Source organism: Phragmites australis, chromosome 19, assembly GCF_958298935.1.
Source record: "Phragmites australis chromosome 19, lpPhrAust1.1, whole genome shotgun sequence".
Lineage (NCBI taxonomy): Eukaryota > Viridiplantae > Streptophyta > Magnoliopsida > Poales > Poaceae > Phragmites > Phragmites australis.
The window spans coordinates 18,405,194-18,549,372 of record NC_084939.1 but is presented as its reverse complement, the minus strand read 5'-3'; the positions used below and the strand labels follow the sequence as shown (position 1 = coordinate 18,549,372).

Genomic DNA, 144,179 nt, shown 5'->3' with positions numbered 1-144,179 from the left:
CCCGCATGGACTTCTCGTAAGCCGAGCGAGCCGAGGTCACGCGGGTCTCCAGCAACTTGCGAACCTCCTCCAGCCGGCCCTTTTCGTCGACTAGGGTGGCGCGCTCTTTCTCGAGCTCAGCCCGCTCTGCCGCAACAGCCGCCTCGAGCCGCTCGATGACCTCTCGGGCACTTCCTAGCACCTCGAGGAGGGGTTCCGGAGCCTAGCCAGGGGGTGGCCAGGGGCTGGGTCCCCTGCGATCCCTCTCAGCAGAGGGGCTCAGGGACCTAGACGGCAGCTGCGCTGGTGCCACCCTTGTCGCGACCACCTCCCCTGCAGTCAGTTGCTCCTCCCTCAGAAGGCTCGGGGCAGGGCCGGCCGGGGCTCTCGACTCAGAGCCGGTTCTGGGAGGGGTGCTCAGGGCCATGAACAGTTGGCCCCCGAGTACCCGGAGTTCCCGGATGACCCGAGAAGAGACAAGTCCAGGAGGGGGGCTCGAGGCCATGAACAGTTGGTCCCCGAGTGCCCAGAGTTCCCTGAGGACCTAAGAAGCCCCTTGCCGGTGGACCCCACAAGGGCTTCACGGTGAGGTGTCAATTGGTGGGAAGCCCGATGCTGCATTTAAGAGGGAGCGTGGCCGGTCACATCCAACCACTCCCCCCCCCCCACGCCTACCATACTGAGTACGTCAGTCCCTACCACCGCCTGGCAGGAAGGCATGGGGACATTTAATGCGACGGGTCCCATCACACGTCACCCTGCGGGGCCCATAAAGGAAACGGCTTGGAGATATCATCACTGGGCTCGAGGTGTATCGCCTTCCACCCTGCCGCGCCAGGTCGTGTCAAGTCTGCTCTGACCGGACGGGCATGCGGGGATATTCGACGGCTGGCCAGTGGGCCGCCCCTGCACCTGCTAAAGTTGGGGCGTAATGGGCGACAGGACCGGCCGGAGGGCGCATTTTTCAACCCCTGTAACATCAAACTATAGACCCATAATGGTTGCTTTCCATTTATAGCTTACAGGAACTCGTGCCCCCGTTTTGGGCACGTTGAGCCTCCCCCTGGTAGGAGAAAAGGGGGAAGGGAGCACTTCGGAGGAGGACAAGGCTAACTTGGGAAAGGCCAACTCGGAGCAAGAAGCAGGACCGAAGCTCAAGACTTAGACAAAAAATCTTGTAACACAGAGATCCAGAGAAAGGCATTCCAAGAGCATTAATAGCACATCATACACGCAGGAGTAGGGTATTACGCTCCGTGCGGCCCGAACCTGTCTAAAATCCCTTGTACATTTACTCCTACTAGCTGACGATCATCCGTCCCACCTAGATCTCATACATTCGCATTAAATCCACGTACGAGGTAGATCCAGAATCAGCCCCCTGGCCGAATCTCAAAGGGGGTCCCTCAGGATCCCCGCTTGCGATGTTCATCCACCGACAGCTGGCGTGCCAGGTAGGGAGGTTGCATCCCTGAATCCACCTCATTTTTTCAGGAAAAATGGTGGGTGAACATCGTCTTCAGCGCATTGGCTCAAACTCGAGCGAAGAAGTGGAAAATGTGGCCCAGGAGGCCCCAGCTCACATCAGATGCTTACACCGGAATAATTGCAATGACTAGTTTTGACGTGGTTGTACAAGCCAGATGTTCTGGCACAATAGAGATATATATGCCAGACAAATGCATAGTGAAGAGAAGTGGCTCGGCTGGCTCAATTTTATACACCGGATAGTCCTATGATGGAGTTTAAGGTAACATCGAAACATCCAATGTTCACAATGAAATTGAGTAGGGGTCCAACAGGCCTTAACACCAGAATATTTGGTGTTCACAGTATTTTTTAGTCATTGAAGCAATGGCTAGTTTATACGGTTGAGGCTATATAACCCCCCTCCCCCCAACTCGGTCATTTGAAGGGGCTGGAGTCCAGAGAATCTCACATACACTTGAGGAGACATCCAAGCCCCCAAAGTGCTAAAAGTGATCATCCAAAGAAATTATCAAAAGATTAGGGAGTAATTAGTGCTATTAGGCCTAGAGAGCGTTGTTGCTAGGTATTGCTGCCTAGGGAGGGGATCAAGGAGTCACCCTACCTTGCACCAAGTTATACGCTGGCGTCTTGGAGCCTTGGTGACTCATTGGCACTATGAGCCTCGGTGGCTCAATCTTGTCAACCTTCCGACTTTGTGTGGAGCGGTGACAAGAAGCTTGTACGGGGACATGGAAACCCTTACCTTGGAGGCTCAAAATCCGAAGTGAAGACGGCGGCAAGTGAATCAAAGATAGGCTTGTGGTGAGCATTGCCTTTGTGGCTTTGTGGCCCAACCTACTTGAGGCTTATGTGGCTCAAGGGTCATGGCCGGGTGCCAACTAGGAGCAATAGTCTAGGTGGATGCTCCAATATGGACTATGTGTGGTGTTTATGTCATCAGTACCATGAGATAAAACTCCTGAGCCGAGTTTGCTCTCTCTATCTTCTTTACGTTTCGACATTTATATGCTTGCAAGTTATATTTGCATGTTTACCTTCCTAGAGTAGTTTGCTAGGATTGCCTATATGTTGCAAACCTTTTGAGCGGTAGAGTAGACACACTAGATAAACCTAAAGCACATCTAGATAGAAATTGATATAGATTTATCTTGTGAACTTTTTGGAGCCGATTAGTTTTAGATGTCCTAATTTACCCCCTCCCCCCTCTTAGGACGTCACCAATCTCTTAAACTTATGCTTCAGCTATCAGAAGTAGTATGAATGTGCCTTGATTTAGTTCTCGTGACAGGGATGTTTTGCTATTTGCAAAGCACTAAGCACTACGTGCTCATATTTAGAAAAATCCGATAACCTTAAAGTTGTTGGTTGTTTGGATGCAGACTTTGCGAGGTGTGTGGATACTAAGAAATCCACGATATGTTATATCCTCAGCCTCGCTAGAGGAGCTATCTCATGAAAAAGCTCCAAACAGACACTTACAGCATCGTTTATGATACAAGTTGAGTTTGCAGCATGTTATGAGGCTACCGGGCATGCTGCATGACTAAAGAACTTATGATATCCTGGAATTTAGAATGGTAGACAACATTACAAAATCACTTATGTTATACTATGATAATCAACCCTCAATTTTCTATATAAGTAACAACAAGTCAAGTGGTACTGTCCAACACATCGACATTAAGTGTTATGTTGTGAACAGTAGAGTTCAGGATCAAACTATCAATGTCAAGCATATAAGTAATGAGTCAATGCTTGCAACGCTACTCACTAAAGGATTACCACCCCATAATTTTGTGATTGTGTTGCCGGCATGGGGTTATTGGAAAGCCTATGATTCTGGATAAGAGAACGATAAATTAAATCAACTCCTATTAAGCATAACGAACATCCATTTCGAAATAGAGTAGTGTGCTATAGATATTTGGGTTCCAGTGGCGTTTCATTAGCTTCTATAACGCTTTGCCTTAGTATGTTGTTTCATTGAGAATGGGCTCGTTATATCATCATTACGATCAAGGGGGGAATGCTGGATATTGATCTTGGCTTCCTAACATTTTCCAACTAAACCAAGAGATTTAGGGGGACTCAGTCCCCACCATGCACCTTGATTGAGGGCACAACCAACCTCAGACTGGTTGTGGTTCCACCCCATGTGACACTATAAAAATCAGAACATGGGAGCCCACCATGATCTATCCATGAGCTCTAGCCACCCTCCCCAAACCCTAACTATTCCTAAGGGTGTCACTACTGGGTGAAGACTGCCACTGTCGTAGCAGCCACACGACTACGTGTCAGCAATTAGCAACACCAATCCGGCGATCTCTTCCTCATGCTAGCGCCCTCTACATCGCCTAAGCGTGCATCACGTCGCCTAATTGCACCAAATTACTATCTACCCCGAGCCATCATCAAGACCTAATGGTATCGTCTGTCTCTTGTATGTTGTTCACACTTCCGCTAATGATGTGTGTGTAAGGTTTTGTGGGCCAATGATCATGTCTTAAGGTAATTATGATTTAACAGTATCATGTCACTACTATAGAACCTGCCATAGATGGTGTCTCATCACTGCCGGTTGTGCAAGAACGGGCAGAGAAAATGTAATAGTGTCGGTTCTAAATATCCCATCCCTGAGCCATAATGGAGCCGCTAAGATCCAACACTGATATCGACTATCAATGTTGGTTCTAGCTAGAAATTTGCATTGATTATTGCTACAGTACAAAGGGTGATCCCTTCTTTCCCGAGGCCGACTAGAACAGAACTGACCGATGTGCCCACCATTTTTTCCATCCTTGAGGTTGGAGTATTTAAAATTTGGAGGAATCAAGGTTCTCCAAGGTTAGTAAGATGATCTATATTTCATATTTAGTTAGATTTACTTGCTAGATTGCCCTATGTTTGATGATTGGTGCTTGTTCCATTGTGATGAATTTTGGAAGGAGGTAGAGCTCTAATTGAGCTCTAATTTAGAAAAAGATTACAATTTTGTCATGTGAGATGTATAGAGATGATCTACATTTCATTTGTAGTTAGATTTACTTGCAAGATTGCTCTAGGTTGGAATGTAGGTGTTTGTTCTATAGTGATGAATTTTGGAAAAGGTAGAGATCCAATTGAGATCTAATTTAGGAAAAGTTTGCAATTTTATCATTGTTAGATGTATAGAGATGATCTGCATTTATGTGTAGTTGGATTTACTTGCAATATTGCTCTAGGTTTGAATGTAGGTGGTTGTTCCCTTGTAATGAATTTTGGAATGAGCAAGAGCTCCAATTGAAATCTTATTTAGAAAAAGTCGCAATTTTGTCATTGTAGATGTATAGAGATGATTTAAAGAGTAGATTAAAATCTAGCTCCAATTTTCTAGTATGTGGTGTATATTTTTAAAGTCTTAAATTTAAATATTAATCCAATGGATTTCCTTTTTTCGTTAATCAACTTAGTGAATTTAACACAATTGATAGAATATTATGTTCTAGGGATCGCACATCTACCCACAGGTCACAATCGGACATGACAGCCTTTGGAAGGTAGGTCCCCTGACATGGCCCAAGTACCGGAACAAGATGGGCCCTCAAATAGAGACCAATCAAGATGCGAGGTAATACAATGAATTTGTTCTTGATTTCGAAAGGTTTAATGATTATAAGTTGTATGGGTTCAATTATAATGATTTGCAGATGGACTGGTCATGGATGTACAAGGATTACGGGCCAGAGTTCTTTAATGGTGTTGAGGCTTTTTTTAGGACTATCGTGGCGTACAAGAAGCCAAAAAGGAAGTGTGCTGATTACTATATATGTTGAATGTGTGTCGATTGCAAGAACGGGAATCGGTTTTCAAACATAGACTAGATTCGTGCACACTTGATTTTTAGGGGTTTCAAGGCTGGCTATACTTGTTGGACTGAGCACGGTGAACTTGAAGATGTTGTGCATTAAGGGAAACCAATAGTCAAAGAAGACATGCAACGATATGATGGCTAATGAAGACTTTGATATGTCAACATTCGAAGATACTTTTGTCGAGAACGATGGAGGCGATACTTTTGTTGGCAACAATGAAGACAAGAATAAATGTTGCGTGATGGGTAGGGGGATTTCATCATTGAAAGAAAATATCAAAAGTTCCAGCGCATGGTAGAGGACACTAAAACTAGTTTACCCAAACCATAAAGATAAGCACAACAAGTTGCATGTGGAACTAACATTTATGCAAATGAAGGCTATCAATGGTTGGACCGATAAGGGCTTCAATGAATTTTTATAATTATTGAGGGAATTGCTTCCAAAGGGAAACGTGTTGCCTGAAAACACGTAACTTGCCAAGCAGGTTGTCTACCCATTGGGATTAGAAGTACAGAAAATACATACATGTGGAAACGACTGCATGCTATTTCGCAACGAGGATGCAGACCGTGTCGCATTCGCAATGCACCATGGTACAAGCGCAATGTTGATGATATCAAGAGCAATGGCGTGAGGGTGAAGAGAAAGAAGAAAATATCCCTTGTTTAGGTGGTTTGGTATTTCCCTATGATCCCCGTTTGAAGTGATTGTTTGCTAACAAAGTGAATGCTGATTTGATGCTATGGCACGCCGAATGGTGCAAGAAAGATGGAATGCTTAGACACCCTGCTGATGACATGCAATAGAGGAGATTCGATACAAGATACAAGAAATCCAGAGATAAAGTGAGGAATATAAGGTTTGGTTTGAGTACGGATGGGATGAATCCTTTCAACAACATAAGAAGTACTCATAGTACTTGGTACGTGGCTCTCTGTATCTACAACCTTCCACCTTTGATGTTTATAAGGTGAAAGTACCTTATGATGCCTTTGTTGATTAGTTGACCAAATGAACTAGGTAATAATATCTATATGTACCTCAAACCATTGCTTGAAGATCTTCTTGTACTGTTGAAAGATAGCGTACAGGTATGGGATGAGTACAAATATGTTTCACCCTACGCGTAATGCTATTCGTAACGATCTCAGATTGCCCTCCTCTTGGTAACCTATCGGTGCAGATTGTAAAAAGGTACAATAGATGTGTTTAGTGCTTGGGGGAAACAGGAGGGCAGTTGCTAATGAATAGTCAGAAAATGATTTTCATGGGTCACCGTAGGTTCCTTTGCCCGGATCACCCATACCATAAGAATACAATAGCTTTTTGACATGATAGTTGAGCCTCATCAAGCTCTAAAGATTCGCACTGGAGAACATGTATTTAAGATGGTAAAGAAACTTAGAGTTGTACTTGAAAAGGGGTCAGGCAGTACAAAATTTTTGGCTGAGCAACGTGCTCCTATGTGGAAAAATAGATTAATTTTTGTTGCTACCTTATTGGAAGTATTTTATGGTACGACACGCAATCGACGTCATACATGTCGAGAAGAATGTGTTTGATATCTTGATTGGTACCTTACTAGACATATCATGCAAAATAAAAGATACACTAAATGCACGACTGGACCTAGAAGAAATGAACCTCAAGAAAGCCTACATTACATACGATTAGACAACACCAAAAAGAAACTTGCCACATCTTTATAAACTATGAGCAAAGAAGAGAAGATTAGCCAGTGTGGTTACTTGCGTGATATCAAAGTTCCAACTGCTTACCCCTTTGACATCATGAGCTTAGTAAACATGAAAGATAAGAAGTTACTTGGCATGAAACCTCATGACTGTCACATGATGGTGATGCAGATGCTTCCAGTTGCAATTAGAAGTATTCTACCACAAAAGGTCATTGATCCGTACAAACCGATAAAGCTGCAGGAAGACGTGGTCCATACTATATATCAGTTTGAGACTATTTTCCATCCAACATTTTTTTATATAATGCCCCATCTAATTATTCACATTGTGGATGAGATAAAGAGCATTGGTCCTATGTTTCTACATCAGATGTATCCTTAAGAAAGGTTCATGGAGGTTTTGAAGAAATATATTCGAAACCAAGGTCTCCCAAAAGGTTGAATTTCCCAAGGGTGGACTACAGAGGAGGTCATTGAGTATTGTATGGACTACATGAATTTGGGCATGACTGGTATGCTTATATCTCTCTATGAGGGGAGGCTAAAAGGGAAAGAGACGATAGGTCATACTTCAGTCCATATCAAAGATCATGTTTCATTCACTCAAGCATATTTCGCAGTTCTGCAACACGTATAGTGGACCCATATGTTGATATGCACATGAGCATGCTACGCTCCACCAATCCAACGAAGTCAGAGGATTGGATCGCAAGAAAGCATAGACATAATTTCGGTAATTGGTTATGTAAACACATGATGGGTAAGGATACCTACGATGCTCAGTTGGAACTGTTGAATAATGGCCCATCAATTACGATTCACACATTCCAAGCATACGAGATTAATAGCTATACATTTTATACGAGAGCACAAGACAATAAGAGCACTAACAAAAATAGTGGTGTCTATATTGATGCTTATGACCATGCTAGCAATAGGGAGATCTACTATGGATTCATAGAAAAGATATGGGAGCTTGAATATGACGAGTTGAGTGTCCCTTTGTTTCGGTGCCAATGGGTGAGACTGTCAGGGGGAGTTAAGGTCGACAAGTATGGTATGACTATCGTGAACCTCAATCTTGTCGGATACAGAGAAGAGTCATTCGTGCTTGCCAAGGATGTTGCATAAGTCTTCTATGTAAAGGACCTGAACCTAGCTAACAAGGAGGAGCGTCATGTGGTTCCTCAAGTAAAATGAAAGATTTTCAATGTTAAGGATGTTGTCGACGAAGATGACTATGATAAATTCGACAGCCTACCTCATTTTGGAGAGAATGTTGAACTGCCTCTCATTGATGACACTGAGGAAGCTACCTACATACGCTGTGACCATAACAAATCATTAAACGTTTGATGAAAGCAGCTTTCATGTATTTGGAGAAATTTATATAAATATAGGATAATCTTTAATTTGTATCAAGAACATGTATGGATGATGTAAGAATATACTTTCAATTATATCGAGGGCATGTATAGAGTAATAATATACTTTAATTTATATTTAGGGCATGTATTAATTAAAAATGTTAATATGTAATAGAAGAATATTTTCTAGAAAAAAATAAAAAAATAATCAGTGCCGATTGTAAGTAATAACCGGCACTGATACATGTATCAGTACCAGTTTGTAACTAGAACTTGTATACTTAGAACTGATATTGGTGCCTTATTTATATAGCCAGCACTTAGAACCAGCACTTCGCTCTCTCCATTCAGCCTGCCGCCGCCACTACCTCCTCTGTGCTCTTCCGCATGCCACGCCGACACATCGCTCCTCCTCCTGCCGCTGCCTCCTCCTAACACGACCCTGACGTCAGCGGCATCCTCCCCAGCGACCTCCTCCGTGAGACCTAATCCGGCCGTCCCCATACAAACTGACCCTGGCACAAGCTCGCTCAAGCAGAGGTGAAGCTCCCACGCCCCTCCCCTTTCTCTCTTTCTCTCCATGGCACACCACCACTGTCGGCCGACATCCATCACCCGCATTGGCTGCCACAATGCAACCCATTTTCTTTGGAGATTGTTCTTTTGTGCAGCTTTCTATCACTACTATGATTATCGCATGACCAAGTGCAACATCGAGGCTACCTTCCCGCTCAAGCTACAGCTCGCGCCACCAGGCATGCCGGTCGTCGTGTTCCAGAAGGTCAATTGCAAGCTTGCAAAGCAAGACAATAAATACTGCTAGAGATGGTTTGATTCGGAGTACGCCATGTATCATGCTTGTGCTGGCCGCAATTGATTTGAACGGTGTGTGTGTGTGTGTGTGTGTACCTTCTAAGTTCATTTATTTTCCATCTCATGCAATGAATTAGATTTGCTTGATTGGAATTCGAACAATGCAACTTTGCTTTGAGATCTTTCTTGTTGCGTGTCTCCCTTCTTGTGCACAGGCATTCCTGTTGCCATTCATGTTTTGAGATTTGTAAAATTTATGACTGGGAAAACCTACCACCTCAGTTCGCCTAAAAAATCAATATATTATTTAGAAGAAGTATTTATGTTCTTACCATGTGTCTCTTGAATTATTCGATTCTTGTCAAAAGTCCAACTCCAGCATATATTGTTGATACTGTTGAAAGTTTTAAAACCATAGGTGGAGATGCATCAAACAATATTCTGTCATTGCAAGCTAAGTTGAATGGCTTAAGAATGAAGACTCTACCCATTGTTTATGTGTAGCAATTTTTCGAATAGTTGTATTTGATAAAAGTGGGTTTGGTTAACCATACTATCAGTTTGTTAGCAAGTGAGATCGAAAAATTATCAGATACGAGCAAATTAGACAGGTATGGTGAGTAGTATTCCTATGAATTGAACTAACTTCACGATACTTGTTGCACATTTTTAATTTATTCTTGGTATCTTTAAGTTTTCACTATGTATTTTGGGGAAAAAAATATTTACTAAGAATGGCTGATTTGATTATCCTATGTTATGAAGGTCTAGAAATGTGGGTTTATGCTCCAACCACAATTTAAAGCTTGAAGCGTTTACAATTCCCTGACATGTCTTCTATTGCTAAATTAAAATCCTTTTGTGTTTGTTTAATTGCAGGCATTTCTTATTTTTGTATAGGTGGATCTGATAATTATTCAGTTTCATGTATTCCTGCTTTTAGTTTTGTTGCATTAATTAATCTGAATATTTGTTAGTTGCATTTTGAGAGTTTTCGGTGGAACCAGTGGACCACGCGAGCTGATCTATCCCTGATCTGCACTCAACGATTGTTCCTTTTTCTTTTTGTTTCGAATTGGTCACCTAGTCTAACTCTCCGAAGTTGGAAATAGTCAACATTGACCATCTTAATCTTATAGAAAAAAGCTAACAACATGGGACAGGAATGCAGTATTATTAATTTACGTTTTATGAACACATTTCAGATCAACTTCTCTTATCTTGAATCCTTGTCTTTATTGAAGAATTATCTGCCATAGACAGCTGTTCGGAAGTAATGTCCAGCTAACAAAGGATTCACCTTTTGCAATTTTATCTTACCGCTAATATTGCCAAATTAGTTGGATGCAACTGAGCTGGGAGGAGCTAGCTTGGTTATATTAGACCATTTATTGTGGGGAGTCAAATTGTTCCTATATGATTTAGTTGGTTTTTGTACATAACAACTGTATATCCTGGTAAAATGAGCTTCAAGAATTTCTATGTAACCGCAGTAATATTCGGCTTAACAAAAATTCAGTTCTTATTTCCATATAAACACTTTCCCTCTTTCGGCATTGTTTTCATTTCATCATGCAAATGGTCGGCACTTGGCAATGTACATTATTTAATAGTGGATTTGTAGATTATTGGTTTGATCTAATCATGGAACCTACTGAATATTTCTTTGAACATTTGTTCAGATTTTATTCACAAATTTTTGAACCACGGAGTGCAATGCCTAGCTCATTTGTATTTAACTATATTATAAATCTGTGATTGCACCAATATAGATAACATTGGTCTTCTAATCTTGAAAAAGATTCTCATGATGAAATGTCCACTTGATATGGATATATACAGTTCACGATGGTGTTGGTGTTTGTAGAGTTGAATTAGTTAAGGTGGTATTTTGTCCTTCAATTTGACATATTAAATTGATGGAAATTTTTCTTCCATTTGAGATCTATATTATATCGTTTGAAATTTTCTTACATGTATTTAGAATTTCATATTTTTAGAATTTTTATATAGGAATGGCAAGTCCAAAATCCAACCGTCGCACAAGCCCTCCCCCCTCCGATACAAGGCCCCTCCTCAGATCTAGGTCAAGCGTCGGTACAAGATGATCTTGCAAATATAGAGGTGGACTAGATGGGAAGTGGTAGCCCGAGTGCGTACCCCAACTTGGATCGACTTGAGGTTGAGACATCCGCTGATGCTGCACATGGTACGACCGAAGATGATGCTCTGAATGGTGAGATCAATCCTGATGTTGATGCTCCGAAGGATGAGACGTTGGGAGAAGAGAGGAGTGAACGAAGTCCCAACAGGATACCCGAGGGACGTTTTGTCATTATGGAGGTCAATTCAGTCGGAGAGCCCACAATACCTAAAATGTTTTGGGTCGTTTAAGGCAGCAATCGAGTGTCTCGTGAGGGACCATGTTGCAGTCACCTATACAAGTTGGAGAGGCAGTTGAAATAACAAGTGGGTGGTTCTCAATAACATCATTGAATGTGGGACAAGTTGGTGGTAAAGTTTAATACTCTAAAGGATGCAATATGGCCAAAGCAAAGAGCCATGTCATATTAACAATGGACACCACATTCAGGACTTTAAAGGTTAAGCTATGGAAAGATTATTACTTGAAGGGCCTGGCACTGAAATGGGAGGATTATCCGACGAGGGAACTATTTTGGAAGGATTTCATAGAGTACAAGCTATCAGAGGAAGCATAATAGCTTAGTGAGGCAAACAAGGCCAACTCTCACAAGAACTTATACACCCATAGAACTGAATTGCGTGGGTACGTGAGGAAATAGTGGGAAGAGATGGAAGAACAAGTAACCCTCAGTGGTGCCACACCTGTGATGGCTGACTGGATTGAGTGAGCGAAGTACTATCTGTACGCGAGAGATGTGACTTTGTCGGTAGAGGGTGACCTAATCTTCAAAAGTGGCAGAGAACAAAAAGTGACTCAAAGAATTGCAGATACACATGCCTAGTCTTCCCTAGACTCTTTCAGACCAGAAAGGGAGAAAGATCAGCTAACCTTGGCACTGGGAACCAAGGAGCACTCAGGTCACACCAGAGGCAAGGGTATGGTGCCTTAGAAGGAGGGATTCGCAGAAGACACCGAAAGTTATAGGAGTCAGAAGAGAAGCAGAGAATAATTGGAAGAGGTGTTGGCTTTAGTACGACAACAACTTATACAAGAGAGACATATGACAGAAGCCTAAATCAAAGAAGAGCAAGAAAACATCCAGCAGCAAGCTGAAGATAATGTTTTGAGCTCTGGTGGTCGTCAGAGCAGCTGTGCATCCATGGGGTTTCCAAAAGAAGACTTGATATGTTACCCCATGGAAACATCACAGAAAACAAAGTGTGCAAGCTTATCATGCCCACCTTGAACACTACCACCACGGTGGCTATGGGGAAGATTGACCAATGTGTGGAAGGGGCTCTCTTCAACGATCTCTCGATATCGCGGGGATACGCCAAGGTCCACGTGGACTTTGTACGACGGCCACACCGTAAGATTGACAAGGATTACTCTGGAAAGACAGGTTACAATAGACTCGGATCAAACATAGGTGGTTTTGTTCTATGGCACAAGTGCTACATAGTGTTTGAAGAAGAGACAGATGAGTCGTCTAATGTGGAGTCGGACTCACCAAGAGCCTTCCCACCACCCAGATGATCTCCAGCTCCTTCATGGTCACCATCACCAAGAATATCTCCAACTCCTCCCCCACGGAAGTCACCACCACTTCCACCAAGAGAGCCAACTCTTCCCCTTCAAATGTCGACAACACGTGCACAATCTAAGAATTTGAGTTCATCTTAGAAATCGACTTCATCCCAGAGCAAAGGCCACCTAAGAAGGTGGCAGCACCTGATAAGTTACCTTATGAACAAACTAAGAGAAAACCAGAGCCATAGTGGACGCCAATGTCAAAAAATTCTTGCAAAAGCTAGAGCCTAAGAAGAAATTACCAATTTATGCAGAAACACATAATTTTTGTTTTTTGAAGATGGCCACACCTGTTGAGCCAAAGCGTAAATCAGACTATGAGCACATCAATAGCAAGAAATACTTGAAGGAGTCTACGATCGAATAGATACTACAAGAACAAGACTTAGAAAGATTTCTTGAAGAAACCAAAATGATAAGAGACCAACTTGTAGACGAGTCATTGGCACCAAAAGTAACCCTGAGATGGAAATTTAAGTTGGGCGAACTGTTGGTCAAGCTAGACATGTGGAACAACCTAATATTTCAATTTCGGAAATTTCATGCGTGGTACATGATGGAGTCGAGGGAGGGTAGAAAAATGTTCAAGGCCAGATACAAGCATCAATATTTACTCCACGGGGATGGCAATATTTTTATATTATTAGAGGAAATGTATCAAGTGTGCCAGCATGGTACTCTCAACGTGTCTATCATAAGTTACTAGACTCTCTAAATGTTATATAGGTATAATTTATAGTATACATTTTTGTATCATTATATTGAATGTCTTAACTTATTTCTTATGTAGAATGGAGGTACATAAATAAAGAATGGACGACATCCACCATGTGGGATTCATTGACCCTTTTGAAGTAAAACCGACAACGATCTGAACCAAAACAAAAGAAACCGATGACTATGCATTGTTGTGTATTCTAGAGCTACAATTAAAGAAATACATACTTTTACCCTATCACTTTGGGTATGTATTTCCCTCCATGAATGTTCTACTCTTTTTGAGCAATACAATGTTACATATATGCAGTTATCACTAGATCCTCCTTATCATCCAGCTAGACATTAGCAAGATCTTTGTCTTGGACTCACAAAATAATCCATAAAGAAAACTACCAATCCGTCATTGACTTGCTACAAAGGTAAACTCAATCATTTCATTATTGCTCTTGTAATTTTTGATTTGATTGAATCTAAGTCTACTTACAGTAATAATCACACACATATATAGTGTACACATAATACATCAAGAAGAATGTTAGACACCGGTCATATACGAAAGAATGGATTATCCGACATGACTTTTGTTGTAGGAAGCAGGGCACCGGAAACAATTTATGTGGTTTTTATGTATGGGAATTCATGCACAGATTCACCGAAGATGCGTCGCTCGAGGAGACCAATGTTGTGGTAGGCAGTATACATATTGATGACTAATTTTTAAGTCTAATACGTATTCATAAGGATTGATTTATTCAATTCTTGAAACTGCAACTCCTCAAGCTAGCCACAAATCAACTCTTGCCTATTGAAATCAATGTACGTCAAGAACAACTTGCCGGGTTCATCAATAACCATATCATTAGTCCACTCAACGAGTACCATGAAATTGGCTGGCCAATCTCGCTATTTTCATCTAACAAGAAAAGGTATAGTTCAGACCCTTCGATTAGCAAGAAATCTTAAACTACTTATCATTGTTGTAATTAAACTTGACATGTATACGGTGTATATATACTGTGATAAGACTTGATGCTTTATGACTTCAATTTATATGTGCTTGTGTATATACACTGTGATGAAACTTGAAGTCTCATGAATTAAATTTATATGTGTGTCTATAAATATGCCGTACACTATTAGCGGCAACGGCCAAAATTTGAAAATGAGCACGCCAGGCACTCTATTGGCTGCAACCGCCGAAATTTGAAAAGGACGGAAAACAAATATCACTGTCAGTTGGTTTTTACCAACCAGTAGTGATAGGTGAACTATCACTGTCAGTTAGAGCCACAAACCGGTAATGATGGAATTGTCAGTGTTGTTTCTATAACCAATACTGATAGCTAGCTAGTAACTATCAGTATCGAGTAATCAAGGACGGTTCAATATCCGTCACTGATGACGATTTTGATCCATCACTAATGATATATTCTGTACCTAGTAGTGTGTACTAAACAACTTCGGAAGAAAACTCGACTCGCCAAGGAAGGAATTATTTCGAAGTTACAAAGATGTCACCGGAATGAACAGTAATTTGAGTCTGATAAACAGTACCATAACATTATTTACTGTACCGATTTTACTGTATATTACTTTACTGTAGCAGGTAATCAGGTACGTCCGTTTCTGATCTAGCAGTTGCTGAGGGATTAATGTCACCACTACTGTTCACCAGTGATATTACTTTAGCCATATCAGAGGATACAAATCCGTCGAAAGTGTGTTCCTGAGAAAATAATACTCGCAGCATAAAGTGCGCTTTTGGCATTACGTGTCTAGCTAGCTAAAATACCGGAGAGCCGTGGTTTGGGGAGAAGATGAAGTGAACTACGAACTTCACCGACAATGATTTTCTTTGACGAGAAACAAAATGTGGAACTAATTTATGTCTTGCAAGAATCAACTCCATCATGATGTCACCAAATATATATGCTAGAGACACGAATTAGGTTCCGTACTCAAGCATTTTAGAACCGATAAACTTCCTCAAAATTTTAGTCCCACAATTACAGCGTTCATTCCAGCGGCCTCCACAAGAGAAACATGTTCCTTCACCATAGGAATTTAGACGGCAGGGAATTCATACTTCTTTACAATTCTCAGTTGGTAGTGATGGGAAAACTCCAATTTGGACCTAATTTTCGGGGCCGGCACTACCTGGCTGCCTGCTACCCCTCCCTTCACGGATTTGGCAGGAGAGTGGTAGATCTAACCGCCGTGCGCCAGAGTAATCGGAGCGGCGTCCGAGGATGAAAGAGAGAGGCAGAGTAATCGCCGCAAGTGTCTGTGCTCTCCTCTGTTTGTGTCTTCCGAGCGCAGCACAAGAACACATGTGCTCGAGTACCTCTGTTGCGTCCAGTGTTCAAGAGTTCGTGTGTGTGCTTGCTAGCTCGCCGGCCTGCCCCAACAACGTGGAGGCCCTTAGGGGAAGCGCGTGGACGGGGGAGGAGGCCGTGCTGTACGAGACCGGCGGCGAGGGGCACATATACTTCCAGGAGAAAGCCGGTCGGCTGGATAAGGCGGAGGAGGAGATGGCGGCCATTGCGTCCTTCATGGCTTCTTCAAGCAAAGCTAGATCACGTCGTCCATCGGTGCGTTCCTCCATGGGTTTGGATGCTAAGCTCTAGATCCTTGAGGAATGCATGGTCGATACATTTTGCCGTTTCCCCAGTAGACTGCTGTATAAATATTAATTTCTAAGGATTTGATGGTGCACTAAAAAATCAATAAAAATGGCACGGACGCATCTGGTTGAACGATCGATCGATTGTGTTCTGTTTCTTGTTGTCAAAGGAGGGCAGGTAGCGCTAACGCGCTGTGGTTGTAGCAGCCGGCAAAATATTGGGAAAAAATTGTCTGCAGCAGCGCTGCATCGCTATTCCAGTGGAGCACCATGCCGGATGGACGCCACTTGTGCCATGCGGATCTCAAAGCAACTACTTCCTCCCTCCCACAAATTTGCTTCGGCTCTAGCGATCAAAGCTCGGCTACGGCTTTGTATACCAAGAACAGATCGAGCCGCACGCCTCGAGCGATCTGCTGCCTACTGGCATTACGTCGCGGCTGCCACTTTCGATCGCGACCTCCGCGCCCGCCGCTGGTGAAGATGGAAGCGAGGCACCTACCCTCATGCCTTCGTTCTCGCAGGGCCGCTGTCAATGGCGAGCTCCGCCCCCACCCTTAGTGAAGAGGGAAGCGACGTGCCTCCCATCATGCCCAAGGTTTCATGGCGGCAGTGCGCTGGCCTTCGTCGCCCCTGCTGGTGAAGGCAGAAGAGATGGGCATCCCCTCGTGACCTAGTTCTCGTGGATCCTGTCATTCATGGCGTGCTCCACCTGCTTCCCCTCGCCTTTGCCAACTTGTGTTGTCGCCGCCGCATCTAGAAATCTGCGTCACCGGGACGACATGGCCGTACGAAGCCACTCGGATGTGATCCAAAATGATTATACAAGAGCAAGATTTTAGTGAATTAGTTTGGCAAGATCTCTGAAGCAGCAGCAGTGGTCTTTTTTTGACAAGCTAATTTAGTTTCAACCTGGAACTAGTGTTGTTGCCTCGTTGGTTTAGTGCTGGTTTGTCTGAGTCATTCATTCCCTCTTTGTAATTATAGACTTTGTAGCAACAGCAATGTGGTAAAGTTTGTGAGTTGTGGTAGATTGTTCACATACTGACTGCATTCCTGAGTGACATTCTTCATGCCCCTGTCTTGTAAATTATCCTGTGTCTTTTGATTACATCACTGCATGTCTATACTTGGAGCTTTAATAGGATTGAAGAGGTTGTGCTTATTTTAGTTACCTGTGAAGTTGGAATTTTAATTCTGAATTTGCAATAGCTGTGGGCTATCTGTATTGAAATGCTTGTGACCAGTTTTGGTTTGTTCATAACAATGAGGAAGACTATAATTCAACTTTTTCTGGAAAAAAATCAGTTACCGTGAATAGAACTTTCTTTTGAATTTAAGCATGAATTACAAGTGCAAATTATTTCTATGCCTGCTTTGATAGAGAAAGATACTGACCATACTTTTGGTGATGGAGTATCGGTTGTCCATTTTTCATGCATAATCGACAACTGTAATCTAAAGTTAATTCCTCATTTTCTGAGAGCTTTTCTGGTGGTGGATGGGTCTGCATTACCCTGTAATATTCATGCTCTCGTTCCAATAAAACTGAAGAACTTAGGCTCTTTTGCGTGACATATGAGATAGGTGCTGTGAGCACGGTTCAAAAATTCGTCGGTAACCGACCAAAATGCACGATAACCGGGCATCTCGGTCCGGCTCGATTTCAGAAACCGAACGGTAACCGAATTTGAATTAAAAAAATCAAAAATAAAAAAATAAAATAAAATCCTAAAAAACTTAGAGACAATTCTAAGACTTTCTGTGAAAATTGTTTTAAAAAATAATATCGTTTGCATCATATTCTATAGGAAAGAAGTTTAAAAAAATAAAAAAGAAGTTGAAGCATGCGGCTCAGTTATTAACTCATGTTAAGGAAAAGCTTAACATGTAAACACATATTTTTCTTGTGTAGAACGTATCTTAAGAGGATATTTAAAATTAATTTCACTTCATTTAGAGTTTTATTAATTTCTCCATGATTTTTAGAAAGTTCACAAGCATAAAGTGAATATATTAAGGAACAACACTGTAATTAATTTTTTCATGTCTACCGTTATTTTTTCTAAATAAAGCATAGTATAAATAAACTAATAAAAGTGATTTCACTAATTTTGGAGGTGTGATGGGTCAGTTATGAATTAATCAAGTCGCAACATATTTACACAATCCTGCATGTTAGAATAACTAATTCATGAGTTCATGTATTTTTAAAAGACATAGGATCATGTAAGAAGACTAAAAAATTAGTCTCATGATTTTTGGATTAGCAAAGAGTAAAGTATGCATTTAACTTGGTTTAACAAATACATTTTCTCATAGAATTTTTTTAACATTTTTATGAGTACAAATACTTTTATCATGTAGATCATGTTACAAGGAAATCAACAAAATTTGTTTCACTTGACTGAAGCTCAGATGAATTAGTTATTGATTTTACAAGATTGAGATAATTTTTGGATTTTTTTGTTGAACTTCACTGAAAATCGAGAAAACCGCTCAATAAATCGAAAAAACCGAGCGGTTACCGACAAAATCGAGCGATTACTGACAAAATCGAGCGATTACTGATAATGCGGAAAATCAACAAAACTGCTCGATAAATCGAGAAAATCGCTTGGTAACCGATCCAATTCGACCGGTTACCGAGAGGTCAATTTCACTAATTTTTCCCCAAATTTTAAATTTTATCAAATAAATTTTATCCAAATTTTATTCAAATTTTAAGCGGTTATCGCGGTTATTGTGAATTTTTGGTAACCACTGGAGCTCGGTAACCGTTGGGCTATCGGTGGAGCTCGGTAACCGTTGGGCTATCGGTAAGTTGAACCTTGGCTGTGAGGTAAATTGGAGCAGTACCATTAATCTGTAAGTTACCGAGACATGTTAATTGTCTCATCTCTTTACTGTTGTGACCTGAGCTTGGGATTTTAGAAAAATGGAATCATCTCTGTTAAAGGTGATCGCTTACAGTCAGTCTTTCTCTAGGACATGGAATATATTTCATGATTCAATCATTTTCTTTTCAGCATTCCAATATCTATCATTTTGTTATGGTGATTTCAACTTAGAGAAATGGTCATATAGTTTCTATAGATCTGTGTTGTAGGTCTTCTTAGCGGCAGTTCCGGTCCTGACATTTCGGTGGCCCGAGGCGAGATTAAAAATAGGGTCTATTATTAAATATAAATCGCTCAGATCTAATTTTTTCAATTTACTTTTGAACTGATATACACAGTATATATATACATATGGAACTTTTGAATTTTGAGGGCTCGGGGCGGTCGCACCACTCGATCCCCTCCGGACCGACCCTACTCAGCAGCGACCTGCTCGGTGGTGAGGGTTGACCGTTGCAAGGACCCAAGTGTGATCTTCTCGGTAGTGGCTGGCTCGGCAACGGCAGCAGGACATGGAGAGCGATCTCGCCGGCGGCTGCCGAGCTCAATAGGGACAGAGTTCTCCATCGACGACGGTCGCCCGATTCAATCGAGAACTAGGGCAGCGACATTCCATTTGGTATGACACGCCGTCATTTTCATCGAGTGGGACGAGAAGCAACGCGCACACGAGCCTCCGACTTTCTTTTTCAGTCTAGGTGTGCGGCTCGATCTATTTTTCATATACGGAGCCAAAGTTTCGTTAGATGGAGCCGTAGCTGAGTCTTTGATCGCTGGAGCTGAAGCAGAATTATGTGAGGGAGGAATTGGTTGCTTTGAGATCCGCACAGCACAAGTGGCGTCCTTTTGGCATGGTGCTCCATGGGAATAGCTATGCAGTACTGCTGCATAGAATTTTTTTCCAAAATATTAGGAAAACCATTATAATATTGTTACCCGATTAGAGTGATGGGTGCTAAAGAAACCTGTTACAGGCAGTTGGATACTAGCAGGGGAAAAAATTTGGCTCAGTATATCTGATATATCTGGTTTACCAAGTCTACCGATGTACTCTGGTAAAAAAAATTTACTATGTTTACCGTATTTCATTTGAATTTGTTTGAATTGTGTCTAGTATATCTAAGTATATCTGATAAATCATATTTAATGGTGATCTCTGGTTAAAAAAAACCCTGTTTACTAGTCTCTCGCGATCGCTCATAACCATACAGTACACAAACTAAAACACAGGCATGTAGGAGACAAATCTTTATTGCTTTCTGCTCATGTCACAATGAGAGTCTTTTCGTATAGAGGTGACCCCACCTTTTTTTAACCAAATCTCTCCTTGTTTGGGTTGCCAAGTTTGATCTGAGCCCACCTTAACCGATAGGGAGGATGAGAGCCATATTGACCCCACCTTCTCCGGTGGAATTTTTAGATTTTAGCCCTTTTAAAAAAATTCTATGCATGGATCTATGGAGAAATAATATCAAAAAATAAACTTTTTTTACAGCGCTATGATATTTAACGATATGGTTAAATAGCATGGACCGTTCAAATCTAAAGTAGAAGATTGGTAGTATGGCGCCAAATGTCACGGCGTCGTGCTATTCAACCACAGTACCAAATGTCGTAGCGCCGTGCAAAAAGGTCCATTTTTAAAATTGTTTTCGCAAGGATCTATTGATAGATTATGTTTTAACAAAGATCAAAATGTAAAAATTCCACACCTTCTGAGTTCGTGTGGCACGTAACTTTAGGTAAACACCACGACATGAAAATTATTAAAAACTCATTTTAGAAACTCAGTCAGAAAAAAGAATAGATATAAGAGTATATATATTGTATACATTGCTCATCTTACACGATTTTCCTACTTACAAACCTTGTACGAGAAACTTCTTAGAAAACTCACAAAAGCGGAGAAAGCGTACAGAAACAAAACAATATAATAGATTATTTTAACAGTACTCGAGAATACTCTGCTTGTCTTCAAGATAGATATAAGCAGATGAATGCTCCCCTAAACTCTGTACTTCTCTAAGTCTCTTCGTACCGATGCCCTGAACGCACTAGGCAAGGGTCACTGTTATTTCTTTTTTATTCTGCAATTTATGGGTGTAGAAAAATTTAGGTGATATGCGCTTTGCGACATTAGACTCCACACTAGAAAGATGGTCTAAAAAGTAGTCTAGAAAGTTGCAATTCTTGTGCCTTTAATGTGAAAGCTCTGATGAATAAAATAAGGTTCATTTGTTTGTGGTTCCACAGCTCAGATCAAGTGTGAAACGGTTAAGGAAAATGTCATCTTCATGCACACCTCAGTGTCCATACTCCCGATCAATAATTCTGAACCCACATAGAACTCAAATCCTGTTGTACGTGCACAACAGAGTTTAGAGATTTGTCAATAAAGAGTTGGGCAATAAATTGTAGAAATTCTTTTTACACTACAATCTGAAGTTTTATTGCACCATCACCATCATAACACAGGAGATCCATTTTAAAAGGTACAAATGGCAGTAATGATACAGATAAGTAATTTGAACATGCGATTCTGAACATTCAAGTGAAGCAAGTCATCTGAACAATCAAATTAAAATGCTGAAGTTAGTACTTTGTATGATATAGCTGAGCCAAATGATAGTCGCTTTTCTGATTGCTTTTTTACAGAAAGTAATCTCAGGGAGTTGGTCACTCAGAGATCGTCAGTTTGAGGTATAAACAATTTGCGATATGTATTCCAATAGATGTATATAAAATACTTGCAAGCTTGAGTCATGTTAAATAATCCAAACACTGCTAATATCCCTGCTGACAACTATGGATTACTAAATAATTGAGACGTATTAATATGATTAACTGATGGTTAGAGAGCCTACTCTTTTTATAGCAAAAACTCCCAGTGGAATCCAGATAATGTTTTTGTTTTGTATTACTATTACCTAAATAGCCAATTAAGACCAATTCATCTTTATTTGAAGAAGAACTGCAAATATGAACTTCAACATCTTGTTCTTCATTTTGGACAAAAGATGTAACAAAAAAGAAATCCACAAAGTAAATAAGGCAAATAAAAATTTCAGCCAATTAACACCATACAGGCTTCTAATCTTAGATGGAGTTTCCGAAATTCCTATGAACATAAAACAGGGCAATAATTCACCAACTAAACATGGTTGTTAAAACTGGCCTAGGAAAATGTGAAGTGATATGCAACGTTAACAATCCATACCGCAGGAAACACTGAAATTATAAATTCTGCAGAACAACAAATTGATACACTAAATTAAATTTAATTGTGGGCGAGAAGAATATTAGAATAATTATCAATTTTCACATATGCTTAATTGGGATGTCAAAATTTCTCATCAAGCTAAATCCCAGGTTCTGGAGTGATGTACACCACTCTAGCTTAACATAAATTATATGCATGGACTCAAAACTGTGTCACAAGCTTTTCTATCCCAATAAATTTCAATAAACCTACCAAACATTATTCTAAAATCTCAAACATAGCTATTGAATTTGGCCAGCACCCTTTAGCAAACAGCCCAAAATTGGTGAAAATCTAATCTGTATCCACCAAGATATAAGTTCTATCCTGTATCATCCATAGAATGTGTAGATATATAATGGTAACACACAAGCTTGTTTGCTGGAAATTGAACAAATGGATGAAAACTAATAAGTGACACAGGACAGTTAGATGCTTCATTTGTCAATTTCCAGTTATTTCAGCATAAAGAAAGGAGCAATGTTAGCCGATAACAACTAAAATTAAATATAAAAGGTGGCTTGTGCTACTGCTATCTTCACATTTCATCAAACAGTTCAAGGGCATGAAGGCAAAAAGGAGAAGAAGCTCACCGCGTCTTGCCAGTTTGATGATCAGAGCTTGCTTGTGCCGTTGCTTCGTGCATTCCTTGCACCATGTCGTTTAGCACCATGGAGTTTTTGTGGAGGTTGAGGTGATGGTGGAGCCATATAGGCCACGGGTGTGGAGCCGGAGGCGAGATGAAGCAACAGGAGGTGAGGTGGCAATATCAAGGCAGCATCGCGGTTCACTTGCTTACCGCCCTGCTTCGTTCCTTTGCGCGCCAGCAGCTTATGATGCTGGCCTGCGGCGCCTTCAACATCACCACGGCGGCGGGGGCGAGGTCCTGTCTCTTTTCAGCTGCCGGCACCTTCACCTTCTTTATCAGGCTGCAGGGCTACCGGCAGCACCCGCCTAGAGCACTGCTGGCCAGGGGCTGCTGTGCCTTGCACCCACATTGGAGCCGTCAACCCAATGCGCCAGCTGCAGCGCCGCCAGCGGCGTTGCGCGGAATCGGAGGCGGCGTGGAGAGCAGAGAGACCGAGATCGCCGTTGGTCGCGCGCGGTGGTTGCGGCGGCGGAGAAGGCCGGGGAGCCAGATCCAGCGGCGGTGGCGGTTGGGCGATGCATCGGGATTCGGGCAGGGGAGGCGGACGAGCGAGAGCGATAAGAGAGATCGAGGGGGCGGGCTAACGGGTTCGCCATGAACCGGGTAGGCTAAACCGGATCGCACCATTTGACCCATATCGGACGGTCCATATTACCGGATCAGCAAAACTGACGGCATTGGTTAGCAGGTTGACATGGCTTAATAGGCGTTTTCGAACCCGACGGGCTTTAGAAAGTAAAAGAAAAGATATCTCGATTATACTTATGCAAAACAAGCTGAATTATCTTTTATGCATAATAGTGCTTTGGATGATGCTCATTCCACATACACTTTGACATTATCCACTTTGTTTTTGTTCTTTTTTACTGAAACTTTCATAGCTGTTCAGCCAGTACAGTAGATGCAACCATAGTTATATATACTAGGCGGACTGGTGCGTCTACGCCACATCTGTTTTTTTTACAGAATATAATAAAAGAAGAATAAAAAAATTAGATTCACCAATTTTAGATATTTCAATATTTATTTATAAATATATTAATATTTAACACATTCATTTAATTATGGAAAAAATAATATTATTTTTATGCATGCACGTAATTTTAATATGTAGACGACAATAATACGAACATAATAGAATTTGTTTCATTTTCTTTTAGTTTTAGATTTTTTTTCTATACATTTTAGATTATTTCAGCCGATTTATCAATGTAACTATTATACCTTTCGCTATTTTTCTAGAATTTTCCAAAAAAGATTATATATACATGTAAATATGTGGATACATACATGTATATACATATATATATATATATATATATATATATATATACGTAGGACCTATATAAACAGTAGCTATTGACCCTACAATCGCTCTAATTCTTAAGCTTTAATATATAGTATTGATTCCTCGAGTGAGATCTACGTTTCAATTAACCATAGTGAAGGAAGTACAGAGTGCCAGCAAAGTCAAAATACAATATTATAGATTCTTCTTGTGCTTGCATTCATCTTCTAATCTTTCCCATACATATAACTACAAAAGCAATGCTTATTGTTGATCATCACGTTTCATATGTGCATGCAAGTATTAAAAACATGAAGACACAAGAACACTATTAAAGTCTAGAGAAGTTATCTTTAGTTTAATCTATAGGTGACATGAAAATCTCTTATAGATAGCAGCTCTGTTGGAGAGGCTCTCAAACACATAGCATACAACCTTGCTCTCATGGCTTAGTCTAGGATTGTAACATAAGCTTGCCAGACAGTCACAATTTTGTTTGCCAGTGTTTGGTTGCTGCCAACTCTAACTTGCCTAACCTCTTAGCTTCTGGCTCTCTTGTCGTAGAAATACTTTTTTTTTGTTAAAGTTGACCTAAGATTAATTAATTAATTTTCTTGCCACGAAAATGTGACAAAAGACTATTAGGCAAAGTTCTGGGACGTGGATCGTACTCGAATGCAAACCGAAGCTGCAGACCAAGCTATTGTTTTGGGCACCAATACGTGTGGGCTGTATCCCTGTGGCAGTATGCAGCTAGAGGAGTTTTTTAATTTTATATTTTTTGATTAAAAATTTAAATAAATAGATTCTTTGTAGAAAAATTGTAAAACTAGGCGTTGTAGCCCCTCAGAGGGTTGTAGCCCTCTGAGAGGGCGGTTAGGCCTGTTAAAGCCTAACCGCCCCTGGGAGGGAGAGTGGCCTAACCACCCCTCAGAGGACGGCAAGGGGGTGCCCGCCCGTGCCCACTGCTTACCGCCCGCTGAGGGGGCGGGTACGGCTCCTTGCCGCCTTCTCAGGGGGCGGTTAGAGGGGTTGTCTGTCCGCACCGACCAGCCCCACCCCTTCGTCATTCTCTATAAAAGGGGCTAAAAATAGTCCAAAATCATATTTTATTCAGAAAAAAGAAAATTGTGAAGAGGGAGGAGAAGAGAGGAGAGGAGAGGGGGGGGGGAGAGAATCTGGTGAAACCCTACTGCATTTGAGCTGCGGATTTGAAGATACATTTCCGGTAAGTCCCTTTTTTTCTTTTTATTGTTGTTAATTAGTGTAGTAGTAGTATATGACCTAGGGTTTAGACATGTATGACCTAGGGTTTAGAAAATGCTATGATTAGTAGAAAATTATCAAATTTACTTAGAACATGATAGGATAGCAATGAAATATAGAATATTATTTTTACTATGTTAGTTTTGGAAATATAGATTTTATAGAATAATAATTGTAGGGTTGTATTGTGCGACCTAGGAGCTAGCACCGTATGATAATAGACGAACCTAGGGTGTAGCGTTTAGAAAAAGGTAACGTTTAATTTCTACATGGTAGAATAGCTATTAAATGTAGATTGTATAGAATAATATTTGTAGGTAAGGTTGGGTAGGATTATTATTGAAAACCTATTGTTATGTATGAATTGGTGTCGGAAAATTATTTTTTCCGATAATGAGAAATATAGTTCGTCGGTCTTAACATTGCTTAAGTTTGCGGGTGTTTCTAGGGATGGCAGATAAATTAATTTTTTAGATATATTATAGTGAGGGTGAAATTAGGTACAATCCTAACGGTGTAGATCTGTTTAGATTTCGTCATGTCATGAAGGGTCTTAGTAAAGCTAATAAGAGGATCATTGTAGGTGTGTGCAAATGGCTCATGTGATTTTTTCAACTGGATCTGCAGCAACATGAGCTGAAGCTGAAAGCTGTCCTCAGCCGTGCTAGTCATGGATACTTTGGCGAGCTTGTTCCCATCGAAGCCACATCAACTTGGAGGCAGTATATAGATATATCTTGTGAACGTGGCTTGCCTCTGATTTTGTTAGCTGAGGCGTACCTGAAAGATCAAACTGATGTGAACTCTGCGGAAGCAGAAGCAGGACCAAGTGAGGTGGTGGAAGATGAATCGGACCAGGTTAATGTCGGGACCAGGGAAGATGTTGGAGATATTCCAGAGCTGCAACTGATAGGTGTAGCCGATGAAGGGGAGCATATCCTTAGCATTATTGAAGAGATGGAGTTGGAGGAAGGTCTTGCCGATGGGGATTCATTTGACGAGGAGGGTAATGCTCGAGTGCCTGCAGAGTGGAGGGATCATGAATTTTCAAAGTTGGTGGTTAGCGAGGCTGATTGGACACCATGGCAGTACCATGAGACGAGGTGTCCTAAGATGCTATGTACCCTACAAAGGAGGCAGTTATTGATGTAGTTAAATTCTGGTCGTTGTCTCTTTGGAGGCAGTTCAAGGTTGTTAAATCCAATAAAAGAGAGTATGATGTGAAGTGTTTGGTGCCTCAGTGTCCTTGACGGGTGCACGTATTCAGAGGGAAATGGGTAGACTACTGGCAGTGCTCAATAGTTAAGGAATATAATTGTCACATTGAGGAAATAGAGTTCGTCCACCGAAACCTGTCATCTGCCTTTATTGCAAATGTTATGTACAGCGAGATTGTAGACAACCTAAGGTATGAGCCACGATCAATAATCCGTGCTATTGAGGAAAGGTTCCAGTACACAATAAACTATGCGAAGGCATGGAGGGCAAAACAAAAGGCTATTGAGATGAGGTTCGGAACATATGAAGATTCATATCACAATCTACCTCATCAATTAGCCACAATTTATGAAAGAAACCCAGGCAGCTACTATGATATCAAGCATGACCCCTCGACTGATGCGGAGTACAGCGGGAAAAGAGTATTGCAGCTTGTTTTTTTTTTTGCATTCACTGCAACCATCAAAGCATTTCGGTATTGTCGATCCATCATATGCCTGGATGGAACATTCCTGGCTGGAAAGTACAAAGGACAGATATTGTCTGCAATTGGGGTCGACGGTAACAATCAAGTCCTGCCACTAGGGTTTGCTTTCGTGGAGAGTGAGAACGGGGACAGCTGGTATTGGTTCCTTGAGCGGGTCAAACATGCTATTGTTCTTGACCGACCAGATGTGTGTCTGATTCATGATAGACATGTAGGGTTATTGCAGGTTTTACTGGATATGCAACATGGTAGTGTTCGACGGGGTGTAACAGCACAGTGGCCTGACCTAAAGAGCAGGTGGTGCATGCGCCATATGGGTGCGAACTTCTACAGACAGTTTAAAAATAAAGAGTTGATAAAGCTTTTTAAAAAGTTGTGCAGTCAAAACCAGCAACGAAAGTTCAATGCCCTATAGGCAAGACTTGATGAGCTAACTCTAAAACAGACAGCGGAGGCTGCACCAAATGGTGATGAATCGATAGCTCTTGGACCTCTCCCAATAGATACTCCGCAGATAGTAAGGAGGTCAGGGTCAGCTATTATGAGCTTCTCACAGTGGATACGTAATGAGCCAAATGAAAAATGGGCTCTGTTGTACGACAGTGGTGGTGTAAGGTATGGAGTAATGACAACAAATCTTACAGAGGTTTATAACTGGGTCATGCAAGGAATGAGGTCTCTATCACTTGTTGGAATTGTAGAAGGCATTTTGCATGGGACTTGTAAGTATTTTATTGATTGGTATGCAGCTGTTAAAAATGCAATGGAGGGTAATTGTATGCTTTATGGACGGTTGCTATGTGAGTATATGGAGAAGGCCACTAAGAAGGCCCACATGCATCGCACAAATCAAGAGGGGATTGCAGAGTACAGGTTCAGTGTCCTGTGCCGGGATAAGGGTCGGAGGGGTTGAAGACGTGAACGGTATGTTCAAGAGTGTGTGCTAAGGAGTGGGACATGCATTTGTAGTTGCCAGAAGCTACAATTACTCCACAAACCTTGTACACACGTCATAGCTGCATGTGCGGAGTATAATATACTTTCCAGGCAATATGTTTCAAAGTACTTCATGAAGAATCAAATACTGAACACCTGGAAGTATGAGCTGTATGGTTACGGCATTGTTGATACTTTTACAAGTAATCTAGGGCTTTCAAGAATCTATGTGCCTGATTTGGAAAAGATGAAGAACGCACCTGGCCACAGACAAACTCGGCGGATTCTCAACGATATGGATGAGTCCGAGGCAGGTCCTAGGGTCAAGCGATGCAATCAGTGCAATGAAACAGGTCACAATACAAGTATTGTCCTAAAAATACACATGTTGTCTAGGTGAGTATTTTGACGCATTGTAGTCTGATTGTATTTAGCATAGCTTGCTGTCTTAATTGTACATCGATTTCTAGCATTTGAACCCTTCATTTGTAAGTACATGTCGCAAGGTGTTCATGTTGCATATAGTTGTATGAATTTGCATTCAATGTATATTGTTTCTATCTACATCTAGCAATGCATTAATGTACATCTTTTAAATGCAGATATGGCGGACCCTGCGAGCCCCGAGCTTCTAAACCCTGCAGTGGACAAGAGGCACTGCAGCTTCTTGTTCGCTGAGCACCAGACGGAGTTAGGAGTGTTCCGACCGCGGGGCTCTGGAGAGCTGCTTACGATCGATGGAAGCACAGGTACTTCGATACTTTCATACGAAATTGCCACATCACTGATGTAATTCTATATTATTGATGTACTTCAATACTTTTAGGTTGGTAGCGGCGGGACTCCTACCGCTTTGTCGTTTGGTTGAGGCCCGATCGACGGAGAACCCCGAGGCAGCAGCACGTCGTTTCTACTTTGATCGGTCGCTGATAGCAGCCCTGGTCGACCGATGGAGGCCGGAGACACATACGTTTCATATCCCGTGCGACGAGATGACCCCGACCTTGCAGGACGTAGCCTACCTTGCGCTGGAGCTGCGGTTGGGGTCATCGATATGGATGCTGACTGGATCAACGTCATGCATCAGCGCTTTGGCCCGGTTGAGTGGAAGGCGGACGCACCCCCCTACGTGCCTGAGTTCTTGTCTGATGCACGAGGGCCAACAAAGAAGTGGATCCTACAGTTTCAGGTTTGGTACAATATAACGTATCATTTACTATTTGAGTATCTAGTTATGATCATTATTGATACCTGTCATATTTGCAGCCGGCGTACATACACCCCCAGGCCAATGCAAACTCGGTCCCCGAGCATTTGGAGGCCTATCTGCTTTGGCTGTTTGAGTGGGTTATGTTCACCAGCAGCCAAGGCCACCTGGTTGCTAGGACGCTTGTGCCGTACGCCAGGATGATAGCGGATGCTGATGGCGAGGAGGTACCGCAGTTCAGCTGGGCATCTGCTGTCCTTGCTACGACGTATTGGGCGCTCTGCGACGTGTGCATAAAGAAAGAGCTACTAGCCACTTTTGCCGGGTGTCCACTTCTTCTGCAGCTGTGGTCCTACGAGCGGTTCGTCATAGGCAGGCTAGTGGTGGACCGCTCCCCGTACCGGGAGGAATGGTATGACGAGCCGGACGAGGACGCGTCTACGATGGCATCGATGTGGTGCCATCGTCGGGTACGTACTTTTTATTAACACTTTTGTTGGCACGCTTGTTACCTCTAATGATTTCTAACGATGTTTGTCACATAGCCACACTGGGCGCATGAGCAGCCTCGCAGCGCTTACGAGCATTTTCGGGCCCAGTTCGACAGGCTACGTCCGGACGACGTGGTATGGCAGCCGTACAACATCTTGGCCGTCCAAGGTCATGCAGGTTTAGGTTTGTCGCCGTTGTGTACCCGCAACGAGGATTACTGGCTTACGAAGGCACCGCTTGTCATGCGGCAGTTTGGCTGTCACCAGGCATTCCCTCTCGTCCACATTCGTACTGTCCCCATGCACGTCCACAGGTACATATGCATAATTAAAAATTTTGTAACCTTCGTCTTACTGTGATTTACATTTAACATGGTTCACTTGCAGATACACACGCAAAGGCCAGCCGACTGGCAACTTCTGGGCAGATTGCTTGGCCCCTTACGTGGCAGCATGGGCCCAAGTGCTACAGGATGTCGTGGAGGAGGCGTGTCCCTTCAACGAGCGGAGCTTCAATGACTACCTACGGTGGTACGTTCCACGTACACACACACGGGTCACCTACACCCCTGAGGGTGTCCGGCCCCACATCGCGTCGACTATGGAGGCATACCCGGTGCATTGGGACGAGGACGCTGCATTAGCGGTACATTTTACTTACAAGTCAATAGTCCATATTGAACGAACAAAACCATTACATTTTAATTGTTTTTTTCTTGTTCGTATCCGCAGGCCGATATCATTTACGATGTCCATAAGGATGCAGCTGATGCCATGGACCGCCTCCGGCAAGGCCAGCACCTCAGTGCGTCGGATGTTGCCGGCTTCATCAAGCGGGTTTTCGACAAGACCGCACGCGCCTTGAAGCTTACCTCCTGCCGATCCACCACAGATGTAGTTGGAGCGCCTCCCAGGTCTAGTGGGGTCCACGCAGAGTCGTCTCAGAGGTCAGATGTGCACCGCCGTTCATCGATGTCGGCACCCACACGACCCCTTTTACAACGTCATGCAAGCTCGGAGCAAATAGGTACAAGTTTTTAATTCGCACGAAGTTCAAATATATTTGTTTCTTACTAGTGCATTGATTATTAAACTTTTATTAGGTGCACCTACACAAGCCTCGATGCAACCTCGTAGACCAAGCCCTATGCGTCCACCCTCAGGTATTGGCTGCCCCCTTCATCCCCGTTTTCAATATATTCAGCAAATTAAGCTAATATTGTGCACAGGTTACTTCGGTGATTAGGCTGGTCCGTCTTCAGCGGCTCCGCGCCCTATCCCACCAGCACCGTTCGAGCCATACTATGGCACGCCCGCCTGGCCATCTTCTGCTGCACCGGCATACCACGCAGGTACAATTGTGCATTTTTACTACTTCTTTCATTTCCACATTGTTCATATCTAATATAATTATTTATTCCTAGGCCCCTCCAGCTAGTACACATGGACGCCAGGAGAGCCTTCACAGTCCTCGTACCCTAGTCAGGAGGATGAGGGTGGCTCGAACCCCGCGTGCGACCTCGTTCGTGACTTCTTCGGGGGCACACCTGACTATGACGTCCTCCAGCGGTCCCAGGTACCCAGTGCTCCCGTTCAGACACAGCCCACGCAGGACGAGGCCTCGACACCGATGCTCCCTACTAGGCCTACCAGACAGGTCGGTCCACCCGACCCCCTCACCTACTCCAGGGGCCACGTGCGGGTCAACCAGCCGCATCGGGACCACGATGGGTCCACGGACGACGGCAGCGGGGGAGACAGCAGTAGAATTTTAGATTTGTTTTTGTAACTTACATATGCATATTTGATTTGCGATGTACTCCTACGTATTCAGACACGTGTACTCTTTATGATCCACTTAGCATGTCGTAACTGTATTTCTTATTCCAAAACGATGGCATCCTAGTTGCATTTCTTAATCCGACATGATCACACGCTACATTCTATCATCTTCACCAATGTATATCTTAAAAAGCTACTTATGCAAGGATTGACACCTCGCTTACTCTGTCGGGAGTGTAACTTTAATGACGAAGTGACCACACTACTGAACTTTAACCATGACATGACAACACATGTCTCCTTGCGTAGGCTTTAGACAAGTAGTGACAACAACAGACAGCTTTTACCACACAATACATGACAACACAGGTACCAATAAACATGAAATCTTTGTCCATCATCAATGACACAACTTTCCCATTCTTCAAGACGGAATCCAATGCTCCTGCCACCCTTGCACTCACTACTTTCTTCAAGACCGAATCCAATGCTCTTGCCTCCCCCAACCATAAATAGCCGAACCTCCATACGTTGATGCACCACTCATTTCTCAGATCTCTCAAGTGCATTGTCTTCCTTAGCTCCACCAAACCCACCAAAGAAATATTGGGGGATTTTCATCCCTCAAGGTATCGAACCACCAATGTGCTTCTGTGGTGACTTTTGCAGGCTCCGCGAGTCGCAAGACATCTCATACACCTATGGACTGCGCTTCTTCATGTGTGCCAACTACGAATATGACAAGCCTCAACATGGAACATATGAGTATCCACCGGTATAACAACAGATATCAGCCACATCTCTGCTGATTTCGCACCCTGTTTTACTAACCGCTCATCTTGTTCTATTTGTTCAGTCCCCTCCACCGCTCTATGATTTTATTCAATGGCTCGACAATGAGCAAAATGAGGAACAGAAGCAGTGGATCGACATGAACATGAGGTGGAGAAGGGAAACGTACACACGTCAGGAGTACGAGCAACAACAAGAGGAACTTCGCTTAAAGCGGGACGAAGAAGAGCGTATAAGGAAGGCAGCGCATGACCATACCGTGGCTCAGGCTTGGGAGGCTGAGAGAGGGCAAGGAAGCGGGAGAGAGCCCGCCGTGCTAAGGCGGCAGGTCCCGATGCCCTCCGAAAGAGAAAATATCCTAGATGCACTCAGTAGATAGTATCTAATGTAACCCGACATACTTTCACTCCCTAAGGCATGTTATGATTAGGAGCGGCGCACTAATAAGTAGATCTTAGTGCGAACCGTACATACCACCTTCGTTTCCTCACCGCATCGTCATGGTTACAGTCGTATGTAAGGCTCAAAGAAGAGAAGGGCTACTGCCAACCACCGTTTCATAACTCAGAGCCTCGAAGGATCTCACTGGGCCCGCCGCCCAATCGAAGCACACTCCACATCCGAAATTCCAACGCCCGTGAGGCTCATTTGTACACATTTTCAAGAACGCAGCCCATCTATTGGCCCAAAGCAGGGACATCTGTTTGTCTCATGCATTTTCCTGTGTTACTTTGGAATGCTAGCACGTCTGGTACATGAGCTAGCAACGGTGATATCAGACAACAAATTGTATAAGACTCTATTTAAAAAGATTTTTTAAGATTTTATTTATATTATTTATCTCATGATTTAATAGCTAAGCTAAAGAGGAGAGAGGGGACACGTGTTATGAGAGAGTCTTTTGTAAAACTAAGTTATATAAAATTTGATTTCGTGACATCACGCCTCCTTCCCTAAATTCATGGCTTGCTAACTGCATCAGACGAACAAAATCCAATCTGTGGGGCTCTAATTTGTGCATGTGCAAATATATTCCATGTAATTATATAATCAACAAATCATACTTTTACTCGGTGGATTTATTTGCTGCGACGACTTTGCAAAGTTACCGCACATAAAGCCCGAGATCTCGCTTGTATTTGTAAAATGCGAATAAATCCTCACCTTATTAAACTTTGCTCAGTCACCTGTCACGCCTTCTCATCATCCACCAAGACGCATATATACAATCTTTTCCGTTGATAAGCACGCAAGTACTCGTTAATTCGTTCAGTGCAGAGAATGGGCAGCAACAAACAAGCAACACCGGAATAATCTGGATCACACTAAGCATATTGCGTACGTCATGCCAGAATCATAATTTTTTCCTCGAACAACATACCCAAGAGAGAGAGAGATCGATGAGAATTAATAAGATCTTTGGACACCTATATACTAATATTTATGTTGCCATTTGCTCACCCTCTTGTCTCTTGTCCAATGAACTTGTGATCGACGCTACTGTTCTTGTATGAGTGGTGATCTCATTGTTGGTAGGGGTCCATTTGTATTTCATGTGCGCGCGCGTGTGTACATCATTCGTTTGTCCCCAAATAGATCTTCCTATCGTTTTTGAACTTTATTTGATCAGAGTAGGGCATAATTGGGTAGGCTTGGCCCCACGAAAATGAACCAGTTAATTAAAGTGATCCATGACAGAGACCTGACCTCCCTATGCGGCAATCAAAGTTCATGTGCACCAATGTCTCCTAATCCCACTACAATCGGCTTTATATACCAACCTATCACTGTCAATTTCTAATGGATCGGTAATGATGAAGCATCACTACCGGTTCGTAAGCTGCACACGAAGAATATGTCACCGTAGCTTTACAAACCAACAGTGATAAGAGGCATCACTGCTAGCTCAAGCCATCGGCTAACAGTGATGCCTAAATACATCATCACTGTCGGTTAAAGCCACTGACCGATAGTGATTCTAGTGTCGGACCCAAAATTTTTATTCATTACATTTTTTACTCTCACGGCCACATCCTTATTCACACCCTCCTTTGCCTCTCTCACGCACACTACTGTCCACTCATCTCTCTACCCACCACACTCCACCTCCTCGCGTCCCATGTCAGGACCCCGAACCTGGATTTTCTTGTGCCTCCTGTATCAGTCCCTCAAGTAGCTGATACGCATAGAATTCAACAGAATAATATTAAATACATATTTCGAATAAAGTAAGGTAAAATAAGTAAAATAATAATAATAACCTGAAAAGGGCAAAAGATAGCTTGGTGGACAAGGATCCACAGCAGACCAGCCAGGCAGAAGAGCCTACAGCACAGCGGAGCGAAACGACGATGCAACCTACTGTCATAGGCAACTCAGGTGTGGACGCGACCTTAGACTTTTTCTCTTTGACTTCTTCTGGGCTGAGGTTGATCTCCATCTCAACAATCTAAAAGCAACAAGACTGAGTACGGAAGGTACTTAACAAGTCCTATACTACTTCAAGGGGTTGATAGATGCATAATAGATATTTCAAGGATAAGGCTTTACTGCATAGTTTTAAGCGTAAAGCAAGTTTTATGTAAGTATTCAGGTATATTCTCCACTGTTAAACTTTTGAAATAAATGCAACAAAGCTTTTGAAAATAGTTTTAAAAGTAGCAAACGCAGGTATCTTCTGTTGGTACTGATTATCACCTCAAGTCCCTAATGTATTAGAAGGTGACCTAGTAACAAAGCTGTCGAAACAATTTTAAAAATAAAATTAGGGTAACAAGTTATATCTAGGGGTTTTCGGTCCTGGGAGGGGCTACATCTCATTCCGCGGTCCATATTATTTCATCTGGTGTACTCTAGTACCACATAGCTTCTGGCGGGTCGAGTCAGGAACCTCATCACATGGACATCTAATTCACACACTCACTCATCATGACACAGGCACCCGAAGTCTAGTCAAAAAGGTTCTGCCTTCGCATATCCATGACCGTGGATACAGCTATTCGAATAGTTTTACACTCTATAGAGATATATGAGTTATCACTGATAACAGTAAATCTTATCTCCAAGGAGAGGTATTTTAAAAGCGACATCTCCAAGGAGACGTATTCAATCCTAAGCATGCTAGATATCATGGCGTCGTCCGACGTTAATATAGATAAACGACAGGTAATCCTAGGGTGATATGTATTCTGGATGATAATATTTAAAACATGGCATGTGTTTGATAGGATTAACTATTGCAAGTAATTTGTAAAAGGCACAATACATTGCACATGCAATAATAAGTCCGGTTTTAGTTGATCATGTATATTATTTAAAAACCATAGGTTCAGTATGATCAAGGAAATAGGACTTGCCTTCATAAAGGTCTATTCAAGATTGGTCTGGTTGCTTGAGTCATCTGGGGTTCTTCATCATCAGACCTTGCCTTCAGTTCCTTCCTCGCGCCCTAGCTTAGAACATTGATTTCGAGCCTACGCAGGTTAACAATGAAAAGTGCACAACGACTAAGCAAATGAACAACAGAAAAAAAAACCAAATGAAACACCGAAGTGGAAGAAGAACGACTGAGGGAAAACGACGAATGCTAAACCTAGCTGAAGACGATCTGCAACTCTAAGCAATGCGAAGCTAATACACAAAGAATAGCGGGATAATCTAGTGAAGCTAGGTCAAGTTGTTAACTTAGTTATTTTATTAGCCTAAGAGAAGCCTAAACAAGCATGATCAACTGGGTGAGCATCTATTAGATTAACTGTCGAAAGACGACAATTAGAGTTTCTACGTGTAAGTGAGTGCATGTGTACCGACATAAACATATATGCGATACTTACGTCTATATGTATGTGAGCATGTATACATATATACGTAAGTATAACTCTAGGCGATTATATGTACTTGTTGGATTAAACATTCTAATCTATAGCATTAAATATGGTTATTTAGTAATTAAACTTAATTACTTAGTGTTGTTTAATTTTCATACTAATTTAGCTATATACTATAGCTATGTTAAAAGCATGCATGTAATTAATTAATTAGGTTAATCTATTCTTTAAATCTAATTAATTAATCAAAAGGTTATTCAATTAATTAATTATTAACATTTAATTATTCTATACTCAAATGACATGTATTTATTTATTTAACCACTATACTAGTTAATCTTATTACCTTAATTAACCAAGATTAAACAATAGCCTAAGCATGAACTAACAATCTACTCCAATTAACACAAAAGCAATCTTTATTATTCTAAAAAAATATTCTTTAATTTACATGATGATTAAACCTACACTTAAGCTAGATTAATACAAGTGACTAATCTACGATTATAATCTAAACATGGTTATCAATTATCTAACTAGACTTAGTTTAATAAAAGACTAAATCTAATCTAGGTTAAACGCGACGACACGAATTAAATACCGAATGAGAAAATTAAACGAACTTCAAAAATTACAAGATTTGGCTAGGAGATAGATTATGATTTTAGAGGAATATCGGTGAAAGAATCGTGAAACAGAGGAGATATGGACAATGCAATATTTATCGGAAATGAAAAATCCTGAAAAATTAGAAAAGGGAACAATTCTACAGACTTGGTCCACGAATTTGGTGGGCCGATGGGGCATGTGAGGGTGGTGCACCATAGACCGGAGGGAGTTGGGCTGTCGGTGGGCTCGGTCCATGGGCTATGGACTCGGTGGATCGAGGGGAGTCCTCAGTGGGTGGTCCTCCGTGGACCAATCCTGTGAACCGATGGTCCGGTCTGTGGGCCCACGAGGCAGAGAGAGGAGGAGGAGATAAGGGAAGGGGCCGGTTGTTTCGTGTGTGCGGCTCTTAAAGGAAAGAGGGAGGGAGCTAAGAGGAGAGGGGTGGTGGTCGGCTTGCCAGTGGCAGGGCTCACCAGTGGTTCGGATTCGGGTGGCTGGTCGAGAGGAGCAGAGGGAGATGGCCGGAGGGTGGCTAGCTCACCGGTGGGGTTTCTAGGCTGAGCAGCCGACGAAGAGGGGTTCACGAGCAGCGCGTGAGGGCGGGGAAAGGAGGACGCCAGCCTAGTAGAGAGTTCAACAGAGGCGGCCTCGGCCGAGCACGGCGGCTGGCGTGCTCGTGACACCTCATGGAGGGTCGGCGCGGTGCGAACGGTGGCAAGGGGACAGCGGCATGAGCTGGTGGTGCGGAACCAGGCCAGTGATAGCACAAGGGGGTGGCTTGGCGCACGCGGGAGGCGTAGGTCAGTGTGGTGTGCAGGCAAGCAGCGGCGCGAGGGCCAACGGTGACGCGGCGGTGTTGGCGGGATGGCAGCACAGTGTGCTGCACGGCCGAGCGACAGCAGGCATGGTGGTAGCTGGGAGATGGGTGTGCAACGCGCGCAACACAGATGGGGGAGAGGCTCACCGTGGACGGCGACGGGCACGTGAGCGAGGAGGAGCAGAGCATGGTACGACGGTGTGGGACGACGGCACGGTGGAGCGACGCACCGGTCTACACGACCGAGTGGTGTAGGCCGGCTGGGCGACGCAGGACATAGCGGGGAAGGCCGTATGGCGCTGATGCTGATGTAGTGTGATGTGCTTGTATGCCTGTGTGAGCAGAGGTGCTGCCGCTGCTATGCGTGGGTGTTATGGCTTGTGATGCTCAGTGTGGATGCCTGTGTGTATGTATGGTGCTGGGGGAAAATCCTTGCAGGTGAAGAAGAGGGAAGAGAAGGCAATGTTGCCTTTGCTGCCTTGGGGTGAAAGATCGAGGAGAAGAAATGGATTTTTGCCTGCTTATGAAAAGATAAAGGCAGAGCATGGGCAGGGGGAGGAGGTGGCCGGTGCTGCTGACCAGAGAGAGAGGGTAGGGCATGGGCGAGAAGTGGCCGGTGCAGTGTGCTAGGGAAGGGAGAGAGGAGTAGGGAGATGAGAGAGAAGGAGAGATGAGAGGGAGTGCGAAATATTTGTGATAAACCAATTTGATGTATTTGAATTGTAAATGAAATGTGTGATAATTTGAATAAAGGTATTCGAATTTGAGCTAGATTGTATGATGATTCCATGATTCAATTTGATTGCATTTGAATTAAGATTTATGACGATTCAAATGAATGACTTGAATTTGAAATGGATTTGTAAATGCATTTGTTAAGATTCAACTTGTAAATTGAATTGAATCAGATTGGCTAAATTCACATGAATATATTTGAATTGCAAAGAGACGTATAATAATTCAATTTGAATTAATGGAATCGATTGGAATTGAATTTGCGAAGCGATTGAACTGAAAGATTTGGATTATACTCGAATGATGAGAATTGCTTTCGAATATAAAATTGACGAAGATTTCGTTGAATCAGGATTTGGATAGATTTGCGGTTGATTCAAAAAGAATATATGAAGTCGATTGAATATCGGTGAATTGAAACAAGATTGAGATTCGAATTGGAGAGAGACTCAATTCGAGTAGAATAAAATTAAATGGGGATAATTAAATTGAATAATTAAATTATAGATTTGAGTTGGATTGGAAGATTGATTTTCACAAATTGATTTGGATTAGGAAATTGCCGAAAGGAACTAGAACATATTCGAATTGAGGAGCATTTAATTCGAATCGCCACACAAAAAATCATAGAAATCACTAAACCAAAAATGCATATGCTCAATTTATGCAACGATTACTTTAGAAACTAATTTAGTGATCTCTGAAATACTTAGCCAAAATAATATATTTAAATACATACATACAAGTATATATATATTCAAATATATATTTTCTTGATTTTATACTGATTTAATAATTAGAAAAGTTTTAATTTAAAGTGATTTTTATTATTTTTTTAAAATACTAAAACTTAGAGTGTTATATCCCAGGACTCTGAAGCAATTGCGCCGCCATCCGCCACATGCCTCCATTCTCCGTAGCAGTCCCGCCGTCTTTCTCCTGCTGTCTCTCGCCCTCACTTTTTCTCCAGACTAAGGAAGCGGCAGCAGCTCCACTTTTTCTTCTTGTTGGGTTCTCTCGTGGAGTCGATGGATGGTGCTTGCTAACCAGCGTGCAGGCTGGCTTGTTTCAGTGAACGGCATCGCTCCTGATCCGCCAGCGGGTTGACGCTGATGACGCCGCCTCCAGGAGATCCACCGACACTCGCCGCTGCAGCCGAGGATCCCAAGGTGGTCGATAACGACGACGCCGGTGAGGAAGCCAACGCCAATGCGAAAGGCGAAAATGTTATTTACTTAATTACCACGTTCCCGTCGGTGAATCTTGGGGTCTAATCTCTACTAGCGCACTTGTTAATCTTGGAGTCAAATCTCTACATGTCACAGCACTGACCCATCTCTTTACAACAGGGAACAGTAGAGGAGAAGCGGGTGCTCACTAGTGAGCCTGAGCAGGGCAGAAGGGAGGAGGAGGCCACCACATCTGAGCTATCTATTTGTCTATCTCTGAGCTTGGATGCCTGCCCAGTTCGTTCAATTCGGATCCGATTCACGGGTCTGAGATTGCGAGAGATTTAGGCTTTTTTCAGTGAGATTGATGCTTGCTTTATCTGTGAAACTTTGATGGTGGCTTCTGTCATGTATACAAGTGCTTGAGCAGTTGTGTCCAAATAGTTGTGCTGTAATTCTTACTTTATTGAATTCGCAATCTGGAATCAGATTGTACTGTCCTGCATGTTCTTTCTTTTTGTAATTTTAGCTCCAGTAAAACGGTTCTTTATGGCTCCTAGGAATCAGTAGTGGGTTCACGATCGGCTCTAGCCAGGGTTTTATTTAACGTTTTTCAAACGGTAACTGTTTCCGACGGTAACCGAAAATATACGGTTATCCATAATTGCTTGAAATTCGGTTAAAATTAGTATAAAATTCATTTGCTAAAATTTAAAATTTAAACAAAAAATGCTAGATTCTTCCGACCGGTTACCGAGTGATTTTCTCGAATTATCGAGCGGTTTTCTCAAATTTTTCGTATTGTCAGTAACCACTCGATTTATTGAGCGGTTTTATCGATTTTCAATGAAGTTTAATAAAAAACTCAAAAATTAGCTCAATCTTGTAAAATCAATAACTAATTCATCTGAAATCAATAACTAATTCATCTGAGCTTCAAATCAAGTGAAATAAATTTTATTTATTTCTTTGTAACATGGTCTACATGATAAAAGTATTTATACTCATAAAAAAGTTGAAAATTTTCTATGAAAAAATATATTTTTTAAACCAAGTTAAATGCATAGTTTACTCTTTACTAATCCAAAAATCATGATACTAATTTTTTTAGTCTTCTTACATGATTTATTTCTTTTAAAAATATATAAACTCATGAATTAGTTATCGTAACATGCAGGATTGTGTAAATATATTGCGACTAGATTAATTCATAATTGATCCATCACACCTCCAAAATTAGTGAAACTATTTTTATTAGTTTAGCTATACTATGATTTATGTAGGAAAAATAATGGTAGACATAAAAAAGTTAATTACAGTGCTGTTTTGTAACATATTTAGTTTATACTTGTGAACTTTGTAAAAATCATGGAGAAATAAATAAAACTCTAAATGAAGTGAAATCAATTTTAATGATCTTCTTAAGATACGTGTTGCACAATTAAAATATTTGTTTGCATGTTAAGCTTTTTCTTAACATGAGTTAATAATAACTGAGCCGCATGCTTCAACTTTTTTCATTTTTTCAAACTTCCTCGCTATAGAATATGATGCAAATGATATTATTTTTTAAAAACAAATTCACAAAGGTATTAGTATTGTCTCTAGTTTTTTAGGATTTTTTTATTTTTTTATTTTTTTGAATTTTTTGAATTCAAATTTGGTTACCGTTCGGTTTCTGAAACCGAACCCGAGCGGTAAGCTCGGTAATCGTGAATTTCGACTGGTTACCGTCGATAAATTGAACCTTGGCTCTAGCGAGCTTGGGCAGTAGTGGGTGCCAGTAAACGCGTGGCGACGGAGCTGGCGTGGGGCCGAGCGCTGAGTGAGATTTTTTTGTTTTTTATTTATGAAAAATAGTAATACTGTTAGTGGACAAACCGATATTGATAGGACTCGGACTACCACTGTCGGTTACATATTGCCGATTCCAAAACTAATAATAAAAATATTATAGTAGTGTCCTCGGCAACTACAAAGGTTACAACTGTGTGGTGCTGCTTTGAGGCTCGGAGATGCAGCTATCCTGCTGTACTCATGCACAACCAGGTGGTGGCACCAAGTGTAATCACATCTATGCGTGGTTGTGATTAATTGGTGTTCTCGGTCCTATTAAAGATTTGTTCTCGGTTCTATTAAAGATTTTTCTTCAAAATATGTATGAAAGTTGTGCATCTAATCGAGACAAGTTCTTGAGGGAATTAAACTCCAAAAGTCGAACCATGCACCTAGAATTTTGATCGAACTTATTGCACTCTGACCAGCTCTCAACTGACAACAACCTTTATGTTTAACTAATTCTAGAACCGTCATATATTTCCTTGTTCAAATAATATTTCAGGACAAGAAATTAACGCAAAAGAAGGCAATATTGATGAGACAACACGGCTTTTAGACTAATTTGTCATGTCAATATACATAAAAGCAGGTGGTGCCCTTAAGCTGACGGTGATGTCTTCAGTTACGTTACTATGGTAATATAGTGCTTACCCGATCAGCATACAGTTTGGTGCGCCGGTGCCTACTGCTCATGTCAACCACTGGCTAGTGCAACAACTATAGCAGCTGTGTTTTATCTGGATAGCAAACTAATTTAGCTAGTTTTATGCTGGAATTTCCAGGATCAATAACTTTTTGCTTGATGAGCTTAAGATAGCTCCACCTGCATCTTTTTTCCTTCTCTTTTGATAAGAGCGATCTACGCTCACTTGAATTTACATATTGCGAATAATGTTACACTCAGCCATCACTACTATAGAAATCACAAAATAGCCACCACCTTCAGTATCGATTCAGAGGAATTGGTACTGAAAGTGGTATCAGTGCTGTCGGTGACACAGGAACCAGAGGTCCCCAAGTCCTAAGGCTAGGACAGCAGAGTGTCACGTGGCGCCCTCCCACGGGATCACCTCCGCAAGGTACGAGAAGATTAAGTCTCGGGAAAGGGTGCTCGGGGCTATGAACAGTAGTCTCCGAGTACCCGAGTTCCTCGATGGCCCGAGAAGACCGAGTGCCGGGAAGGGAGTGCTCGGAGCTGCGAACAGTGGCCTCCGAGCATTCGAGTCCCCCGACGACCAGAAAAGCCAAGTACTGGGAAGGGGGTGCTCGGGGCTGCGAATAGTGGCCCCCGAGCACCCGAGTACACCGAGGACCCAAGGGAAGTCAGTTCCGGGAGAGAGTGCTCGGGGCCGTGAACAGTGGCCCTCCGAGCACTTGGTTACCCGAGGACTCGAACGGCCAATTCCGGGAGAGAGTGCTCGGGGCTGTGAACAGTGGCCCCCGAGCACTCGGTTCCCCGACAGCCTCAGAAGTCCTTCGCTGGTGGCCCCCACAGAGGTTCAGCGGTGAGGTGTCAATTAGTGAAAGGCCCGATGCTGTATTTTAGAAGACGCGTGGCCTGTCACCTCTAACTGCTCCTCCACGCTTGCTGTCAGTCCCTGCCACGGCCTGGCAGGGAGGCGTGGGGACATTTAATGCACGGGTCCCATTGCGGGACATCCAGCGCGCCTCGGGATAGCATTGCGAGGCCCAAGGCGCCCCGCCTGCCGCCCTGCTGTGTCAGGTGTACAAGACCGGGCAACCGCATCGGGTCGCTCGGTGGCTGCCCGATGGGCCCTCCCCGCGACGCCCGTTGAAGAACGGCATGATGACGAATAAGACCGAACGGGGGTGCGTTTTCAACCCTCCCCGTCACTTTGCGCAGCAGCCCATGATGGTTGCTTTCCATTTATGGCGCTCGGAACTCGCGCCTTCCCTTTCTGGACACGCTACCGCCCCGGCGGGTATTTAAGGCGGGGCGGGCTCCCCGGAGAAGAGGGTGAGAAAGGTGAAGACTAGTAGGGACAAGGTAGTTACAGCCAAGTGAATGGAAGCTAGGCAAGACAGAGGCTCAGTACAAGCACAGAAGCTCAGATCACTGAAGAACAAGGAGCCCAAAGCTCTAGACTAGACAAATATTCTTGTAACCCAGCAGAACCTCTGAGAGACATTCTCAGAGCATTTATAGCATACACACAGGAGTAGGGTGTTACGCTCAATACGGCCCGAACCTGTCTAGAAACCTCCTGAGCATTTACTACTTTCTGCATCCGATCCTTCCATTCCACCTGCATCGCATTTACGCCCATTTATTTCACCCGCAAAATGGATTCAGAATCATCCCCCGGGCCGAATTTCAAAGGGGGTCCCTCCGGATCCCTGCTTGAGGAGTTCACCCTTCGACAGCTAGCGCACCAGGTAGGGGGTTGCATCCCTGAATTTGTTTTGTTTTCCTGCAGAAAAAAATGGCAGGTGGACATCGTCTCCGACACACCGGCTCCAGCTCCAGTGAAGAAATGGAGCCCCTTGCACAGGAGGCCCCAGTCGCTGCTGCTCCTCAGCAACAGCCACGGTCTGCCCGCACGGCGCTCCCCTCTCAAGGGGACCATGGCGCTAGGCCTAGCAGGGACACCGCCGCCGTTGCAAGCGCACCGCCCAACCCTCAGCACGTGGCAGAAACTCCTGCCGCGAGATCCACGTCTGGACAGCGCCGGGCGCCATTACGGCGCAGGCTCGCCTTCGGTGATGCCAGTCCTGGGAGTGTGCTGCTTGCGGCACAAGCGCTCCTCAGGCACCCGCCTGTCCAGGCGGCGGGGGAAACCCCAGAAGGCCGCTGGCTCCAGGAGGTGGCCGCTCTGGTGGGCATGGCTCACCGTCAGGTGTTGGCCGAAAGCTCCCGGGCTTCCTCCCACCACGGCGCAACCAAGGCCGGTCCATCCTCAAGTGGCGGCCGAATCGGCAGAGGGGCCTCTAAGCAGAGTGCCGCCCCCCTGGCCACCACCGGAGCTCAGGACCTCCGCTTGCATCTCAACGAGTGGAGGGCCGTCGAAGATGCACGTGTTACCCTCGAGCGCCAACGGGAGTCTCGGCACGAGGCCGAGACAGAGGACCAAGCCTCCTCTATGCCGGCCCATGACCGCCGGGGTTCCCCGGCTCGTCGGCGTTCACCGCCCAAGGGCGCTGCTCGCGCAGCAAGGTATGGCACAGGCTGTGTGCCTTCACCAGCGAGCTCCGTCGGGTCAAATGGCCCACGAAGTTCAGGCTGGAACTACCGGAGAAGTACGACGGGTCCATCGACCCCGTCGAGTTCCTCCAAATCTACACCACCGTTGTCCAAGCGGCAGGCCACAGTGAAAAGGTGATGGCCAATTATTTCCATGTAGCCTTGAGGGGCTCTACCCGTTCTTGGCTTATAAACTTACCCCCAGGATCCATCGGCTCCTGGGATGACCTCTACCACCAGTTTGTGGCTAACTTTCAGGGCACGTTCATACGCTCTGATCTGGAGTGCGACCTTCACACCGTAAAACAGCAGGAGGGGGAGACGTTGCGGCGCTTCATACAACGCTTCAGCCAGGTCCGCAACACTATCCCGCGGATAACCCACCACGCCATTATCGTCGTGTTCCGGCAGGGCGTCCGCGATGAGCGGATGCTTGAAAAGCTGGGCATGCACGAGGTCGAGACCACCGCAGAGCTCTTTGCGTTGGCCGACAAGTGCGCTAAGGCGGCGGAGGCTCGGGCGTGGCACGTTCCGCGCCCTGAGCAACCGGCTGTCGATCAACCTGGTCCTTACCGCTCTGACAGGCGGGAAAAGAAAAAGAGAAGAAGGTGTGAGGCTATCCTTGTCGTGCCGGCTTAGGGCCCTGCCCGTAGGCCGGCCGAGGAGCTTGACCGCCGGCCGGCGCGCCGGGCGGCCGCCGACAGAAGGCCCGCTCCCGCAAGAGCTCCGGCGCCCGCGAGGGCTCCTGCTCCCGCAAGGGCCCCCGCTCCTGTGAGGCCTGAGCTGGGGAAGTGGTGCCAGATCCACCAAACCGAGTGGCATGACCTCACGGAGTGCCGCATGGTCAAAGGCCTCATCGAGCGGCGCCAGAAGGACCGCGAAGAGCACCGAGGGGACGACGATGACAGAGCCGCCCCCGACAACCAAGAGCTCGGGTTCCAGGAGCCTGAGCACACTGTCGTCTTCATCGATGGAGGCGCGTACACACCCTCCTCCTGCCGCTGTGTCAAAACCATGCGGCGCGAGGTGTGCTCGGCGACCCCGAGCACAGAGGCCACAAGGGCCCTGAAGTGGTCAGACTCCCCGATCACATTCAGCCTGGCCGACCACCCCTCAAGTACTGCAGGTGTGGGGCGACTACCCCTAGTTGTGTCCCCCACCATCTGCAATTTAAAGGTCAGCAGAGTGCTGATCGACGGGGGTGCAGGCCTGAACCACCTCTCCCGGGAGGCCTTCGAGAAGCTGCGGGTGCCTAAAGCCATCGCTCCCCTTCTATGGGTTGACGCCTGGGCACACCCTGCCCCTCAGGCAGGTCGAGTTGCTCGTGACATTCGGGAGCCGGAATAATTTCTCGGACGGAGAATGTCATCTTCGATGTCGCGGAAGTCCCCCTCCCCTACAACGCCATCATCGGGCGCCCGGCACTCGCTCGGTTCATGGTGGTCACCCACTATACCTATCTCACGGTTAAGATACCGGGCCCTGCAGGACCCATCTCCGTGCCTGCCGAGGCCAGCAGCGCCATCTCCTGCGTCGAGCAGCTCTACTCAGCCTTGGTCTCTGCTCGGGCCAAGGTCAAAGGACACCCAGGGGGCCCGGGACCCTCTTCATCTAAACCCCAACTCACTGCCGACACCTCCGTTCCTACGAAGGAGGTCATGGTGGGCGAAGACGCTTCCCAAGTCGTCCGCATCGGCGGTGACTTGGACGGCAAATAGGAAAGAGCGCTCATCGCCTTCCTCCGGGCCAACGCCGACGTGTTTGCATGGCAGCCGTCCGATATTCCCGGGATCCCTAGGGAGGTGATCGAGCACCACCTTGCTGTGCGCCCGGACACACGGCCGGTGAGACAGAAAGTCAGGCGACAGGCACCCGAGCGCCAGGAGTTCATCCGGAAGCAAGTAAGCAAGCTCCTTGACGTTGGCTTCATCCGAGAAGTCCTCCACCCCGAGTGCCTGGCAAACCCGATCATCATCCCGAAGGCCAACAGCAAGCTCCGTATGTGCGTCGACTACACCGACTTAAACAAGGCTTGCCCCAAAGATCCTTTCCCTTTACCCTACATAGATCAGATTGTAGATGCAACCGCGGGGTGCGATCTTTTATGTTTTGTAGATGCAAATTCTGATTATCACCAAATCCGCATAGCCATAGAGGACGAAGAAAAAACTTTCTTTACCATTCCGGTGGGGACTTATTGTTATGTGTCAATGCCATTTGGTTTGCGCAATGCTGGGTCGTCTTTCCAGCGCGCCGTGCGCATTACCCTTGATTCGTAGGTTGGCCGCAACATCGAGGCTTACATCGACGATTTCATGGTCAAATCCCGAGACCACGCCACCTTGCTGGAAGACTTAGCCGAGACTTTCAACAGTCTCCGCACTACCCGCTTGAAGCTCAACCTCGAGAAATGTGTCTTCGGGGTGCCCGCGGGCAAGCTCCTCGGTTTCTTGGTCTCTAGCCGAGGAATCGAGGCCAACCCAGAAAAGATCCAGGCCATCGAGCAGATGCGACCCCCGGCTCGACTCAAGGAAGTTCAACACCTCACTGGCTGCATGACGGCCCTAGGGTGCTTTATCTCCAAGCTCGGGGAGCAAGGACTCCCCCTCTTCACACTCTTGAAGAAGACCGGTCACTTTGACTGGATGCCGGAGGCCGAGCAGGCCTTCCACGACTTGAAGAAATACCTCACCTCACCGCCTGTACTGGTGGCCCCCTCCGAGGGCGAGCCTCTTCTGCTCTATATCTCGACCACTCCTCAGGTCGTGAGCATAGTACTCGTGGTGGAGCGTGATGAGTGCTCGGGTTAAGGTGCTGGGTCCCAGCTCCCGGCTGCCCCGGAGCAGTATCCAGTTCTCACGGCTCCTCGTGACCAGGGAGTTGAGCCCAAGCACCTGGCTCCTCCCGACCGGGGAGTCGAGCCCGAGCACTCGGCCAGCCCCGACCACGGTGTTGAGCTCAGGGGCTATGACAAGCCCTCGGGTGAAGCCGTAGTCCGGGCCCACCATGTACAGCGACCGGTGTATTTTGTCAGTGAAGTCCTCCGAGACGCCAAGACAAGGTACCCCCAAGCCCAGAAGCTGCTTTATGCCGTGCTCATCGCTTTCCGGAAGCTGCGCCACTACTTCTAGGTGCACAAGGTCTCGGTGCTTACCATGTACCCACTGGGGGCGATCCTTCAGAACCGAGAGGGCACTGGGCACATCGTCAAGTGGGCGGTGGAACTGGCAGAGTTCGACCTGCACTTTGTCAGCCACCAAGCGATCAAGAGCCGGGCCCTGTCTGACTTTGTGGCAGAATGGACGCCCGTCCCCGAGATTGACCATGAAAAAATTTCCGCATATCCCGGGCACGATGCGCCCGGGTACTGGGTTATGCACTTCGACGGTTCCCTCACGCTGAAAGGCGCGGAGGCCGGAGTGTTTCTCACCTCCCCAATGGGTGAAGAACTCTGGTACGTCGTGCAACTGCATTTCTGAGCAACCAATAACATGGCAGAGTATGAGGGCCTCATCGCTGGCCTCCGAGCCACGGTGGGTCTTGGGATTCGTCGCCTGCTGGTCAAGGGAGACTCCCAGCTGGTGGTCAACCAAGTGTCCAAGGAATACCAGTGCATGGATCCTCAGATGGCGGCGTACGTGGCGGAAGTCAGGAGGCTGGAGAGGCACTTCGATGGCCTGGAGCTACGGTACATATCTCGTCGTGACAACGCTCTGGCCGATGAACTCTCTCGCCTGACCTCTTCCCGGGCGCGCGTCCCTGCTGGAGCCTTTGAAGAAAGGCTCACACGGCCTTCCGTCCTGCCTGCCGACCAGGACGAAGGGGAACCCTCGAGCCTAGTTGAGGGAACCCAGGCGGCGCCCTCAGTGGGGAACCCCATCAGGGTGCCGCCGCCTGGTGAGTGCACTGCGCTTGCCGGCGGTTCTCAAGATACCTCGTGGATCGACGAGATCCGAGGGTACTTGAAAGAAAATATCCTCCCCGGGGATGATGCCTCTGCCGAGAGGATTGCACGGCAGTCCAAACGCTATGCCATAGTAGACAGGGGTCTCTACCGGTGCAGCACGGACGGTGTCCTCTTGAAATGCATCACCTGGGTAGAAGGTGGTGAGCTTCTCACTGAGATCCACGAGGGCGAGTGCGGTGGCCATGCATCGTTCCGCACGCTGGTCAGGAAGGCCTTCTGGCAAGGTTTCTACTAGCCTACAGCTCTCTAGGACGCTTCCGAGTTTGTTCGGCGCTGCAGGGCGTGCCAGTTCCATGCAAAGCAGATTCACTAGCCAGCTCAGGCTCTTCATACCATCCCCCTGTCATGGCCCTTCGCGGTCTGGGGGCTGGACATCTTGGGTCCATTCCCCCAAGCAATCGGGGGCTATGAGTACCTCTACGTCGCCATCGACAAGTTCACCAAGTGACCGGAGGCGGTTCCAATCATCAAGGTTACCAAGAACACGGCACTTCAGTTCATCCACGGTATCACAAGTCGCTTCAGCGTCCCGAACAGAATCATCACCGATAATGACACTCAGTTCACAAGTGCCCTGTTCGGGGACTACTGTGAGGACCTCGGCATCAAGCTCTGCTGCGCCTCTATCGCTCATCCTCGGAGCAACGGGCAGGTCGAGTGTGCCAATGCTGAGATACTGAAGGGGCTCAAAACCCGGACCTACGACGTGCTCACAAAGCACGGGAAAGGGTGGATCGATGAGCTACCTGCTGTGCTATGGGCCAATCAGACCACACCAAACCGCGCCACCGGGGAGACTCCTTTCTTCCTCATGTACGGCGCTGAGGCGGTCCTCCCCTCCGAGCTTACTCTTGGCTCCCCTCGGGTGCATGCCTACTCTGAAGGCGAACAGGAACAGCGAAGGCGCGACGACGTCGACTACTTGGAGGAGCGCCGGCGACGTGCGGCCGTCCGAGTAGCCAGATACCAGCAGAGCTTGCAGCGCTATCATCAGCGTCACATCCGAGCCCGATCACTCGAGGTTGGGGATCTAGTTCTCCGACGCGTTCAATCGCGCGAAGGAAGGAATAAACTGTCCCCCATGTGGGAAGGCTCCTTTACCGTGATCGGTGTCCCGCGGCAAGGCTCATTTCGGCTGGCTGCAGACGATGGGTAGCCGCTCCCAAATGCGTGGAACATTGAGCATCTGCACAAGTTATATCCTTAGGTGGACATGTTGTGCTCGGGCCAACCATGCCGGGGATCCCCCCCCCCCCCACCCAAGTTGGCCGGGGGCTACCACCAACCATGTAAGTCATCCAATCTTGTATAAAATTGTCAATATATACTCTCATTTTCCAGTTCTTATTTCAAATTTTATTTCAAATTTTCTCTCTGGAATCCATATATTTAATCTGTCTGGTGAGATGTTCGATTGTGCAAGAAAAATACGCTCTCTCATTTTTCCCGTTGATAAAAGAATCCCGATCGATATGCGCATAGGCAGTTGCCGCTGACCTAAGTCTGTTGTGGTAGGCTGTGGTGTCCGGTGCCATGGTAGTACCCCGAGCATCACCGAGTCCCTGAGGCTCTCGGGTAATTCTGCCGCTTGAGCAAAGAGTGGTCGGGGCCGCCTAGACCCTAGGGGCGGGCTGTCGGTGCTCGGTCTGGTCAGTCCTTCCCGGGCACCACCGAACCATAGGATCTCTGGGTTATGCCTCTGTCTGTATACTTCACCGGTCCAAGTATTTGAGAGGTCTTGGGTCAAAAACGAGAGCAGTCTATAATGAGTATCGCACTAACAGAGCGCACCAAACAAAGAATCTTTTCCTATTTCCTAAAACTTACAGATCAACAACCAAGAATAAAGTAGCTCGACCGCAAGGGCCTCAATGCCTAGGGCGCTGCTCGAGCCTATGGGGTCCTCGGGCAGTCCTACCGCTCGGGCATGAGTGGTCGGGACTGCCTGGCCCCTGGCTCCCTCTCATGCTTTCCAGTGCTCGGGCACTCCGTCCAATGGAACCAAGTTCCCGGGTACCCCGAGCTCGGAGCGCATACCCCTCCTGGATCGGTCGGTCGAAAAGCTGACAGCTGTCCGGTGAGTGGCTAGAGTCATACGAATTTACATTCTTACTAACTCAGCAATCTATTGTTCCCAAGTTATCCTCGGGACCCTCGCATTCTAATCTGTTCGGCAAGATGGTCTCCTCGCGCACAAAACCCTGCCCACGTGCTCGCTTTCTCCGCAATGACAGAACAGACAGTAGTCGGGTGTACCGTACAAACGGCGGTGTTTGACCGAAGTCTTTCATGGTGGTTGTGGTGTTCGGCCAGCTTGGCAGTACCCCGGGCACTACCGAGCCTCTGGGGTTCTCGGGTAATCCTACCGCTTGAGCAAAGAGTGGTCGGGAATGCCTAGACCCTAGGGGCGGGCTGTCAGTGCTCGGTCCCGTCCGTCCTAGCCCGGACACCACCAAATTGTGGGGACTCTTGGTCGCATTTCCTCCTGCACGTGTCTCCGGTCTGCTTGTTTGAGTGGTCGCAAAGTGGAAAAGTGTTCACTGGTCGTGGCGTGCTCCACGCTGGATCGACCTATCTCCCGAGCAAGGAAGTTCGTGCCTTTGTCTCTTGACTTAGCCGCTGCGGACTCGCAAGGGCTCGGGGGCTGAACGCGCGGGTTGGTCTCACTACTCGAGTGATGAGTGGTCGGGGCGACTTCGCTCTCGGGAAAGAAAGGTCGGGCTCGGTCCAGCTAAGTACTCTTCGGGACATCAAGTGAAAAGCGAAAGGACTTCACCAAGCATCAAGACAAACATTGGAGTTGTGATCCCGAAGAAAGGCTTCTATTATATTAAAAAAGAACCATTCGGAGGGGATCACTCCCATATTTACAACAAATCAAAAAACAAAAGCCTAATCTAGGTCGGCGGGCTCTAAAGGCGGCAAGGAGTCTTCGCTGCTGCTGCCGCTGCTTAGTACCGGCGGCGGCTCCCGCGTGAAGCACGTCGCCACCTCGGCGGTGACGCCCCGGACAGCCTCCCGGGCGGCCCCTTCCTCAGCCTCGACCACCCCTTGCCGAACCGGCTCCAGCGAGAAGTTGGGGTCTCAGCTGGTCGGGACGCCGCTGGTCGTCGGGGCTTCGGCTTGTCCCCGCTTCACCTGCTCGGCAAGGGCAGTAAGGGCCCGCTCTCGGGCGGCCAGCTCAGCCTCCCATTTGGCGGCCTGCTCCTCCCGAGCTGTTAGGGCTGCCGACGCCGAGGCAGCCTCCGCTTCGCACCGAGTAATCTGCTCCTCCAGGGCGTCCTGAGCCGTCGTCGTGATTTTGACGTCAGTCTCGCGAATCGCAACCTCTTCCTCCTGACGGTGGACTTCGACGCGACTCCGCTCGAGTTCGTCGTTCCGACGGGCTAAGTCTGCCCGGGCGGTCTCCACAGACCTCTCGCGCTGACCGATGGCCTCCTCCCGAGCACGGACTAGCTGTTCCCGAGCAAGCACCTCCACGGCCTGCCACCGCGACGTCTGTTCCAGGCGGTTGGCCTCCTCCTGCGCGGCGACAGCTTCATCGCGCACCTCCTCCAGGGCCTCCCACTCCTTGGCCATCACGTGCATCGCCCTCTCATGGGTTGCGCGGGCCGAGGCGATGCGGGCCTCAAGGAGCCAGCCGACCTCTTCTAAGTGCCCCCTCTCCTTGACGAGGGCGGCACGGTCCCTCTCGAGCTATGCTCGCTCCCCTGCCACGGCTGCCTCAAGCCGCTCGATCATCTCTCGGGCGCTTCCAAGTACGTCCGGGAGGGGTTCTGCGGCCTTGTTGGGCGATGGCCGGGCGCTGGGTCCCCTGTGAGCCCTCTTAGCAGAGGCACTCGGGGTCCCCGATGGTTGCCACATCGGTGCCGCCCTCGCCGCAACCACTTGTCCTGCCCTTGAAGTACTCGGGGCGGGCTCGGCCGGCGCCGGCTGCTCGGGTGCAGCCGCTACCCTCGGCTATGGGCAGGGTGGCGCCCGCGGCTCCGGTTCGGCCGGCGCGCTTGGCTCACACGCGGGCACGCTCGGTTCGGGGGCAGGAGCCAGCCTTGGTGCCTCTGGTCACCTCTGGTCTCCAGTGGGGTCCTTGGGCGGCCTGAAAATGGAAAAATGTCAGTACCCTTAAACTAAACTTCCGAGCAAACGCTCTCGGGGATGAAAAGGCTTACGTAGATTTCAGTCCGCAGTATTGCCATCGGGACTCTAGAATCTTGAACTCCGCGCCCTGTGGCTTCGGCCCGGGGTCTGCCTTCCTCCTCTTCGGCGGGGAGCTCTGTCCCTCAGGCTGTCGAGGGGCCGTCGTGGAGCCCGCGTCTGGCGGTGGGTCGGCCGGGGCGCCCGCTGTGGCGCCGCCAGCCCGGCCTTGGTCTTCTGGCTCCCGTGCCCTGGACTTGGCCTCCGTCGTGGACTCTGCACCGGATTACTGGCCGCCCCGGCCTCCCTCCTTTGCACCGCCCACCTCCTTCACAAGCTTTCTATAGAGCCCAAGATCATTAAAATTAGAGTTCGGAGGGAAAAGTTATGCCCAAAATACACAACGTTGTTCTGCTAAAAATTGTATGACCGGATAATCCGGTGCTCATATCAAAATTAGTCCGGTGCTACACCGGATAATCCAGTGAGAATAATGAAAAAAAGTTCAGTGTTCACAGAAAGTTTGGAGCGGAGTTTTTTGCCTCACCGGATGATTCGGTGTTCACAAAATGAACACACCGGACTATTATTTCCAAAGAGCTCCAAAATAAACATATGCACATAGGATAATCCGATGCATTTGTCTGTGTTTAATGAGTCATCATAGGATAATTCGGTGTTCATAGATGAGTTTGAGTGGGTTCCAATGGCTAGTTTCTTTTGTTGTACTTACCGGATGATCCAGTGCTTGTACTACTATTATCACTGGATCATCCGGTGTTCACAGTTTTTCTAAGCCGTTGAGGCAATAGCTAATTGGCGGGTTTGAGGCCATAAATACTCCTCCACTTAATCATTTTAAGGTGTGGTTGTCCAAAGAAGTTTATAGACACTTGAGAAGATATTCAAGCCACCATAGTGCTTAAAGTGATTATCCAAGGCAATTAAGCACAAGATTAGAGAGTGATTAGTGCTTATAGGCCTAGAGAGAGTTGTATGTGCTGCGGTATTAAGAGGGGATTAAGTAGTGATCCTAGCTATGTACCAAGAGGTACGCCGGTGCCTTAGAGTCTTGGTGACTCGCCGACACCTTGTTGACCCTCTGACTTAGTATGGAGTAGTGACAAGACATGTGTACGGGGACGCTGAGACCTTTACCTTGGTGGCTCAAGATCCGAAGTGATCATGGCGGCAAGCGATCAGAAAAGAGGTTTGTGGTGAGGCCTTGCCTTGGTGACTTGGTGGCTCATCCGGCTTGAGGCCTTAGTGGCTCAAGGGCCGTGACCGGGTATCGACTGGGAGCATATCCTTTGTGGAGCTCCAACATGGACTAGGGGTGACATTCATGCCATCGATACCATGGAATAAAAATCTCTTGTACCGAGTTTGCTCTCTCTACCTTATTTACCTTCCTAGATAGGTTGCAATCTCTTGTGAACGGTAGAGTAGTCGCACTAGATAAACCTAGAGCACATTTAAAAAGAAATTGATATAGGTTTATCTTGTGTATTTTTTGGAGCTGGTTTAGTTTTTAAGTGTCTTAATTCACCCCCTCTTCGAACATCACCGATCCCTACAGTAGGGCAGATGATTCCGAGCCCAGAGATCGCCTGGACGGTAGTGTTTCTCTACTTCTTCCGCTATGGGTTCCACTTCCCTCCTTCCAATGGAGAGCAGGTCAGCAGAGTACATTGATTTCACCGTCAAGTGCTCCTAGTCAGGGTGGCATAAAAAGTGGTTCTACTACCAACCCAGTTCTCCAGGGCTCCCTTACAGGGCTCTTGCACCATTGTCGAGGCCTACCTAGACATAAGAGCCGTCGACGACTTCACTCTGTCGGAGCTTCATCGAAGAGATCTGACATCTGAAGGAGAGGAAGCTGATGGTGTATGATGTTGCCAGGGATTTCATCAAGCGTCACTTGAGTCCTCTGAAGTCGAGGATTACCGATGCCTGGCAATTTCCAACAGGGATGGATCCGGCTCAATAAAGTTAGATAGGTACCTACCAACTTTGAGTAGGTGTTTTTGAGGAAATTGTTGGCTTAATCCTCATGCTTTGCTTATAGCTTTTCGCAGTGCTCTCACTGGAGGTGGCCGACAAGAAAACTAGGCCTCTTTTCAACGTAATCCCCTCATCCAACTGCTCGAGAGTCCTGGTCCCATCGTGGAGATGGATCCCGATGCTAGAGAAGGATTATGTCGGTAAGTCTCACAGACTTTCTCATTTTTAAACTCTATTTTCTTTTCGAGTAGTCATAACTGTTCTCATGGCTATCGTGGCCTTGGGGTAGCTTCCTGGGCATTGAGGGCCTGATTCAGAGGCTGTGAATGCGGGGGGCCAGTCGTCAACCCAAATGATGTTTTCATCACGGCTAGTGTGGTCCCAAGCGGGAGCGGTAGTGGCGACAAATCATCGTGGGCCCCATCCTTTACTGTTGTGACCACACAGAGAGGTATCCCCGACTCTGGTAAGTTAAACTTTTACCCAAAGTCTTTGCAGTCGACTTATTATTGACTTTGGGAATGTTTTTAGCCTTCGACTAGGAGTGCGGGAGCTATTGCCCCCTCAGGTTCATCAAGCTATGAACCCTTAGCCCCGATAAAATCAGGAACTGGAGAAGGCTCCCCGGTGAAGCCCTCCCTAGCCAAGAAATGGTCCAGGGATGCGTAAGCACTACATACCTCTTTCCTATGTTAACAGGAGTTCTCTATTCGAATTTTCCCATTTGCAGGCTTCTCGGAGCGCCACCAATGGTTCCTAAGCCCCAACCTTCTCAAGCCCTGGTCATGACCTCCTCTGGAGGAGATGCAGGGATGCTTAGCAAGCCCCCAACATCGGTCGTGACCTAGAAGATGATCTCTCGATTCCCGAGTCTCCTCTTGTGAACTTGGTGCATGGGCTACCTTGAAATCTGACCTGGAGGGAGATCGTTGAAAGTCCTCCTGGTCATGATTCGGAAAATGTCTTCTCATCTTTCTATACGATAAGAGTTTTCCTGCAAAATAACTATTTAGTCGACGAACTGACAGGTACTAACCTGAAACCTTGCAACTGTAAGCGGTGCGGCTAAAGAGAATCCAAGACGTGGCCTGGAAAGTGACCACCCTTGAAGGTGCCAATGTGCTGTGCTAGCAACACTTCCAAGCGAACACAGGGAAGGAAAAAGTGGTTGCTAAACTGGAAGGCCGGAGCAAGGGCATGTCTCTTGGTATTTCTAATTTTTCATCTTTTCACCATGCCATTCTTACATGATGAACTGCAGAGCTCTTCGGTGCCCAAGAAGCCATGACTCAAAAGGAGGCCAAGGTGTTGGCCACCCACCAACAACTCATCATGGCCCTGAACGTTCTCCAGGAGGCGCTAACCGGGGTTGGGATCCAAGTCGAAGCTAACAGTGGTGATGACATCGCTAGGCTGGCCACCTGGGAGACCAAACTTGCTAAGGTGTTAGGTGGACTCTGAGGGAAGGTGGTTGAGCATGTTTCGAGCCAGTCTTGGTAGAGTGTAGGGCAAGCGATGGCCTTTGCTTTGGCTATCCTGAAGGCCCACTACCCGAAGACCAATGCTGATGTTCTCCAAGAGGGCTTGGCGCAGAAGGTGAAAGAGGTGACGGGAGTAGCCAAAGCCTTCATGGATGAGATGGACTTCTGGGTCGTACCCTCGCCATAGTATTTTTTCTTTTTCTTTACCTATGGTCTGTTGAAATACCGGGCAGCTCTTGTTAGCTTGGTTGGAAACTTGAACGCTTTTTACACTTGATGAGAGTACTTGGTGCTGGAATCTTTAGACATCATATCATGGTCTTTTTATTGACTATTTCCTTTGATTAGTTCGGAAGTGTTGATCACTAGTCAGAGTGTTTATTATGACCAGCCTTCAGTCCGCTTGAGTGGGAGGTGTCATAGCCACCAATCACTCGTGGAACACGATAAGGAGTATTTTCTCAACTCCGAGTTTGCAACGCAATGATCCTTCTCTTCTTGTTCGAATCTACTTTTAGAAGGTACCACAATATGTTATTTTTGGTTTTCAATGCCTAGTACTTATTAAGCCCCCGGCTGTCTACTCGGAAAGAAGGATTCTAGGTAGGCAGTCTAAATAGAAGAAACATAATAACACAAAGATGAAGGATTCTAGGTAGGCAGTCTAAATAGAAGAAACATAATAACGCAAAGATAACTCATATTGCCTTTGAGTTGAGAAAAACTTTTCGTCGCCCTGAGTGCATGTTGGGTATGAGGGACCCAAGAAGCGACTTATCCTGCTTGTCGGGCGTGATGATGCGTAGAAAGACGAGTAAGGTAGGAAAATAATTCAATCAATTTCTTAGGCAATATGATCTTTATTATTATAAAAAGGTACTCTTAGCACTTACACTTTGGACTTACATAATTTATTTACGACCAATGAGCTATGTACACATATAACCTTAAACCTAAATGACACAGACTAAATTAAGTTGATACGTAGTAATCCTTATTACTTTAGGGGTAATGTAGGTGTTGTTTCTTGTGCTCTGAACTAGTCGTGGAGTCAAGCGCCCAGGTTTCTAGGTTTGCATCTCAATGCACTGTGATCACGATCATGACTGAGGCTTCTTATCCACTATGGTGCTTGAGCTCTTGGGTTCTTTGCTTGGTTGGTGTTGAATTGCCATGTCAAGACTCCACTTGTAGCAACAGAGACCTGCCTTGGGACGGCACCGTACAATGATGACTCCCTCGGGTCTTGTGATCTTCATGCACTGATAAGCATAATGCATGTCTGCCATAAATTTGGAAAGAGTAGGTCTTCCCAAGATGACATTGTATGCCATCTCGAAGTTGACCATGTTGAATAGTCTTTTCTGTCTGGAAGTTGTCATATTTCCTGAAGGTGATGGAGAGCGATATTTGGCCAATGGGGGTGGCCGAAGATCTTGGTACTATACCGTGGAATTTTGAGTAACCAGCTTAATAGCAGACTGGGAGATCTGCATCCCTTTGAGTGTGTTAGCGAAGATGATGTTCATAGAACTCCATCCATTGACAAGAACTTGGGTAACACTGCAGTTTTTTATTGTAGGCTCAATTACTATTGGGTAGTGGTCTAGCCGTATGAAGTTATCAGGGCAATCTACTTGGCCCAAGGAGATCACAATGTTTGACCACTTAACAGCCTGACAACCCTTAGGGATGGTAGCTAATACTTCCCATGCCACCATCTTTTACTATTTTTTGGACTCGTAGCATGCAGAACCACGAAACATGTGGTCAGTCGTCCTTTAGTCTAGCTGAAAAGAGATTGGATCCATGTTGTCCTCACTGCCACTGGAGCTTTTTGCCGCTTTCTCGGCCTCCGCTTTTACCATCTTCTTCCAAAGTGGCACTTGTTGAGGTTGTGGTTGTCGGTCTGGTGAAGGTTGCACCAAGGCTTACCGTCACGTTTGCTAGAACCTGGTGTAGAGCTCTTGCCCTGGGAAGAAACATGACGCTTGTCGAGATGGGTGTTAGGAAGATCTACAAAAACTTCTTCATAATTATTTTCTTGCTCTTACCTCCCTTAAAGTTCTTCTTGCGCTTGTCCTTTGCCCTATCGCCCTCGAGCCTAGGTTGCAGGCGCTTGATGCCCTAATCTTCTCCTTGACAAAGAGAAGCATATCCTTAGACTTAGCAGACTCATCAATGATCTTCATGATCTCCTTGACCATCTTAGGCTCCTGGATGGCGATGTCTTCAACGCATCTCCGGCTCTTGACCCCCCGGGTGAATGCTTGTATGATGTCATAATTGCTGACCTTAGGGATGTTGTTCCAGATATTGCTGAAGCGGTGTACGAACTCACGCAAGGTTTCATTTCCCATCTGCTCACAATGGTATAGATTGTTTTTCAAGCCGGGACAAACATATGTACTATTGGCTCAAAATGCATCACAAAGCTGCTCCCACCAGTAGATTATTCCCGGCTATAGATTAGTCAACCATGTCTTGGCTGCCCCTTCAAGGGCGGTAGGGTGGTAATTCTCCATTACCTTCTTATCCACATCAACCACTTGGATGGCCATGGTATAGATCTAAAGAAACTCAACGGGGGTTTGTACTTCCATTGTATTTCTCGATTGTCTCAAGGTGGAACCTTGAGGGCGAAGTTACATTACGTAGATCTGAAGAGAAAGCCAAATATGCGTTGATGGCACCATGCTTGGTTCCAACAGCCTTGAAAGTTTTTCCCACAGATATCGGAGATGGATTCCGATTTGATCGATGTCGGGATATCCCCTGATTAGATCACTGAGGGGTAGATGAAGCCCCCTCAGAGGCCCTCGGGTGCCTTCGCCGATCATCGATGACCTCGTGCAAGTCACTGATCAGATGATCTTTGATTGGCCTCGATTGTCATTCCAGGAAGCTCTGTTCCAAGTCTTGCACCTCCCGAGTATGATATATCTTGTGATGGGGGATTGCATGGTCTACCCCGATTAGCACTGTTTCTAGTTAGGGCTAGATGAGAGTTCTTGGCCTGGATGATGACCTCTTTTGTTAAGTTGATCGCCGAGTTCATCCAATCCTTACAGGCTAAGGTCACCAGATCTGTGATTGAAGGGCGCATGAGAACCTCTTTTAGAAGAAGGATCCTCTTAGTGGTTGCAGATCTAAAGCATTTAGTTCCATACTAATGGTTGGGAGATGGTAAGACCAGTACTCTGTTAAGGATCTAGGGAGGTGTGCTCATCTACTGCTAACCATTGCCCACACCCCAAGCCAAAGGGCCCTGTCCATTTGTAGTGTCGTTGTCATAATTACCCAGACTATCACCCCCGTCTCCAATAGCAAAAACTTCTCGGGGTAACCTCCACTGGAGGAACTGTCTAGATCCATCATGGATGTTTCATCGGATTGCTTTGGGTTGATGTCTTGACAATCCATGGTTTCAGAAGCTGCAGTGATTGATCCCGACTTGCTGTGAATTAGACATTCACAGTTTTCTTGGTAGCCGAGTGGTTCAAACTCGATATCGTAATCTTTGGTGCATTGATCCATAAATCAACTTACCTCATTGCTTGAATCATCACCAGAAATTTTATCATCGAAATGCACCCGATCGATCACTGACTCGCCTGGAAGAGGGGTAAAGTTACCGTAGAACTCCTCATCCAAAAAATTGGTTCTCAGCGAAGGCTTGGGTGACGCAGATAGCATGTTCTTGTAGATTCTTCAATGCCTGTTGTCATGATCCCTACATATGGCGCCAACTATTGACGATTGGTGAACCGCCAATCTTACGAACTTATAGAATAGATGGAGGATGCCTTGAGTAAGTGGAATACAGAAAAGTAAATATGGAACAGTAATTGGAAGAAATAAGTGCAAAATGTAAATGGTAAAGAGAATGCAAACACTCGGTATGATGACTTTTTTCTATGGTATCAGTGGATTCCTATCCACCTTGTCGACGATTGGTGAACTACTGATCTAACGAACTTGTTGAAGAGATAGGAGATGCTTTGAGTAGACGAATTATAGGAGAACACACGAGGGTTTTTATATAGGTTTGGGTCTCCTTGGGGATAATAACCCTAAGTTATATTGATCTTGTATTGATCTGATCCTGTTACAAGTTGGGTATATGGCTAGCCTAGATGAATCTAAACCTAGTCGATGGCTTCCTTTCTCGACTTCGAGTGTCTTCTAGTTTGTCGAAAGGTTTGAGTGACTTCTTTGACTTTTATTGGATCTTGTTCGACTTGTCCACTACAGGGCCCCCTAGATTTGTATGCCGTACGTCTTCTGGAGTCTTCCTTCCTATTCTTAGAGATAAACCTTCCTATTTATAGGATGCCCTGGGTATCTACAGGTAATTTTCTTTCATCTAGGGATCCCCTTCCTAGAGATATAGATATAGGTCAAGAATTGCGGGAAACCCTAGGGTGCTCGAATATGGTAACTATCTAGTATTCATCGTCACACCCCTAGTCCACATTTGAGCCCCTCGCAAGGGCCAAGCTCCATAGTTGGATATAACTCAGTGGATAGCAGTTAGAGCTCCCTACTCATAAATGGGTTTCCTACTAGGCTTGTCCTGAATGCTCACCACCGTCTTTACTATGTTAGTACTTCTTCACTCCGGTACGGGCCACTCCTCCCATTTACAAAGCTTACGGTTGCTCTAGAACCTTCTTGGACGGTTTCACAAGACACGAACGCCACCAAGTCATATAGGTGTTGACAAGCACCAAGTGTACATCACTCACTTTGGGCCAAACATAGGCTAATCACCTAGCTAGATACACATTAGGTTTAAACTAACACTAATCAAGTCCTTAATACTATGCTAATTGTCTTGCTCTTCAATGTGTTCAACTTTGGTGGCCTAACTTGTAACAGCCTAAATTCATCATAAATATTTTTTATACAAAAGAAAAATGAATGAATAGAATAATTAAAACCCTTAATGGTATATATGTGCAAAGATGGATAAATATAAAAGGGTTAGTTTTCGTTGCCATGTTTGTATTGGTTGAATTGTTTGTATATATTTATATATATATATATATTGTTTGTATATATATTGCTTAGCTATAATGTTATTTAAATCATATATATATATATATATATATATATATTGTCTGTATACATATATATACAAGTATGTATATATATGAAGAAATACAAGTACTAGTAAACGAAAACAGAAAAGAAAACGGGAGAACTCACCTTGGGCCGACTTCCCTCACTCCAGCCCAGCCAACCCTTTCCCTCCCTCTCTCCATTCTGATCTATTTTGGCCAATGGCTTGCTTCCCCTCTGGCCCGCTCTCTCCCTCCGATCATGCGCATGACCGCGCACTCTCGGACCGCTATCAGATTAGGACACTGTAGGCTAGGCTGCGGTGCGCTAATTCCATATGTCATTCAAACCACTACCTAGTCAGCCATCCCTCATCAGTCTGCCCCATTACTAGTCACTCAGCACCATGTCAACACCCTCTGCTGCGGTGTTGACCAGTCATTCGCCACGAGTTGGCCTAGTGGGCAAAATATGTTTCTTTTTCTTTTAATCTTTCTACTGATGTCATAAATAGGATTTATGATGCAATAAACATAATTTTTAGTACAAAAATAATTCTAAATCATAGGATAAAATTTAATTATAGTTTTAATAATTTTTATTAATTCTATTTAATGCTTTTATAGGATTGAATAATTCTAATAAATGCTAATAAATTCTTAAAAATTCATCAAAAATCTTAGAAAATCATAGATTGCCTCAAAAAATTCTAGAAAAATTCTGAATAACATAGTTTCACCTTGGTTAATCTTTTCATCCTATTTCAATCTTCCAAAAGCCATAACTTTCTCTAAAATTTCTAAAAAAACCAATATATTTATTGATGTTATTGTTGTGGGCTATTTGGTTCTTGGTGTTTATTTGTTGTCTTTTTACTTATGTTCGTAAGTAGACGCCAATATTCCAGAGGAGCTAGAAGGACATTGGGATCAAGAATTTGAAGACCCAACTGAGTATTATGAAGGCAAGTTGTATTCTTGACCATATTGATCCCATATTTAAAAAAAAATTGTTTTACAAACATGCATGCTAATCATACTGTTAGGAATCCCAAGTGAGGCTTTACACTAGTTTTCTTTAACACCCTTGTCACCATAGTTATGGTTTTGGTTATGGAAGGGTAGATCATGCTTAGCATTACTTTGGGATGGTGATAATGATAATTGCTAAACCGAATATGATAATGATCGATCCTATGCAACTATGATAAAAGATGATGACACAAATTTTGTAGCAGCATGAAATTAGGATTTGAGAAAGTGGTTTGGATGAGACCGGTACATGTTGTGATGAGGGCATGCCCGATCTTCCGAAAGGTGATATGATAAGTTGATTTGGTGGAGCTTCAACGTTGATGATCCAAAGGCTCCGACCTAAACAGATCGAGAACCCTCGCAACCACTACACAACTACTTTATGGTTATCAACCGTGACAAGACACGGTTGACCTTACCAAGAAGGCCTTTCCTACAAGATATTCAAGAGCACAAATAAGAACAAGTAGGTGCAATCTGAATATTACTGATTACCAATGAAGTACTCGAGTTGAGGTTCTACAAACTGATATATGGTGAAACTATCTAAAATAGAATAATTTAAGCAAAACCTGAGCCTAAACTACAATAGCTATTGTATATATATATAGGAGAATGTGAGGAGGTCGACCTAGGATTGTGTAGCCATGGGTAGAGGTGTACACAACCTGGACTCTGATCCTAATATGATCACACCATATTTCATCGACTTTGACTAATTTATAAGGAATATTTGGTTGAGACAAGATCCATTAGAAAGGGCTCATCATAAGCTTTCCAGTAAGTCCAAGATCGCCTCAATCGGATTTCGTATGCGAGAGTTATGACCGTTTTATTGACGTGCTGTTCTGAGACTACGAACCAAATTTGAATCCGACTTGAGCTCTACTTGGCCTTCGAGTGAAGATGTCCTTCGAGTGATGATGTTCAGGTGAGCTTGTGATGCTTCTCCCATATTCTTAAGTATTAAAACATCATAAGAATTTAGTAGTAATCCATCCAAGAAAGCATTAACAGCGAGGAACGAGTTCACCTGGTGGTTTAATTATTATACACGTGCTCTTGTAATTGGCCCTTGTACGATTTGAGGATTACTAGCATTGTTGCTGGTATATGAAGGAGTGATGTCCTCATCATACCTCCATCTAGAATTGGAGTCATCCTCGACTCAAGCTTATCTTCTTCTTCCATGTATGGCTTGAAATCTGAAATGTTAAATGTAAATCTACAGGTAGATCCAACTTGTATGCATTGTCATTTACTTTTTCATTTATCTCAAAAGGTCCATCAGCTCTAGACATCAACTTTGATTTTGTTAATTCTGGAAACCTATCCTTTCTCAAATGCAACCAAACTAAATCACCTGGTTTAATTTTATTTCTTTCCTACCTTTACTTCCATCAACCCTATACTTTATGGTCATATTCTCTATATTCTTTTTAGTTGTTTCGTGCACCTTAAGAATAAGTTTAGTACTTTTATTAGCATTTAAATTAAGTCTTCCAGAAGTAGGAAAAGATTGTAAATCAATAAGAGCACGGGGATTAAATTCATATACTACATGAAACGGACATACCTTGGTGGTGGAGTGTATCAACCTGTTGTAAACAAATTTAATATGTGGTAAATACTCTTCCCACATCCTCAAACTCTTCTAGAAAGCATATTAACAATCACATTGTCCTTACCTTTCTTATGCTTTATGACATGTGGAAACAACTCAATAACTTCTACCTATTTAGCATGTCATTTATTCAGTTTAAATTGACTCCTAATATATTTCAATGATTCATAATTAGAATGCATAACAAATTCTTTGGGCTATAGATATTGTTGTCAAGTTTCAAGCATACGAACTAAAACATACAATTCTTTATCATAGGTACAATAGTTCAAACTTAGCCTACCTAATTTCTCACAGAAATAAGCAACATGTTTACCTTCTTGAATTAGCACACCTCTAATTCTAATCCCGCTAGCATCACATTCTAGCTCAAAAGTTTTACTAAAATCTAGGAGTTGGAGCATTGGGGCATGGTTAAGCTTTTCTTTCAACAAATTAAATGCTTTTTCTTATGAGGGCCCTCATTTGAAAACCACTCCTTTCTTTGTCAACTCATTCAATGGAGCAGCAATGGTGCTAAAATCCCTCACAAAACGCTGATAGAAACCCATAAGACCATCAAAGCTTCTCACTTATGTGATAGTCTCAGGGGTTAGCCAGCTCTTTATAGCTTCAATTTTTGCTTCATCCATCTCTATTCTCTATATAGTGACAACATAACCAAGAAAAGAGACTCGATTCGTGCAAAATGTGCACTTTTCGAGGTTATCAAACAAACATGCATCTCTCAAAAAATTAAAAACAACACGTCGATGATCAAAATGTAGTTCATTTGACTTACTATAAATTAAGATATCATCAAATATACCACCATAAATCTTTCAATAAAAGCACGTAAAACTACATTCATCAATCGCATGAAAGTACTAGGTGTTAGTTAACCCAAAAGACATTACTAACCACTCATACAAGCCAAATTTAGTTTTAAATGCAGTTTTCCATTCATCTTCGAGTTTCATTATAATCTAGTGGTATCCACTTCGCAAGTCAATTTTAGTGGAAATTATAGAACCACTCAACTCATCAAGCATATCATCTAGCCTAGGGATACGATGACGGTATCTTACGGTAATATTATTGATGGCTCTACAATCAACACACATGTGTCAACTACCGTCTTTTTTTGGAACCAAAAGAACAGAATATCACTAGGACTAAGACTTTCTCATACATACCCATGAACCAAATTTATTGATGTGCTGTCCTAAGACTTCAAACCGAATTTGGAATCTAACTTGAGCTCGACTTGGCCTTCAAGTGATGATGTCCTTCGAGTGATGACGTCCAGATGAGCTTGTGATGGTTATATCATATTCATAAGCATTAAAACATCACAAGAATTTAGTAGTAATCCATCCAAGAAAGTATGAACAGCGAGGAATAAGTTCACCTAGTGGTTTAATTGTCGTGCACATGCTCTTTTAAGTGGCCTTGTACGATTTGAGATTAGCAGTGTTACTTGTATCCAAAGGAGTGATGTCCTCATTATGTTGTACGGTTGGATTTTGTGGTAGTCTTACTCAAATCTAAGGATCGGTTTGTGAAGCGATCATTCCGTGTTAGCAGTACAACCACAAGCCTGGTATGAGATGGACATTGCCGATTAATTAGCTATTTTTTCAATATAGTGCACTTCCTAGAATTATGTGGCGCAAAAGGAGGTTGCCATTTTGGAGGGTGTACTCCCCGCACTAGTGAAACCTTAGTGAACATGCATGTGTTGAGAAGTGCTTTGTAATGATTTCCTAGTTGCACATCTTAGAAATGTGTAAGTGTTGGCAAGCAAGAAAAATAGGTAACCATAACTTGTAGATAAAATATATAACCTTTGCAGAGTGTTAAACTGTTTAATCAGTTGTGCTCACAGTCATAAGTGAAAAGAAACCCCCACATGATTAGAACTTGACTATTTGGTCAATCACGTTGGCGGAAACTTGATTGAGCTGTTGCTAATGGTCAACCTTAATGGTGAGAACCATGGTTGAGGTATTGGAAGGTTGGTTAAGCAAAGATGGTTGAGATCTTGAGGTGGTTAATTGTTCACTGTTATTTTATTTAACTAATTACTAGCTTTTTAACTATTTTACAAGTAAATATTGTTTGTGCAAAAGAGCTAATATTGCCATATTATTGTTCATGCCTTCATATGCATATTTTTTTCCTCACAACTTACTTAGTACGACAAGTGCTTACTCTTGTTATCACTAAACAAACTCAGTTGGACAAGACGTTGGAGAGTTCACAAAAGATGGATCGTTCTAAGATATTTTCTATGTCGGTTTTCTTGTGGAATCGTCATGAAGGATAAAGTCTACGTAGTTCTGCTGTAGTTTTATTTAGATCTTGGACCTCGAAGGTTACTTTTGGAAGACAATTAAAATACAATTAAGTTGGATATTGTAATGATTATCATTAATGAGTTACTATATGTTGGGGATTAATTCCTGAACTCAGCACATAGATGATATTGGTCAGTTCCTTAGACCAATCTTGACAGAACTTCTCTCAAGTATATGTGTATGCTTCTGAGCTATAGCACACTCAAATGGCCGAGTTGGGGGGAAGGGTTTATTTATAGCTCAAAATCTCAAAACTAGTCGTTGCATCTTGGGCCTAGAAAACTGTAAACACCGAATGATCTGGTGAGCATATTTTCCTTTGCACCGGAACATCTGGTGAGTGCAATAGAAACTAGCCATTGGGATCCACTGCCATATCACTAGGGCTGGATAACGAGCTAGCTCGGCTTGGCTCGTTCTAGCTCATTTAGATAATGAGCTAGCTCGACTCGACTCATTAACAAAACGAGTAGAAAAGTCAGCTCAGCTTGGCTCGTTTGCAACTCAAGCTAGCTCGTTTGGCTCGCGAGCCAGGTAATAACTTTGAGTAGTACAAGTGTATAACAATGTTTGAGCAAATAGTATATGAGTATGAGCTACAAGAAATGAGCTATACAAAAGAAATCAATTCTGTGGTCTATGGCCATCTTTTCTTGGAGTGCAACTAGGCGAGAGTATGATGGAAATAGCCAAATCACACATAAGCTTTTTGGACTTGCAATTGCAACCGGTTTAAATAAAACTAATAAAGTTTTCCTACATGGAAATCAGCCTCTACCAATAACAAGCTTTTGTGATGTGACCATCCAGATATAGTTGTGCTACTAACAGAAATAATCAACACAAAAAAGGAACTGGTGATACTATTATGATGAAATCCATCACCACCTTCTAATGAATCAACTTCATAAATCATAACAATAATAGCACAAGTTCAATGGAACGGGCTATACAACGCGAGGAAGACGAGTGGTGACGGCCAGTGGCAAAGAAGACGAGTGAGATGAGTAGTCAAGTACACAATGCCGCTAGATTTGGACCATGTAAAGGAGTCGAGATGAGTTTGTCTCATTTGGATCGCTAGCTTGGGCGGTTGGGGAGACTTGGGCCTCCCTGGCTCATCTGGCCCACGAGCAGCTCAAGAGCTAGCTCAAGCTGGCTTGTTAACTAAACGAGCTACGAAACCAGCTTGGCTCACTAAAACTAGAACAAGCAGAGCTGAGCTAGGCAAGAACTGAGCTAGCTCACGAGCTGCAAGCTTTTCGTCCAGCCCTACATGTCACCAAATGATTTCTCAATCTTTCGATGCACACATCAGAACATCTGGTAAGTGTATCTCGCCAACTCTAAGCTGAGCAAACCTTATTTGTAAACTTCTTCTGGTGAACCTTTCGATAATCATCAGATCATCCGGTGAAGCACTGTAGATTATCCGGTGTGCACATTGGATCATTCGGTGCATGTATCGTCTGTGACTTCTTCACTCCATCCCTCTCTGTAAAATTGTTCCAATGTAACCTTCTGGTGTTCATTGAAAAATCCGATGAAGCTTTTAGTGTTCACATAGGATAATTCCGGTGACTACATTTTGATAGGGACTTCTCCAATTCAACTCAAACTTTATCCTAGCTTTGATGACTTCTTCCTTGATGTATTGGGTCTTCAACTGATCTATTACAACTAGCCAAGCCTAGGGTGTATTACTACTAGGTAACTAACATAAAGATACCAGATCAAACTACCGAACACAAACCCCTTTTTTTAGTACGGCCAAAGAAAATAATATATCTACATAAGTGATGCTCTCGACACCATGATCGCTTGTCTAAACAATAGATCCTTATATATTCATATAGAATCCATGAGACTAAATCTTACTCGCAAACTAAGTTAGTCTTATTGACTATGATAACATTAATCACCAAAACACACTAACCCTATGCAAGGATCATTGATCTTTCACACTAGTATTGGTATCTTGCTCTAATATACAAACTAATTGTTGGGTAACGAGAAGGCTACGCTAGCCTAAAACAAAAAAATTCTACCGTATTCACCCAGGAAACCATGCTAGTAGGAGATCATAGATCGTTACTGCCCGACGGGTAGTGCAACAGAAGAAGAGTTAGAGTAGACCAATCCAACGTCATGTGCGTCAAACTCCTCAAGCAGCTTCACGATCAGATCCGCGACCAGCCCCGTGCAGGAGGTAATGCTCCCCGACCACTCCGAGCAGGTGGTCGTCGACCAGTTCCTCGACCAGCTACTGATCAGGTCTGTCATATCCTCGACCAATTTTGAGTGGTCGTGTCGTGTATCCGACCAGATCCGAGTGGTCGTGTTATACTCAGCGATCAGACGAGCAGGTACGTTGACTAGTTCGTCACGATCGGTGACCAATCTTGAACACGTGGCAATCAACTTGCCGAGAAGATCAGAACCGTAATAGCAGCAGCGCTTCTACGGTATCCACACGTACTGGGCAAAAACGCCGAGCACTGATGTGGTAGCACCGCACGTGCGGCTAGGGTTTCGGGAGATCGTATAGAAGGCTATGACTAGGGTTTTAGAGTGGCTCAATCTTAGCATGCCCTACTCACGCCTCTCCTTATATAGAGCTCGCCAATAGACTCCCACGTTGGAAGCCTTTTAGGACTCTAACATCTCATGGATCACAATCCAATCAGAATCCATATACGAATTCAATTCTCATATTTTGTTCCAACCCTTTAAGTGTGTGGCCCATTAGGTTTATGTACAAACGGCTATTACTCGAAAACCCTTTTCAAACCGAAATCAATAGCGGTCCCTAGTAGGATATATTGACTCCCGAGTATACACAAAAGATCATATCGGCTGAACCTTGATATACACATACACCGATGCCTTCGCCTTATGAGACCAGTCAAACTCAAGGCGAGATACGTGCCACCCTTGTGATAGGTCGACCATTCACTCGATCAAGTAATGGATTCATCATGACTAACTTTTTAATCATATCGGTATGGTCATGTACTTTCTCACTCCAACTACCTCGAGAGGACCAGAGATATCTCTCCTGTTACCAAGGAGGGAAAAATTCTATCTTGATCGCTCACACCCCACGACATGTTTCATGACGAGCTCAAAAATTATCTTTATGACTAACCAGTTATGAATAGCGTTTGATAGCCTCAAAATATGCCACTATATATTCTGGGAATCAATGACGATCTCAGGTCTAAAGATCCTGTAAGTACACCATTTGAGATAATAACTGATGGCACATCATAAATAACAATCCCAGCAGTATCTCAATGTAGGTCTATTCAATATCATGTTCTCTAACATATATGTCTATATTATTAACTTGGTATCTCTATACCGTGATCATCAATCAATACATGTGCTGGTCTTATATATCATCATAATGATATATGACCAGAAATCGACTAAGAATAACATCATAATATAAACAAAGAGTTTCATGAACAAGTCACATACTTATCAATCAATGTAAAATATAGTCATTTTTAGAATAACATATTATTCAAAAATATATTAACATAGACGTGTGATATAATTATCTTTATAATTATCTCTAGGTCATACCACCTTCACTAACATACCACGTTTGCACCACTAAATAGTTCAAAAGCTTTCTCATCTTGTGTTTGAACCCTCATCACGAATTTTCTAGCTCCCCTACTGATTTAGGCAGCGTACAAAAATATTCAATCAGTACACTGCAAAGATACGTTGATGTGATGAGATCACTCTATCTAGTCTTCCGTATATCAATCATGACTTTATTTTATTGTCGAAAAGGAGAGATCATGCTGTGGTCCTTGAACTCACCACCAAAAGTCTCACGAAAAGACTAATATTAACCATATGTAGTTGGCATCCAATCAATTCTCCAAATTTGACCGGTGCTCGATCACCGGCCTTTGGGAAAGGTAGCTACAAGTTCTTTCAACCATTAGTGACGAGGATATCACTCTTTTAGATATGTGTAATATTACTTTTTAAGATATATTATAACTAATTATAAGAGTATGTGTGTGGCAATTAAATCAATAGGTGAATTTATTCCTAGCTATTTATGCTTTTTTATAGATTACTACTAAAGTTTTGTGATATTTTACTGCTTAGAAATGTGGAAGAAGCATCATAAACTCATGTGGATGCTATTCTTAGATGATTAAGTCTACTCGAACTCAAAATCGAGCTCTAGTTAAACTTCAAATTTTATTCAAAGTCTCATAACAATACGTCAATAAAACAGTCATAACTTTCACATACAGAGTCCAATTAAAACGTTTTTGGACTTGCTAGAAAACTTATAACGAGATATATCCAATGGATCTTATCTCACCCTTAGATTAGTTAGGAATTAGTTAGAATCGTTGAAATAAGGTCATGTGTCACTGTTTTGGACCTTGTCAGTTCTGGTAAACGTGTTGAGATCAGAGTCCAAGTTATATACGTCTCTTTCCATGGTCGTACAACCTTAGGACAACCTTCTTACACCCTCTATATATACATTAGCCATTGTAATTTAGGCTCAAGTTTTACTTAAATTATTCAGTTTTAGACAGTTTCGCCGTATATCGGTTTATATAACCCTAACTTTGAGGTTTTCATTAGCAACTAGCAATATTCAGATTGCATCTACTATGTTTTCGCTTGTGTTCTCAATTTGCTCGTAGGAAAAGACTTTCGGCAAGATCAACCGTGTTTTAGCATAGTTGATAACCACAAAGTAGTGGTGTAGTGATCGCGAAAGTTCTGAATCTATTCTAATCGAAACCTTTAAATCATCAACATTGAGCTTCGTCAAATCAATTTATCACATTATCTTTTGAAAGATGGGTCAAACACTCCCATCAATCAGTCTTAACCGCGACGCACTATCTGTTATGCGCCATTTCAGTGGTCACGATTCTCAACCAACAAAATTTGGAGCAAGTGATCCATTTGCCAATCCACATCAAATTTTACCTCATCTTGATCTAAAGCAAGCTTTTAAGAACTTCGAGAGGGGCACATACTATATAGTATATACGCATATCCCGAAACATAATCGAACAACAACAGCCAACAAATCAACGGTTTGATTTAACGTAATCGATGTGCATAAATTTTTGCAGGCACACCACGACGTACTTGTACCATTACAAAGAACGTAAGGAAGGTTCTTATACTTTCAAGGTACGCCACGGATTATATCAATATACAAAAAATATTTTAAAAACAATATAAAATAATAAACCAATATATACACAGTAGCACAGGTGTGTGGAGACGAACTTCTTTGATCCAAGGTTTCTATCACGTTCATATCGATCATTCTAGAGCACACACAGAGGAATGATGTGGTAGTTAATTAAGCTGTCAGCGCTGCATCTGCATGAGCTTACAAAAACCATCACGTCTAAGCATTCACTTCACTTCTTCCCTTGGTAATCATGCATGCATGTGTTCTAATCACTTGTAAGCACTCGAGCTCGCCGGTAAACCTCCGAAGCACTCATCATCCGAATAAATAATGCCGACCAAACGGTAGCTGCCAATTACTCTTGCAAGCTACATACATAGCGAGAATTCAATCGTATCATACATATCATGGATCGGATGCTACCGTTTCTGGATTTGTTTCCTAGCTGGTTTGCTTGCCGACCTCGCCCAGCTCAATTTGTCCCCATCTCGCGTTCGTTAGGTAGTCTTAATGAACGAAGATGCGTTCGCGTACATGCGTGATCCCAATTATATATGCAAAGGGTTGATGATTAGTGTTAATCGCTATGGAACAAGACGGCCATGGCGGCCCCAGCACGTTTTCTTTCGAACGAACCAGTTGTGGCTTTCGTTCGTCATGTCACGTATGGACTGTGCCGTCGTCTAATTAACAGCAATCCGTGGACGGATGACGGTACGGCACGATCTAGCACGACCATTTCGCGTCACAGGAGAACGTCGTCTAGGACCTGAAAGGCTGGCCGCTACCCAATGGTGGTGCATATTAGGTGCAAATGCCACAAATACTGAAAATGGTGCAAATTCGTTGAAAAAATTAATACCTAGAAGCTTTCAAAAGTTTTGAAACTTTCCACAGCTCTAGGTACGGTCATGCTCTACATGCATGCAAAAATTTGTCTTGTAGTGCTATTGCTCATGAAATTTGTCTTTTTATATCTTTTAAATTGTATTGAATTTGAGCTCGCAAATTTGCATGAGTGTAGGACATAATCTCACCTAGAGCTGTGCAAAGTTTCAATTTTTTTTGAAGCTTATATGTATGTGTTTTAGCGAATTTGCACCGTTTTCGATAATGGCGGCATTTCAGTTGCACCTACCAAATGATTAGCTCCCTAACTGACTCCTTGTGTGTGAGTTGAACGTATTTTTCTCTATTCTGCAAAAGTCGGCTGCATTATGCGAAATTTCTGCGTTTCAAATAGGCTATAAGTTAGTCGAAGAAGCGACCCCGGGACAAGAACAGGGAGCAAACCGGAGAAAAGTACCGGTTGCTGTAGCCGTGGATGACTGTTTTTCTACCCGCATGGGAGCTTGACCGTTCACTGCGACGCTGACCTGGCTGCCAGTCTTGGAGCTAGGCCGGACACGTGTATGTGTCCGAGATGCTGCCACAGACGGCCAGAGACGAGATGCCACGGGGTCCAGATATTGCCGGCCGGCCGACGTGGCGCCGATCTGTCTTCAGAGGCGCGGCCAATGGGAGAGAGCCCCGGACCTACGGGTAGATGCCGCACCACGACCTGTACGTGGCGTATATCCACTATATATCCACACGGCTCCAACTAACTAATCATCAACATCGGCCAGAAAATAATTATACTATATTACGTGTCACAAATAATTCCAACCGAGATTCATATAGTGCTGTGGATGCGAAGCCAAACAAATCATCAGGGGGCTACGGGATCAGACCGAATCCCAAAGACGACAAGATGCATGTGAGAATTATATTTAAAATTCATTGTTTTTAGATTTTTAAAAAGATGAATCAAATGATATTTTTTTCTAATTTCGTTGTCAAGCATGTCTTCTTTCTGCCTCTTTACATTTAGGGTTGAAGATATTTAAGTCACTCTCAATATTGATTTCTTACATATTAATTAGAGGTGTCATCTAAATAAAAAGATGATGTGTTAAATAATTTAAAGATAATTGAGAATAATTTTATTTTTTATCGAAGAAACTAGGTTTTTAATCAATCCTAGATAACTATGAGACAATAAATCATCTTAGAAGTCCTAAAAACTAACAACACGTATGCATACATTAGAAGTTTATTTCTTAATTAACATCAATTTTTTACTCAACCTTTCCTCTTAATCATCACATAAAAACAAGACATTTGGAGTGGCTCTATAGCACATATCTCATAAACCCCCGTACACTTTACCCAAATTCCCTCTAACCTACCGGATATTCTATGAGCATAACAGTAAAAATTCAATCTAGCTGGACTAGACTGCCACAAGGTATCTTTGGTGGGGCTGCTCTGCAGACAGGGTTCAAAAATGCGACGGTAACCGCCCAAAATGCGCGATTACCGACCTTCCCGCTGCGGCTCGATTTCAGAAATCGTTCGGTTACCGAATTTGAATTCAAATAATTCAAACCGAAATTGAAAAAAAAAATTCCAAAACAAATCTGATAAAAAACTAGAGGTAATTTTAAGAGTATCTGTGAAAACGAAACTTGAAAAAAATATCGTTTCGACATCCAAATTGATGAGCAAAGTGCGGGCATATTTCTAATGGGCTCGTTTCTGTTCTGGGCCGAATGAACAGTATCCTCTGGCCCATTTGTGGCCCACGGCGAAAGGATAAGGTGGCGTTGGTCAGCGCGTCCAGGCTTGCAATCACTTTCCCCATCGCGAGTTCACGAGCTGCTGGAGCGGCTCCGGCGACCAGGCGACCGAATCCGTGGAAGAAGGAGCGACTCCGGCGGTGAAGGTTCGGTAACCGACCGCTTCACCTCGGTTACCGACCGACTTCATTCGGTAACCGACATCGTCAACTGCTCGGGCGCGGAGAGTGGAGCAACGTCGGTAACCGTTTTCCCCCATTCGGTAACCGTTAAAAAGGGCTCGATTTTTGTTCATTATTGGTCGGTAACCGATGTAGTTAGCTCGATTTTAGCAATGTAGCTGTCGGTAGCATGTTATTTTGACGATGCAATGCATTATTACTTCGGTTGTGAACTGTATAGTAGTTCTTTCATGTGAAATGCATTGTTCAGTGTTGAGCTCGGGTGAATCGTTGAGCTATAGACCTTATTACATTGAATTGTTCATGTACATGTGAATGATGGTAACATATGTGGTACATAATCGGTTATGTAGGTGTATATGATGCTAATATGCGGTCAAATTAGTTTATTAGTTTGGTAAGCATTGACAATTTTTGTTCAATTGAGTTGGGTAACGATTTGAACACATGTTGGCATATGTATTAGTAGGCTAACCTTCGAGATTATTTCTTCGTACAGAGAAATTGCAAACTAGTCAATGACAGATAAAGATGTGGTATGGCAGCATGGGGACAATTTGGCTCCGGGTTTTAGGTGTAATTATTGCAATAAGTCGAAGAAAGGCGGTGGTGCCACAAGATTGAAAGAACATTTGGCAGGGCGAGGATCAAATGTTGTACACTGTGATAGGGTGCCTCCAGATGTACGCGATTATTTCAGACGTGAGCTAGATAGGGCAAAAGATAAGAGGAAGGGAAAGGCAGACGAGAGGCTTCGGAGGCAAGAATCAGCTAGAGTTCAAGTAGATTTGACAAGCGACAATGAGGACACGGAAGAGGAACAGGTGCAGCGTGCCGTAGGTCAATCGAGGGATGAGGAAGAGTTTAGGAGGAGGTCAGGCGAGTCCTACGAGCATGGAGGTGGTAGTGGTACTGACAGAGGGGGATCTGTATTAAAGAGGATGCTTAGAAGAGCATCGTCAACAAGGGAACCACCACCAAGTGTCCGGGATTACAATGTTGCTTTAGCAAAAGCCCCTGTGCAACCGAGGATTGACACCGGGTCATGGAGTGCCAAGGGAAAGAAAGCGAAGGAAGCTATTGGTGTGGCATGGTCCAAATTTTTTTACACTTCAGGCATTCCTGGCAGAAGGGCGGACGATGCATTCTTTATCACTGCAGTTAAAGAAACACAAAAATGGGGTGAGTGATTTAGTGTGTAATGAATTTATTATTGTCATACTTATTTCTTTTTGAGGTATGATCATTTGTTCTGTAACAGGCGAGGGTGTACCATCTCCAACAGGGCGGGATATAGATGGTAAGTATCTGGACGAGAACGGAAATGCTTTAAAGAAAATATTTGACAAGTGGAAGCTAGAATGGCCAGAATATGGTGTTACTGTAATGTGCGATTCGTGGATGGGACCGACACACATGAGCATTATTAATTTCCTCATATATTGCAATGGTCGTATGTTTTTTCACAAGTCTGTTGATGAGACCGGCTACAGTCAAGATGCTAAATATTTGAATAAGGTATATTATTTTTCTCAGTTGGTAACATAGTATTTAAATTGTTGCATATTTATATGGTTCATTTTTTTATTGCAGGAGATAAGAGCAGTGGTAACTGATTTAGGTCCAGAAAATATTGTACAGATTGTGACTGATAACGGGTCCAACTATAAGAAGGCATGCCAGGTTTTGAGAAGGGAATATCCTGCTATCGCGTGGCAGCCTTGTGTGGCACACACGATAAATTTAATGTTGAAGTCGGTTGGCGATTTTAGAGAACACGACATTGTCATCCAAAGTGCAAGGGCTATATCACGATGGCTGTACAATCATTCGAAACTACATGAAATGATGAAGGCAGCAATTGGTGGAGAGTTGGTGAGGTGGAATGCCACAAGATTTGGAACTAACTACCTATTTCTTGATAGCTTTCTACGACGAAAGGACAGGTTCATGCAATGGATGGCATCTAGTGAGCTCCAGCAGTCTCGATACATTAGTTCTGATATTGGAAGATATGCACATAGTTGCCTATCCAGCTTACCATGGTGGGACAATCTAAAAATGGTTGTTGATTCCGTCCAGCCATTGTATGCATTCCTCCGTTTTGCGGATCAGGACAAAGTGCCAACATTGAGTGAGGTGCTCCTGAGATACACCATTGTGAAGCATGAGTATGAATCATTGTATAAGAATGATAGGGATTCTTTGGATAAGTACATGGCAATTGTCGATCGTAGAATGAATGATCTAGCCAATGGGACATACATGAATGCCGGTAATACACTCCTACCACTTTTCAAATGCTTGTGTTTCTAATGCTTTTAGTACTAATGTTTTGATCGTCAACTTGCAGCGGCCGCTTTGAACCCCCGCACGCACTACGCGTATGGCACAGGTCCAACCTTGTTCGAAGATCTCCGTGAGGCATTTGAGCGGCTGACTGATGTTACTACTGCCGCGGAAGCACTTATTGAGGCTGAAACGTATCGGATAAAGTCTCTCTCATTCTCAGGTCCTCTAGCTGCACTGATGGCTTGTGACGGCAGGACTCATCCGGGTACGAAGATTTTTACATATCTATCTAAGCCTCATATCACTATACTTACTTTTCTGAGCCTCATATCACTATACCTACTTGCAGCGCAATGGTGGTCCATGTTTGGTTCATCTACACCTACACTATCAATGCTTGCTAGACGCCTAGTGTCACAGTGTGCCTCATCTAGTGGTTGTGAGAGGAACTGGAGTACATTTGCTTTCATCCACACCAAATTTCGCAACCGATTAAGCTACAAGAAGCTCCATAAGTTGGTGTATGTCAACTACAACCTGAGAATACAGAACAACTTGGATGCAGGTATCAGGTCAACTCTTGATGATGATCCATTTCAGCGGCTTATGGAGCTCACATTGAATGAGGATAACAATCCACTCCGGGACTGGATGGAGACCGGGAGATCAAATGCAGCCCCTGAGCTTGACGAGGAGGACACAGATAGCGACGTACCCTTGCCTACTCACCTGGTGACAGACACAGTGAACACACCTGACTTGCAACAATGGGCTGCTACAACGGTTGGTGACGCACACACGGGAAAGAGGAAGAAGCAAATGACGCAAAGAAGGAAGAGCAAGAGGACTAAGAGCAAGGGCAAAAGACAAGTGCAAAGCGATGAGAGCACGAATAGTGACCCAAAGAGCCCAACTTACCAAGAATCGAATGACAGCAGCTCAAAGACTGACAGCGGTGATGATGATGGTCAGGGCGGTGATGCTCATCCAGGCCAAACATCTGTCGTTCCTCCTGTGCAATTCACTGGTGAGAGTCAGTTTTCACATGCCACGCAAGATTAGGATCACGGTGCTCCATCCTCACCAAGGCATATAACACATGGTGGCCACGATGGACCACAGGATAGTGCGAGCTATTCCAGCAGCTATGGCATGGAGAGTAGTTCTGGATCGTATCCGTACCACTATCCTGCCCCCAATGCTCATTCAGAGCCTCCTATTCATTGGGTCTATGAGTGGCAAGACCCTGAGTTTTATGCCACTTTGCAAGGACAATGGTCAACCACTTCTGCATGGACAGGACAAACTTGGGCTGAGTTCAAAGCAGAGTTACTATCGACACGACGGCTAATGCTAATGTCCACCGATGAGTACAATATGGCCGAATGTAATCGGCCCCCAAGCTGGTGGTTCTAAAGGTGATGCAGATTTCCTTTCGAAGGTCATGATAATTCCATAAATATTTATTAATTTCAGGCGCTGCATATGTAATATACGCATATATTCGAAACAATAATTATATGTTCGTGCTTCAATTGCTATTACTATCTGTTTGTTGCCTTCGAAACATAAAAAAATTAGCAAAGGTCATGCTAAATTTTTATATGATATTAGAAAACATATGATGGTTATATACTATTTTTCCTCATGATTTAGTGGCCAATTATTTGTTTATTATGATTTACACCTTAATTATTGAAAATGCATCCACACATGTCGGTAACCGCTAAAAATCGCTCGGTAATCGCACAAATGCGCTCGGTTTTCGACCTGTCGGTAACCGAGAAAACCGCTCGAATTCTCAAGCAAACCGCTCGGTAATCGGTCCAAACCGACCGGTTACCGAGACCCAAAAAATCCGATTTTTTTCGCAAAAATTCAAAATTTACCGAATGAATTTTCTCCGATTTTTTTTGAATTTTTGGACGGTTACCGCGGTTACCGCGCTTTTTCGGTAACCGCCGGAGGTCGATAACCGACCTCCGGTCGGTAAGTTAAACCTTGTCTGCAGACCCATAGCCGAAGAAGGTGGTCCAAGAACTGCCGCCCCCGTCCTCCGCTGCTGACTCCGGTCTCTTCGGCGCGCCTTGACACCTTCGTCCGTCTACGCAGCCTAGCCTAGTCAAAGGCTTCCCCGATCGAAGGTCTGGTCAGCAGCGTAGCCTCAACTCCTGTTGACTCCGTCATCCTCAACATATAGTAATTATTTAATAGTAACATGTAGTGTACACAGAAGCACTGGATGCACGCTGCGTGTTGCGTGTTGCTCAAGCGCCCGCCCGGGCGGCCTGTGTAGCAGTCGTCGCGGGAGCTTAGCTTTGTTACCGGCCGACTGCGTGCGTGCATGCATGCACGCATGGATCGAAGGTGCATGCATGGATCGAAGGGTGGATGGACCGCCTTATGAACGTTGGTCGATTATGACGCGATGATCGATATGCCTACTAGGTGGCCGGCCGGATTGTAGTATTGTCGAGAACTCGTTCGGTTTCCGGTACACGTTGTGACCATAAGAGGTGGAGTTAGCACTAATATTTTATCAATGTCAGTTTAAAATCATTACTCATGATGAGTTTTGAACCGACACTGATTACTCAATATTGATAGTCACTATCAATACTGGTTCTATCCACGAACTAGCATTGATAATGTTCTATGTTAGGAACTAGCACTGATACTGATTATCAGTGTCGGCTCTAAAATAGTACCGGTACTGATAGATACTTGGTAGCAAAAAAAATTGCACAATCTAAAGTACATCACATGCACATGCATCTATGTTTAAGTCACAATAAACAATTAATACATTAATTATTCAAACTACAAGCATTTTTAAAATTACATTAAATACCATTACATGCATAGTTGATATCTAAAATTTTAATTCCAAATATTACATCAAAATGATTCAGTGTATAAATGAGCGCACTAGCTATTGCTTTAAATAGAAGTTCCATTGGACTTCCATAAATAACGAAACTGTTACTATCACATTGAAACTTAAGGTGTGACTGGTACTTTCCTTCTCGGACCTTCCTGCACTGAGGACCAAGTAATGTGTATCCTATTGTTGGTTAAGAAGACGTAAGATTGAAGTCAAGCTAAGATCCATCTACATCCGAGTGTTCTAGTAAAAATCCTACATACAAAAAGCAACAATATAGAGAATTTTTTTTTAATATTATTGAAATAATCCTAGCTACAAACTACAGGTTCATGTCACCGATCGTTTCAGCTGCATGTAACCACGAGAGCCGAGGAATTCATTGCAAGCACATTCTCATTCTGTTCAAGCGCTTTCAATTTGAAATAGTTGTAGTCTGAAAACATATATTCAAGTTGCAAGTTAACCGATTGAAGAAGCACATGAACAGTAGATCTTTCAGCCATAAGTCTTTGATCTGTTTCGAAGCTTGACGCTGTTAAAATGATATATACTTCTATAGGAAAAGCAATGCTAAAAGAGATAGTGATATTCCTTTTATTGTTATCAGTCAATGTGATCGAAACCATAGGTTGTGTGCTACCAAGGTCCGCAATAATATCATATAGCTATTGTAGATGAGGAAGCATCTACATCAATCGGTATGTTAGTTTCTGAATTTATTAACTGCAAACTGTAATATTAATTGACCTTATAAGTTATAGCAAAGGGATTTTCATCTCTGAGCATGCAGATATACCTAGGACAAGTCATAGGTATGTCTACATGCCCAGAGAAAAAACACCAATACCATATCAATCAGCACATGTGGATAATCTCGTAATTATGTCAAATCATCAATTGTAGAACAAGGAAGTACCAAACTAGTTACTCACTGGAAAGTAATGGTAACATTTAAAACACCGATATAGCAATACACATCCAATATCATGACATACATATCTAATAATAAGCCATATATTTTGAACTAAAATACATATCTAATTTCAAGACCTAAATTGGCTAACTAAAATTGCTAACTACAATTTGCTAACTTGAATTTGAGAACTAACCCAGTGTTTCGTGACCCTTCCGGGTAAGAAAGGCATACGCGGTTGAGAATCTGGAGGCCGGGAGTACGAGAGTGGTCACCCGGACTTGGGCGGCCGGATAGGATGGAGCGGCCGCCTCCACGCTGTCTAGATCTACACCCTCCATCTCCACTACCGCTACTGCTCGCGATGGGGACGTCGAGGAGGGAACAAGGAGGCGGCGGGGGGCCGACGTGTGACGAGGAGGAGGAGGCGGCGAGCTGACGCACAACGAGGACGAGGACGAGGAGGCGATGAGCCAATGCGCGATGAGGAGGCTGCGGACAGGGAGGAAGCGGCGGTCGGAGAGGAGAAGCGATGTCAGGCTAAATGGAGCAAATGAGGAGAGCGGCTAAGTGCTAGATATAAATATAACATATGTATCAGTACCGGTTCTAGTTTCAACCGGCACTGATAATGGTTATCACAATATCAGTGTCGGTTCTTGGCCTCTCAATTATTGCTCGCGTATGAGAATTTAAGAACCAGTACTGATACATCAATAATATCAGTTACGCTCGAATCGATACTGATGATATGCTATTTATGATATGTTTGTACTAGTATAAGAACAATAGCCCTTCTAAAAGCGCTTAAACATAGCCGACTTGATAACAGACGGTATGTGCAGGATGCAATGCCAGAGAGTGGACGGGACCGTGACATGAAAGCATATAGCCAGCCAGCTTGGCACCAGATCGAAATTAAACGAAGAAAAATCAAAGGGAAAAGGTTTCATAAATAACTACGAGGAAAGCACGGTCTTGTACTCCACGAACCAGTGGATCGACCACGTTCACGCGAGCTTGCCTCACTGCTGACCTCATTTCCCATCTTTTTTACCGACCTTGACGGCGACCGGCCGGCGAGGCCTTGCCGCGCGCACCGGGAATTGATCGCTCGTGCCTGTCTGCCCTGCGTCGTAAAGCCATCGCGGTGGCCGCAGCTCAGGGCTACCCTCCCTCATAAACTCTTGATGCACATATAATGTTTCAAGAAAAAAATTGTTGCGGAAACGAAAAGAAATTATCAAGCTCGATCATTGCAATGGATCCAATTTAAAAATATAGGTAAGACAGAGTTGTCGCTCAGTTATAAATTAGTACTGTCGAGGATAAAAAATACGATGTAGAGTGATCAGCGTGAAGATCTCACCGCTGAAAGATAGGACGGTCACCTATCTCTCTTTATTGGTCGATCCGCCTATGGGTATAACCATAAGAAAAGAAATTTACATCATCATATTAGAGATCAAGCAGTCTCTGTCCGGAAAAAACGTCCTAAAAAGAGTTTTATAGAAATTTGTTTTTGTCAGTCTCGCAAAAAGAATAAAAAATATAATTATAAACTATTGTCACTCGTGAAATAAATGTGTTCCAAAGTTAAAATTAACCAACCCTTAGGTTTCAACCGATTTATAAGACAATTTATTTTAGCCCCATGCGCGGAAGTTGAAAACAATGCTACGAGAGTATGGCTGTTAGCCATGAGCCCGGAAACGGCAAATCAGATTTCATAATCGTCTGCATGGGACTTGTAGGGCAACTTATCAATTGGTGCAGTACTTTTATGATGCCTGCCTCTCACCTCGAGCGAGCAAAGTCGCTCTTTCATGTGATGGAGGTAGTAAAAGGGAGATCTTTCATTGTGCTACACGCTTACACACGCTAAGAAAGTGGCGCAGCCTTCCTTGTCTAATTCTCATACGAACGTGACCACGAGCCCTTTTCTCGCAGTGCACAGAACTTGGCCTAGGCAAAAAAACGCGGCGATCTTAACAACCCTCTAATTCCTGACACTAAGAACCGTATGTCATATAGTAGCTATGATGCGACACGCTAAGGAATCTAGTTGAATCAGAATGCATTGCAGCTTTCCGTTACGGTTCTAAACAAGTTTCGAACAAACGTTCGAAGCAAGATTCTTACGATCAGCAAAGAAGAAAAAACGGAAAAATGGCGAGAAAATTGCATATCCAAAAGCCACCACAGTGCCAAACGACGAACTCGCTAACCGGCAGATTTCGCCATCCCCTGGCCAGTTTTCAGCCGCCTCTGTTCTCTTCTCACTGCAGAGAATCCCTGTTCCACACCAAGCCACTCATAAGTTATTAGTATCTTTTATTTGTATTGTGATTCGTGTCAGAGAAATATGTGAAAAAAATCATAAGTTAGATGAGATAACCATATAAGAGCATGAATATCATGTATAAAAGATAAACAAACAAGATAATCTATATATCCACGTTTCATATGAAGTTGCCTTTCAGAGCCACCAGCAACCAAGGGAAGGAGCACCGAGGAGTCAGAGAAACGGGGGGCCGCATGCGAAGCCAATTGCCACGCTGAAACGGCAGTCCCGCAAGCAACAGCCTCGCCTCCGGTCCCGTTTGTCCCATCACCGGCCACCAATTTGAAACTGCCTCTTGCCTATCTCCATGGCCACCATGTAGCTCTGCACATCCCGTGAGCAGTAGTGGTTGTGGTCGTAGCAGTATATCACCGCTGAAGCCTCCCCACAGGAGTCAAACCCGTAACACCCAGTTGTTGCTACTACGAGCTAATAAGCTCGCTGGTTAACTCTCCCAGCGCTGCTTCCTCTCCACTGAACCTCTCCTCGTCCAAACTGAAACTGAACCAGGCAGCCTTCTCCAAGCTCTCTCCTCTTGACTTCCATGCTTGCTTGATTGTCACTTCATTGGTTGCTCTTCTGCTTGCTGCTGCTCGTTGCGCATGCTCATCGCTTGGTGAGATCGAAGAATCGGGTGAAGTAAAGGGAAGGCAGAGGCAGAGGAAGCTGACCAAGAACAACAGGACCAGAGGCAGAGGAAGGTGCTGCAAGGTATCGATCTAATTCAGCTAATGATACCGTTGCCCTCTCTGTTTTTGCATTCATGTCTCTGCATGCTGTTGGCCATAGAATTCGTTCGAGATTACAAGGAGTGCTTGGTTTCATAGACTGCTTAGGTACCCAGCCATATGCAGATAACGTGCGCTTTGTCGCCGGTAGTCTTCCTCTGAAATCTGCAGGGTTGCCATCTGAACTCTGTGTCACCTCTACTTGTTTCTTATGAGTTGTATCGACCGACTGGAAGTTTCCATTCCAATCATTTTTGCACAAACTAGAGTTGCGTGTAGAAGAATAATTAGCAGTAAGTAGCTGGGGCTTTCTGCACCCACATTCCAGTGGCTCTAGGCCTACACAAGTATATCTCCTTTGTCGGCATATCGAACATTTGCCGGCCACGATTAATGAAGCATCGCTTTTCCTTTTAATATTTTTTGTTTACCCGGTAACTTGAATCTCTTTCTTTTTATATTTTTGCCCGGTGCCGGTAAATTGAACTTGAGTGAAATGATATGACTGAATAAATATAGAGGACCATTGCGTGAAGTTCATAACTGCAAAATGTGTATGGAATATTTGGCGAGGACGGTAACTTGGGTGAAATATTTTCTTTTGGCGAGGGCCAGAAACTAACTTGGGCGAAATATTTTTTTCTTTTGAAAGGGCCCATAGCTTGAACTTAGGTGAGATGATCTGCAACTAAGAGTAACATATTTTTTTGAACCATGACACCAAAGATATACCTCAACAGGGTTGAATCCTGTTTGGTGCTATCTCGTTGCTGGATACAAACTAATTTGGCAACTCTAAATGATTTTTGTTGCATGTGTGGTTCTAAAGTTATTCCAATATACTACTCCCGGCCTGGCGATCTAGGTGCCTGTTGGAATTATAAATATGCTGCCAACCATGTTAATTGCAAAGTGTATCAATTCAAAAGCTGTTATACACATTGATTTTTTACGAAAGAAATATCAAGAAAACAGTAAAAATAGAGTTTGCGTTATCATGTGTATGAAATATTCATAGAAAGATGAAAACATATAGTTTTCAATTATTAATGAAAATGAGGATTTTTATTTGCTCTAGCCTTCTAAGCATATCTACAATTTCATATGCACTTGACATGATAAGTCAGAATCAACTGACAGAAATCAAATATCATATTCCTTTAAAAGAAGTATTCCAGTATCATTTTTAAAACCATCGTCATACCACCAAAAGTGGTAGATTAGTTGTCACGTTTTGAGCAGTGATCATGCGGTGCATGATACTATGAAGAATTAGTCAGTGGAGTCAGAACCGAACTATACTTAGCAAGATCAAAAGCAACGATAATTGTTTGTTACCAATATACTTAAAAATTGAGTCACGGGGCAAAGCAAGTTAGGTCATTTTTTTTCTTACGTTATATCTACAAAAACTGATAACAAAATTGGATCACATCCTGTCACCAATATGTTTCTCTTTACATGTCGCTCGTGTCGCTTCTAGGCTGCACTATTTATCCAGCCAGGCACTATGATTTTAGGCCATTTGTCATGTTAGACACTGACGTCTCACTAAAATAGTAAGTGGCAAAATATATTCCCACTGAAATGGCCTTGACCGTCTTGTGCTTGCCCAATGTGTCCATTTCATCATCTGATCCCATTACATTGGCAAGTGCTCTTCATTTTCCAACCGATTTATCGATTATTTTATGGAAATAAATATATGGGGTGTGCCGATGCCATGACCCAAGCGGCAATCTAGTGCATTTCTGGTGTTGGTGAAGTGAGGGAAACAGAATAAAGGGAGTGGAAGGTGGTAGCTGGCAGGTCATCATCTCTGAGCATGGTGCTAACAAAGCAAGGCAACTTTGGGGGTGTCCAAATCACATACCAATGATGCACAGTTATGGCCACCTACACAGTGTTTGAGGCTGACATTAGCCTAGTCTTATATGATCTTGTAACAGCAAAATTTCTTATCAAGAAAGAACTGAATTTCGGCTTTCTGAATTTTGCGTGTTACAACCGTGCCGGCCTGGACTGAACTACTGAAGGGAGTTCAGACTTCAAACAGAACAGACAAGTGAGTCTTGAAAAAAAAAAGAAAAGGACAAGTTTACATCAATCCAAACATTGATGTACATCACGTTTGAAGATGCTAAGATGTATAGTAATAGCTGCAAGTGTCATGCTCTGCACATATGGTAGTACGCATACTTAGGGTGTGTTTGGTTGTCTGTATGGTGTCTCGTATAGTTGTATCGTATATTCTGGATAAGGGAAAACAGGCTATGGGGAGCTGTATTGTATAAACGAAGAGTGTTTGGTTGGTTGAATCTACGGATGTAGGATGAATTTGAGTTTGTGTTTGGTAGGCTGCATGATGGAGTTCGCTGTTGCTGACGAGTGGGCCCAGCTCCACAACGCTGCATCCAGCGAGCCTGGATCGGAGCTACAACTGATTCCAGCGCACGAGCGGATGTAGCATCGGACCGTATTCGCGCATGAGCGGATGCAGCCTCGGACTGCTCATCATGGCATCCAAACATTCGTCTTCATCCGCATATACGCAGGCGAGCTTGCACGAGCAGAGCATGCCACCGTCACGGCAACCAAACACGCCCTTAGTGAATACGGTTTGGAAGTTGGAACTTTAGTAGCAATTTCAGAGTATGTGTTTTTGGAGAAAAAAGTATGATTTTATTCGGATATTCAGATGTAAGGTTGCATAATTTAATGTTTAAATTTCATCTTGAAAGCCGAATAGAAGTCGCATTTTATGTCACTTCATCTCATCAATTAGCACCATCATTCGGATGGTTAGCTAACTGAACTCATCTCTTTCTTTTTTCAGGTCATCTGAAGCAAGCACCAGGACAGCACTAAAGATCCATGCAATCAACTTCTTCAGAGATCTGCCAACACCATTCCCTGCAATGAGAAGGCAAATCCTCGCCTGCCTCCTTCTCACCATACTCCTCTCCCTCTTCCTGAACTCGAGCTGCCAAATCGACCCCCAAACACAAGCTCTCCTTCAATTCAAAGCCAGCCTGAACGATCCTCTGAACCACCTCGAGTCATGGACGAACGCCACCTCGCCGTGCCGCTTCTTCGGCGTCCGGTGCGATGAGGGCTCCGGCACTGTCGTCGAGATCTCGCTGTCTAACATCAACCTCTCCGGCGGGATCTCGCCGTCCGTCGCTTCCTTGCACGGCCTGACGCGGCTGGAGCTCGACTCCAACTCGTTGTCAGGACCAGTGCCACCGGAGCTGAGCAAATGCACTCGGCTACAGTTCTTGAACCTGTCCTGCAACAGCCTCACCGGGGAGCTTCCGGACCTGTCGGCGCTGACGGTGCTGGAGGCCCTCGACGTCGCGAGCAATGACTTCACCGGGCGGTTCCCAGGGTGGGTTGGCAACCTGTCTAGCCTGGTCACGCTCAGCGTCGGCATGAACGGCTATGTCCAAGGGGAGACGCCGTCGAGCATTGGGAACCTCAAGAACCTGACGTATCTCTACTTGGCAAGTTCCGGCTTGACAGGGGTGATACCTGATTCCATCTTCTGGCTCACTGCACTGGAGACGCTGGACATGTCCATGAACAGCCTCGGCGGCAAGATCCCGGTGGCCATCGGCAACCTCCGGAACTTGTGTAAGATCGAGCTGTACAAGAATAATCTCATCGGCGAGCTTCCGGCGGAGCTGGGGAAGCTGACTGGGCTCCGGGAGATCGACGTGTCCCGGAACCAGCTCAGCGGCGGAATCCCGGCGGCGTTCGCCGCGCTCAAGGGCTTCACGGTGATCCAGCTCTACCACAACAACCTGACCGGGGCGATCCCGGAGGAGTGGGGCGAGTTGCGATTCCTGACGAGCTTCTCCATCTACGAGAACCGGTTCTCCGGCGAGTTCCCAGCGAACTTTGGTCGGTTCTCGCCTCTCAACAGCGTCGACATCTCAGAGAACGGCTTCACCGGGCCGTTCCCGAGGTACTTATGCCATGGGAAGAACCTCCAGTACCTTCTTGCTCTTCAGAACGGCTTCTCCGGCGGGTTCCCAGAGGAGTACTCGGCTTGCAAGAGCCTGCAAAGATTCCGGATCAACAAGAACCAGTTCACCGGCAGCCTTCCAGAAGCGCTGTGGGGGCTTCCTGTGGCGACCATCATCGACGTATCCGACAACGGGTTCAGCGGAAGCATGCCACCGCTGATCGGCGAGGCGCAGAGCCTGAACCAGCTGTGGGTTCAGAACAATCGGCTCGGTGGGACGATACCGGCGGAGATCGGCCGGCTCGGGCAGCTGCAGAAGCTCTACCTGTCCAACAACTCGTTCTCGGGCTGGATACCGTCGGAGATCGGGAGCCTGTCGCAGTTGACGGAACTGCACCTGGAGGACAACGAGTTGAGCGGCCCGTTGCCGGCCGACATCGGCGGCTGCATCAGGCTCGTCGAGATCGACGTCTCCCGAAACGCGCTAACAGGGACGATCCCCGCCTCTCTGTCGCTGCTGTTGTCGCTCAACTCGCTGAACCTGTCGCGCAATGAGCTCACCGGGACAATTCCGACGAGCCTCCAGGTGCTCAAGCTGAGCTCCATCGACTTCTCCTCGAACCGGCTGACTGGTAACGTGCCAACGGGGCTACTGGTGATCACCGGTGACAATGCGTTTGCGGGGAACCCCGGCCTCTGCGTCCACGGCAGGTCCGAGCTCGGCGTCTGCAATGTGGACGGCGGCCACAGGGACAGCCTCACCAGGAAGTCGATTGTCCTCGTGCCGGTCCTCGTCTCGGCAACTATGCTGCTCGTGGCTGGAATTCTGTTCGTGAGCTACAGGAGCTTCAAGCTCGAGGAGTTCAAGAAGAGGGACCTGGAGCACGGGGACGGGTGCGACCAGTGGAAGCTGGAGTCGTTCCACCCGCTGGAGCTGGACGCCAACGAGATATGCGGCGTCCGGGAGGAGAACCTGATCGGCTCCGGAGGCACGGGGCGCGTGTTCCGGCTGGAGCTCAAGGGCCGCGGCGGTGGCGTGGTTGCCGTGAAGCGGCTGTGGAAGGGCAACGCGGCGCGGGTGATGGCCGCCGAGATGGCCATCCTGGGAAAGGTCCGGCACCGGAACATTCTCAAGCTGCACGCGTGCCTGTCGCGCGGCGAGCTCAACTTCATCGTCTACGAGTACATGCCGCGGGGCAACCTGCACCAGGCGCTCCGGCGGGAGGTCAAGGGCGGAGGCGGCCGCCCCGAGTTGGTCTGGCCGCTGCGGTGCAAGATAGCGCTTGGCGCGGCCAAGGGGCTCATGTACCTCCACCACGACTGCACACCGGCCATCATCCACCGCGACATCAAGTCAACGAACATCCTGCTCGACGAGGACTACGAGGCCAAGATCGCCGACTTCGGCATCGCCAAGGTCGCCGAGAACTCCTCCGACTCCGAGTTCAGCTGCTTCGCCGGAACCCATGGCTACCTCGCCCCCGGTAAGTCTTAATCTGACGCCTTCCACGATGATCTTAATTCTTAAGCCAACAATTGCATGTCATGCTCACCAAGATGGAGTTCACGTTCTCAGAGCTGGCCTACTCGCTCAAAGTGACGGAGAAGACGGACGTGTACAGCTTCGGCGTCGTGCTGCTGGAGCTGGTCACCGGCCGGAACCCGATCGACCCGCGCTTCGGCGAGGACAAGGACATCGTCTTCTGGCTATCGAGCAAGCTCGCCTCAGAGAGCCTCGACGACGTCCTTGACCCGCGCGTCGCGCTGTCGGCCAGGGACGACATGCTAAAGGTCCTCAAGATCGCCGTGCTCTGCACCGCCAAGCTACCGGCGGGGCGGCCGACCATGAGGGACGTGGTGAAGATGCTCAACGACGCCACCGGGGCCGGGCCCTGCAGCCCGCGCGGCCAGCCGCCGTCGAGGAGCTGCAGCAACAAGAGCTGATGCTGAATTTTAGAGCAGGCCCTGCCTCGTGCCACCCACGGATTCCTCTGCTTCTGCATTGAACTCCTGGTGCGATCTTTGCTGTGTATTAGGACCATAGGATCATGCATGTATCTGCAGGTATTTTGTATAATCATTATAACTGAAGTAGCCCATTTTAAATCTAGCATATTATTTGTCGAATATCTAACTATAGGTATATATATATAATGAGTTTATATAAGGATAGGGTATATGGTACACCTAATGGATAACTCTGGATATTGCGGATTTAAATCTGCAGGACCTGATATACTCGGAGATCAAGAAAGCCTGTACTAGGAAGGTCTCGATCAGGTTAACCGACTCAAGTACGATTAGTATCTAAGCTAGATTCAACTACCTTACCTTGACCAACAAGACAAATGACTCTTTATCGACCACGGCGGATCCAGGTTAGCGCCAGAACCCTTATATAAGGTGGAGATTCAGACCCCAAACAGAGGAGAACCCACGACATATGAACGCTTACACAACTCGACGCAAGCATCAGAACCCTAGCTTTGAAGATATTTGGCAACTTCAACCCTAGATTAGTTTAAATTTAATCTTCTTCATTGTAATAGGTTTAACCACCTTACTTGTACTCGAGATAATTTATATACAGCATCATACATACAGGACGTAGGGTACTACTCCACACCGGGGACCCGAGCTTGTATACATCGTGTGTCTTATTTCTTACTTGATCTTTAATCTCGAAGGTACCCCAGTTCAATTGTGGATATATTGTGAGGAATTAAACTTCGATGGTTGGTGCGCCAGGTAGGGGCCTTCATCTGTTTTTCAGGAGATCGTATCTCAAGTGTATGTTTGTGTTGGATTCTGCAGCGCTGGCTTCTACAACCATTTCGAGTCGATTGTGGTCATCTTCGCATCGCCTCCTGCCAGTTCAGAGATCACCTTTGGAATAATGTCATATCACTGGGACGATCAAGGTGAACTGATCCACACCGGTATCATCGAGTCCAACCCATTGGATGCATACCACAAGGTGGGACACCTCGACTGGGATCCCAAGGAGCCTAACGTTCTTCAGTTCATGGACATCGACAGTGAAGGTTGGAGTTAGGACAGTGGCAACGACAGCTCCATCAACAACCAGAGCAGCTGAACAGATCAATTCATATTTATGGTCGGAGCCAACAGCACATCCATCGAGCAAAACGTGGAGGATTCGGATACCATGATGAACAGTGGTGAAGGAATCCTCGAGGATCTAGCAGTGGCAACCGCCGCCCATAACAAGGGTGTCGCTGGAGGATTTCCACCAGGGACGTCCATAGCTCGGGCCATGTAGGCCCTGGATATCGCCCATCATCGACGGGCGGCGAAAAATCAGGGGAACCCCGATATTCGACATCAACTTAGCTTGGGAATGCCTACGGTTCAGATAATACCTCCACCCGCAACGATTATAAGATTGACAAACAAACTTCCTCAATAGCAATCATGGAGCTATATCGGTTCGACTATAGCCAAGTCTAGGCAGCAGTTCTATTAATACTCTGGAAGCTAATATCCAGGGTGCTCATATTATTTTGAGATCCTTCCTCGAGCTGGATCTGACAAATCCTTTAACCCTGATGGTCAATCATCTTAAGACTCTACTCGATTTGGCTTAGATCCAAGTGGCTTGAGTGAATAACCCCAGTGGCTCTAGGCACCCCAGCTAGTAAGGTGCTGGTTTGAGGAGTTATAGACGTGGGAAACACCTAGTCGAGGGATCCCAAACGGGAAGTTCGGGTGATCGAGCTCGAGCGCAGTCCTGTGGGCCAAACTGTAACTGCCCCATCCATAAGTGCAGGAACCAAAAAGACCTGAGGAACTGCATCCCTCACAACAGGCACGATTTGTGAAGAGTGATAAACAACCACCGTGAGGAACGCCGTGAAGATGATCATTGTTGTAATGATTGTAGATCTCTAGGATGAGACGGTTGTAACACCTAGTTTATAAGGAATAAAACCGGGCACAACACATGTATGCCAGGATCAAGATTCCATACATATGCTACATCATCAGTGTATCATCATAGTGCCAAAATTACGACGTTAAATAACTTATTACAAAGGGACCCGAGGGTCCAAAAGAAAACACAACATAACTAAAAAGAGGTCTTTAGCACCAGTGGGGCAACCATCTTCCACAAAAGTCGACCGGGGGCACACCAGCCTACAACAACAACTCCGGGTTGAAGTCTTACTTATCGAAGTTTGCAGCATCAAAGGCGGCTTCTGAATAGCGGTAGAATGCAAGAAGAGGGACAACGGGAGTGAGTACAAAATGTACTCCATAAGTGTAGGGAAAATATGCTATGGGGCTCAAGTTAAGGAAAGGATAGACATAGGTTAATTGCACTAAGCAACTATAACTTATGACATCAACATCAGGCGTCCTATTTACTAGGTGACGACTCAACTATAATAAAAATGAATGACTCATCGGATTCCCTACGATTACCAAGACTCACTAGGTAATTCCATCACCCGGCTACCCGACCAACCATACCAAACCCAGATCCCAACTAATCCTGAAGAAGTCCAAGTCGCTCTTTGTTCGTGAGCACGACTGATTAACCAGTTGGTTACTCTGCAGAGTTTGCACAGCTTTCCCCACGAGTTGCTTCACATTTCCGGGGTGTGGAGTTGGGGTCTCACTACAAGGCCTTTACAAAGCTCCTTCTAACCTGCAGGCACCCACTGAGGTTTCACCGCTAACAGACAATTACATCATTGGAGAAATCCCCTCTTGTGCCACTTAACCATCCAACGGTGCATACAGAGCCAGAGGGGTGGCTAATTAGTTGGCCAGGACGTACCTATATAGGCCTTGTGGTTATGCGATTTAACTTGGTTACAGGTTTCAAGAACCGATCCTTAGGACCCCACACAGAAACAAACACAAGCCTGCTATTCAGCACCACCTCAAACTAACTATTATGTTGGGATCCCTATACCATGTTGCTACAAAATTACCATTTTCCGAATATTGTTGCATAGTTCATTAGTCAATGTTAACATTTCTCCCAACCCTAACTGCACTAGCATATCTATTCATTTTACAACATGATAAAACATCGGTGACAAGGGATATTTATTCAAAACTAATAAACCCTAACATGGGATTTCATATTTAGACAACAATGCATCGAAGGTAAAACATCTACATAAATATCCTTAAAAAATAGGAGCAAGATGCTCAAGAACACTTGTCTTCGACGGAGTGTTGCTCAAAATCCTCAAACGCTTGGTCTTGGAGATTTCCAGATAGCTCAGCTCCTACTCGACAAACCGGAAAAGCACACAAAACAAAACTCTAAGGACAATACACCAAACAGTACTAAAACTAGGCATAAACCCTATAAAAAGATTCTACACGTCACTGTGAACATTAGGGCGCAGAAATCGCCTAAATCGGAGCTACGAGCAAAAAGTATTGAGCTTTTGAAGTTCCAAGGACTAATCTGCAAATTTTAGTTGAATTCTGAGAATAAAGAGAATTATTTTTATACTGAAAAAAATGGATTTATGATGTCATAAATAATTGATGAATTATTTTTCCATAGGAAAAACTCGTGGAAAAGGTTCACGGTACCCGTGGGCCACGGCCTTATGGCCAGTCCACGGACCACGGTGGACTGGGGCTCAAAGGGGTATGCCCGATCTAATCCGAGCCGTCGGATTTGGATTGGGCAGCCGAGATGAAACACGGGTGGTCGCGAGCGGCGCGGGATGAGAGATCCGGCGGCTGGTAGTGACGAGAGACCGGAAGCTCGCTGGCGTAACGCAAAAAGGCGCCTCCAGCCATCATTCTCGTCGGGATTAGGCGCAAAAGAGAGAGGAGGGGACAGGGTCATCACCATGGGCTCAGTGGTGGCGGAGGAGCTCTAGAGAAGGCCAGCGATGGGGAAGAACTAGCGGCGGCCTTCGATCACAGCGGGGATGGCATTCGGCTGCGGATGAGGCTCCAAAAAGCATTGGGAAGTGAAGCTCGAGGTCCTGCGAAGCCAAAGGGAGAAAAACCAAGGTCAAAGAAGGTCTGGACATGGGGAATTTTGGGCGGTGGCGAGTTCTTACCATCGGCAATGGTGGAGATGACGGTGAGCTCAAATCCATGCGCAAAACAAAGGGAAAACGGGTCAGGTGGGGAAAGGCGCAAAGGAGACGATGAGGGGCTTAAATACCCAAGAAAGGAAGAGGAGAGGGCGGATTGGAATGGATTCGGGTGGTGCCATGATTTCCAATTAAAGCTTTGGTTTCCAAAATAATGAGGGCAATTGAGGGGGGAAACAGTCGGGAAGGGGGAAAGGAAGGGAGGGGATCGCGGTGGTGCGGTTTGATTAGCGAGTAAAGGCTCAGGGAGGCGGAATTTGGAAGCGGGCGCATGATTTTGGGAGCGGTTCATCCGGTGGCGAGAGGTGGAAGAGAGGGAGTCAGCTCGGGTCGGGCGGTTCGGACGGAGCTACTCGGCTCGGGCTGGGCCCACCTAGCGGTGAAAGAGAGCGGGAGGGCGACTCGGTGCAAGGGAGCAGGCCGGCTTGGCCTAATAGGCTAGCGCGGGGCAAAAACGGAGCGACACACGTGGAGGAGAAAAGAAGAGGGGGAGGGGGAATGGGTTGGGCCGGAAAGGAAGAAGCGGCCCAGAACTTGTTTTCTAATTTGAAAATGCCTTTTCTTTTAATTTTAAACTGATTTTCGTAGAGGGTTTTAAACGAGCGCCATCTAGCGAGATTTTGCAAACTTTTTCCATGCATAAAAACCTATTACAACTAGGACATCATGAATGCATCAACACAAATATAACCTATGATCAAAATAAATTTAGAAATTAATTATCTATATAGAACAAAATCGCAACTCCTATTTAAATTCTAGGAAAATTTTTAATTTTTCAAAAATTTGAAATTTAGGGTGTTAAAAACCTACCCCCTTAGACTAAATCTCGCCCTCGAGATTCAGAAAGATTGGAGAAAAGATGGGGAAACTCGGTCTTCAGATCATCTTCTCTTTCCCAGGTTGCTTCTTCTTCTGAGTGATGCTTCCACTGCACCTTGCACATACGAACTCGCCTGTTTCTGGTGACCCATTCTGATGTATCGAGAATCTTAACTGGATATTCAGAATATGAGAGATCTTCTCGCACATCCAGTTCTTCTACGGGCAACTGTTCGTCAGGAACTCTTAAGCACTTCTTTAACTGTGACACATGGAAAACATCATATACTCGCAAGAGTTAAGGAGGTAACTCAAGCTGGTAAGCTACTTCTCCTCGTCTGGCCAATATCTTGTATGGACCAATAAATCGAGGTGAAAGCCTTGAATCTGCGTAGACCTCTGATTCGTGATACTTTGAGATACACGAAATCTCCTACTTCAAAAGTCAGTTCCCAGCATCAGTGATCTGCATAACTCTTCTGCCTTGATTGTGCTATTTTTAGATTATCTCTGATCTCTTGCACTTGTCTTTCTGCTTCTCTCAGAACTTCTGGACCGAAAACTTGGCTTTCTCCAGTCTGGTTCCAGAACAATGGGGTTCTGCACTTTCTTCCATACGAAGCTTCAAAAGGGGACATCTTGAGACTAGCTTGATAACTGTTGTTGTACGAGAATTCCGCATACGGCTGATTCTTGTCCTAACTATTACCGTTCTTCAAAGCACATTCTCTCAACATATCTTCAAGGTTTTGATCTACCCTTTCTGTTTGTTCGTCTGTCTGCGGGTGATATGCTGAGTTGAAATTCAACCTTGTGTCCATAGACTCATGTAGACGTTGCCAGAACCGTGAGGTAACTGATTGCCATGATCGGATACAATTATCTTAGGTACCCCATGAAGACACACAAATCTGGCATATACAATTCAGCTAGCTTTGAACCTTTATAGGTTTCCTTGACTTGAATGAAATGAGCTACTTTTGTTAGCCGATCAACTACGACTCATATAGAATCATATCCTGACTGGGTTCGAAGTAGACCCACTATGAAATCCATGCTGATTTCTTCCCACTTTCATTCAGGTATTTTCAAAGGCTGTAGCAGTCCTGCTGGTCTTTGATGCTCGGCTTTAACTCGCTAACAGATATCACACAAAGCTACGTGTTCTGCTACTACATGTTTCATTCTGTACCACCAATACCAATCTTTAAGATCTTGGTACATCTTGGTACTGCCTAGGTGAATGGAATATGCAGAATCATGAGCTTCTTTTAAAATTGTATCCCGAATAGCTTCCACATCCGGAACACATATCCTGTGCTCATACCACACTGTGCCTTGTTCATCTTCAGTGAAATCTGGGGCTCTACCAACTTTGATAAGCTGCTTGATTTCTAAAATCTTTTCATCCTTAAGCTGACCCTTTCTTATATCTTGTTCAAGCGTTGAGTCGATTTCCATCGCAACCATCTCGGTGTTACACACCATGCTCAGATTCAATTTCTTGAATTCCTTGCATAGCTCGGAACTCATCTCTTGAGGAGTTATAGCGTTGACTTGAGATTTTTTGTCTAGGCATCCGTCACTACGTTTGCCTTTCCTGGGTGATAGTTGATTCCCAAGTTGTAATCCTTAATGAGCTCTAACCATCTACGTTGTCTGAGATTAAGATCCGGTTGAGTGAAAAATATACTTCAAACTCTTATGATCTGAATAGATCTCACATCTTTGACCTATCAAATAATGCCTCCAGATCTTGAGTGCATGAACCACTGCAGCTAGCTCCAAGTCATGTGTCGGATAGTTCTGTTCATGCTTCCTTAACTACCGGGATGGATATGCTATGACATGACCTTCTTGCATGAGCACACATCCCAAACCTTGTCGGGACACATCACAATACACCAAAAATGGCTTCTGAGTATCTGGCATGATCAAACTGGTGCTGAGGTCAACATTTTCTTCAATTCATTGAGACTAGCTTCTCGAGCAGCTGTCCACTTGAACTCTGCTCCTTTTTCTAATAGTTCTGTCATTGGCTTTGCTATTTGGAGAAACCTTCTATAAACTGGCAGTAGTAACCTACTAAACCCAGGAAACTTCGGATCTTCGAAACATTTTGCGATGGTTTCAGTTCAGAACATATCTTACCTTAGACGGATCTACAGACACACCTCCTGCTGATATGATGTGACCAAGGAAGGGAACTTTCTTTAACCAGAACTCACATTTGCTTAGCTTAGCATACAACTGGTTTTCTCTAAGCTTCTGCAATACCATCCTTAAATGTACCTTGTGCTCTTCTTCGTCTTTGGAGTACACCAGGATGTCATCAATAAATACTACGACAAACTTATCCAAGTACTGCATGAAGACTTTGTTCATTAGATACATGAAATAAGCTGGGGCATTGGTCAAACCGAACGACATTACCCTGTACTCGTATAGACCATACCGAGTAACGAATGCTATCTTTGGAATATCCGAGGCGCGAATTTTCAGTTGGTGATACCCAGTCTGAAGATCAATCTTGGAGAACACACATGCTCCTTTTAACTGATCAAACATATCTTCAATGGGGGGTAGTGGATATTTTTTTTGAATGTTACTTCATTCAGGGCTCGATAATCTATACACATTCTTTGGGTTCCATCCTTCTTCGGTACGAAGATTACTGGGCCTCCCCAGGGCAAAGAACTGGGGCGGATAAACCCTTTGTCTAGTAGCTCTTGGATTTGCTCCTTGAGCCGTTCTAGGTACTAATTTATTGACGAATTCAATTTCACGATCAGGTGGCATACCTGGAAAATCCTTCGAGAAGGCATCTGGAAATTCACTGACCACTCTGCTATCTTCCACTACATTGGCTTTGTTTAAACTGGCGTTGATCGCTGACTCTATCGTGGCTTGAAACTCCACCTTAGTACCATCTGTATGCGTCAACTATATTGACTTTGTAGCGCATCCGATGAATCCTTTGTATTTGGTCAACCAGTCCATTTCCAGAATGATATCAATACCCTTGGACTCCAGAATGATGAGGTTGGCAAGAAAGTTTACCCCTCTTATGCATATACTTATTTTAGGGCATATATGCCTAGATTCCATTTCTCCTCTAGGAGAACTTACTAGCACTCAATTTTCATTAATGCTCTTGGCAATTTATATGTGTTCACAAACTGACATGATATAAATGAATGCATAGCACCTGAATCAAACAATATTGTAGCAGGATGAGAGTTGGCAGAGAACATACCCAGAACTACGTCAGGAGCATCCTAGGCTTCCTCCACTGCAACATGGTTGACGCGACCATGCATCGCATTCTAGCTAGGGTGCTGCTGCTAACTGTTGCTGCCCTGGGCCCGTGCTTGGCCTTGCTACTTCTTGGGGCACTTGTTGGCGAGATGCCCGAAGTTGGCGCAACTGAAACACGGCCTAATGTTGCTTGACCTTGTGCGGTCCTATTGCTAAGGCTAATTGTTGTTGGGTCGCTGCTGTTGCTGGAAATTGGAGCGAGAGTACTACTATTATTGCTACTGTACGGGCGGCTTGTATGACCCTGCAACCTAATTTGGCATCTTTTGTGGTGGCCTCTGCTGCTGATTTTGCCCTCCATGGTGGAACATAGGGCTAGTGGCAGGAGGGTTGAAGCGGGGCCGGGTGTTACTGCCAGAAAATTGACCCTGCAGACCGCGCTTGTGCTCTTCTCCTAGGTTCTGACGTTTCTTCTCCATGATGAACGCTCTGTCAACCAGCTTTTGGAAACTAGGGTACTCATTGGCTGAGAGGGCATACTGTAAACTAGCGTTGAGACCCTCCAGGAAGCAATCTTGTTTCTTTTCTTCAGTATCCATGTCATTGGGGCCGTAGTGAGAAAGCTGGGTGAACTTGATGAGGTATTCCCTTACTGCCATGGGTCCCTGCCTCAGACTAAGGAACTCCCTCCTCTTCAGCTTTACGTCACCATTGGGGACATGGTGTGCACAGAAGTTATCCTGGAACTCTACCCAAGTGATTTTCTGGGGATTCCCGTTAGCGGCAGGGTAAGCTGTCCACCACTCTTGAGCTGTTCTAATCAGTTGATGGGATGCGAAGAGAACTTTCCCCCTTCCATTACACTAGGCTATCTATAGCTTGCCTTCTATGGTCTTTAGTCAGTCATTTGCCTCCATGGGCTCCACTGCCTGAGAGAAAGTGTGTGGCTGAGTGCTTAAGAAAGTCCTGAGCCTAGACTGCAGTTGCTGTGGCGGTGCTTGCTGAGCGTGGGGTTGCTGATTGATAGCCTAAACCAAACCTTGGAGGATGGTCATCACTTGATTGGCATCCATCAAAGGTGGCGGGGGTGGAAGACCACGCTGGTTGGCAGCGTTGTCATTGACGTTGTCGTTGACATTGTCGTTGTCATTGTTGTTGACATTGTTGTTGGTGTGTTGCTGATGTTACTATTGCCCCTGGTGTTCACCATCTGTTGGTCGCCAAAGTACGAGCGGGGGAGCATAAGAGAAAAGCAAGGGTGGAAAAACAAGACAAGAATAGAAAAGAACAGATTGGAATGGAAAGAAACAGAAAGAAAAGACTCCTAATTATTATTATAATAATAACTGATGTAGTGTAGAGGGGAAACCCCCACACTACATCAACACTCAAACAAAGATCGAACTCATAGCAAGGTTCACACAACAGACTCAAACACCAGCACACACTAGCACAAACGACACACGAGACTAAATGTTTTAATCAGCTAAGGACATCCTCCTAGGTCAACTCTACTCCTGGCCTGTTGTGCCTAAAGGGCCTGCAACATCTGCCTGACGAAGCTTCCTGCGCGGAGGAGAATGGGGCGGTGCAGGTGTGGGTGCTGGTGCCGGGGGAACCTCGTCGGGGAGCTGGTCAAGGTCTTGTAGCATCATCTCCAGCACGTAGATCATCTGCTCGTGATCGGTGTGGCATTGGTGTAGATCCTCCAACTTGTCGAGTGCTCTGTCTAGCTCGGCGTAGAGAGCAGCGGTGAGGCAGACCTGCTTTCTCAGACGGAGATCTGCTTCGTTACCCACGGACACGAAGGTGACCTCCTGAACTGGGTGTGGCTGAGGTCCTATCTGTTTTCCCGGCAGAGAGCAGCCAGAGCCTGGCGAGCAGCGTCCTTGATCCCAGCCTCAAACATTGCTCTGAGGGTGGTGGCGGTGTGAACTCGGTGAACTCGGCAAAGACCGTCATTGGAGGGCTTCTCGAACATGTTCACCTCCACTGACTAGGAGTAACCACGTCCTCCAAGCAGAACCCTGACGCCCTTGAAGAGAGGAGCATTGTGGTAGCCGAGACCCTACAGCAGGTACCACAGCGTGTGGGCGAAGTATCCGACAAGCTGTCCGTCGGAGTATAACTCAGCTGGTGGTTGGTGGCTCCAGACTGCACCAGCAGGAACCTCCATGTCTAGAACCAGCATGCACTTGCGCGGGGTAATCTTCGTGCGGGCCATCTAAAATTTTGAAGAAAGATAGAAATTAGTAACCATTTTATAAAGACCAGTAGAAAGAGAAAGGAAAAACTAGAAGAAAAAACAATTTTGGAAAAGTAGTTTGTACAAACATAAGTCCTTAGCATGTCCAGTCTATTTAGGCTGCATCCTGCGGTGAGCACGGCTCTGATACCACTTTTGTAACTCCCAGGTTTAAAGGAACAAAACCGGGCACAACACATGTATGCCAGGATCAAGATTCCATACATGTGCTACATCATCATTGTATCATCACAGTGCCAAAATTACAACGTTAAATAACTTATTACAAAGAGACTCGAGGGTATAAAAGAAAACACAACGGAACTAAAAGAGGTCTTTAGCGCCGGTGGGGCCACCATCTTCCACAGAAGTCAACCAGGGGCACACCAGCCTAGAACAACACTCTGGGTTGATGTCATCCTCATCGAAGTTTGCAGCATCAAAGACGGCTTCTGAATAGCGGTAGAATGCAAGAAGAGGGACAACGGGAGTGAGTACAAAATGTACTTCACAAGTGTAGGGAAAATATTCTATGGGGCTCAAGTCAAGGAAAGGATAGACACAGGTTAACTGCACTAAGCAACTATGACTTATGACATCAACATCAGGCGTCCTATTTACCAGGTGAAGACTCAATTATAACAAAAAGGAATGACTCGTTGGATTCCATCCAATTACCAAGACTCACCAGGTAATTCCATCACTCGGTTACCCAACCAACCATACCAAACCCAGATCCCAACTAATCCTGAAGAAGTCCAAGCCGCTCTTATCCGTGAGCACGGTTGACCGACCAGTTGGTTACTCTATAGAGTTTGCACAGCTTTCCCCACAAGTCGTGATTCCCGTGTTGTTTCACACTTCCGGGGTGTGGAGTCGGGGTCTCACTACAAGGCCTTTACAGAGCTCCTTCTAAGCTACAGGTACCCACTGATGTTTCACCGCTAACAGACGATTACATCGCTGCAGAAGCCCCCTCTTGTACCACTTAACCATCCAACGGTGCCCATAGAGCCAGAGGGGTGGCTAGTTAGTTGGCCAGGCTGTACCTATATAGGCCTCGTGGTTGTGCGGTTTAACTTGGTTACAGGCTTCAAGAACCGATCCTTAGGACCCCACACAGAAACTGACAGAAGCCTGCTATTCAGCACCACCTCAAACCAACCATTATGTTGGGATCCCTAAACCATGTTGCTACAAAATTACCATTTCCCAAATATTGTTGCATAGTTCATTAGTCAATGTTAACATTTCTCCTAACCCTGACTGCACTAGCATATATATCCATTTTACAACATGATAAAACAACGACGACAAGGAATATTTATTCAAAACTAATAAACCCTAACATGGGATTCGCCGGTGCAATGCGAAAAGGCACCTCCGGCCATCATTCTCATTGGGATTGGGTGCAAAAGAGAGAGGAGGGGATGGGGGTCATCACCGTGGGCTCAGCGGCGGTAGAGGAGCTCTGGAGACGGCTAACAACGGGGAAAAACGGGAGGCAGCCTTTGGTCACGGCGGGGATGGCGTCCGGCTGCGGATGTGGCTCGAAAAAGCGCTGGGAAGTGAAGCTTGAGGTCCTGTGAAGTCGAAGGGAGGAAAACAAAGGTCAAAGAATGTCCGGTCATGAGGAATTTTGGGTGGCAACAAGCTCTTACCGTCGGCAATGGCGGAGACGGCGGCGACCTCAAATCCGTGCGCAAAACAAAGGGAAAATGGGTGTTCCAGGTGAGGAAAGGCGCAAAGGAGACGGTGAGGGGCTTAAATACCCGAGAGAGGAAGAGGAGAGGGCGAATTGGAAGGGATTCGGCCGTCGCCATGGTTTCCAATTAAAGCTTCGGTTTCCAAAATAATGAGGGAAATTGAAGGGGGAAACGGCCAGGAAGGGGGAAAGCAAGGGAGGGGATCACGGTGGTGTGGTTTGATTAGCGAGTAAAAGCTCAGGGGAGGTAGAATTTGGAAGCGGGCACGTGATTTTGGGGGCGATTCATCTAGCGGCGGGAGGTGGAAGAGAGGGAGCCGGCTTGGGTCGGGCGGCTCGGGCGGAGCGGCTCGGCTCGGGCTGGGCCACCATGCGGCAGAAGAGAGCGGGAGGGCGGCTCGGCACAAGGGAGCTGGCTGGCTCGGCCTAACGGGCCGGCGCGGGGGAAAAACAGAGCAGCCCACATGGAGGAGAAAAGAAGATGGGGAGGGGGAATGGGTTAGGCCGGAAAGGAAGAAGCGGCCTAGAACTTTTTTTCCAAGTTGAAAATGCCGTTTCTTTTAAACGAGCGCCATCTAGCGAGATTTTGCAAACTTTTTCCACACATAAAAATCTATTCCAATTAGGATGGCACAAATCCATCAACACAAATATAACCTATGGCCAAATTAAATTTAGAAATTAATTCCCTCTATAGAACAAAATTGCAACTCCTATTTAAATTCTAGCAAAATTTTAAACTATTCAAAAATTTGAAATTTAGGGTGTTACAACGGTCGATGTGACTCCCCTATTCGAATAAACATATGTGATAGTCCTCCCCTATTGTTGGGGGAAAATAAACTAGCCTGAGGATAATGGTTGAAGATTACTATCTAGGTCCTTCCTGAGCCTTGAGCTCTGGACCCTCAGCTAAAGGCTCGACCTCCAAAGCCATCGGGCTCCTTCGCACGACCTCTTCGTACTTGTGAAGCCTTCCCTTGGCTTAACCAGCCCGGCCTCCTGAAGGCTTAGCCTCCCAAAGCCCGGCCTCCCAACCCCCCCTCCCCCAAAACCTCGGTCTCCCGAAGCCTCGGTCTCCCGAAGCCTCGGCCTCCCGAAGCCTCGGTCCCCCGAAGCCTTGGCTTCCTAAAGCCCTTGCATTCCGGAGCCATGCCTCTTGAGGCCCCCATCTCCAGCTGCTCGGGCCAACTTCCCAGAGGCTACAGGGTGAGTCATCAGGCCTAGCAGAAAGATCTGCCAGAAGGGGAGCACCGGTCATGCTTTCCCTGCAAGGAAGTAACCGACATGGAATGCCTAGGATGGTGGACGTCGCTCTGACACCCTAGCGTAATGGAGGCTATCCTGACACCCCAGACAGTACGGCGCTGGACCGCAATTGGCGACCGGCTCGCTGCCTTCAGGGGGCAGGCACCACGATAGTTACTACGGTGGATATTTATCTCCTAGATAGGGTAGAAAGTAGTTATCTGGGATAGGGCCTAGTAATTCGGTCAGATCCCAGATATTTGTACATTGTGATAAACTTGTACCCCAAGCTACGCACGGCCGTATAAATAGGAACTTTGATCACCTGGGTGAGGGGGACGGGCTAGATGGCAAAAAGGACACAGAGGTGATAGAACACCAAGTCACGGTGTGACACTCCCCCTAGATCGACCCATTTTTTTCTACCATCAATACATTCGTGGTGTTCCTTCCTCTTAAACTTCATCTCCAAGCTTGAGTCTTCTCTTTAGAAGAAACTCTCGCCGTACATGCTGGGGCAAGATGAACTTTTGCTCCAACAGCGCAGCATCCGTGGGGACTCGAACGTAGAAGTACTAAGAGAGGTAGGAATCCACCAGGAAAACCACCAAAGTGCTAGCCAAAACTGCCATACCCACCGTTGGAAGCATGCAACCATATGATGGTTGTCTCAGCCATTCGCTTTGCATGCATGCTCCAACCCTTCTGCCTTGTGGGACGGTGTTTCTCTGACCTTGGCCAACCCAGAACCTTGGGTCGGTACAGGAACTCCAAACAACGCGGAGGCCTTCCAACCTCTGCATGATGAAGACCTCACCGCCTCAGGAGAGGACGCGGCTGAAGCCACAGCCAAGCAGGCCGCCTTCCAATGGTTCTGGGCGGTCCAACCCAAGAGTGTTCCCGCCTGGGCTTGGTCCCAAAGTATCCCCTTCAACAACTCCTGGGATACCCCAAGTGAGCCAACATCTTCGGAAAGTTTGTCCACCCAGCATCCTCCTTGGGTCCCTCAGGCAAAAGAGGGTTCCAAGGAGACATAGGGCTCCGGGGTGTGCAGATGCTGCTAGCGCCTCCAACGCCGCCCTCGCAATGCCAACCGCACGCAGGGAACCCCAAGCCCACCTCGTCAGGGGAGGCATAGTCAGAATTGCTTCAGCTCCAAAAGCCGGTTCACCGGACAGCCTCAACGGTCTCCCAAAGGGGAAGGAGACCCTGAGGAAACCACAGGCTCTGGGATACACTGCCTTTGGCAGCAACCCCAATGACAAATCCAAGCTTTGGTGCCCCCGGAGGCACACGGGTGCATTCTGCACGGACCAGGGCATGGCCACAACACCAACGACTGTCACACCCTCATGACCTTCGGGGAGGAATACCTCGAAAGGCAAGTAGGATACCTGGTCATAGAAGGAGCCGGCGAAGGATGACACAGGGTTCGGAGGCCTAGGGAAAACTCCCGGGCAATTCCCTAGCCCCTCAACCCTGCACCATCACTACGAACTCTACTACCAACGGTACTATATCCAACGATGAGAACTGAGTCGGGGACGTGCCGTCGCCAGGCTCCGGACGGATTACCTTCGGAGCCGGGCAACAGCTAAGGGCCGAGGTGGTCGAGGATCGCCTCTCCCAATTAGCCTTCGACTACGCCTCCAACATGACATCGCCAGGCTCCGGACGGATTACCTCCGGAGCCGGGCAACGACTAAGGGCTAAGGGGGTGAAGCACCACCTCTCCCAGCCTAGCCACATGCTTTGAGGCCTCCAAGCCTCACAATAGAGGCCTTATTTCTACAAAGGTACGCCCACTGTTAACTATCAGTAGTTTACCTAGTGATCTATCTTTCATACAGCAAGGTTAGAGTATGTTGGAGGCCTCCAACCTTACTGCTAGAAGTCTTTTGCAATAGATAGCCACTAGGTAGAAGCTGTAGAACTTAAGTTAGATCCTCATTTAGCACGAATAGTTATATAACCTAGCTATGTTTTATACAGCAATTAACATCATATTTCCAATAGTATACTGCAAAACTTAGCTATTATAACCATGCAAAATCCCTACACTCCAGCAGACACATTGTGCCTAGGTCGCCTGGGGGGCGGGTCTGCCCAGGTTTCTGGAAGGCATTGTGCGGCCTCGATAGTGTGTACTTGCCACATATCAAGGGATTTTCTTGATAGACCGTGTTGCGACGCCACCCGTGGGACATCTTCAGGTGGCGTGGCAAGCCCACGTACCACAGACGTAGCATGCCTAGGTCACCTGAAAAGCAAGACTGCCTAGGTTTCCTGGAAGGTATTGCATAGTCTCGGTAGACAGTGAGACCCACACACCGTGGGTGTGTCTAGGTCACCTGGAAGATAGATTATTCCAAAATACATGGCCAAATGAATTAAGACTGACATTGAAACAAAAATCATCAATTACAACATTTGTTCCAACACTTTGTCCTCATCAAACCACCAAGAATCATCTAAGTTTAGGTATGGAGGGAGGGAGGTTGAGGAGGCTTCAAAACGGTTCGAATATTTTCCGCTCTGGATCCAAAAAAAATGGATACAGATGGTCTTATCCGGATACAGATATGGATATTTCTGGATCAGATATAGATACAAATATTTCTTATCTGGATAAGGATACGAAAATGGAAATGCTTTTTGAGCCGGATACAGATACGAAAACGAATAATATCCGGATAAGGATACGGATAATATCATATTCACCCGGCCCATTGAAAAACAAGCTCATCACCATTGCAAACAGGTCAACAGCCTACCACGGCCCTAACTACTTAGACTACATTATTATTTTTGTTGTTTTTATATGCATAATTTATTTCCCTTATGTGTGATGTTATACTACATTGTTATTTTTATACGCACAATTTAAGGGGTCTTTATAATTTGACAGATATCCAGATCTATATTTGTATTCGATTCATATTCTTACCGTATTTGTTTCCGATACTATCTGTATTTGTTTTCGTATCTAGAATTTTCTTATTTGTTTTTGTTTCTGATTAAAAATAAGGATAAGGATATGGAATGACTATTATCTATCCATATCCGATCCGTTTTCACCCCTAGGCGCGCGTAATTTTTGCCGAGGACCGTGAGGCTGCAGGGGTGGTGTGGATCCGTGGACAACGAGGCCGAAGGGGAGGAGTGGATCCATGTATCGGAAAGGGAGGTCACTGTCATTGCCCGGGGAGGAGTCGTCGGGGAGGAAGGACACTGTCGTCAGCCGGGGAGGAGTTGTCGGGGAGGAGTGCAGTTGTCGGGGAGGTCGTCAAGGAGGAGCGCGGCCATCGACGGCGGCTTGGGTTTAGGTCGCCATAATACTTAGGGAGAGGAGGTGGCTAGGGTTCAGGAAAGAACTTGGGGATCGCGCATGTTGGACAAAACGGTATTTATACCTACCTTACTACAGACAGGTTATAATTTCAAGTCGTCTAGACTAATATTAGAACAAATGGTTCGAAATAATAACTCGTCTACAATATTGATTTTCCAAACAAATCATTAAATATTGCAAAATTCATATATAATTCATACAAACTCCAAATAAGATGAAATTTTTATGTAAATTTATGGTTTAATGTGTACTATCAAATGGTGTAGATCTCATTCATGTTACTATAAACCAAAATTTAACATCAACACTAAACATGCTATTGGTCTTGGAAGTTGTTATTCGTTAAGGTCGTTGCTCTTATTTGTACTCTTATTTGTTCTTGTTGATCTTAACACCATGTGATCATACACATTAAACCATAAATTTACATAAAAAATTATCTCATTTAGAGTTCCTATGAATTAGTTATGAATTTTCCAAAATATAGTCAACTGTCTAGAAATTAATAGTACAGACAGTCTGAAAAAATAACCATCTATAAAATAAATAGAACAAATGGTTCCATTTTACGAACATAATGCTGACCTTAGATTCTCTCTGCATAGAACATCCTTATGCATGTTGATATGCGGGGATACTTCAATCATATGTTGCAAAACCATAAAATAGGCTTTAAATAATGTGGCAGAGTCAACGATGATTGATTTCCTACCTATGGTCCCCTTCCCATCCAGTCTCCCCTCATGGTGAGGTATGGGCACATCTATTGGTTTGATCTGGTCCCCTTCCCATCCAGTCTCCCCTCATGGTGAGGTATGGGCACATCTATTGGTTTGATCTGCATCATGTAATCAATACAGAACTCAACTACCTCTTCGGTTGTGTAACCTTGGACGATGTTACCCTCCGAAGGAGATCGATTCCGTACATACTTCTAGAATTCCCATGTACCTCTCAAACGGGTACATCTGACGTAGGAATATTAGGCCGCATATCTTTATCATGTAACATGATATAAAAAAATAATGGAGGAAAGTACATCTCAAAATGACATAATGTCTTCACCACATCGGCCTGTAAAACATCAAGTACTTCGGGATCGATAACTTTCTGAGAAATTGTATTGAAGAAGTAACACAGCTTGGTGATTATGTCTGAGAGATAGGTCGGCTGGATATTTCGGATCGCAACAGGAAGCATCTGCGTCATCAACACATGGCAATCATCAAACTTCATGCCAACAAATTTCAAATCTTGCATCGAAACAAGTTCAGAGATGTTGGTGGAGTAACCGGACGGAACTTCCACACGATGCAAGAACCAACACAGTTTAGTTCTCTCGACCTTTTTCATAGTATAGCAGACACGAGGAAGCCTTGTTCTACCTTTTTTGGAGGGCTCAGGTGCCAACTCGTCCTGATCTTCATATCAACCAAGTCAAGCCTTGTGTTGAGGTTGTCTTTTGTCTTGCCTGGAATATTAAGTAAAAAACCAATCAAGCTTTCACACACATTCTTCTCTATATGCATAACATTGATGCAGTAGTGAACTTCAAGGTGCTGCCAATATGGTAGGTCCCACAATATCAATCTCTTCTTCCATATGCCACCGGTATCCATAGATGTTTTACTCCCCCTTCCAAGCAGAACAATGAGATCTTTAACCATATTGTGCACCACTTGACCACTGTAGTGCCTTAGATATAAATCTCTCTCCCTCATTCCATCAAATTGTTCCTTCATATTGCAATACGGGTTATACCTGTTAAGGAACCTATGGTGCTGCATGAACATCATTTTATGTGAGTGGGGCAGCCACATACTCGCAGTACAATCGAAGCAATGAGGGCATGCTGTCTACTTATTTACTCTAGCACGAAAGGTTCTGTGGTGCAGGCAAATCATTGATCATGCAAAACAACAAGACGCATAGCTTAAAATTCTCTCTTTTGTATGCATCCCATACATGCACCCCTTTATTCCACAATGTTTTTAGATCTTTCACCAATGGTCTTAGGTATATATCAATATCATTCCTAGGTTGTTTTGAGCCTTGGATAAGCAGCAACATCATCAACTACTTTCACTTCATACATAGCCAAGGAGGTAGGATGTAAATACTAAGAACAACTTACAAAGTGATGTGCCTACTGCTCATGTTCCCAGAAGGAATCATCTCATTCGTGCTCAAAGAAACCTTATATTCCTCAGTTCTGCACTAAAGTCATCAAAGATCGTGTCGATGTTTCTCCATTAGGGAGAATCAGTAGGGTGTCTTAGTTTTCCATCTTGCTTGCGGCCTTCCGAGTGCCAGCACAACAATTTGGTCTCTTTTCAATTCATAAACAAACGCTCCAGACGCAAAATTATAGGTAGATACCACACCACCTTAGCAAGAATTTCCTTCTTCATCTTGTTGTCATCTGATTGACTCTTACGCTTGAATCGAGATGCTTTGCACACTAGATATGAATGCAAGTCTGATAGATCTTTACAGTAGACAATACAATCGTTCAGATATGCATGTATCCTTTCTACATCCATCCTCAATGGACAAAGAATATGCTTTGCTCCATATCTACTTTTGGATAGCTTGTTTCCATCTAGAAGCATGTCCGATAAGAGTTCTAATAGCGCCATGAAACTCTTGTCTGACCAACCATCGCTTGCTTTCAATTTAAGTAGTTCAAGCACAGATGCCAATTTTGTGTATTCCGATTTGCATCCAGGGATCAACAGTTTCTCCGAGTCCTCAATCAAGCATATGAAATTGTTGAAGTCTATATGAGTACACATGTTTACATCTGCATCGCACATAATCTGATCCAACCTATCGTCGTCGTCTGCACCACCACAATTATCATTATATGCACTAAATTCCTCATCATCTTCTCTTCTTATGTCGACTTTGGGTTCTTCGATGATGCCAATGTCTTCATGTAACACATTCTTCTCTTCACCATATTTGGTCCAACATATGTAGTCCGGTTTGAAGCCCCTAATAATTAAGTGCACTTGGACCTATAGAGTTGGGTTCTGTATGAGAAAGGATATTTCGTTTCTACAATCACAACAAGGACAATATATAAATTCAACACCCTTCTCCAAACAATCCTCCTCGGCAGCTACCAGAAAAGCCATCACACCATCAAGGTACCCTTGCTTCGTACGAGAACCGTACATCCAGCCACGATCCATCTAAAATGTACGAAGTAAATTAATATCAAATTAACCTAATAAAAGAGATCAATCAAGCTTTTCATTGAAAAAAAATGGAGCTGCCATGCATGCATGCATGGATGAACCATACAAATAATAATTAATGATTACCATTATATTATATACATGTATACCTAAAAATAAAGGCTAACATTAATTCAAAACTTATTGTTAAATACTACATAGTTATTGATAATTTTATGTTTATATACCAAAAATCCAAAGTTTTAGAATTATCTAAAACACTACATTAAAGCTAGCCATTTATACTAACACATAATTAAACCTTGATCTATACTTTGAGCAGCATATATACCTAGAATAATTAATATATTATAGATTATCATGAAAAATCTAAATCTAGATGTAGATATAGTTGATCTCACAAGATAAAATTAGAACACAAATCTACATTATCTACATCATCTAATGAATAGAACAATACTATTTTGATGCCATGCACATAGAGAAAAATGTGTGTGACAACATAGTTAATACTCTATTGGGCATTGATGGAAAATCTAAGGATAATTTGAATTCTCGCTTGGACCTTCAAGATCTAGGTATTAGAAGTGGTATTCACCCTGTTGAAGTTGAAGGCCAATTTTTATTTACCTCCCACACCATACTCAATGAATCCTACCGAGAGGAAGTTATTTTGTGAAGTACCAAAAGGGGTAAAGTTTCCTACTAGTTATGCATTTGATATACAATATAATGTTCATGTTAATGAGAGAGATAATTGGGCTTAAGAGTCATGATAGCCACATTCTTCTACAACACTTACTACCACTTGCTCTGAGGAGAATACTACTTGAAAAAGTTAGTGCAGCTTTGATTCACATAAACAATTTTTTGGAGAAATTGTACTCCCCTATCCGAATAAACGATATGCAAAATCTAGAGGCTGAATAACTGAAACCTTGAGCCTTCTTGAGACTATATTCATTCCATCATTTTTTGATATTATGGTACACTTGATAGTTCATCTTCCTGCCCAAGCAAGAATGGCTGGTCCAATCCATTTTCATAGCATGTAGCATGTCAAGAGGCAATTTTCTTTGGCATATTGCAGCATAGGAAACAAAAACCTATTATTTTTAATAACTTCACCGGTGCCTATTTTATATATGTATAGGTTTCTTAAGAGATGTAAGGGCTATGTTCATACAAAAAGTCACCTAGAGGGATCAATTATGGAGGGTTCTTTGTTTGATGAGAGTCTCAGACATTGTTCTCGCTATTTACAAGATGAGACTCAGTTTAACCGGCGAGTTAGGAATGATGAAGGGCTGCAAATAGAAATTTGTAGTACAAATCCTTTTTTCCACAACATTGGTCAAGGATTGATAGGAAAGTCCATTGTGAATTTAGACCACAAGACATGGTTGCAAGCACATAGATATGTCATGTTCAACTATGCCAATATAGAACATACTTGAAGTAAGCCATCCAAATCAGTTAGTATTTCCTGATTACTTTCCCTTGTTTGCTAAAGTGATCATTGGCCTTTGCAGAAACCATGCTCTCTATCTCTCCTCAATTGGTCTTCAAAATAAACAAGAGATTAGATGCATGCATCATGAAACTTTTCATGAGTTGTTTAGGATGCATGTAAGTATGAAAGCTACTCTAGAACAACGCATAGATCAAATGCAGGCTCGAATGGACTTGTGGGAGCAAAGGATGGAGCATGAAAAGCCAAATGTGGAATCCATGTCACAACATGGTTCTAATTCATGGCAGCATGTGGTACAATACTACACTTTGTTGAAGCACATAAGAATGTTAGCCTATATTCATTTATCTCTTGTATATTCTTCAAATGTTTGATGTAGGACACAAGGTCTAATGAAATTGGTGATGTGGAATAGCATGAAGATCAAGGTGATGAAGAGTGTGCTTTTGGCGAAAATGAGCACTATGATGAGGAGGATCAGAACTTGCTTGGCCAGAGGCATGCTGCAGCCCCATCAATTCCTTCAAGGAACAATACAACCACACCATGGAATAATGATGCCCTGTACTTTGCACATGATGCACTTGTAATATTCTCATCCTTTCGACATATTTTCTACTTGTTATTTCATAGTTGTTTCATGCATTGATTCAATTCTCATAAATCATTTGCATCATGTTGGAACATATGTCATATTATATGCCATGTTAACATCTAATCTACCTGTGGCTAAGGGAACAATTATTTCAACTAATCCAAGCACCATACTGGGAGGTCAATCCATTGGAAGGCAATTTTGTGAAGTTGTTGCGAATGTTGTGCTCAAAAGGGATGTTGTTCTGCCTCATCCCTATGCCGATATGGAGACTATGGCTGATGCTCATATGATGTCGATTGTGTGGCCATACAAGAGAGTAATAAACTACACTTGACCTCGTTTCTGTTTTGATGTGTAATGATCATAGTTTCTAATTAATGATATTTGTGATGGCTGAAGGTTAGCAATGGCATCGTCCCATTGTCGTGAACTACACTAATTGCTTGGTAATATTATTTTTCAGGAAGTGTTGCGCGCTAATTACTAGCAGCTAAATTATTCACACCAGTCTAATGACAGAAAGCTACCCTTTTGTGCTTGATAGTACAACTTGCTGTTGATGCATCTTTTGGTTTTGGATACTTTTGTAGCTGATTGTATACACAAAAATGATGGGTGTGTGCAAGACAAATGATCTATATATGTAGCTTCATTGCTGTACTTTTGTAGTAGAACCTAGCACTAAACTATTGTGAGCTTTTAGTCAAACATGTGCTATGTTGATTGCTTGAAAGGACAAATTTGTGAGCAAGATTTGTATGTTCAGTGCCGATATCGAAGGGTATTTCAAGCTTGATATGTGTGATATTTATTTTGGGCTATACTTGGTCGTGTACAGATTGCTTGACTGCTTGCATTTGTGATTCCTTTGGTGGATGATAATTAATTGTAGATTAAAGTTAATTATGAGTCATGTATAGTACTAATCCATATCAATACTGCATAAATTGTTTCATTATTTACCAAATCATCTGAATGCTAGGCGTTGGATAGTTTGTTGGTAATTATGTTAGTCGCAAGGAACCATCAGTTGGGAAAATCTATAGGTAAGGAAACATACATCAGTCAGCAAAACAATAATCAGTTGGCATTTCTTTCATAGTACCATCGAAATGTCGATCGGCAAAACTTTTGCCTACGCCACTTACACCAATGTAGTGAGACTAAGGACATGTTCTCAACGACCTTTGATTTGAACCTTCGATTCGGTGAACCGATGCCCCTGGTTTGTTGAGTTCTGTATTGTGTGGTATCAAATCTCAACCCACCAACCTCGGCAAGTGGAGTCAACTCATACGTTACCCTCAACCACACTCTTTCACTGACATTGAGCTAGTATAAGAACTGGTGATGCCAGGTTGAATTAAGGATTATATAACTATTGGCTCAATTTCATCAAGATAAACATAAATCAATTTCTATCTAAGAATGATCTAGGTTTATCTAATGTTTCTAGTCTATCGATATAAAGCTTTGCACCTTACTCCTTACGGTCCGAAATAAGTGTCATTTTGCACATTGACATGGTCACCAAAATATAACTTTGACTACTATTTTTTGTTATAATATATTGATAAAATATAGCAAAAGTATATTATTATGAAAGTATTTTTCGAGACAAATCTACACGTGTCATTTTCAAGTATCTAAATTAAATACATACAAAGTAATTTGTAGCTAAAGTTTGAAACAGTTGACTACACACAACCCAAAATGATACTTTTTTGGACTCGAGGGATTAAAAACTAATCCTATGAACTACACATGATAATTCTAGAAAGTCAAATGCAGAATAGTAAGTGCAATAACTAAACGCGAAATGTAAAAGGTAGAGAGAATACAAACTTGGCACGATAACTTTTTTTCGTGGTATCAGTGAGTTGACGCGCACTTCTACACCATGTTGAAGCCCCTCGCAACGGCTAAGCTCCACGGTCGGCTACTCCAAGGATTCTAGCCGTTATGGCTCCTCACACTTTGGTAAGTCTCATACTAGGCCTCACCTTGGATGCTCACCGCAATCTACACAATGGTAGTGCTTCGTCACTTTGACATGGGCCACTTCTCCAGCTCACAAAGCTTGCGACTGCTCCACAACCTTCTCGGAGCGTCTCGCAAAACACAAACGCTGCGAAGTTGTATAGGTGTCAGCAAACACCAAGAGTTACAAGTGTGAACCACTCACTTGATCCAACTCTAGGCTAATCACTTAGCTAAATGCACACTAGGCTTAAACTAGCATTAGTCAAGCCCTAAATCTTATGATGATTGCTTTGATCTTTACTACCTTCAACTTTGTGGCTATGGAACACCAAATATATGTGTGTAACACCCTACTTTCTAAGATTTTATAACTTTTTAAAATTTTCCAACTTTAGTGAGTAGCTTCACCAGTAGAGCAGTTTAAAACCTATTTTCATAAACAATCAAGCAACCTAGGTTATTATTTCTTGTGCATTGCATGCTGAGTTTTACTAGGGGCCAGGTAAATGCATTAGAGTTCTTTTTCTTCTCTTTGGTGTTCTGGAGCGAAAAAGGTTTTGTAAATATTTTTACAAAATTCAATAGTGAGTAGGTTAAGGATCTTAATGGTTGAATTCAAAATTCTTGAATTCATCATCTATTCAATCATTGATCATACTTGATCCTTCTATAGTTCAATTCAAATCTTATCCAAATTCTTGTTTAAATCAAATCTCTTCTCTTTGTCAAATTCTACCCAAATCGAAATTTAAATTCCTTATCTACTTCCATTCTTGTCAACCTCAGTTTTTGTTTCTCTCAAATTCACTTCAAGCTCAATTCAATTCAAACCCTATTCAAATTTCTCTGCAAAAGTTTTTTCTAAAACCCTAGATATGCCTAAAGTGCCTTTGGACCTAATCCTACCTAAGCCCAAGCCCTTGGCTGGCATACAAGTAATCTAGAAGGCCCAACACAAATGATACATGAAATCTGTGGATATTCGCAGAGTCCTGGACAACCTCATCTTCCTATGCAATTTTGGAATTCAAGATAGCCTTAAATGCAAATCTTGACAATATCAAAGTTGTAGGCCTCGTCGAGAGCTTCTATTTGAATCTATGGAAGTCCCCTTTTAGATAATGGATCTAGGAGTTATGGCCCCCGAAATCAATGCTGTGCAGATAAGTCTCAGTTCAAACAGTTTATCTGTGACGAATTTTATGAAATCAAATTGCATTTTCAGAAGTTCCAATGAATACTAAAGTTGTAGATATTTTTGAGAACCACAATTTAGAGTCTAGAAACGTCCAATTTGGATTCCTAACGGTGGAGATATCGTCCTCAGAATAAAGAGTTATGAAAAAGAAAATCATAACCGACTCGAACTCGAATCTAAATCGTGTTCGGCTTGGACTCCACCTCAACCCGCCGCCCCTAGACCTATAAATAGGTGTTGAACGTCCTCCCCTACCCCTTTTACATCCCTCCAAGTCCTAGCCGCCACAGCAGCCTTGCCCGTGCGCCGCCATTCGCCGGTGTCCCCGCCGTCGCCGCCCGTGATGCGCTACGTCGTCGTCTCCATGAATCTTCCTTCCCCGATCGTAAAAGTAAGGTGAGGACCCCTCCTTATCCTTCCTTGCCCCTGTTTTACCATCATACTAAGTCCCTAGCCAAGCCCTAGCCCCGACCAAAGCCCGTTCTACGCCACCACGATCGTCGCCATCGCATATATCTGCGCCATCATCGATTGGCATCGATGTTCCCGGCTGAATAGAGTTCAAATCGCCATGCGCTTTCACCAGTGCATGACCCATGATGTTACCCATGCCCTCACAAACCCGGTTGTCCATTAGATCAGCCAAACTGCCAAGATCAAGGTCAACATGCCTGCTGTTCAGTTTCTGGACACATTTTTCGCACGCACCGAGTTTGCTATCGTGTTCCCTGTTACTCTAGAAGCTGCATGGATGTGCCATCTGCATCGCGACATGTCACATGGAGACATCTACATGACCCTATGTTCCCTTCACTAGTTGTGCAGTGACACGACCAAAACGCGGCTACCAACCGCAACATGCCACAGCCATCAACCATCTCATTTCTGTTGATCGTTCTTCCTCTCAGGGAATGATCTACCCAAACTCGTGCTGTTGAATTTTGTTCCTGGGATATATGAACGTCTCTGTTCAGACGATTCCTCAAAATTCATAGCCAATCTTCAGGAATGCAAGCATCTTCGTTGCTACATCTGTTCGCAGTCACCACCAAACTTAGCAGCAGTCGTCGCTGTTTCGTCGCTACCTTGGATGACCCCTTCCAAAAATAACTATACATTTGAGTTAGCCTTTCCATATTCTACGCCATGCTTCCCTCATTTCACTAAAACACTACCAAAGCCTAGCATCGATGTCAGTGGCCATGCGCCCGATCGTCGTCTCCGACGAAACCCGAGTTACCATCACCACGCAGAGTCACTAGTAGTATCCTTAACCCGGAAGCACAACCTCTAGCCATTTGATCCATCATAGATGGTTGAGGCTAGACCTCAGCTCACCTTTTGAACCTTTCATAAAGTCAAACACAATGATTGTGCAATAAACCTTTTCCTATAGGAAGATAACTTCGGTAAATCAGTCTTTCCTTTTCAGCCTAATCCATCTTCTGAAAGTCGTTATCTTTCATCCTAACTCCAACTTAGACGATTCTTGCATCTAAATTTCTTCTCTAAAATCATACCCATCTAACCATAGTGTTTTGATTATGTTTGGTATACTGTTCTTAGTGTTTTCCTTTGTGTTGTTTGTCGATAGTTTACGCGATTAGTCAATGTTCTGAAGGAGATAGAAGGACTTCAAGACCAAGACATTTATGAAGGCCCAACTGAGTCGAGTGAAGGCAAGTTGTGTTCTTGATCATTTTTATCCCAGTTTTGTTTTATAAACATGCATGTTAATAATTTGTTGGGAATCTCAAGAGTTAGACTTTACCCTAGTTTTCCCTTATTATCCTTATCGCCTTAATATGATTTTGGGTTATAGAAGGGTAGATGATGCTTAGCCTTGCTTTGGAATGGTAATCATGATTAATGATCTATGAAATTGATAATGGTCATATGCAACAATCATAAAAATATGATGAAATAATTTTTGTAGCAACATGGCATAGGGATTTAATCAAGTGGTATGATGAGGTTGGTGTGTGATGGGAAAGTGGTAGTCTTGCTCAAATCTAAGGACCGGTTAATGGGGTGATATTTCTGTGTTTATAGTACAACCACAAGCGTGATATGGGTTAGACCTAGCCAAGTAATTTGCTTACTCTCAGCATAGTATAGACCAGGCAGAAGAGCGGTGAATGGACGATATCTTGGGATCTGAAAGACACAAAAGGGGGCTTCCGTTGTTGAGGTGGAATCACACGGCGGTAAAACCTTAGCGGGTAGACATGTGCTGAGAGGAGCATTGTAAAGGCTTTGTAGTGATATCCTGACCACACACCTTGGATGTGTGCAAGTGTCTTGCTAACATGGGCAAAATGGAGACTTAGTTACCTGCTTGCGGGTGATGAAATCATGACTTGTTGGTATGTATAACCTCTGTAGAGTTAAAAACTGAATATTCAGCCGTGCTCAGGTCATGAGCGGCACTGAAAACCTACCATTATTATAACTTGATGGTTTGGTTAGTGTGGTCAACTGTGGTGATGGGGACCATAGTTGAGGTATGGATCAGTCACGATGGTGGGAATCATGGTTGAGATGGTTAGTAGTTCAACTTTGGCGCTGGGAGCTATGGTTGAGGTGTTGGGTGTTCAACCTTGGTGGTTAGAACCTTAGTTGAGGTGGTCAGTTGGTTAAGTCAAGATAGGTGGAATCTTGAGGTGGTTGGTTGTTTATAGTCATATACTTAATTACTACTGCTTTTCAAATGTTTTTACTTAAATGCTATTTTATGCAAAAGAGCCAAACTAGTCTTACCTTGTCAAAGCCTTCATATGCATAATATTTCTTTCACAACTTGCTGGATACAACATGTGCTCACACTTACTATAACCAAACACTCAGTTGGAAAAGAATTCGAAGATCTAGTGAAAGATGCATTCTAGTGAGATGTTCTTCGTCGATTGCCTATGTAGTTATCGGTGAATATGTTGAAGGCTATAAGGACAAGGTTGTGACGTTCTAGGCGCGTGTCTCCTGGTTGGTTGCCTGCGGTGTTGTTGGGCACCAATGTTTCTGTTCTGCTGTAGATATCTACATAAAAGACAATATATGTCAATTGTTGTGGGAGTTCGATGTTTATTTCTTTAAAATATTGCTTTTGTTACTTCACCTGTGATGTCCTTATATGTGTTAACATCCTGGACACACATAAGCCGCATCTGGTTTTATCCGTTAAAACTGGGTATGACAATATGTGAACCTTCTCTTAAGCTCTAGCACCTTTAAATGACTGAGTTGTAGGGTATTTATAGAACCAACTCAAAAAACTAGCCATCGGAGAATTTGCCCGGAAAATATGAACATAGGATGTCTCGATGAATACTCCGATAAGTACATCAGATAATCCAGTGTGTACAATTCCAATAGCTACATAAACTAGTTGTTACTATATGGCCTACTCATAGGATGTTCTGCTGATTTTCAACCCTTAGCACCAAAATATCGGTGTGAATAGCATCTCAACTCCATTCAAAACAACTTTTTTGCATAAATGTTCTGATGATTCATCTGTTGATCACCAGAATATCTAATGTTGTCATCCAATGTACTCATCAGATTAACCTATGAACACAAAGGATTTTTTGATGAACGCGTTGGATCATCTCATGAGTGCAGCAAATTATCCGGTGCAAGTAACTTCATATTTTGGTCATAATTTTTTGCTCCAGACTTCATATCTCTATTGAAATATTGAGCCTAAAAACTTTTGATCAAAATCAAATTCATGGGACAAGTCCATATAATCGTCTTTTTGTCTTGGCTTTACTTCTTTTTGTTCCGACTTCAATTCTTGATGTCTTAGGTCTTCCTCTCGGTCTATTAGTACTAGATAATTCTAATATGCATCACCAGTAGACTATTAGTCTAAATACACTAGATCAAACTACCGAACACAAATCCCTCTTTGTAGTACCACTAAAGAAAATAAATCTATCTACACAAGTGATGCTCTCAATATCATAATTACTTATCTAAGCAACATATCCTGGTATCTTCATGAAATTCTTCTTTGACCTTGATATTAAACATCTGAAACCCCAAGCTCAGCTTCTTTATCCTTGAGACCGAACCTTAAAGTACTAGTAAACCTTGTTAGCCTCGTTAATCATATTAATATTAATCATCAAAACATACTAATCTTATAATAGAGCCATTGATCTTTCAGTGAGTAAATTAATACAAACGGAAAATGGAGGAATCGTAAGCTGTGGTTGATATGCCTTTTTACACAAACGGATAAACTTTACACAATTTCATTGTTCAAAAAAATTACACATTTTACATGTCAGTACTGGCTATATTGTGGCACCATAGCCACAGAGCTGAACCATGATTGACGAAGCATCATTAAAAAGCTATGTATTGTTCCATGGTCTCTGCATCAAACTCAAAGGTCGGAATTTACAGAACTTTTCGACGATTCAATTTTTTTATCATTTCTCCCTAATTTTTTACAAGCTTATTATCATTTATAAAAACAAAAATACTAAATTATTGTAAAATTAAATAGTTCGGAGAAATAAATTTAAAATGCATTTTGCAAAAATTTAATAATTTTGAAATAACTTATGCAAAAACTTTTGCGTTCAACAAATTAAAGATACCATTACAACCTAAAGTCCTCTTTTTAGAGAGAGGACTTTTTTTTTGTTTTGAGATTTTGCGAGAGGATTACAACCGAAAGGCATTTTTTTTAGTGGCAACCGAAAGGCCTAGGTAGCATTTGATCTTACTTGGGCTGATAGGAAAGAAGACGAAACGATGTGAATCCGTGGCTTGGGCCAAATGGACTATCTCACCGAGCCGTGGAACCTGTCTGCAGCCTCTCCTGCCGTTTCCGCGGCGGATGGCTTCCTGCCCCTTCGGCGCGGGCGCCGGCGGCAGCCGCGGCTAGCCCCTTCCCACGCCATCAGCTGCGCGGGTACCCTTGGACGACTGGTGCCACTCCGTAAACCAGGTCGGGTAACTTCGCCGAGTTCCGTATGATGTCGCTGGTTCTTTGGTAGTGCTGTTCGTTTGGATGTGTCAGTGTACTGATATCGATTTAGGAGTTCGGTTTCAACTGTAGGTGTTCAAATCTCCGTTTCGATTGCGTTTCCAGTTAGTTGTTCCATTCTGGGTGGGAATTTTTATCATTTAAGACGGTTGTAGGACACAGAAGAACCATTTGGACGCTGAGTACTCGGGCTGTATGCCTGCATCAGCTATTTTGAGCGATTTTCCCCCAAGATCTATCAGTTTGAGCGATTTTTCCTGCCATTTCATTTAGACTAAGGTGGAATGAGCTCGACGGCAAACATGCTGATATGCAGAGTGTTGTATATTATGGAATTTTTAATGTGTGAAATCTTTCTGTGAGCTGAATCTAGCAGTTGGCCGAGCCTCCTTTCCTTTGCTTAGCCCAGGCCCGTGGCCTCCCTGTATTTGGAGTAGCCGGCTGCTAGGGTTCACGAGAGAGGGCTCCAGAAGAGGAAGAGGGGTGCATGGATTGTGCTTGAGGTGGCGGCGAAACGGTCGTAGCTGAGATCCTCTCACGCCCGTGGGAGGCTCAAGGCGCACCTGATTCGGAGGAGAGGGTCCGATCCTCGTGCGTGTGGGTGAGTGCTGTTGCACTTTATTTTCTCCTCTCCTTCTCCTGGATGAACACAAATTGATACATATTTTTCTTTCTCCTCTCTCTTTCTTCTCGGTTTTGCATCGGTGAGTTGGAGCTCTGGGTCTCCTTGTGCTTGGTCGGTGCAATTTGGTGCTGGAAGAGAAGGTTGGTGGTGTCCGAAGTTGCATAGCCGAGGCTTGCTCACATATGTCGATTGTAGTGTGGTGGGGCATTGTATCTCCGTCTTACTCCTATATGGCGGCAATGGTGGGTGATAGGATTTCTAGGACGACGACCTTCGAGTCGTGTCTTACCTCTCTTGTTCACTCCTTTCGTCAATTCTCGCTATGAGTTTTACTCTATTTCACACTGAACAACATGGTTGTATATTCTTGTTACTCGATGATGATTACATATATTGAGATTGAACTAGCAAGTTGAGTACAATAGATGAGATCTTGAGTAGCTCTCTGTTTTTTGGATGATATAGGCAGTAACTGTTTTGGCACTTTGATTCCATTTTGATTGGTTCTACATACAGATTTTGATGTCTTGTTATCTCTCAATTCTCTGCCTAGTTGTGTTAAGCTCCTGGACATGTGTTGTGGCTCTCTATAACTCGAGCTTGATCTGCTTGGTTGATTTAGGGAACAGCAATATACAATTTTGTCTTAGTAATTGGGGTTTTGAGCCCAGCTAGTCTGTTGTGCTGCTGGACTTATGTTATATAGGTACTTGTTTCCTTTTCCCAGTGCGCATGCACATGCTTAGAAGCCTTATCCAAGATGCTTTTGTAATTTCAGAGAAATTTTGCTCATGATCTTAATCTAGGTGTGACCTCATTTGCTAATCCAATCTGTGATATGAATATAGAATAGCTTGGGAGCAGACTTTCATAATTCTGGAGCTAGCTATTAGAATCCTCTGAGAGCAAATTTTAACATTACACTTTGTTGTTTAGTATTGTTCTTTATATACATGATGAATGATATATTAGTTCATGAACTGGTGCTTCATTTTTGCAATATCATGTATGCTATTTTTTTGCTCTTGTTATGTTATTTGCGGTATATGGATATATATGCTATTATAATCGCACTTTTACAACAATCCAGAAATCCTATAGCTTCTGTGATGGTTAGCTCTGGCTCTTCTGCCTTACCACCATCTTCCTCAAACGTGATTAAGCCTGAGAGTTTCGATGGAACCCGTTTTAAGCGCTGGCAGGCCCGGACGAGGCTGTGGTTGATAGAGCTCGAATTATTCTAGGTCACCACCGAAGAGTCGCCTGCCCCTCCGGGGGAATCCTTGATAGACGAGGTCGAAAGAACGTGTCTCGACGCTTTAAGGGCCCGTTGGGAGAAGGCTAATGCCTTAGCCTTAGCACGCCTCTTGGTCATCCTATCGAACAGGCTCTTTGACGTCTATGTAGGGTTCGGGGAAGCACGGAAGGTGCAGACGGAGCTGAATGACAAGTATGCTGAAAGTGACAATGGCAATGAGTCCTTTATGGTGGCAACGAGTTAGATGGGAGATGGCAGATCAGTCATGGAACAGATCTATGAGTTGCAGCTGATCGTGCAAGACATAGGCCCGTATGGCTATGTCCTCCCTGAGAACTTTCAGATTAATGTCATTCTGGCCAAGCTGCCTACTTCTTGGCGTGACTTTATCACTGAACGTTGGCATATAAAGCAATGATTGACTCTTAATGAGCTCATTGCTTCTATAAATATCGAGGAGAAGTCTAAGGTAGGCTATAGTGGGGTTAAGGCGTCCGCTCAAGCTAACCTTGTCGAGCATAAGAACCAGCCTAGGAGGAATGTGAAGAAAGAGCAGACCAAGCCTGGCTTTTTGGGACTGAAGGCTAATGCTACGAAGAAGAAGAAGCGGCGGATTGGATCACAAGTCCAACAGATGTCGCAATCGTAAGGGCAAGGGACCGACACTTGAAGAGCAGAAGACAACCAAAGCCCAAGTGCATGTGGCGGTTGCAACGGTCGATGATACTGGCAAAGGTGACTCCACTAGTGGATATGTATCTGAGGTCTTTATGGAAAATTCACCAGTAAGTTGGTGGATTGATACTGGTGCTACAAGACATATTTGTGCTGATCAGATGTATTTTACTTCTCTCTAGGGTGCAGATGGTGGATCCGTTCTGATGGGGAATGAGGTTTCAGCAGCAGTACACAGAGCAGGACAAGTGAGCCTGAAGCTGACTTCTGGCAAGATTCTTGTCCTTAAGGACATACTATTTGTGCCTGCCATGACCCGTAATCTACTCAGCGGGTCAATGCTGTGCCAGCAAGGAATAAAGTTATTCTTCGAGTCAAATTAAGTAGTGTTGACCAGGTGTGGGTCGTTTGTAGGAGAGGACTATGATTGCGGAGGCATGTTTCTCATCTCTATTCTTGATAGTTATGCATACATTTTATATTCTTCATATTCTAATAGAACACTGATATTTGGCATTCACGTCTTTGTCATGTTCATAATGAAGCAATTGTGCGTTTGAGCTGGATGGATCTTATTCCGTCATATAATTATGACAAGAGCCATAAGTGCGAGGTGTGCATGCAAGCTAAGTAGCCCCGTAAACCGTTTCATTCGGTTGAGGGGAGAAGCACTACACCAATTGAGCTGATCCATTATGACCTGTGTGAGATGAATGGAATTGGAATTTTAACTAAGGGTTGCAAAAGATACTTCATTACTCTTATAGATGATGCTACTAGATTTTGCTATATCTACTTGCTTAGAACAAAAGATGAAGTGTTTGCCACCCTTAAAGCAGTGATTGACTCTTAATGTGCTCATTGCTGTTATAAATGTCGAGGAAAAGTCAAAGGAAAGCTATGCTAGGTTGAAAGCACCCGCTCAAGCTAACCTTGTCGAGCATAAGAACTAGTCTGAGAGGAATGTGAAGAAAGAAAAGACCAAACCTGGTTTTTCAGGACTGAAGGCTAATGCTATGAAGAAGAAGAAGAAGCCCGAGATTGTCTGCTACGTCTGCGGCGGGTTGGATAACAAGGCCAATAGATGCCACGATCGTAAGGGAAAGGGGCCGACACCTGAACAGCAAAAGGCAGCCAAAGCCCAAATGCATATGACAGTTGCAACGATCGATGATATCAGCAAAGGCGACTCCACTAGTGAGTATGTATCTAAGGCCTTTATGGTAAATTCACCAGTAAGTTGGTGGATTGATACAGGTGCTACAAGGCATATTTGTGCTGATCAGACATGTTTTACTTCTCTCCAGGGTGCAAATGGTGGATCCGTTCTGATGGGAAACGGGGTTTCAGTAGCAGTATGTGGAGTAGGACAAGTGAGCCTAAAGCTAACTTCTGGCAAGACTCTTGTCCTTAAGGACGTACTGTTTGTGTCTGTCATGACCCGTTATCTACTCAACGAGTCAATGACATGCTGATAAAGAATAAAATTAGTCTTCGAGTCAAATAAAGTAGTGTTGACTAGGTGTGGGTCATTTGTAGGAAATAGCTATCATTGCGGAGGCATGTTCTGCATTTCTATTCTTGATAGTTCTGCAAACATTTTTTATTTTTCATATTTTAATAAGAACATTGATATTTGGCATTCACGTCTTTGTCATGTTAATAATGAAGCAATTGTGCATTTGAGCAAGATGAATCTTATTCCCTCATATAATTATAACGACAGCCATAATTGGGAGGTGTGTGTGCAAGCTAAGCAGCCCCACAAACTGTTTCATTCAGTCGAGGGGAGAAACACTTCGCTACTTGAGCTAATCCATTCTGACCTGTGTGAGATAAACGGAATTGGAATTTTAACTAAGGGTGGAAAAACATACTTCTTTACTCTTATAGATGATGCTACTATTTGCTTAAAATAAAAGATGAAGCGTTAGAATACTTTAAGATCTATAAGGCCGTAAGGTGAAAAACCAGCTAAGGAAGAGAATAAAGAGACTGAGGTCTGACAGAAGTGGGGAATATATTCCTAGGGATTTCTCCATGTTCTGGGAAGAAAGTGGCATAATCTATGAGTTTACGCCACTATACTCACCACAGGCCAACAGAGTAGCCGAGAGAAAGAACCGAACAATTTGTGACTTGGTTAATGCCTTGTTACAACGTTCTGGTATGGTTAACTCATGGTGAGGTAAGGTTGTTCTCACAGTTAACTATGTCCTGAAAGGGTCGCTCCTCGGAATCGCGAGGTAACCCCTTATGAAGGATGAAAGGGGAGAAAATCGAATCTGTCATTTCTTCCCACCTAGGGCTGTTTAGCAAAAGTACATGTTCCATTGTCGAAGAAAAAAAAATTAGGGCCAAAGAATATCGACTGTGTCTTTCTGGGGTATGCACACCAGAGTACTACCTATAGATTCCTACTGGTCCATTCTGAGGTCTCAGACATTGCCGTCAACTCAATACTGGAGTCTTGAGATGCGACTTTTTTTAAGCACGTCTTTCCTATGTGAGAAAAGGAAGTAGTTACCCATGATGTTTTAGTTGATGACCATGTTCCTCAGAGTGTTAGCGACACAGTTCCTGAATTGGAACTTATGAGGAGCAAGAGGCAAAGAATTGAAAAATCACTAGGAGATGACTTTGTCACCTTTGTCGTGGATGATGAAACACGCACTACAAGAAATCTGAGTATCTATGATGAACTACAATTTTCATAGAAATGCCATCTTTGTAACAGAAAGTATTTAGTGACGAAAGTACCTCCGTCACAAAATAGGCATCATAGATTATGCGTTGTGACGGTCTAAACTTTTTCTTCATAGATAGATAGACATTCAGTGACGATTACAGCATTGTCATTCATTGTTGCACATTCAATGACGATTATTTGTGTCATAAAATGTCAAAAACAAATCGTCATGGATTTTTCATTTTTGTCAGTAAACGAACGACAAGAGCTACCTTTTTCTGGCAAAGTGTGACACATCATAAAAAGCTGTTCTTTTCATCATGAAAAGGATGCATTTCGTCATGAAAGCTTTTCTGGGCATGGCATTTCATGACAAAAATTTATGGTCACTAAAGGTTCGACATTTGTGTGACCGTAAGTTTTTTCACAGATAAACTACATAGCGTCACTACTGGGCTTACGGGAGCTGACAGTTTGTGACAAAATGTTCGTCATTGAATAATAACGTCATACATCATGTAACACCTAGAACTGACAATTTGTGACAATCTATGATTCCCATAGCAATTTGCATTGTATAGAAAAGCTTCGTGAAACTAGAAACATCGAAGGCATCTCATAACATAAGTTCATCACACAAGGTTCCACAACATCAAAGCTTCATGGGACCCAGAACATCACAGGCATCTCATAACATAAGTTCATCACACAAGGTTCAACAGCATTAAACGTCTCCAAAACTACCAAACTAGAAACATAGTTCAAAAGATCAGACACCCACATTTACAAGACCACTCAGTCATCATAGACTGCAAAAGGTACCATTCAGATAAGTGTTGTTCAGATATTTAAAGAAGGTAGACCTGAAGTACTGATTTGTAGTGATTGGGTCATGAGGCATAGAAGAATGTCGTTAGTTCTCTTTTGCTTCTCAAGCAGAATGGACACATATTCTTCAGTTTTCTTGTTTGACTCAGTTGCTACTTCAACTTGCTTCTTCAAGCTCTAAATTTCTTGCTGCTGAGAACTAACAGTTGCACGCAACACTTCCTCATTTCTAGCAGAATTCTCCACTTGCAGTCTCTGGTCTAGGACAATCCCTTCAAGCTCTCTTATGCGTGCAGTAGATGTAGCAGTAGCCGGGCTAGCAGATTGTGAACGAATGCCAATGTTATCCAAAAACTTGGATGATGTACAACTGAACTCAGACAGAACATCACTAACAATGTCATCAGCACTTTTTGGTTCTGCATCTTGTTCTAGCTGTTGAGCCCTTGCAGACTCCATGGCATCCTGAAAAAGAATGGAAGGGATGTGAAGATGCATGATAATTTTTGTGTATATAAAATCTATACCAAAGTGCATGTAAGTATTAACATATGTTTTTATACAATTCAAAATCTGGGAGCTATATTAATAGATATTTTTATACAATTCAAAATCTAGGAGCTATATTCAATGAATAAGCATGTGCAATGCATTATAGTTCATGTCCTTCAAATTCAATGAGAGCATATGTCATGCATCATCATAAATTGTATGATTCCATCATGACAAACACATCCATCGTACCACAATTCAGTTGTATATAGCATACTTACAATTGCTTCCTGCACATCATCACTATAACCCTTTGTCTTGCTGTAGTGGGTTGCCTTAAAAAGATCAATAAATCAATTTCTTCCCCATGTTCTTGGTCCTTCTGCAATATAGGTTACATTAGTTCAAAATTCTAGGACTAGCTGTATGGTGCAATAAAATGTTGTACAATTGAGGTTACTAAGGAAAATGTTTGAGCAACATAACACCGAGAGCCTGTGGTTTGGTGAAGCCTGACTTTTCTATGATTACGTTTGTTCTTTTGAGATGTTACCTAGAAAGGGGGGGGGGTTGCCCATGTACCAAACTCTGAGAGGTACAACTTTCATAAACTTCCATTATTTCATATATACCTGATGTCTCGGATCAGTCCACTTCTCCACAAGTTTTTCCCAATCTTCTTGAATAACACCTGGTGGTTTCCATTCTTAGGAACACCATTGAAATATTTCCTTTTGAGCCTATAGCATTGCTGACACAACCCACTCTTGAGCAGGTCAGAACATAATTTTTTTGCAGCTAATCATCAACATTCATGTCAAAGTGTACCTATTCAAGTAAAACCCTAGCATGAAGTTAGTGTGCTGAAAACAGCCTAATGAATAAGTTATTTGGAAACCAACTTTGAAAAAAAAAAAGATGACTCACAACAAGATAGCTCATGTGATCTTTCACAAAGTTTCTATCAGCATCCTTGTACTCCTTCCAATGTGTGTATAGTGGTATATGGTTGCACACCACAGTGCCAGACTCTGAAGCTAGCTTTGTCGCGTGCATTGGTTGCTCGGGTCGTTTCTTCCCTTCAGCAAAAGAGATATGCAATTTACAACCCATGGATCTGGTAAGCTTATTAAGCCCTCTCCCCCAGGTGGGCTTCCGATGGTCCTTGTGCATTGGTGGTGCAACTAACACAACAAATGTACAATGGATGAGAAGTAAGTCTACAAGTTAGACATTTAAATGAAAACAAGTTGTAATTTCATACCTTCATCAAGCAGTGGCAACTCCTCACTGTGTTCAACGCAATGGTCAACATCCATGCTGCAAGATCCCTCGTTTGTTGTTTCAATTGTAGAATCTGGATTCTACCCTTCTACTTCAGCTGCACTCCTGCCTTCTGAAGCGCTTGTGCTGGCTAGGGGTACCGTAGGTGCACTCCTTTATCCTGAATCATTTGCACTGGTTGATGGTACATGGTCTTGTACCCTAGCTTCACTTCGTAATTTCAGAGAAATTTTGCGCATGATCTTAATTTAGGTGTGATCTCATTTGCTAATCCAATCTGTGATATGAATATAGAATAGCTTGGGAGCAGACTTCATAATTCTGGAGCCAGCTGTTAGAATCCTTTCAGAGCAAATTTTAACATTACACTTTGCTGTTTAGTACTGTTCTTTATATACATGATGAATGATATATTAGTTCATGAACTGGTGCTTCATTCTTGCAATACCATGTATATTCTTTATGCTGTTTTCTGCTCTTGTTATGTTATTTGCGATATATGGCTATATGCTTTTATTATCGCACTTTTTACAACACAGAGGGGAATGCACTCTTTGCGCTGCATTTCAGCAAAATGTTTGTAGAAAAGAATTTTGTGGCATCATCTTATAGTATTTCTTAGTGATAGGAGCATGTAGAGATTGTATCCAGTGACAACGATATAACATTTATTACATTATGCAGTTCGGTACAGAAGGGCCAGGTTCTTACATGGAATCAAACTCCAAATCCAAACTACAATACAACTTCTACTAGGCAACAGCCTGATGTGAAAAGAAAGACAATGTTTATGGGTTTATTGAACAAATTACAAATACATATCGTATCATAGTTTCTATTGCAGTTTGACAAATAATGGCAATAACCAACGACTTATTGAACAAATTACAAATCCAGATGTGACATGCATTAATGCTGCTGCAGATGGGACCCTAATGCAGTAGTGACAATTCTAGATGTGGAGCTCTGGAACATACTGCATTTTCTGCTGCATTCCATTCCTGTCCCACTGAGCTCTGAAGTCCTGGTGCAAATCCAGCAGCCACAGCTTCTTCAGAGAGCGAAGGTATTCAATGCCTTGGGGGACCTTATCCAGCTTTTTCAGTGACACAACATATAAGCCTTCAATCTGTGGAAGGGCGCCACCTCTAATCTGCAGCTGGTCGACATTGGGCATGTGCTTCAAGACGAGCGTCTTCAGTTGTGGGAAGGACCCTACAGAAAGAACCAAGGTGCTTGCACTACTCACCCTATTAAGGCTAAGATAGGTGAGGTTCGACACGTATGGCGCAAGCAGCTGCAACGGATCTTCCCAAAGGCGACACCAGCTTATAGCTAGATACTTGAGATTTCTGCCATGGTCATGGAATATTGGGCAGTGTAGCGTGTTATCTGCCCAGCACCCTCTGATTATCAACCTGTGGAGCTTTTCAGATTTAGGCTTGAGAGCTTCCAAGCAAAGTGTCTCATTCTCATCACTCGCAGAGAGAAGCAAGCTAGAAAGAAGTGGCATCTTGGAGAGTGTGGCGAAAATATTTGCACAATCAACTGCTCTTATGTTGTCAATCCACATGCTCCGTAGCTGCATCAGTTTCATCAGCTGCTCAGCCAAGTTCTTGCTGGCTTCCACAGTCTCAAGAGTCTGTAGTTCTGCCAAGTTGGATAGCTCTTTTGGTGCTGGCACTCCAATGAAGTACCGGAACTCTGACTGCTTCTCATCTGCATATCTGTCAGCTAGAAGGTGCCGCAGCTTCTTGATCTTAACAATGGCTCGTGGTAGCTTCTCTATTTTGGTTTGCTTTATGTCTAGGGTTTGGAGGTTGGAGAGCCTCCCAATAGATTCTGGTAGTGACTTGACCCTGGTGCGCCGCAGGCCAATGTAGCGTAGATTAAAAAGATTTCCTATAGATGCTGGTACTTCAGTTATTTCGGAATCTTGCAGCTCAAGAACAGTGAGGTAGGTGGATTCAGACAAAATTGGGGATAGCAACTGAGGAGAGTATGCAATTATCCCAAGTGCCACTAGGGTTCGAAGACGTAGCAATTTAACTCTTACAGCAGTTTTTTCTTTCCATCCACATGATGACAGGCGACGAACTTCCTTGTCCATGTCGACCATGCTTGCAAAATCATTTGCGAAACAAAATTTCTCCTCTTTGGCAATAGAAAGTGCCAGGTCCCGCACGTGGTCATGCATCTTGCAGGTACTGACCCTGCCTAGCTCATCATTGTCCACAACTTCCAGCATGTTCCTTTGAATCAGTTCCCTGAGATATCTATCAGCCACCTCCTCTGCTGTGCTTTGTTCTTTTCGCACTGCAAAACCTTCTGCAACCCACAGCCGCACAAGGCTTTCCCGTGACAATTGGTGATCCTCAGGGAACAGACCACAATACAAGAAGCAGTTCCTAAGATCTCCAGGTAAGTCATGGTAGCTCAGATTTAGAATGGCACGAACTTGATCATTGGTAGCTAGCTCACCCCGAAGTTGCTTGTACGTCTCATTCCAGACATATTCTGCTGGTGGCAAAGAAGACAGCATACCGCCTATGGATACAATTGCAAGTGGGAGGCCTTGACACCTTTCCACTATATTGTTAGCCAGTTTCTCAAGGTCCTGAGGGCACTTGCATTCCATGCGGTTATAGAAAACCTTTCTGCAGAAGAGGTTGAATGCATCATTGCGTTCCAATGGCTTGAGTTTGAGTTGACGTGTTTGTTGAGCAAGAGTTGCCACATTTTCCTGTCGTGTTGTGATGATAACACGAATTGTTTCGATGTTATGGAATGCATCCCTTATCTGAGTGTATGCTTCTCGGTTCCACACATCATCCAGTACAAGCAAACATTTGCTATCTCTTAGTTTGTCCTTTATTTTTACTTTCATGTCATGGGCATCCAAATCTGCTAGCTGTGACAGTTCCATGTGCCCAATCTTCGCAAGCATTTTCCTCAGCAATTCAACCACATCATACGTCTGGGACACAACAATCCAAGCATGAGCAGTGAAATTGCCCTTTTCCCGCTCATACACATTTGTGACCAGTGTAGTTTTTCCCAATCCACCCATACCAGATACTGTTATCACTGTGCCACCTTGCTCATCAGAGTACAGCCAATTGGTCAACTGGCTCCTGTTGTCTTCAATCCCGACAAGGTCAGCTTGAACAACTTCCAGGAGGCAGTCTTGTGGACGCTTTCTTTCAATATCAGCAAGGGGATTAGGAATGAACTGGGGCAGCTGCAGCCACCGATCTCTCCGCTTCACAACATTTTCAATTTTCATCTCTATCTGGATAATCTCTTCAGCAATTTCACTGAAAATTGTGGCATAATGCGCTTTGGAGAAGAACTTCTTCGTGGTATTTTCTTCCTCCAATGTAAGAGCATGATATGAATATTTGTCCATTACATCCTCAACACGGTGTACCAGCTCCCGCATCTGTGCAATCCAACCCCTAACAAGATCGTTAGTAAGATTTGGAGTGCTAATCTGTTTTATGACATTACTCATCATCTTCAGTTCATTTTCTAGTTCCTCAACTTTCCCTGGTAGTTCCTTCAGATTCTTAACTTTCTCAGATAGCTTGTTTATGACGGCCTTCGTGGCTTCTTCCGCTAATGTGGAACCAATCTTTGAGACCGCATAGAGTAAAGCCTCCGCCATTTCTGCTGGACAGCGTAAACATAGATTATGTTACATAATGAGTAACAAATTAAAACGAAATACCAGAAACCCAGTGCAGTTGCATGATCTAAATGACTCATTCTAATAATCAATAAGAAGACTAAAGCAAGATGGAAAGGACATGAATGCCTGTAATAGAACGAAATTAAGTCAATATCCATGGATGAACAAACATCGAAATGAATATTCAATACTACATTCCTTTCTAAAATTTGACTGTAAATTGAGAGTTAAAAATAAAAACAAGACTGAAACCATAGATTCTATATTGCAAAATTTGTATGCAGTTTGATTCAAAACTGAGTTCTAGCTTCTGATTTTGAAATCCTATGTTTAAAATTAAGAGTAGCAACTGGGTCCATTAGTACAGAAGTAAAATGAAATTAAATAAAACACTCTTTTGCTGACTCATGGTATGACTAACCTACTCTATGAGAAATGAACTATTCCTTGTAAAGCAAGTGTCTCTTAATTTTTACTGAAGGTAAGCAATTTTTTATGAGACCAACAGTTCAGAGTTTCATATTTGCTTCGTTTCTTAGGTGGTTAGGCAAACCACTCAGTATGTTTAAATCCCAGCACCAAGTCTTTCTGCCACTAATTGGTTGAATCCTGGCTTGATTGAAGCATTGGCAATCACCTATGATTTTTTGTTTTGGAGGCCATTAAATAACATTAAGTCGATGCTTTCAGAACTTTCCATCTGAATTGCGTTCATGTTCCATGCTCTTTGTTAGGTTACGCTAAGTGTGGAACATTATATGCTTTGTGCACGGTGGCCTGGTAACACTTTTGTAAAGTAAGAAGCTATGGGGGTTAGGTATTTTGAATCTCCAGGTTCGAAATTGTGGTCTGCTTGCTGACTTCCATAATAAATTGTCTGATCATTCGGATTTACATTGGTGCATTTATTTGGATGGAGTTTTATGTTTTTCTAGTTCATCAAACATCAACCTAGAGGGGTTCTTACTGGTGGTGTGGCATTTGCAAGTTTATTCCCTGTTCTGTTATTCAGAAGTAATGCTAGAGGTATATCATGAGATGAAGCTTCTGGTCCTCATCTTTCTGTGGCACACAATTTATGGTAGGCACATGTCCTTTGTGAGTTATTTTCTCTGAGTCCCTTATCTCGCTGAAAGTCCCCTAGCCTTCTTTGGAGGTGGTCTTGCAGAGTAACCTCTGTTTAGCTTTTCTCACACTTCTGTCTTCAGAGGACGGATTTCTGAAGGCTTCAAAGTAGTTTGATGCACTTTGTGATCTATTTATCTTCATTGCAGATTTGTCTGCTGACATGACCAGTGTACGTACTTTTTTTTTTTACCATGAGGAGAAGACGTTCCGTGCACTTTGATTTTTTTTAGTAGAGGTACCAAACCTTGGTTGCCTAGGATCTCGCTAAAACCAGATTTCTTTGGGAGGTAGCCGCTACAAGCACTAGGTTTGAGCCTGGATGGGTGACCTCCTTGATGGGAGGCTCTACCATCTAAGCTATCGCTCAGTTCTCCAATGAACCTCCAGGTGACGTACATTTGGGGTTGAGAATTTCAGATATGAGATATCTTGTTTACCAAGGTACTCTAATGCTTTGGCAGGAATAGCTACTGTCTCATTCCAGACAAGTTGGCTGATGCTGAAGCAGAAGAACAGCGGGCGAAAGAACTAATGGTCGCTTGCTCTATGCATGAACATGTATATGGTTTTGGTTTATTAGTGTGTAAATAGGTTGTATTGCCAGGTCCTGGTTATCCAGGTATTGGCTCTTTATTCGAGTCTATGTTTCTCCCCTGCCCATCGTCTTTCATAATTCCCTATAACTTTGTACCTGCCTGTTGATGGAACGGCTTATAATGCCAGGATTGATTGATTAAAAGAATATTTTTCTCTTGATTAAATCAGATGTTAATAGCAATTCATCACATCACCAGTCAAAGATAATCGTACGAACACCCAAAATTTTGGGAGTGAGGAGCCAACTAAAGCATCGAGCGTAGTTGTTCCCGGTATTTTTGGCAATCTGTCTATTACACAAAGGCTCGAGGCTTCTTGTATCACATGTATTTTTGGAACCGTGTGAAAAAAGTTGTTTCCTACGGTCCTAGTTGGAAGCCATATGAAACAAGCTACATGACTAAAATTGTGAGAGATAGTGAATGTCTCCCACGATTCCAATTTGAACCCATAAGGGATATGGATTTTGAACGGAAAATTCTAAAATCGTGGTGAATACCAAAGAGTTAGGCTTCTCTCATGATTCCACTTCCCAACCATGAGTAATAAATGCTCTTCGTCTCCTGCCACGGTTCTCTCCATAGATTCTGACGCAGGCCAGCTCTCATCTCTCCCAAGAAATCCTATTCCCATCCCCATTGTCCCAAAACACACCAATCACCGCTACCACTCCCACTTTCCAAGCTTTGATCATTGTTGCTCCCTCTTCTGCAGGTCCACCGCAGCTCCATAGCCACACCGTCGTTGTCGCAAATTAGTTGGCCCTCCAAGGAGCCTTCCATGAAGGAGGAGGACATGGAGGTTTCCTTGGAGGATCCCGAAGACGTCTCCATCGACCCAGAGGAGGCCGGCGGCAATGATAACTTTGACGTGTGGTGGGAGGGTGAAAGTACATCTAGCCCCTATGTGTGGTTTTGGTAATTAATGATAATACCTATGGACTAACAATGGTGTTAAGTTTGTTAGTAGATTGTTCCATAGGTGATGCATGGATGAGAGACATGCATGACCTCTAGGTGAATGGAAAGATTAAAAATATGCATCTAGATAAATGAGCTCTTGGTGATGCTCATAAAAAGAAGAAGAAGCTTGAGTGATGACAATGCCTATGGACTAACAATCATATTGAGAATTGCTATTAGGTTATTCCATAGGAGATGCATAAATGATGAAGCATGGATTCTTTGAGAAATGCCATGAGTTCAAAGAATTGCATCAAAAGTAAATGAGCTTTTAGTGATGCTCATGAGAAGAAGAATAAGCTCAATAAGATTAGCAATAAGTTTGAAGGCTAAGTTACTTGTGGAGATCAAGTAACTAAAGGTATGACTTGTCAATAGAGTTTTATGGACTAACCCGTGTGCTATGTGTTTAAGAATGAGTGGGGTTAGGTTCTATATGAAGATTGACAATATGCATGAAGGCTAATAAGTTACTTGCGGAGATCAAGTAACTTAAGGTATAAATGTTGTCATTTAGGTTTTATGGACTAACCCATGTACTTCGTGCTTGAGAGTGAGTTGGGGTTAGGATCCATAAAAAGGCATAAGTTGAATTGAAATCATATATGCCAAGAGTGAAGAACAAGAGTGGACTCCATATATGAAAAAGTGAATTCATTGAAGATGTTGAATACAAAGTGGTTTTCTATGGCAAGACGGTGAAGGGCAAGCAAGACTCGGCTGCGATGGACCATCCGTGGTGAAGGGCAAGCAAATGGCTTGGCGCCGAAGGACCAAGGCGGTGGTGAAGAGCGAGTGAAGGCTTTGCGCCGATGGACCGTGCGAGGCTATGGGAAGCTATGGATGATTCACATCAATCATATGAAGAATCAAGAAGAGATGGAGTGAAGAATATATGGAAGTTGGTAACCCTCAAGGTTTGAAAGAAAAAGAAGCGGTACTTGAAAGTTTTCAAATGCTCAAAGTGGTTCAAACGAGTTTTATCTTTGAATTTGAGTATAGGTATGCCGCACTATTAAGAGGGATGCAACGTGAGCTAATTGTCGCGTCTCAGTGCTCAAGAGTTCCCAACCAAACCCAAAGTGAGAGTTTGTTGTTAAGAGTCCGGAGCGGAAAGTGCGGAAGTGTCCAAAATGGGTTTTGGAGTGTTCCTAATTTGATCCTATGTGTTTTAGGTCATGAATTCAGTTGGGATGTGTAGCCTTCTGAATAAGCTTTTCATAGAGTCCAAAATCGTCGAAATCGGACTCCGGAATCAAAAGTTATCGCCGTTTTTCGGAGGTCAGCTGTGCTGTACTCGGAGACTCCGGTGAAGACCGGATTCTCCGGTACCTGGAGTGGCCGGAGACTCCGGTGTAGGCCGGATTCTCCGGTAAGGTCCAGAAAAGAGCCTAACGGCTAGTTTTTTGAAGTGGGCTATTTATACCCCACTCACCCCATCCTTTGGGGCTGCTGGAAGGGCACGAAAAGAACACATTTCTAGAGCCAAAAGAACCTCTCCCACTCCATTCTAGTGTGTGATTTGAGAAGAAAAGTGAGTTGGGTTGAGAGATTGGAAGATTGAGTGCAAGTGAGCTAAATCCATTCTTGAGCACTCGAGTTCATCGGCAAGAAGTTCGATTGCGTTTGTTACTCTTGGAGGTGAAGCCTCCTAGCCGGCTAGGTGTTGCCCGGTGAGCTCCCGCGCGTGTGGTGAGCCGCGGGAAAGTTTGTGAAGGTCGATCTCGCCTCCGAAAGGGAAGAGATAAAGCTAGTGGATCGAGGAAAGCGGTTGAAAGAGACCCGGCTCGTTGGAGCTTCCTCAACGGAGACGTAGGATTCACGGTGGTGAATCCGAACTTCGGGAAACAAATCTTTGTGTCTCCTCTCTTGTTTCCTTACTTTTATGTTCTTGCTCAAATCTTTATGCATATTGCTCGATCTACTTGTTTGTGTGTATTTGAGTGTAGGTTCTTCGTGGATCTACTTGGAATCATCTCCGGGAACACACGACATCACTTGGTTTGAGCTAAAACTCTCTACATATCCATTTCATTCAGTTTCGGGCTCTGTTCTGTACAGAACCCGGAGAATCCGGCCTTTATCGGAGTTTCCGGACCTGTACACACCGGAGTATCCGGACTACACCGGAGTCTCCGGTGAACAGTAATTTCAGGCATATGAACAGTATTTTCAGCCTTTTTCAATTTAAGTTTTATTGCATATCTCTTGCTGGAATTGAGTAATTTTTGTCACCTTAGGATTGTAATTTTCACACTTATTTAGGGTGATTGTGCACTAGTTGAGCCTAGCATATTTAGGTTTTTCTCTTGTGAAAAACTCGTTAGTTTATATTCCGCTGCAAGTTTAGGCCAACGGTAGAAAGGGTTGAATTTTTATAAAAACGCCTATTCACCCCCCCTCTAGGCGACATCATTGTCCTTTCAGAGGGCCCTCTAACACCCTCTGAGGAAGATGAGAAGGAAGAGGAGGAGGAGGAGGAGGAAGATCCAGAGGGATGCTTGTGTGGCGTATGCAAGAGGGACAACAACAACTCCGATAAAGGGGAGGCCGACGATGAGTTCGAGGAAGAGGAGGGCTTGGAGGCCTATGACTTTGAGGAAGAGGAGGACGGTGGTCGACGGCAAGGATAATGCCACGGTAGGTGATGTTGGCAAGGATGATAATTGTGGTGAGAGCAATGCCACCATGGTCATTGCGGGTGTTGTGGGCCACACCGCCATGGTGCGTGACGCTGGTGGCACGAGCAACGCCATGGCGTACTCTAACGATGATGATAATGATCGCCATGCTTCATCGCCATCAGCCACTCTACCTCCCTCAGTGGCACGCCGACGAAGCACCGCAACTTAGGTTAGTCTTAGATTACTTATTGTTGGTGCAAGTATCAGTGTTAGTGGGGTAGGTCATACATGCTAATCCAAAATTAGTATTTTGGATTAAGCAGCCTTTTGCATGCAGATGTAGGATTTTGTGTAATCCAGATCTTTTATTAGCTGATTTTTTGTGTAAATTGAAAAGGATCAGTAGCAATGATGACCAAGATGACGCGCTAGGATAGTGTAGGAGTGTAGTGTGTAGGTCGTATGCTAAAATATAGTTACCATACACTGATCTCCTTTATGTATAATGAAAAAATCAGTTATTAAATTAAATTATCTTGTGTCTTTAAATTTATTATTTTATTTAAATTTATAAGTGAATGTATGATTCAAATTCGACATGTGTTTAATTTTGATTGTGCTTAACTTCACATTTTAGCTTCAACTTAATGTAGTAATAACATGTTAAAATGAGTATGTAATGGAACCTTGCCATCAAACACAAGCTAGCATTGATAAGAGGTTTGTGTCAAATGTAAGCTAGCGATGCACTTGCAAAAAATTGCTAGAAAATGATGAAAGAAAGAGGGAGGTGACACCCACAACGGCGCCAAAGAGGTGCATGAGGCGGCGATGGCGTGAGCTCCTGAGAGAGAGAGAGAGAGAGAGAGAGAGAGAGAGAGAGAGAGAGAGAGAGAGAGAGAGATGGCTAATAAGGGAGAGAAGGGGTTAGAGTTAAAAGTATGTGTTGATCTGGGGCAGTTGGATCCACATCCAACGGTCCAAAAAAATTGGTAAGAGATAAGCATGTTCTTAGGTAGGGATGGCAATTATACTCGTTTACCCATGGGTAAATACCCTAATAGGATCGGGTATATTCTATATTTAGTATCCACGGGCACGTTCATGGATGAAAAACAATACCTGACAGGCATACAGACACAGGTATGGGTAAGACTTACCCTTGCCCATGGCACTCGTTTTCTCGTCTAAATACTCCCTACAGGTGGGCCGTCCAACAGTCAACTCATAATCCAGCCGCATCCACATGCATTGCTGGCTCATTGCTGTCAGTTCGTCACCCCTAGTCCCAGCCCCCTCCCGAATTCCTGATCCCTTCTCCTCATCGCCCCCTCCCAATCCACTTCTCCTAGTCGTCTGGTCGTAGCCCTTACCTCCATGGCGACCGTCGACGACTTTGCCACCTCCGGCGAGGTCCAACACGTCCTGGACCACCTCGACACCAAGAAGCATCTCCTCGTGGACTGCCATGGCGCCTGGTCTCGCGCCCTCATGCACTTCACCTCACTCAAGGAGGGCCTCGCCTCCTACTCCGCCTCCCTGAAGAAAGCCCTAGCTGTCGCTGCCGCCTCCGCTTCCGAGTCCCTCGCGGCCCTCAAGGCCCACTAGGCCACCGCCCCTGCGCGTCGTGTCAAGGCCTCCGTCGTGCTCTCCGCCAAGGCCTCCAACACGCTCTCTTCTAACGTCGCCGAGGCTGAGTCCGCTGCTCCGCCGCCCGCCAGTGTTTAGGATGCGCTCCGGTGGATTTGTCTCCGTATGGACGCCAGCGCGCTATGGCATTTCATGGCCACGAGCCGTAGGGAGCTCACCATTGTCAGCCTCTTCAAGCATGTGGCCGGACACCGTCACCTCTCAGATCTGATGCAGCCACTACCCACGTGTATGCCCACGAGCGACGGGTATGGTATCATCTATTCGCTCGTGGGTGCTCACAGGACATGAGCACAGTAAATTTGACGGATACAGGTACGAGTAAGTACTATCCATACCCACCGCACTCGATTGCCATCCTTATTCTCAGCTGACTTATATGGAGATGGATAAAAAAAAGCATTGAGCACCTGACGGAGTTTGGAACGAGGAGATTCTACAAAATGGACACTGCAAAGCAGATTTCCACCTCCAACAGTATGGTCTGAACCCTGCAACCACAGAAAATGAAGATACTGCTAAATTCTATATATGGTAGCTAAGATATACTGCAAGTCCAAAACGGTAAAAGTTATATACCGCCAGCATACAGTAAGCTTTAAAAGAGGATTGCAGATGAATCGAAACTAGACAAGCATTTCGTGCCAAAAGAAACAACAAAAGACATTGAAGGTAAACCCGCAGCTGTTTCAACTTGCAAGATTGGCTCGCCCAAGTTCAAATTTGCCGAAAATCACAAGAGAAAGAGGAAAAGCACTTGCAAACAAGGAGACCAATTTTATTTCGTCGCCCAACATAAAGAACTAGTATGAACTTTCATGCATATGAGTAAACAAGATAAAATCTGGACAGCAAGATAATAATCTGACCTGGACCAGGGAGCTAGCAGCTGGCTTGCCTGAACTGATCCGTCGACGAGCAGAGCAGAGCAGCCGTATGATGCTTAAGCCGCTTGTGCTTCAGGCCGAAGCATTTTCAATGGAGGCATGGAGCGCGCTGGTGAGAGCCTGAGAGAGGAGCTGGGACTGGGGTTCAGCCTGAGAGGCCCAACCAGCCAGACAGGTAGGGGTATATAACTTTTCTTCTCTGTCCCTTGTCCTTCCCCCCTCGCAATGACTCTGAACTGGAGTAGACTTGAAACAGTCCACGCGCTCCGGCAGCGCCCACTGTTCTTCAATTGGCAAGTTGCTCATATGGTACCACTAGGAGGCCCCGGGATTTTTTTATTCTAGCTTTCTTAAATTAAAATTTTAAAAATAATAAGTGAGAAATTAAATTTGTAGAAAGTAGCCCCATTTGTCACGTTTAAAGCTTTTGGCGTGATTCTCCAACTTAGTCACGCCATATGCATCGGTGTGATTAAGGTGGCCACGCTAGTGACAGCCTCGATGCCTTTACATGTGAGGCTGACGTGGTACTCATGAGTCACGCCATAACAGTTGGCCTAACCGCATATCACACCAGGTACATTGGCGTAACCTCCTATCATGCCAACCCCGTTGACATGACTTACGTGCATACAGAGGACCACGCCAACCCTTCTCTCCTGCATCTTTTCTTTCTCCTCTAGCTCTCCGTGACCAGGCGACACAGCAGCGGCACTAACGATCCCCCTTGTATTCCTCCACCAATTGGGCCCAATTCGAAGGGGATTTCGTGGGGACATGTCTTAGGAAGGTAGCTCCTCCATTCCTTCTAAGCATTTTTGGTTTTTTTTTGCCTTGTATTCTTAATTCAAGGGTAGTTATGGTTTAGGATTTTGTTGATGATGATCTATGAAATTTGAATGTTTTGGGTTAGATTGGAGGTCAAATATCGTGCTATGGATGTATAGTTACGCATATGTAACGTGTAAAATTTGTTGCATACAATTATTTAAGCGTAGGAAATTGAATCATATATGATTAGGCTTAATGTATATGAGCAAAGCATGTTCTTCTATATATATGAGTAATTTTGAATTGTTGTGATGAAATGATGAGGCATAGGGATTGAAATGGATTATGTGTAGGCTTTGCATGTGTTATAGCGATGAATTTTTTTGCAGATGTGAAATGTTTATATAGTTTGTGTAGATGAACCGGATTGCTCGTGTGTTTTGTGGTGGCACGGTTAATGCAAATGGGGAGTTTGATAAAATGAGGGAGCAAGTGTTGAAATTTAGGAACCCACCTTGCTTCGATGAAATTGTTGCTCAGGTTAGGTCAATTATGAATGTTGATATGGATGCATGTGACGTAACCGTACGTGGAAGGTTTGATGCTGGCCGAGGTGGCAGGGGTCATTATGTTGTCATAGAGTTAGTATCAGAGAATGATTGGAAGTTGTACAAGAATTGTGTGAATGGTTCTCAAGTTTCTTGCATGGAGGTTGTAATTGATGTGGGTATGGAGGGAAGCTCGATGCCATTGGTTCAAGATGTGTCGGGTAGTATTAGTCAGGAAGTGAAGCTGGTTGAGCATTTAACTCAAAAAATTACCGCAATTGTCCCAGAGGTGGTTGGTGTCTCCAAACTCGCCGATGTTATGGTTCCGGAGGTATCTTGTGCCTCTGTTCAAGAGATAGCTGCCGGTGATTCCAATAACTTTGATATGGCTGTGGTATGTAACAACTTGGACGATGATTTTTTTATTAGGATGAGGAGGTCCAAGAAAATATTGAGGAAATACCAATATCTTCATCGGACAGTGAGGACGAAGATGAAGGTGATGAGGTACAAGAAGTAGAACATATGTCTGGTGTTGAGAAACGACATGTGGGTCCTGATGTGGAAGCAAAAGCGGACGAGGATGAGGAGGATGCTTGGTGGAATGGAATTTACACGGAGCAGGAGCTGAGCACACTGAAGGTTATACATATGGTTGTGCTCGAGGTGCTGAGGTATGCGTACATTTTATTTACCAAGAAAGCTCTATGTGATTATGGCTTAATGTCTATGGAGGAGGACGAGATAGTGAGAAGGAGTTGATTAAGAAGGAGATGATATTTGATAGTCACATAGAGCTTTGGTAAATTCCGATTTAGGGACTACGTAGTGCGGCACCACAGGTCGTACAACATGGTTCATTCTTATGCGAAGGAAAGGTACACTATCAAATTCCAGAGAAGTTGCGGATGGGGTGTATGGGTCTGTCTTATTCCCAATGACGACCTACGATGGAAGGTCACAAATGTGAAACGGTCAACGAGGCCAAAACAAGTGCACTCCTAGTGCACAACGATGTATCTTGGTTGGCGCATCACTCCTATCATTTGGATAGACTCGGGCACGACTGTGGCCACTCTAACTGATATAATTGGGTTTACTAATTATCGGTTGTTGTATGGCAAAGCATGGAGGGCGAAGCAATATGCGATGGCATTATATTATGGGAGATTAGAAGGAGGCATAAGCGAGGGTCCCTATGATCTTGGATGCAATTTCATATTTTAACCCTAGGACTAAGTGGTTCATTTCATCTGGTGGCATGATAGATAGCAATAGTGGTGTCATGAAGCCTGTCATGCAGCGTGTGTTTTAGTGCTTTCCTCAATGCGTGGAGACCTTCAAGCATTGTAAGCCCATGATTAGCATCAACATCACTTTCTTGATGTGAAAGCATAAGGGTACACTGATGATTGCTGTTGGCATTGGTATAGATGATCAGTTGGTCCCCATACCATTTGCGTTGACAGAGGGAGAGAGGAACGACAGTTGGTCTTGGTTCTTTTAATTGGTTCGCTGTTATGTAATTAGAGCAGCACATCAAGTCTGTATGATACCGGATCGGTACTAGAGTCTTTTTAATACAGCTAGAGAACGAATGGAGGATTACCCTCCTCTTGTGCACCGATGGTGCATGTGTTATTTTGCTGCAAATATTTGGAGAAGACAGAAGAGCAAGGAGTTAATTAAGAAATTGAAAATACTTTGCAAAGTTAAAGAGGAAAGATAATTCAACAAAAGGCTTGTAGAATTGGAGAAGGTTTTGAATGATCCCGCGACAGAGTGGTTGAAGGGTGAAATGCCTAATAAGTGCAAATGAGCGCTAGTGTATGATGAGAGTGGTTATAGGTATGGAACAATGACCACAAATATCTCGGAGGTATTCAATAATGTCCTTAAAGGCATCCATGCAATGCCTGTGCCTGCCATCGTTGAGTACACTTTCCACAAATGCAACTTCTATTTTGTCTATCGGTGGAATAAAACACGTAGTGGACTTGATGCTGGTGAGGTGTGGGGAAAAGCTATCATTAAACACCTTCGAAGTAGGGGAAATATCTGCTACCCAAGAGGCACAACTCTTTGATCCAAGGAGCTATGTTCATAGTGTTACATCAGCATTTCAAACTAGTGTAAGGGGTGCGAGCTCTGACGGTAGGATGTGAAGAGTCGACTTAACTACAACAGAGTGCGCATGCAGTAGGACCCTCAGTTGCTGCATATTACGTGCTCTCATGTCATCATAGCATGCCGGATGAGAAGAGTGGACCACACATCACCTGACTACTTGACCTCCAATGCATTCTAAGAGAATAGCTCTAAAAACTTGGAAGTCCACATTCGAGCCTATACTTGATCCTTCGTAGTGGTCGGAATACATTGGTGATGAATATGTGCCAGATTATGATCTACTAAAAAAAACCTAGGATGAGGAAGTGAAAATGGTTCCGAAATGAGATGGATGATTCTAATAGTGGTTATGGTGATGACATGTATGGAGCTAGCGATTTTGATGAGGCACCTGTTAAAATACGTTGCTTCATATGTCACCGGTTTGACCACAAGATAGAACAACACAACGAAGGGCCCAAGAATCAATCAATTCATAGGTAAAAGAGGAATTCTAGAAGGGGGTAGTAAAACATAATTTGGTAGATGTGAACTATTAAATATTGTATTTGTTCCATGTTGAATATTTAAATATATTATTGCAATTATGTTGTTTTTGTTCATTATCTAACAACTTTCACGTTTCATGCTTGGCGATATCCCTTTGCTTGAAAGCTGAAAGGAGTTATTTAAGGGTGATGGCACACCCCGATTACCCGCTCATTGAGATGTACTACGACAGGGAGCACCGAGCTCACCTCATGATCGATAACAACGAGGTATAACTTGTCTGTAACATGCTATATTAAGCATTGAACAACAACATACAACCATTAACTAATTTAACCAATTTTTAACATTTTTATCACATAATCTCTAAACCCTAGCTAGCTCAAAACAATCTAAAACTACAGAGAAAATCGAAATTGAATGGATGCAATGGAGTATTTACCTTCAATGAGCGATCCCTGATGAAATCTCTTTTGATTTTGGTTTCAAAATCGATGAATTTGATGGAGGATTTAGAGGAGAGGGAATATGGGCAAAAGCAAAGTCTTTGGACTCAATCTGGAAAATGAAAAGGAGGAGGGAGAGGAGGGCGGCTAGCGGGCTCTCTATATTGGTTTAAGTCACGCTAAAGGTGTTAGCGCGACATGAGCCGAGGCTAATGGAAATGTGGCCACCTTTGTCACGCCAATTCATATGATGTGAGCACGTTAGTGAGTCACGTCATGTACGCTATTTTTAAAATATTAGTTTAAAAAAGCTAAAATAAAAAATTCCGAGGCCCCGCATCGCATGGGAAATCAATCTGCAGCGACGCGAGTGAAAATTCTATTTAGGTTGAGGAAGATTTATTTTTTTTCGAAAAGACGACAATAGATTTACCGAGATATATTAGAATGAGCAAAAACTAAAAAAACAATCTAGCTGGTTTATAAAGAAAAAATTATTCTGTCAATTGAAATAAGTTCCGGTCTACACGAGGTGGAAATGACATCAAAGCGAACAGACTCCAGATCAATCACCGTTCCAAAATAGAGGATATATTGTACCGTCGGTCGGGCAATGCAACGTCCCTGTTTGTTGAGTTCCTGTTGTGTTGACTCAAGCTATCCGCAATAGGTGAGTCAACTCT

General features: G+C 44.0%; 3 protein-coding genes and 2 long non-coding RNA genes across 9 annotated transcripts; 4 read left to right on the top strand and 1 right to left on the bottom strand.

Annotated features, from left to right (window-relative positions):
- Positions 1-39,626: 39,626 nt before the first annotated feature.
- LOC133900708 (uncharacterized) lies at positions 39,627-40,202 on the top strand. Its single transcript, XR_009906584.1, has 2 exons — positions 39,627-39,736; positions 39,895-40,202. It is a non-coding gene; the product is annotated as an uncharacterized LOC133900708 (long non-coding RNA).
- Positions 40,203-54,443: 14,241 nt separating this feature from the next.
- On the top strand, positions 54,444-86,036 carry LOC133900228 (uncharacterized). Its single transcript, XM_062341344.1, has 8 exons — positions 54,444-54,533; positions 54,633-54,743; positions 54,925-55,060; positions 75,522-75,587; positions 75,667-75,788; positions 75,999-76,680; positions 76,759-76,888; positions 85,901-86,036. The coding sequence occupies exons 1-8, from the start codon at positions 54,444-54,446 to the stop codon at positions 86,034-86,036; spliced, it is 1,473 nt and encodes a 490-aa protein (XP_062197328.1).
- Positions 82,965-89,703, top strand: LOC133900354 (receptor protein-tyrosine kinase CEPR2-like). The gene is made up of 3 exons (XM_062341460.1): positions 82,965-83,552; positions 86,406-89,020; positions 89,113-89,703. Exons 2-3 carry the CDS (start codon positions 86,488-86,490, stop codon positions 89,478-89,480), a joined length of 2,901 nt encoding a protein of 966 aa, XP_062197444.1. The 5' UTR covers positions 82,965-83,552; positions 86,406-86,487; the 3' UTR covers positions 89,481-89,703.
- Positions 89,704-119,483: 29,780 nt separating this feature from the next.
- LOC133900141 (uncharacterized) lies at positions 119,484-124,461 on the top strand. The gene is made up of 3 exons (XR_009906515.1): positions 119,484-122,340; positions 122,463-123,481; positions 123,588-124,461. It is a non-coding gene; the product is annotated as an uncharacterized LOC133900141 (long non-coding RNA).
- Positions 124,462-128,224: 3,763 nt separating this feature from the next.
- LOC133900139 (disease resistance protein RPM1-like) lies at positions 128,225-139,375 on the bottom strand. Of its 5 annotated transcripts, none has more exons than XM_062341276.1 (3): positions 139,095-139,375; positions 138,636-138,716; positions 128,225-131,245 (listed from the first exon to the last, which is right to left on the bottom strand). In XM_062341276.1, exon 3 carries the CDS (start codon positions 131,238-131,240, stop codon positions 128,526-128,528), a length of 2,715 nt encoding a protein of 904 aa, XP_062197260.1. In that variant the 5' UTR covers positions 131,241-131,245; positions 138,636-138,716; positions 139,095-139,375; the 3' UTR covers positions 128,225-128,525. The 5 variants fall into 5 exon arrangements, with proteins under 5 accessions (XP_062197260.1, XP_062197259.1, XP_062197263.1 ...); XM_062341275.1 differs by having other exon boundaries at positions 128,225-131,242; XM_062341279.1 differs by having other exon boundaries at positions 138,636-138,709.
- Positions 139,376-144,179: the final 4,804 nt, after the last annotated feature.

Excerpts from the sequence above, each read along its gene's own strand:
- LOC133900228 (XM_062341344.1), top strand. The coding sequence starts at position 54,444 with ATGATTCCGAGCCCAGAGATCGCCTGGACGGTAGTGTTTCTCTACTTC. Across the intron at positions 54,534-54,632 it reads CTCCTTCCAATGGAGAGCAG|GGCTCTTGCACCATTGTCGA; the intron begins GTCAGCAGAGTA and ends GCTCCCTTACAG. Across the intron at positions 76,681-76,758 it reads TGGGACATACATGAATGCCG|CGGCCGCTTTGAACCCCCGC; the intron begins GTAATACACTCC and ends GTCAACTTGCAG.
- LOC133900354 (XM_062341460.1), top strand. The coding sequence starts at position 86,488 with ATGAGAAGGCAAATCCTCGCCTGCCTCCTTCTCACCATACTCCTCTCC. Across the intron at positions 89,021-89,112 it reads CCATGGCTACCTCGCCCCCG|AGCTGGCCTACTCGCTCAAA; the intron begins GTAAGTCTTAAT and ends TCACGTTCTCAG.
- LOC133900139 (XM_062341276.1), bottom strand. The coding sequence starts at position 131,240 with ATGGCGGAGGCTTTACTCTATGCGGTCTCAAAGATTGGTTCCACATTA.